This window comes from Pteropus medius, unplaced genomic scaffold (assembly GCF_902729225.1).
Source record: "Pteropus medius unplaced genomic scaffold, Ma_sr-lr_union100, whole genome shotgun sequence".
In the NCBI taxonomy this organism is placed as follows: Eukaryota; Metazoa; Chordata; class Mammalia; order Chiroptera; family Pteropodidae; genus Pteropus; species Pteropus medius.
This window is the reverse complement of record NW_024349142.1, coordinates 755,678-885,156: the sequence shown is the minus strand read 5'-3', so window position 1 is coordinate 885,156 and position 129,479 is coordinate 755,678. Positions and strand designations below refer to the sequence as shown.

The following is a 129,479-nucleotide window of genomic DNA, read 5'->3' as shown; positions in this document are numbered from 1 at the left end:
GGTACCTGCCTGATGGCTATCAGTCTGGGACCCTTGGGGGGTTGGGTGAGGGGGCTAGGGGTGGCTCACTGTTGAGTGCAGACCTTTTCAGGATACTGTCTCACTTGTCCTCAGTCCAGCACAGTGTCCTGGGGGCTGGGCCCTGGTTCCTTCTCTCCAGGGAAATGCAGGTGTATCTGACCAGTAAAATCCAGGCCATGGGCCATACCCTAGCTGCAAGGGAGTCTGGGAAAGCAGCTAGCTGGACTGTCCAGCATCTACAGCCAGAGGCTGTCCCCACTTTCCATGACTCATAAGGTGGGAAAGTGCCCAAGCTGCTAAGGGAGGTTTGAGTGCCAAGCACTCTCAAGGAGGAGGCCAACCCCTGGCCTGAGTGCCACCTCGTGAGACAACAAATAAGGCACTGCAGGACTGGGCCCATTGTTAGAAATTAAGTGAAAGAGCAAATGCAAAACATTTGGCACTGTTGGGCCCAGTGTGAGCATCCTCTAGTGCCTGTCCTTACAGGATTCTCTCACACTGGGAGGTCTGTGTCACTGTGCCCAATGTCTGGCAGAGAAAACCAGCTTGCAGGATCTCAAGAAGGGTCTAGGAGGGACATGAGGTGGCATTGGTGGGGGTGGGGGAGTCTCAATCACTACAGCAAAAGAGGCAAGCAGTGTTGTCATCCCCATTACACAGCTCAGGAAACAGGCACCAGAAGAGTAAGTGGTCGGGCTTTGGTCACAGCTGTGTTGTGGTTTTGGGGTCTGGGCTACATCTTTCCTCCTTCCTCTTCAGTAACAAGGAGCCAGGTTGGTGCCCGTGGGAGTCCTTGTAGGAACCTGCGGTGGTCGGAGGCTCCAGGTTGGGCCACAGTGATGGTTCCTTCCTGCTCCACTTCCTTGGGGTTCTGGCACAGTGGCTCTGTCAAGACCCAGACTTCATTCTGATCCCATTCCAAAATATAGTCATAAGCCATCCCTTCTCTCGATCTTCCATCACTCCCTGCTCTGGGTCAAGTGAGCATGTTCATTCCCTCCCCTCATGCTTAAAACTTGTTTCACAGCTCAGTTGCTCTTGTGAGCAATGACATTGGGCTGTGAAGAAGAGACAAGAACAGAGATGAAGGTGAGTTGTCACTAAGTAAGTCAGCCATGTCTAGCAGACTTACCTGGACTTCTGCACGTTGCAGGGGCAGGGTTCCAAGGTGACATGACAGCAGAGGTGTGCAGGGCCTCTGAGGCCAGCACAACTCAACCGCCACCTTATATTATCAGTGAGCTCTAGCCCAACTTAGATTTGATGGTGAGGAAAAAGATGCCGGCCCTTGATGAGGGACTTGCAAAGAGCTTGGACTGGGAGAGGTAGAGACTTAGGGCGGTCAGTGTGCACTCTCTTCTGAAAACTTCCTTTATGCAACAATTGGTTGAGCACCTGTGCTGGCCAGGTGTCAGGTGGCCCATGGAAATAGCAATGAGCTAAAATAAAGTCTCTGTCCAGCTGACTCACTAGTAGTCCAGGAAAAGGAGGAAGATGGGGGAAAAAAAAAAAACCTACCAGGATTCCCAAATAAGAGGTTGCAATAGCGATAAATTATTTAAATAAGGGAGGGTGATGGGATGAGGAGGGCATTTTGGGGGTGGACAGTGGTGGGTAGTCAGGGAAGGTCTCTGAAGAGGGACTTGAGAAGAGGCCTGGGTGATGCCAGTCCAGCCATGCAAAGATCTGGGGATACAGGGAGAGGGGCCAGCCGGGACCAAGGCCACAGGGAGGAGCAGACCAGCATGCCTGGGCCAAGGAGGGAAGTGGAAGGGGGTGATTCATGAATGCTTGAGGGCTGAAATGAGCATGAAGTTTTTTGTTGGAATGCTGGGAAGGCATTGGAAGGTTTGGGGCTGTAGTTACATCATCTTATTTGTATTTATTTTAAAAGCAATATTTTGGCTGTCTTGTGGAAAAAAGGGGAAAGGGTAAAATCAGGAGACTGAGGCATTGCTAAGAGTTGGTAAGATGCAAGTGATCATGAATCAGTTGAGGTAAAAGAACTGTGGACAAGACCCAAAGTGTCCTGCCCCTCCTCCTTTACGTGTGACCTTGGAGCCAATAATGGCCCCCATTCTCTAGTCGTACAGATAAGGAGTTGGTTATTACTAGGAGGCATAATTACATGATTGTTAAACAGGTTCCAGAGTTCAAATGCCTGGTTCTGAATCTGGTTATTTACTAACTGTGCAACCTTGGGAAAGTTACTTAATGTCTCAGAGCCTCCACATTTGTCGTTGGTTTGATGAGCGTAATCCCTATGTCATAGGGCTATTGGGAGAATTCAGTAGGGTCAGGTACACATGTCCTGAGGATGTCACTGGGAACACAGTAAATGCTGACTATTGATAGGGTTACCATTGGCGAAAACCTCTTTCCACAGTGGGTCCCTTCCCCGCCTGCTTTATATGGAGAGTCCTCAATCTTTAAGTGTCCTCACAGCAACTCTGTGAGGATATTATTATTAGTTCTAAAGTAATTTTAAGTTATTCCTAATTATTTTTTAAAATTGTTATTCTCACTTTAAAGATGAGGAAGTTGGCACTCAGATGGCTGCTTGGGAAGTGGCAGAACTGGAATTCAAACCCAGGCATGTCTGGTTCCTTCTCATGTCCCTTTCTTCTTCCAAGAAACAGAATAGCAGGGAGTAAGGCAGATGGGACTTGAAACAGAGGCAGAAAGAGACACAACAGGCCAAGGACTGAGTGATGCTAAGACACTAAGACATGAGCAAGTGCTGACTCCCAGGGCAGGAAGCCAGCCAAAAGCCACTGCACATGCTTCCTTCTCATGAAACTAAAAAAAAACCCTTCACATTCATCTTCCAATTTTAGGCATTAGAGCTTTTTGAGGGCAGAGGTTCAAAGGGGCCTCAGGTAACAAGATAGACTGGTGAGGTCTGTGGTGAGCTGGGAGAACAAACTTTGTTAAAAGTTACTGCTCTCAGCCTCAGCTGGTGGGTGCTGCTGTTTGGGGACGGGTGTGGTGTTTACATATCCCCTGACATGTTGTGAGAAGCCAGGAATCCTGATCTTTATGTGAAATGTCTAAGGTCTACATGAGGGTGACTCATTTGCAGTCGAGCGGATGACGGGCAGGAAAGGGAGAGGGATCTTCATCCTAACCCAGAACCCCAACCCCAGACAACAGCAAATCTCTGTCTTCTAGAGGACTAATTGTAACCCCTTCATTTTGGTCTAAAATAAGGAAGAACTGGTTGAGGGTGATGATTGAATATTCAGCACAATGGACAGAGCTAGTTGCTCAAGCCAAGTGGACTTTGCACTTCCCCACATTCAGAAAATCCATTTCACCTCCCTTTTCAGGTGGCAAAGAGAAATAAAGCTCTCATGCAAATTGTTTGTAAACTGTACAAGCCTACTACCCCCCGCCCCATTGTTTTATTGCTTATATGTGAGGGGAATTCTTTGCTTAGGCTGAAAAGACAATGAGTCTGCATTTTTAAAATCCTAGGAGATTTTTCTGAATGCCACATTGCTGCACCACACAGAAAGTGGGCATGGATTTTTAGAAGCTGCTTAGCTCCAAAGAGGTAATATTCAAAGACATACATATGCCTTTTTTGGAAGAAACTGCATTTTCCACCATCACAGTTGGCAATCCCTCCAATTTCCAGCTGACCTTAAACCATCATGGAAACCAGAAAGACACGGCCTACCATGGTCATGTCAGGGTCTTGCTCCATCACTGATGCTGATATTGCAGTCACGTGGTGACACAAGTGAATGATGTGGCGAGGGGAGTGCTGGTTCCTGGGCTAGAGTCACCAATAATGAGAGAGTGTCCTGGAATTTGGCAATTGACAACAACAATGACGGGGATAATAGCATGACTTAGCCTTCAAAGGCAAGTGGAAATCCAGTTGTGAAAAATAAAAAGAGTACAGAAGGCATGGCAACCTCTTTTGTTGTTGAATTGGATTTGAGTCTAATGAATTAACCAGAAATTTGTAGGAACATCCGTGTGTTGAGATGGTTATTGCCTGATTCCTATGACTGGAGGTGGGGCCTAAAATGCAGTCTAATATGGTGGTTAGCAGTACCAGCCAAGGAGTGGCAGAGCTGGGCTTGAATCTTGCCTCTGACCCCTTGCGACATGTCAGCTTGGGCATGTTATTTCAACTCTTAGAGCTGAGATTTCCTCTCTGTAAAATGAGATCATTATAGTACCCAAGTTACAGGGCTACTTCAGATTGAATAAGATAATCCATTAAAAGATATTAGCACAGTGCCTGGCATAGAGCAAAGGTCCAATACAGGAGCTGTCATTTTTTATCATCCACTTAGCATCACTCTAGAAATGTTTATTGCATTCCCTTAACTCTGAGGAGCAGCATAAGTCTAATCACATATGCAAGTATTCTCTCTGATCATGTTTCATCTCTTTTTGTCTGTTTTTTCCTTTCTTCCATCCATTCATCCATCCATCCCTCCCTCCATCCAACCATCCATCTGTGTCAACTAGGCTCTGGTAAAATGGGTTTCATTATATATCATTTCACTTAAAATCACAGAACCTATTGACAATGTTAAATGGGGTCTTACTCCAATGTCTCCTTAGGTATCTACTGCTGAATAACACACTACCCCCACAATTCAGTGGCTTAAAACAGCAACTCTTTTATTATGTACCATGATTTTGTAAGTCAGCAATCCCAGCAGGGCTTGGCTGCATGACTCTCTGATTTCATGTGGCTTTGACAGAGGCCGCTGGTAGTATTCAGCCGGTGGGTGGTGGACAGATCTGGACGTTTTAAGGTGGTTTCCCTTGCACGTCTGGTGCCTTGATGTCTAGCTAGAAGTCTGGCTTCTGCTGGGACAGTTGACTCGAGTTTCTATACATGACCTCTCCAATATGATGGCTTCAAGGTAGTTGAATTCTTTAGTTCATTAAGAACAAGCTGCTGTAACAAAGAGTCCTCAAAATACAGTAGTGCCACCAAGATAATTTATTCTGCTGTCACCTACCAGTTCAACAGGAGGCAAATAGGAGCTGGTAGGCTGGCTGTGACATCTTCAGCTATGTAATTTCCATGTCTGAGTTCATAAGAAAGCATCATCTGCCACCATCGAGAAAGAGGGGATGGAGGGCCCATTATTTTAAAGAAAGGCCTTTGAAAGGCTACGCCTCATGTAACTCATACACTTCTATGCATGGCTGTTCTTAGTCATGAGGGAGGTTGAGAAATGTCATCTTTAGCAGGGGGTAACTGCCCAGTTAAAGATGTACAGTAATGGAAGAATTGGAGCTAGATATTCAGCCACATCCTCTGATTTTCCATTGGCCTTTGAATTTACATTTTTTTCTCAGCAACTTCATGGCAGGATGGCTAATCCAGGATTCTGACATGCCTGCATCCCTGCCTGATATCTAATATATCAGATACCTCATTCTTAGTGACTTTTAACAGCAGAATGGGAGCAGAGAGGCCAGGCTTCAGGGAGAAACAAGACACAGCTCTGCCTTCAAAGATCTCACAGAGGGAGAAACCAGATCAATGAGTGGACAGGTACCATGTGAGGGGCAAGGTTTTGGGGAGAAGGACAAAGGGACAAGGAACATCTACAAACTTTGAGGTCAGGCTGAGAAACTAGTCCTCAGGGGGACTAACACATGTGGCTTCTGATTTGCAGGGTGTTTAGGTGCCTCCATGAGGCCCAGAGGTAGACACAGTGAGATAACCAGCAGGGGGCTTCCCAAGGGGAGAGCAATGACTATGGAGAGGAAACAAACACAATTCGGATCTCTGATTTCAGTCTTGAGAGCACTAAATTTCTTAAGAAGGTGTCACACTGAGGGGTGACTAGGCTGTGAGCTGCAAGGCAAGGGGTACAAACTGTAGACCAAGGGCCAGGTCCAGCCCGGCTGCTTGTGGATGCACAGCCTTGGAGTTAAGAACAGTTTTGCCTTTTTAAATGACTGATAAAGAACAAAGAAGAATGTGGGCAGACTGCAAAGCCTGAAGTGTTTATTATCTCACCCTTTACATGGAATGTTGGCCAATCCTTGATGCAATAACCCAAACATAATAGAAGAGTTTTCTCCTTCACCTAGGAGTCCAGGGAGGGAGTCCCAAGTCAGCCAAGGGTTCTCCTCTACGTAATGATTGCTTCTACCTAGTGGTCACTTTAGGGTCTTGCCTTTGGTTTGCTCTAAGTGGGAGAGGAAAGAGGATTTGGGGTCAGGAGAACCACTGCTTTGTAAAAGCCTTGGCCCTGAAATGGCCTGCCTCATTTTTGCTCATCATCATCTGACCACACTTGGCTGAGATGAATAAGGGTAATGGGAGTGGGGGTGAGGGGGTAGGTCTTCAAAAGGCGAGAAGACCTTTGTTCCAGGAGCAATTTGCCCTCACACATCCTGGTGACTCATGACAAGACCTGAGGAGTAGACTCAACAGCTGGGAGAGAGATGCCTCCTGTGCTCAGAGGAGTCAGGTGAGAGACACCCATGAGGAAGTGGGAGGAGGTGGACATGTATCGGCCATGGTCCTTCTTTCATCAAATTCTCCAAACTAGTCTCTTAAAAATGCTTAAATTTTTTAAATTGTGTTAAAACACATGTAAAATGAAATTTACCATCTTAAGCATTTTTAAGTACACAGTTCAGAGGTATTAAGTACATTCACATTGTTGTACAACCATCCCTGTCATCTGTTTCCAGAACTCTCTGCATCTTGCAAAACTGAAATCTGTCCCATTGAACAACTCCCCACCCCCAGCCCCTGGCACTCATCATTGTATTTTCTGCTTTGAATCACAGTATTTGTCTTCTTGTCAAGTTTATTTCACTGAGCATAATATTGAGGTTCATCCATGTTGTAGTGTATGACAGGATTTTCTTCCTTTTAAGGCCAAATAATGTTCCACATCACCTGAGGCATGGAACATTTTTACAAGCTGTGAAAAAATCCTTGCCTAAGCCCCACTTTATACCAGGGAAGTCAGAGTCTCTGAGGGTGAGGCAAGGCATGGGTGGTTTTTTATTTGTTCTCTGCTTCCCGGTGATTCTATTATCATTGATGATCTGAGGTTTAGGGAGTTGTCTTTTCAATGTAGGTCTCCATGGGGGGCTAAATTTGAGGCCTGTGATCAGAGGTCTTAGGGAGTGTTAACTGGATTAATCTCTCCTTGAGAACATTCAAACTAGAACAGATTAGTCTCAGGTTTAATAGACTCTGCCAGGTTCATCAGGTACAGACAATCCCCCATCCCAGGGTTTCTCAGCCTTGGCGCCATTAATATTTCAGATGAGATAATTCTTTGCTGTGAGGGGCTGTCCTGTGCATTGTAGGATGTTGAACAGCATTTCTGGCATTCTCTCCCCATTTGTGACAAAGAAGAGTGTCTCTAGACATTGAGAATGTCCACTTGATATTCCGCAAATGTCCACTCAGTCCAAAAAATTACCCTGGACTGAAAATTCCCATCCTAAAGGATATGAATGTGCTGGCTGAAAAATTACTGCTTGGCTATTGCCCATGGGAACATAACACTCTAACAATAAACTTTCTGCTTCTGTACCCCCGCATTCACAACTGACCTGTGGGTTGACACTAAGTAAAAAGAAGAAAAATAGACTTGTGTGTTCAAACAGGATGAAAAATAGGGATTTAGGGTTTAAAAACCCTGTACCTCTACATTTCGGGGCTGCTTAATTTGGGATCTGCGTACCCCTGGCAGACCCAGCTAGCTGAATAAAGAGTGTGTTTCCTATAACTCACTGATTTCTGGTGGTCCATGTGTCTATCGGGGCCTGGTGGCTACGACATGAACTCACAGGTTAAATAAGGAGACAACTAATTCAAAATATAAAAAATATAAAAATTGGATTACAGCTACTTTCAGAAATGAGTATTATAAATATAAATAAGCATAATAAACATAAAAAATTAGCCAGATGAAATAAGAATAAAAATTCAAAAACATAAATATAATTGAATATTAGTTTAAAAAATATATATAGTAGGTGAAATAACATTAGTTGGAACATATGATAGAATGGACACAACAGAAAAACAAATTAGAGAGGTAGAGATAACATGGGGGACTCTTCTAGAAGCCACAAAATATAGAGTCTTGGGAGATAATAGGATTCGTGAGATAATAAGATTCCACAAAAGAGGGGAAAATAAAAATGAAGAGGAGGAAATATCCAAAGAAACAATGAAGATCAGAGAGTTCCTGTGTACCCTTTACACAGGCTCCTCCAGTTACCACATCTTACATAACCCTGTAGAATGGTCTACAGCAGGAAGATGGTAATGGCCCAGAACTACTAACTAAACAACAGACCTTATTTGGATGACCAGAGCAAAGAGATAAGGGATCCTGGGTGAGAAAGAAAGGCCAACAGATCAATATTTCCCAAGATAGATTTGCTTCAGAGGCATTTAACAAAAGCATTTCGACTGAGCAAGGAGGGATCTAGTCCTGTAATTAAAATAATGCCTAGGTCAAAGCACTGATGTCTTCCAAATCTGATCATTCAGCCAAGAGTGTGAATCTAGAGAGAGAATACAATTTATGTAGAAACAAAACTGAGAGCTCAGAGTTTCATAGACAGCTACCCAAATTAGATATTTTTAGCTCAGTTGAGAAATTACAGCAAATCTGAGGTCAAAATAATAAAAGCCATGGTGCTGTAAACCTAAAACTGCTCTAAAAACATAAAGTCTAAAAAGAATTTGAAGGCTACAAACAAGAATGAGAAGAATTTCTAGAATGAAGGATTTGAATAAGTTGGATAGGTAGATGGTAGTTTTGGGCAGATCCTAGTTAATTCTGGGCATTAGCATTATTCGCATGAACTTACTGATGGAATCTGAATAGTTAAGAGGGAAAAAGATCAGAAAGCATCAGAAAATAATCATCACAATTTGTGGGGCAAAACAAGCTTGTATCAGGCCCTTTCCTGAAAGTCTCATACTCTTCAAAATCCCTTGATTCTACTCAGAAGGAGTTTGAAGTTCACGGGGTTAAAAGGCTCGTCTAAGAGTCCCCATGGATTGGAACCAAAATTAGTCTAAAGCCAACCACCCTACAATTCATCTGAAATGTTAAAAAGTTGACTTTGAACCCGAAACAAATAAGTCACTATTTGAATGGATTTGTTATGATTTGATTAACAATGGGAACCTCCAGGATAGTAATCTAATCATGCCCAGAGTTGATTAAAATTCAACCCAGACTCAATGATTCAATCAATAACATTCATGTAGAGCATTAGTCTCTCTATAAATCACCTCCCCCACCCCAGGAGGGAGGGGATCAATATACGGCTGATGTCTACATGCTTTTTTTCTGGTTTCTGTTGTTTTTATAAAAGGGTGAATTGACTAATGCAAACCGGTTATTTAATCTACCTTGAGCAAACTTTTAACATGTTAATTTCAAGATATTAAAAAATGGTAAAAAATGTTTTTAAAATTACTAATATTCCTTGTGTTTTAATAATTACTTCTCACTTGTTCAATATCTTGGTTTGCTAAATTGATATGACATCATTGTCATTCTCTCTTGGTGTATGACCTCTGCTTTTCCAAGTGTCTGCTTAGAAATATGTTCTTCTCACACTTTGCCTTGCCATCTTATTTTAAATAAAATTATTTAAGAATCACTTAAATTTTTAAAAAGTGGGTAACCCAAATGGGTTCAAACTTTTGGATCTGCAGACTCTGACTCCTGCAGACACTTCAGAAGTATGATAAATAACTCAGTGAACTGAGACAACCAACGTTGAGTCTAGCGTAGAGTTTCTGTTAGCGAGGTTTTACTGGGAAATCTAATCAACGTGATTGTCTAAAATGGTTCATTCCATGTTCTTAAACCAATCACTGGGCTAATAGGAAGTGAGGCCCGGAGCGTCTATATAAACAGAGACTTCTCAGCTCACGGCACAGGTCGAGATCCAGTCCCAGACTCAAGAAGGCTGAGAGTCAGAGGCTGAGAAGGAGGTAAGTGATGTGTGGGGGTGTCTAAGGGCACTTGGAAACAAGGACAGATAGAGGTTGGTTTCAGAAAGATTGAGGTTTATGTTCATTGTGCATTAGCTCTGAGACCTTGTGAAAGCAGTGGATTGCTCTTGTACCTCAGTATTAACTTTGATTCCTTGTATAACTCATGGTTGACATATACATGGTGTGGTTTATGTTTTAAACCAGGGGTTCTCAACTTCAGCACTATTGACATTTTCGGCCTGTCCTGTGCATTATTCACATGAACTTGCTGATGGAATCTGAATTGTTAAGAGGGAAAAAGATCAGAAAGCATCAGATAATAATCTGTAGGGCGTTTAGCAGTGGCTCCCCTCCCTCTGTGCCCAGGTTGTGACAACCAAAAATGTCTCCAGACATTGCCAGATGTCCTTGGGGCTGGGTAAGAGGACTCCTCGTTGAGAACCGCTGATTTAAGTATCAATGACTACGAACAGTAACAATGTGCCAGGCGTATTATCAGCATCCTCTTATTTTATCCTCAAACAATTTAGGGGTCGGTTTCATCATTCCGCTTTACAAGAAGGATTATCATTCTGGAAGAGTTAAATGATTTGCTCAAGGCACCACAGCTAATTAAAGCTAAAGTGTAAAATTAAAACAACCCTGAGCTGAGCAAGTGTCCCCAAATGGTCTAAAATATGAAAAAAAATCAACCATTAGGAATTTTAGGTAAATATGTTACCTTTAAATGTTTCTGTATGGGGTGCAGTTTTCCCAAAAAGATTTGTAGCCATGTCGTACTATTGCTAAAAAAGCGGTCCTGTATTTTAGTATCCACAGAGTAAATTCAAACCTTTAATGAAGGACCTGATGTCAGCCTACTAATCCAGTAAGGATCAGAGCCGTTTTCTCTAGCTGGGTGCTGGTCCGATGGCTCTCACTGGTACTCAAGTCCCCTCAGAGGTGAAATGCTGAAGCGTGTACCAGATTTTATTTCATTTTATTTTTTTTGCAGGTTGAGGCGATATATATATTTATTTATTTAATTTTATTTTTAAATGACAGTTGACATACAATACTAGTTTCAGGTGTAAAACATAGTGGTTAGACATTTATGTAATTTACTAAGTGATTCCCTAGATTAGTCTAGTACATACCTGACACCATTCATAGTTATTACAATATTATTGACTGTATTCCCTGTATTGTTCTTTACATACCGGTGATGATTTTGCAACTACCAATTTGTGCTTCTTAATCCCATCACCTTTGTCACCCAGCCCTCCAATACCCCTTCCATCTGGTAATCACCAGTTTGTTCTCTGTGTCTATGAGTTTGTTCTGTTTTGTTTATTTTGTTCTTTAGATTCCACATATAAGCGAACTCATGATATTTATTTTTCTCTGTCTGCCTTACTCTACTGAGCACAATATTCTCTAGATTCATCCCTGTTGTTGCAAATGGGAAGATTTCATCTTTTTTCACAGTTGAGTAATATTCCATTGTATATATGTATCACATCTTCATCCAGTCATCTATTGATGGACACTTAGGTTGCTTTCATATCTTGGCTCTGATTTTCTTTTTCTTTTGAGGTTCTGTGGCTTGCTTCAGTGTGAAAGAACCCAAAGTGATTAAAAATTACCAGTCGAATCCCTGCCTTCCCCAGGTTGCCAGTTACATGACACCTCTTTCAATTCCCAGGATTTCAGGCTGTCTTTTCTCACATCTCCATGTATTTTCACATATTTTTCCACCTTGTGAACACAGAAAGCTCTGGGAGCCACCTCCCTACACACACACCTCTCCTAGGGTCTCGTCCTCCTGGCTCTCCCCTGACTTTGCCCAACAACCCCGCCTCCTAATTCTTTCATCAGACCTTCAGGTGGACCCTTACCTGTGGCTAGGAGGGATACTGGGCTGCATTTTTTCATCACTCTTGTACTTGGAATAAAATGGGTCTCTGGAGAATAATAGAAGGTGGCTCTTGCCTTTGGAAGCTAGATTTAGGACCTGTGAAAAACTTTTCTTTTAAAATCTCGCTTCCTGAAAATCTCAGAGTGTTAGATTTTAATCCATTTTCCGGTGTGAGATTACATATATATGATCCATTAATCCAGTAATCCAAGCAGATTAATGAGTTGTCATGGGCAGGGGGGGTGGGGGGAGTGGACAGAGAAGGGGAAGGACTGCTCACTGGGCACATGGTTTTCTTTTGGGGTGATGAAAATTAGGTTCTGAAACTAGAAAGCAGTGAAGGTTGGATTGGACGACATCACAAATGCACTTAGTGGCACGGAACCATACACTTTATAAAAGCTGAAATAGTGAGTTTTATGTTGCACATTTTGCCACAGTAACAAAATATCTGTCCCTCCCCTGGGACAAACAAAGGAAATGTGTTGGAGACAACCTTATGTTAATATTTCCCATGCTATTATACCACATGGATCCCTGGGGTGTAAGTATTTTTCTGTATTTTCCTACAGGATCCTGACTAATGCAGTGATTAAACATGAGCAGTCAAGATCTGTATCTTTTCTTGACAAGAAGCTATAGAAACTGATATGATTGTTAAAATTGATTTTAGGAGCTTCACACTTCACAACCATATTTCACTTCCAGTGAAAGAACACGGTCCCAATTTACGGATGAGAAAACTGGCCTCACCTCTACATTTAGAAATCAGAACCTAGGGGCCATTCAGACATAGAAAGCAGCACATATAGTAAAAATAGGCATCAGAAGAATAACTGGATTAACTTCTATGGTGCTGAAGATAGGACCAGTGGGGGCTGGGCATCCAGTATTAGGGGGAGGGACTTAGAAGGGAAGCAAGCGTGGAGTAAGAAGCTAAATTAATCAGATTCATTCCCTCCTCCCTGTCCCAGACTTCTGAATCCATTATAGAGCAAACGCCTTCAAATCAGTCTCTATTAGACACTGGCTTCAAGAAGTTTGCTCAAAGTTGTATTGGAAAATTTCCCAGTAAATATGGCTACTGACCAGACATTTTTGTGGAGTCATGGGAAACCCCAAGAGTCTGTGCCACTCCAAGATTTCAACATTACTGAAGGGCAAGACTGCAACGCTGAGACTTGGCACGTCACTTTTAGAGCGTTTACCGGCTCAGAAGAATCAGACCCTGTGGAAGACCTGCGGAGGCTCCAAGAGCTCTGCCATCTGTGGCTGAGGCCAGATGTCCACACCAAGGATCAGATTCTGGATAAGCTGGTGATGGAGCAGTTCATGATCTCCATGCCACAGGAGCTCCAGGTCTTAGTCAAAGAAAGTGGCGTAGACAGTTGCAAAGACCTGGAGGACATGCTAAGAAGCAATGCGAAACCCAAGAAATGGGTGAGTAGGACCTTAATGAAGGTACAGCGGGTATGGGGGCCGCGAGGTGGGGTTGGACTAGAAATGGCATAAGGGGTTTATTCAAGATTCGTGGTTCTCGAAAGGGAGTGTCTAACCCTCAGAGGACCCTTGGCCATGTTTAGAGACATTTTTGGCTGTCACAATGGGGAGCAGAGGGAATGCTACTGGTGAGGAAACTGAGGCACAGATGGGATACATCCAAACAGTGACACAGTCTCAGCCTGGGCAATAGGTCTCATGAGTCTACACACTTTACTGTCACCTGTCTTGCCTCTCATGGGGACAGTTGTGTAGGGATATTCTAGAGGTTCAAGGAAAAGGGAGCCTGACACCCGTACTTTGGTAATTAGAGTCTTGAGATGATGCTGAGGGAAAAAGAAGGAGCTGGGATAGAAACTGATATGACTGTTATAACATATCAGTTGATTGTTATCATATCAGTGGGTGTTTGACTAGACCAGAATTTCTCAAACTGGTAGTAGTGATATTTCAGGATGGACCACTCTGTGCTCTGGGGCATCCTGAGCATTGTAGGATGTTAGCAGCATCCCTTGCCTCTCCCAACTAGGTGTCAATGGCAAAACTTGGCTCTTTGCCCAATGTTCCACCAGGTAAAAATGGGCCCTGGACTAGGAAACACTTCCATGGGGACACTTTTCATTATGGTAGTTTGAGTGCCTGCATGCTTTGAAGAAAGAGTCAAGGAAGGGAAAGGGGGAAAAGAAGCAAGAGTCAAGAGAATCTAGGTGGAGATGAAACCTGGTGTAGCACATGGCATATATTTGCTCCAGTCTTGGGGATGTAAGTTCATTTAGAGGTAATTTTGTACATGAACAGGAGGGCACCAAGATAGTTCGATGTGGCAATCCTTTTCCTGTGCACTCTGGTGTGTGGCAGAATCCTTTAGGGGTGAGGTGAGGATGGGAACGATAAGCTTTGGCCACATGGTGGAAAACTTGATGTGAGGAACAGAAAAAGGTTAATCTGGAATAATCATAAAGGCATTCTTAAGACCCGGTTAAGTGAAATGTAAACCCCAAACATTTGAAGCATCTCTTTGGCAAAGTGTTAGATTTTCATCACGCCACATCTTACCTTCCTAGCTCGGGGGTGGACAAAGCATGTATCAGGATGAAACAGCTTGAGCTGATTTTTAGGTGAGGAGGCAGAAAAAATGGGGTAGGTATGCAGGTTGATCAGATATTGTGGCCAGAGTCAAATCAGAGATGTATTGTGACAATTCAAAGGTGAGACCACCTAATCTTGATCTAGGCCAGTAGTTATCCAATGCCAGGGGGTGGGGTGGTTCCACCTCTCCCCCAGGGAGCATCTGGCAATGTTGGGGTTGGGTGGGATGCATACAGGGAGTCTGAAGGCCACATCTCAGTTCTTACCTTGTTTTATTTTCTCCCACAGACCGTAGTCAGTTTACAAGGACAGAAATTTCTTCTGCGAAATTCGGATGTTGTGATGGCTGAAGCTGAGGTCAGTGACACAGATGATGTGACAGACTTGTCCAGAAAGCCTCCATCCTCTGTGAGTAAGACAGAGATACATCCTGAGAACAGCCAGAAGGTCTTCCAAAAGCTGGAGGATGTGCCGAGAATTGATGAAATGTCAAGGGGACAGGTGAGTGTCATGCTCTGATCTCTGAGGACAGGTGGGAAGTACAAGAGAAAGCAGTGGGTATAGCTGCTAGAGTGTCAAAACTGGATCCATTTACCTAGCAATTCTCATGGATACATTAAATCCAGAGACATTTCTGAGCCAGTGTGGACAATAAAGACCTGTCAACCTTTGTCCCTCTATCATTCAAGCTTTTTTTGTGTTAAGGGTGGGGAGAAGGAGATAGTTTCTGTGAAATGGTACCAGGTCAGTTTGCTGCAGGTCAGTGAACTGAAAGCTAATTTTTCTCAAAGGCACCAATGGAATGACAATTGCTCAAAGGACCAATATTCAGAATTCTGTCAATTGTTGAAATTAAAGGAGTCTCTTTGCCTTCTAGAAGACCTTTGTCAATGTCTGGAGATGTATTTGGTTGTCAAAATGGGAGTCAGCTGAGGAATGGTATTGACATTTAGTGAGTGGAGACCAGGAATGCTGTTTGTCACTTTAAAGGCACAGGACAGGCCCCCACAACAAAGATTCTAGCCAAAGTATCAGTAGTGCTGAGTTGGGAGACCTGGGTCTAGTCATTTGGCTCCCACGGTCAGAAGCTGGGGTGACAGGGAGAGGTACATCATTAGGGAACTGAGAGTGAAAACTGTGGTGTATGGACTTGATTTTATGGTTTGGTGGGTACAGATTAATGACAGACTTGGAGAATCAGGTGATGATTATATCAGGGATGATGGGGTAGTCCCAAGGAGGTCTGGGCAAATCTACAAAACTGTTAGGAAAGCTGGCATCTCTGATCAGGGAGATGGCAAGATGGGAAGAGATGAGACAAGCTATAGCTTTCCACTGACACATGTTCGTAATTATACTTGGTTGCCATTGCCAGGGTTGGGGAGTTCTGCCAGAGACTGTTCCTGAAAAAGGTGAACTGGAGGGTCTGAGACCCGCACAGAACTCAGAGGAGGATCCGATGGAAGACAAGGAAGAGATGATGACATCCCCAGAGTCCCGGCCTCTAAAGTGTCCTGGTGAATATGGAAATGGGGACTTCAGGGGGGTTAGCAACTCTTCCTAAGCCGGGTGCCGGGCTGGATTTCCATCACCACCATCTCCTGGGGAGAGCTGGCTCTTAATGCCAGGCCTTCTCCATCACCGACTTTCCAGAGAATCCTGCAGTCTAACCTCTCAAGTTTGTTGGTTGGCGAGAAAGTTCCCAGCCAACACACTGTTAGTTCAGATGTGTTGGATACTATTGTCAAAAACTTTATCAAATGTTCTGTGTTAAACTCTTTCTTCCAGAAGAGTCTGTGAGGGCAGAGGATGGGAAGAACCCCCAAGAAGCAACTTGTATTAAAAATGTGGATGCCGACGTACCTTGCACCCATGGTTCAGAGACAGAGGTTTTGACCCAGAGTTGGAAAGGAAAAGACTCTTGGAGTCCAAGGGATCCCCAAAGAAGAAAACAGGGCAATACCTCCATTCCCCAAGAGGCGCCTCAAGAAGGAGCCATGTCATTGGACACGGAGGAATTCTCCAGACAACTCAGGTCTAACTCAAAGCATTCACCAATCACCATGGGACCATTTGGTCATTCGGTGAGGAAAGAAGCCACGAGACAGACACCATATGAGTGTGGCACATGCAAGAAAAGATTTAATTATGAATCTCAGTTGAACGTTCACCAGAGGACACACACAGGAGACAGACCCTTCAAGTGCATGGTCTGTCTCAAGGGTTTCATGCAGTCCTCAGACCTCCGAGTTCACCAGCGGGTCCACACTGGGGAGAAGCCGTACACCTGTAAAGTCTGCTTCAAACAGTTCACCCACGACTCCACCCTGCGAAGTCACCAGCGGGTCCACACAAATGAGAAACCTTACCAGTGTGAAGTCTGTGACAAACACTTCAACCACAAAGGGAACCTCAATGTCCACCTGCGCACTCACTCGGGGGCAAAGCCCTACCTGTGTCACCAGTGCCACCAGGACTTTCGTCAGCTGGGAACTTTGAAACGGCACCAAAAAACACATTTGAAAGTGACCACTCAAAGATTCTGCCATCAAGCCCAAGTCCCTTCCGCTCAAGAAGGAAATTGATGGTGATTCGTCACCTGTGTTGCAAAAATGATATATGATGTGTGAAGTACTTATACAGTTTCTGGAACACAGTGAGTGTTCTATAAAATGGAATTAGGATTTTTGAATAATTATCTCTCTATTGGTTTTTGTTTTTGTTTCATTATGTCCTATTGTTCTCTTCCTTATAGGTTTTTTTTTTTAATGGTGCTATTCTTCCAATGAATAGCATCATTAGTTGTTTTGATAAATATTTTGTAATTAAACCAAGGCTGCTGGTTGTCCCCTTGTTATCTGTTATTTCATTGTAAAATAGCGTGATCTCAGTAGGGTGATCAGATTAACTGAAGGACACCAGTGAAATCTGAATTTCAAACAAACATTTTTTTAGTACACATATGTTCTGAATTATCCATTTACCTGAAATTCAAATTTCACTGAGCATCTTGTGTTTTTTAAAAAGACATTTTAAGAGCAGTTGTAGTTTCATGGCAAAATTGAACAGAAAGTAGAGATTTCCCATACCTCTCCTGCCCCCCACTGCACAGAGCACCTGCCACAATCAACACCCCACATCAGATGGTGCATTTGTTACAACTGATGAACCTACATGGACATATCCTTGTCACCCAGAGTCCATGGTTTACATTAGGGCTCACTCTTGGTGCTGTGCATTCTGTGGGTTTAGATGAATGTATAATGACATTTATCCACTGTTATAGTGTCACACAGAGTAGTTTCCCTGCTCTAAAAATCCTTTGTTCTTCATCTACTCATTTTTATATTTCCCCCCTGCATTCTCTATTTTTATTTGCTAAATTTGGCAACTTACCCATTTCCACTGTGACTAATGGACAACAGGGCATTTTGAGCCACTAGCTATTGGTTGACCTCAATGTTCCATCAGCACCCCGAGAGCTTTGCTGAACTACAGATGAGGGGCCCCACATTCTGTTTCTGACTTGGTGGCTCTGCGGTGGGGCCTGAGGATCTGGATTTTGAGATGAACAGGGTTTCAGGATGGTTTTCTGAAGTCCATCAGATTCCGGCCCTGTTAGTCACATCGCACACCACTATGCGGCATTTGTCACAACGGATGGCTAATTCAGTATATCGAAGTGAAACAATGGCTGTGCTTTGAGATTTCCTCGGTGTTCACATTGTGTCCCACTGTTCCAGCCACTATTCTCCCGCCAGGACACCACATTGCATTTAGTCATCTTGTCTCCTCAAGACTCCTCTTGGTGACACTTTCTCATATTTCCCTCATTTTTGAGGACCTGAGCATCTGCATTTTAAAAACAAGTTCCAATACTGTTGGTCTGGGGACATGTTGAGAACATTGGAGTGGGTTTAACTCACAGGCAGGGCCCAGCCATCTGTGAAGGTCTGGTGTCTTCCCCTGGTGGCCCATCTACAAAAGTCTTCAGGCCCCTTGGGGAGATGCTTTCGAAGACTTCCTTGAGGCAGGCTCATTGTCCATGATCTGTGTGTGTGGACTGTTTTCACCTCAAAACTGGGCTGTGAGCAATTTGGGGGCTGAGCGGAAACTGGCTCTCCACCTCCATGATTCAGTCCAACTTCCTTCGTGGGACCAAAAAAAATTTTTTTTGATGACACAACCAAGTCATTGATTTTAATCCTAGGGTCTCTGTCATCAATTAACCAGATACAAAGTTTTTTGTTTTTTTTTATAGCCCCACTTTCCAATTTGTGTGCCTGTTGAAATCACATGAAAAGTTAGAAAAGCAAAACCGAACAAAAACACCCATGCCGGGCCACACCAAGAGAGGAGAGTTAGATTGGTCTGGGGTATGGCCCAGTCTTGGGGGATTGACCCTAGTGTGGGCTGACTTTGCCAGATCAGGGTTTTCTTGTCATCAATTGTGGTAACTGTAGTGATTGCTATGTGACTTGTCACTCAGAGTCTCTACTCTCTCATTGAAACCAGTGAGTTCATTCCAGTGGCTCAAACACCCACCTCCATGCCCAGCCTACAGAGGCTGGATGCTGCTGTGTGTCCAGAGTGGTCTGCTCCTTGCACCACTGTGTCCCCCATGCCTCAGACCCTCTTGGAGAGCATAGCTAGGGTTCAGGAGGAGGATGAGTGGGGTCACGTATGACCAACCATTTGATCACTCCTGCTTCTCCGACCCGCTGCATCCAAACATCTAGGCTGCTTGCCGGGAATTGAAGCCATCAGGCCCTAAACCCAACCTGCTGAATCAGAGACCCTGGTTGTGGGTCCAGCACACTGCTCTAACTAGCCCTCTAGAATTAGACTGTTTTCATGCTAAGATTCGCAGACCACCACCTTTCATTCTTCACTGTAGATGTGGTATCACCTAGGAAAGGTTTTGCGTGGTTTAGTTTTATTTTGAAATAATTATAGCTTCACAGGAGGTTGCGACTATAGTCCAGGGAGGTCTCAAGTCTATTAAACATATGCCTGCAAAGGGCACAAAATCGGGACGTTTAAATATCTAAAGGGGACACGGCATGAGACCTCAGGTGGACAGACCTGTTTTTATTTCTTCCCATCCCATTCTCTCCTTAACCCTCCATTCGGGCTAGCAAAGTGAGATCTCACGGTGAGAAATTATCTTGTGTATTGGCATTTGTGGGTGCCAGGCCCAGCTGGTCCAAGGTCTGGCTGGTCCAAGGTCTGGATGTTATCTAGGATCCCGGCTAGGAATAGGACCTGGATTTAGACTGTTACATTAGTGTAGTAGGACGCCTGAGTCTAAAATATGTAAACATGCTTCAGCTTATTGAATCATGCATGTGTGTCTGAATGCCACTATTATACTCTGCTATGTATGGAGCCATGCAGGCCCTTGAAGAGCAGAAGGGGAGCACAAGAAGGGGAGCAGGAAAAATGAGAGCAATACTGCGCTCCCCGCAATAGAACTGTACTTCTAGAAACAGAAGTGCACTCCACACAATAAAATTGGTGCCTGCCATTTCATTCTCATGTCAACCCCTCATACATTCTTTCAACTGGACGTCTCATCACCTAAACCTTCTCTTCTCGATCAGCTCAGTGCTTACAGCATTCAAGAAAAAAGTTCCAACAGGTAGGGCTTCAAGGTCTGAGGAGCAAACAATTAGAAAAACCAGGGCTGCAGTGTTTTTTTGCCAGTTCAGGTTTTTCACAGAACAAGGTGACTGTCTAAGCTGGGCCACTAGTAGCTTACACATCTTGGTTATTTGGAACATTTTAAATGGTAAAACAGTAACCATTGATTTTAGAACTCGTTCGTATAGTTATTATTGCAATGTCCGCTAAGTGGCAGCAAAGGTCTTTGAATAGATGTTGCTAGCCAGTTCTGCCACCAACGTTTAAAATACGCAAAGCTACCAGATTCTGGGAAACATGGTGGAGTGAGAGATGTCCTCAGATCTCTCCCCTTGAAGCAACAATAAGCTGAACATCTAAAACTCAAGAAAAAACACCTAAACCACACCAGCACGTCTGAGCGTGGGATCTGCGTGCATAAGAACTACCACAGGTCAGAACCCCAGATGTCAGGAGGTGGACTGGGAGAAATAAAGAAGCTGCCTCTCACAGCCTCCGGAGCTCCCTGCAAGAGGAGGGGGAGGGGAGAAGGTGTGGCGACTTCCTGAACTGCCATGCCTGGCAGTGCTGTGAGTTCCGCGCAGCTGACGGCAGGACCTAGTAATCAGGGCAGAAAGCAGAGAAGTGGGACGGGACCGCAGAGAAACAACAGTTGATTTTTACTGGCCACGGTTGCAAATCTAAGGCTGAGCCGCAGCACCCAACTCCCAACCCAGAGGGCCCCTCTGCACATACCCTCCGAGAGTGATCACCACGGAGCCCTGGGGGAATCTGAATGCTGCTGAGACTGTCGCTGACACTGACAAGGACTGAAACAAAAGGTAATGAGCGTGATATCTACAAGAAAATAAAAGAGGCATTATTTAGGCTTTATATAAAGCAGGGATCCAAAAGGTTTAGACACCACCTACTGGAAACAAAAAGAAAAGCACCTTTTTTGCAGCAGGTTAAAGAGAGACCTTTATATAATAAATCTTTCTGGAAAAACTGAATACACTTTCATTAATGCCCAGGCAGAGAAATAGTTCATTAAACACCATGAACAACCAAGGTTACAAGCCACCTCAGAAAGAGAAAAATCTCCGGAAAATAAGCTTACAGACAAAGAAATATGCAACGTAAATGACAGAGAATTCAGGACAGTACTTCTGAAAAAACTCAGTGAGTTCCAAAACAAATCATATCAACAATTTCAGGAATTGAAAAAACAACTAGATGAGCAGAGTAAGGAGACTGAAACCCTCAAAAAGAACAGAATAGATCTAGAGATAAATAAAGCACACTGCAAGAGTTGAAAAATGAAATAGCAAGCTTGGGAAATAGAGTAGACCAAATGAAGGAAATGATCAGTGATATCAAAGACAGAAATCTAGAAATAAATCAGAAGGAAGAAGAGAGAAACCAAAGAATGAAAAATAATGAAAGAGAAATTCAAGAACTAGCTGATACCATCAGGAGAGGAAACATAAGAATAATGGGCATTATTGAAGACAAAGAAAAGGAGCAGGGACTAGAAAGCATTTGCAGACAAATAGTTGACAAAATTTCCCAAATCTAAGGAATGAGCTGGAGCTTGGAATTCAAGAAGTCAACAGAACACTCAATTATCTAACCCAAAAAGGCCTTCACCAAGACACATTGTATTAAATTTATCAAAAATCAACAACAAAGATAGAATTCTCAGGGCAGCCAGGGAGAAGAAATGGTAGCTTTAAAGGAAATTCCATTAGATTATCCTCAGACTTCTGTAGCTCAAACCTTATAAGGCAAAAAAAAAAAAAAAAAAAAAAAAGGAATTAAATATTTAAACTATTAAGTGAAAAGAACTACCAGCCTAGAATAATGTATCCAGCTAAGCTCTCCTTTAGATATGAAGGAGAAATTAAGACCTTTCCAGACATACAAAAATTGAGGAAATTCTCCACTATGAGGCCTGCACTACAAGAAATATTGAAAGGGGTCAGCTCACCAAAAACAAAATGACCAAAAAAACCAAACAAGCCCATAATTAGGTATAAAGTGACTATCAGGCAAATAGAAGCAGAGGAGTGCAACCCTTACTAAGAACAGGCATTATAAGCTTAAATAATAAGAGAATTGCTACAGAAAGATAGTAATGAACGTTCAGCTTACACAGGGACAAATTGAGATAACAATGACTGAAAAGAGGAGGATTCAAAGATCCAGATTCGCAAAGGAGAATGGAGATAAGGCACACACAGAAGAAAATGGATGACTGTATATATATAACTATCTTTTTCATATTCGTAATGGTAACCACACACCAAAGATTCAGAACAGAAGTATATAGCATAAAAAAAAAACAAGAAGAACCAGAGGGAAAACTCACAAAAGCTAATCAATATAAAGAAAACAGAAACACAAGGACAAGGAAGCAATGGAAATACCAAGCTACCAGAAAGCAAAAGATAAAATGGCTATAAGAAGACCTCATATTTCAATAATCACGCTAAATGTAGATGGACTGAACTCACCAATAATAAGGCACGAAGTTTCAGAAAGGGTCAAAAAACAAAACCCAACCATATGCTGCCTCCAGGAGACACATCTCAGCTCCAAAGACAAATATAGACTCAAAGTGTAAGGATGGAAAAATGATATTTCAAGAAAATGGCATTCAGAGAAAAGCAGGAGTAGTGGTACTAATATTAGATGAAATAAACTTCAAAATAAAAAAGGTAAAGAAAGATACTGATGGACAGTTCATAATGATAAAAGGAATCACACACCAAGAAGACATAACACTTATAAATATCTATGTTCCCAATCAGGGAGCCCTGAAATATGTAAAGCAATTACTAATAGAACTAAAGGGAAAAACAGACCAAAACACTATGGTAGTAGGGGACCTAAAACCCCATTGTCAGATATGGACAGATCATCCAAACAGAAAATCAATAAGGAAATAACATCCTTAAATGACACATTAGACCAACTAGACATAATTGACATTTACAGAGCCTTTCATCCCCAAACAGCTGCTTATACATTCTCCTCTAGTGTACATGGAACATTCTCAAGGATTGACCACATATTGGGACACAGATATAGCCTCGACAAATATAAGAGGGTTGAAATCATACCAACCACATTCTCTGATCATAATGCTTTAAAGCTGGAGATCAACTGCAAAAAGAAATCGGGAAGAACCACAAATACATGGAACCACAAATACATGCTACTGAAAAATAACTGGGTCAGGGCAGAAATAAAAAGAGAGATCAAGAGATACATACAAACAAATGATAATGATAGTACAACATATTTAAACTTTTGGGACATGGCAAAAGTGTTCATAAGAGGAAAGTTCATATCATTACAGGCCTATCTCCAAAAACAAGAATGAATTCTAATAAACAACCTGATGCTTCAACTTAAAAAACTAGAAAAGGAAGAACAAATGAGGCCTAAAGTCAGCAGAAGGAAAGAAATAATCAAAATTAGAGCAGGAATAAATAAAATTGAAAACAAAACAAAACAAAATAGAAAAAATAAATACAACAAAGAACTGGTTTTTTGAGAAGGTTAATAAAATTGACAAACCCCTGGCTAGACTCACTAAAGGAAAAAGAAAAAGGACACAAATAAACAAAATCAGGGGGAAAGAGGGGAAATTATGACAGACATGGCAGAAATACAAAGGATCATGCAAGAATACTATGAAAAAGTATACAATAACAAATTTAATAACCTAGAAGAAATGGACCAGTACTTACAAAAATACAGTCTTCCTAGACTGAATCAAGAAGATCTGGAAAATCTAAATAGACCAGTCAGCAGTAAGGAAATTGAAATAATCATCAAAAATCTACCAAAAAGTAAAAGTCCAGGACCAGATGTCTTCACCAGTGAATTCTACCAAACATTCAAAGAAAATTTAATACCTATTCTCCTCAAACTCTTTAAAAAAATCAAAGAGGAGGCAATACTTCTCAACTTATTTTATGAGGCCAATATTACACTGTTACCAAACCTGGTAAAGATAACACACAAAAAAGAAAACTACAGACCAGTATCTCTCATGAACACAGATGCAAAAATCCTAAATAAGATACTAGAGAACCGAATACAGCAACATATTAAAAAGATTATGCACCACGATCAAGTGGGCTTCATCCCAGGGGCACAGGGATGTTTCAGCATATGCAAATCATGTGATGATTTAATGTGATGCACCATATAAACCAATTAAAAAATAAGAATCATATGATCATATCAATAGATGTAGAAAAAGCCTTCAACAAGATATAGCATCCATTTATGATTAAAACACTTAACAAATTTGGTATAGAAGGAAAGTACCTTAACATAATAAAGGCTATATATGACAAACTCTCAGCCAATATTATACTTAATGGTGAAAACTAAAAACCTTGTCTCTAAGATCAGGAACAAGGCAAGGCCGTCCACTATCGCCACTGTTATTCAATATAACATTGGAGGTCCTAGTGAGTGCAATCAGACAGACAAGATATAAAAGGCATTCAAATAGGAAATGAAGAAGTCAAACTGTCACTATTTGCAGATGACATGATTCTCTATATAGAAAACCCTAAAGATTCCACAAGAACACTACTAGAAACAATAAGTAAATACAGTAAAGTTTCTGGATACAAAATCAATGTTCAAAAATCTATAGCGTTCTTATACTCTAATAATGAAATGTCAGAAAAAGAAGTAGAAAAAATGATTCCTTTTGCCATTACAAAAAGAATAAAATACCTAGGAATAAATTTAACGAAACATGTGAAGGACCTATATAATAAAAACTACAAGACGCTATGAAAAGAAATCGAAGAAGATACGAAGAAACGGAAAGATATTCTGTGTTCTTGGATTGGAAGAATCAACATAATTAAAATGACCATATTACCTAAATCATTATACAGATTTAATACAATCCTTATCAAAATCCCATTGAAAAATTTTAAAGAAACAAAACAAAAATCATCAGATTTGTATGGAAGCACAAAAGACCCTAAATTGCCAAAGTCATCCTGAGAAAAAAGAACGAGGCTGGAGGCATCACTTTGCCTAAATTCAAATTATACTACAAAGTGACAGTAATCAAAACAGCATGGTATTGGCAGCAAAACAGACACACAGACCGGTGGAACAGAATAGAGAGTCCAGAAGTAAACCCATATTTATGTGAGCAAATAATTTTTGACAAAAAAGCCAAAAACATACAGTGGACAAAGGAAAAACTCTTTAATAAATGGTGCTGGGAAAACTGGAAAGCCATCTGCAAAAGAATGAAACTAGACTGTTGTCTATTACCACACACCAAAATTAACTCAAAATGGATTAAGGACCTGAATATTAGACCTGAAACAATAAAATGCATAGAAGAAAACACAGGAACTAAACTCATGGACCTTGGCCTTAAGGAGGATTTTGTGAATTTGACCTCAAAGGCAAGGGAAGTAAAAGCAAAGATAAATGAATGGAACTACATCAAATTAAAAAGCTTCTTCTCAGCAAACAAACAAACAAACAAAAAACAAAAAACCATAAACAAGGTAAAGAGACAACCATCCAAATGGGAAAATATATTTGCAAGCAACACCTCCGATAAGGGCCTAATATCCAAAATATATGAAGAACTAATACTACTCAATAACAACAAAAAACCAAACGATCCATTCAAAAAATGGGCAGAAGACCTGAACAGACACTTCTGCCTAGAGGACATACAATGGCCAACAAATATATGAAAAGATGATCAACATCGCTGGCTATTGGAGAAAAGCAAATCAAAACCACAAAGAGATATCATCTCACACCTGTTAGAATAGCTATAATCAACAGGATAAGTAATAACAAATGTTAGAGAGGATGTGGAGCAAAAGGAACCCTCATACACTGCTGGTGAGACTGCAAACTGGTACAGCTGTTAAGGGTGGAAAATTTTCAAATGAGCAAACTAGCTAAGTCAGCTACAGGGAAGAAATATCTTTAAATATCAGAAGTTGTCCTACTTGCTTGTGTGTGGTTTAGGAAGTGTATTGTATAAAATATGTAGATGGCCAATGTCTGCTTCTGTAATCCATTTACTTGTTAATTAAGGGTGTTGTTCTGGGCAAAGATATGCTAAAAGCCAACTTCCACTTCTGTAATCTGCTAGCTTGTTCAGGGGACCACCAGGATGTGGTCTTGAGCTTTATCAGCTGCCTGCTCTGAAAGCTCGGGGCTGATCTCCTCTAGCCCTGCGTGGTAGAGAGTCAGTCGCCAGCCAGCTAATAAAGGCTCATAATTAATCTCAATTGGCTCTGTGGGTCTCAGAATCATTCACGCCATAACACAGCCAGAATGGAAAACAGTATGGAGGTTCCTCAAAAAACTAAGAATTGATCTACCATATGATCCAGCAATCCCTCTACTTGGTTTTACCCCAAAGACTCGAAAACCCATATCTAAAAAGATATTTGCACACCGACATTCATAGCAGCATTATTTACAGTGGCCAGGACATGGAAGCAACCAAAGTGTCCTACGATAGATGATTGGCTAAAGAAGCTGTGGTACACATATACAATGGAATATTACTCAGCCATAAGAAGAGATGAAATACTGCCATTTGTGATAACATGAATGGACATTGAGATATTCATGCTAAGCGAAATAAGCCAGACAGAAAAAGTTGAAAATCACATGATATCACTTATATGTGGGATATAAACCTAAAAGCAACAAATGAACAGGACAAACAAACAGAGTCTCGCGGAAATGGACAATGGACTAGTGATTATCAGAGGGTAGAGTGTGGGGAAGGAGAAGGGAGGTAGATGATGTAATGGAGGTCAAGTACAGGAGGGTAAGGGGAGGGTGAAGTGAGTAAAGGGGATCAAATATATGGTTGCTGAAGGAAACTGGACTTTGGGTGGTAAACACACACTAGAATATGTAGATGTCAAATTATAATGTGCATCTGAAAATTATATAATTGTATTAACCAATGTTACCCCAATAAACTTAATAACTTAACTGGGCCATTACTTTTTGTTACTTTTTGTTGTCCTTGGCTGTTGGAGTTTTTTATATATTCTGAATATTAACCCTTTGAAGGTTGCCTTTTCATGCTGTGGATTATGTCTCCTTGATGCCAAAAAAGGCAACTTTTTACAAATATATTTTTTACAATTTTATTTAGATATAATAAAGATAGTCAATTGCACATACTATCAGTTTATGATTTAATGTGTTTTGACGTCCGTGCAGACCTGTGAAAACATGATCCCAATCAAGATAAGAATTTCCATTGTCCTCTGAGGTTTCCTTGTGAGCCTGTGTGATGCACCCCTCCCTCCCGCCCAGGTGAACACTAGTCTGCTTTACAGCATCATAGGTTAGTTTGCATTTTTTAGAATTTAAAAAAAAGGAATCACACAGTAAGCGTGTGTGCTCTTTGGGTGTGGTTTCTTTCGCTGAGAGTTTCAGTTTTGTGAATTCAGCCCTAGTATCCCCATTTTCAAGAATTCATGCATTTTATTCGTGAGTGTTATTCCATTGTGTAGACACAACATTCTTTCTCTTTACAAATGTTAATGGCACTTGAATTGTAAAATGTGACTTTTTATTATGCACAAAATTCTCCTGTATATATGGTCATGTTTTTATACTCTCTATTTGCTTCTGTTATCTGTTTAATTAGGTAGTGCTGCTCCAATAACACACTGTATTAATCACTGTAGTTTTATAAGCATCTTTAGCATTATTGTTTTTTTTTATTTTATCGTTTGTGTGCGCACGTGCACTTACTCTTCCATGTGAACCTCAGAAACTAAATTCCATTTAAAATCCCATTTTGGCTACTTTAGAAACCTTGTAAGTGGAATCATACAGTATTTGTCCTTTTGTAATTGACTTATTTCCCTGAGCATAATGTCCTCAAGGTCCACTCACGTTGTACCATGTGTCAGTATTTCCTTCCCTTGGAATATGTCTTTTATTACATTTTTTTTTTTTTTATAGCTACATCCCCAGGTGCTGGCACAGTACCCAGAATATGTCATCAGCCCATGAATATTTGCTGAAGGAGTGGAAGGATGACACAGTGGTACATCATAGAATGAAGGTATGTCATCACTGAAAAAATAAGGTATTTCTTAATCTACTGCTCTGGGAAAATGTCCATAACAATAGATAACTGAAAAGAAGCAGGTTACCTAACCATAGTCACGCTATGGCTCATTTGCATATTCTGTACTGGTGTGTGCAGATGTATGCATTCGTGCATATGTCTAAAAGAGCTACACCATGCTGGGAACGGGGCTGCCATCGGAATTGCTGCCATTGTTGGAAACAGTACAGATACTTGCATTTTTTGTTACAAAGCTTGTTGGTGACTATTTAGTTAGTAAACAAACATACTGGGTTGTATCTAGTCTAGATTGCAAGAATGGAGACACTGAGCCCGTGTGGTCAACAGGTCACTGAGAACCTGGGGCGGGGAGGGGAGAGGAGAAATGAGTGAAGTGACAGCTGGAGGGAACTTTGCTGGTGACCGCAGAGACTCAGAAACCTGCCAGCAGCTCCTGGCATCAGACACATAGAAAAAAACAAAACAGCCTCAGTGTTCACAGGTGGATTCTGCCTGATCATTGGCCCCTTGTGGCTCTCCTCCTGCTATTTCAGACTTTGAATTTTCCTCAAATGGGTTCAGATTAATTTATTCCCAAACTTCCCTTGCCTGTAGCTAAGGTTTTCCCCCTTCGGTGTCTGCCACCCCCTCCCATGTGTTTTTCCTGACAGCTCCAAGATGGGTTGAATAATTATCCTAATTGTTCTAATTATACAACCCAGCAGGAAAATGAAGAACAGTATCACCTACTGTCAGGGTCCCTGTGAGTATTGTTAAGGAGATTTTAATGAGTCCCAGAGCATGCAGCTCAGCTTGTGCCCGTTGAGGTGCTAAATTGGCATCAGAAAGTTCACTCGTTGATATAGAAAACTTTTTGTCAATTGCCAGTCTCCAGAGTGGACTGCTTCATTTCAATGCTTGCTGTAAAATAGCAAGTTTTTGATCATAAAGTTAATATCCATAAATTAATTGGATACATTTGGAAAAAAAAGAAAAAAGATCACAGAGAACATATAAATTGTCTATAATCTTATCGCGTAGACAAGCAGTTTGAATGTTTCATGTGTGTCCTTCTGATATTTTTCCTATGTGTGCATGTGTATATACATTTATAGACACATAGGTACATTATATATAAATGTATCTATATATACAACTCCATTTATGTGTATATAGACTAAATAAATATGCACATATACACAGGTGTTATACATATACATATACTTAAAATGCAGAACAATTGGGGGGGACATTGAAGAGATTCAAGCACAGGAGTGACATGATTAGAATTTCCTTTAAAAAACCCAGCAGGACAGTCAATGTAGGGACAGATGGCCCTGGTGGCATACACCAAGGGTTGGCCACCCAGGAAGTCCTGGTATGTGATGACTAACACCCTGAGTCAGGCAGTGGACAGAGAAAGGGAAAAGTCTGAGAAAAGTTCAAGAAGTGGGATGGGCAGGTGTGTAAGCATCTATGTACAGATGAGGATAAAGAAAAGCAAATGGGTGGCTTTGGGGAACCCCCTCCAAAGGGAAACCAAAGGGGAAGAGTGGGGCTGAAGAGGGACTTAAGTGAGAAGGTCTATGGGTTGTCTAGAGACACGTGTGGGGTCTATGGGATGCCTGGGTTTGGGGCTCTGGAGGGGACACCCACCTCAGCCATCATCCCAGGAGGGTGTCAGGGTCAGAGACCAGAGAAAGGAGAAATGGGACCTGGACAACCCTGGGGGTGGCTGAGGCGGGACAGGGCATATGAACGGGGAGAAAGGAGAAATGCGAGGGGCATGAATACTTCAGAATTCCTGGAAGCAGGTGGCCCCTCGGGGTAGGGGCAGCTAGAGATGCACCCAAGGCTGAACTTCATGTTCCCAAGAGAAATTATGGGGAGGATATGGAACACTTGTTCTTGAAACATGGGCTCTGCAGTCCCTTCAGTACCAGACAGATCACTGATGTGCAGAAAACAGACGCCCACCATCGCCTGGCTAGAGAGCTGGCCGCCTCCACACTGTCTGTCCCCTATGACCACTGCCCAACCTTAGACAAAGGTCCGGGGGGCTCTGTAAGCCTCCGGCGGTGCCATCCCTTGGGTATTCTAGAGGTGTGGTGTTGGACAATCAACCCTACCATTCTCAGCCACGTGACCCTCTCTACTTAACTCTCTTTGCAGCAATGACCAGACCTGAGATGGCACCACTATCTTTGGCTGATATCATAATTTTCCTATGGTAGGATATAAACTCCTGAGGGTTAGAAGAAGTATATCCCAACTCCGGGACTATGTGGCTCCAAGATGTGCTTCACTTCTGTGGTTCTCTCTTAAGCATCAGGCCACCAACTAGGGAGATGACCAGGTGGGCTGAGAGGTAGCTTAGAGAAGTGGCTTCCAGCAGGGCTGTCCAACAGGGAAGCCACCAGCAGCTGGAGCCATTTAGATTTAAAAGAGTTAAAATGAAAAGAAATTAATGCCACATTTTCTCAGTTGTGTTAACCTCATTTCAAGTGCTCAGTAGCCACATGTGGCCACCGCATTCGGCACGCAGATATGGGGTGACTCCATCACTGCAGAAAGATCTACTGGACAGGGTTGGTTTAGAGTACACACTGGATGTTTCACCTCAAACCACAGGTCTGCCAAATCCCAGCTGTGTGATTTGTGTTGACCTTATACTTTCTGGGTCTCAGTGTCCTCATTTATCAAACAAGGCCCATAATGGTTCCCACCTTTAACGTGTCAGAAGTTACTAGACACAAGCCACTTAGAACAGTGCCTAGCATGGAGTCGGCACCATAAAAAGTATTAGCTATTGCTGCGATGGCTCTGTTTTTACCCCTCAAGAAACCGAGGACCAAAAAACTGGAAATAATTTGTGTAAGTCCATAGAGCCAGGAGGTGTGGGAACTGAGGTTTCATCCTGTACTATTCTAATTTCACAGTCTGGCTCATTCCCAGGAGGGATATTGTGAATCCCTTATGGGCAAATCTCCTAACTTCCTTGCTCCCTCGTCTGTGTAGTGGTGGGGGCGGGGACGATGAGAGACCAGTGAGCCCCCATCCAGGATGAGTGTGAAGAAGGTGATCACTGGGGAACCAACCAGAGGAAATGGCTTGTCAATTGCAGGACCTACTCAGGAACTTGGCCCTCCCAGAAAGTGAGGAAAAGGAAGCCAGTTTGCCCGGGTCAGGGGAGCATTGATGTAGCTGCTCAAGTCATATCTGCTGAGGTTGTGGCCACCTGTGTCGGGGCTGCTCTGAGGGGCTCATGGCCTCTGGGGCAGCGACAGTGTTCCAAGATGGAACTATTGTCATTAACTCCCCATGGAGCCTGGGGGATTGTTGCTGCTGGTTTAATTTTTAAATTTGGTTCATTTTAATATGTGCAGTCATTGTGCTCGCACTTTTTTGTGGTAATACGGACTGCTATTTTATTGTCCTTTTCAGAGCCTTTTATGTATTTTTCCACACTTCAAATTTTTTTTAAATGGAGATAATATTTACCTGACGTGAAAGTCAACATTTTAAAGTGGCATTTCGTTCAGTGTTGGGCAACCACCCCCTCTGTCTGGTTCCAGAACATTATCATCACCCCAAAAGGAGACCCCATTCGCATTAAGCAGTCATGTCCTCTCCTCCCTCTGCACCCCTCCCTCCCCCAGGAACCACCAATCTACTTTCTGTTTCTGTAGATTTACCTATTCTAGATGTTTCGCATAAATGCGACCATAGACTATTGTCTTTCACATCTGGCTGCTTCCACTTAGCACCATGTGTCCCTGGCTCATTCATGTCATAGCATGTGTCAGTGCTCCCTTTCTTTTTGTGGCTGATTAATACCCCAGTATATGGCTAGACCATGTTTCATTTATCTGTTCAGCCATCGGTGGACACTTGGGTCACTGCCACCTTTTTGCCCTTGTGAATAATGCCTCTGTGAACATTCATATGTGTGTTACAGACTAACCATGTGTGTCCAATCCACATTCATATGTGAACATTTGAATCTCCAGTGACATGGCATTTGGAGGTGACATTTTCAGGAGATGATGAGGGCCTTCATGATGAGATCAGTGCCCTTATAAGAAGAGACGTGTGAGCTTGCTCTCACTCTCTGCCCTCTGCCGGATGAAGACACAATAAGAAGGTGGCCACCAGGCAAGGCAGGGTCTCTCCCCAGACACCAGATCTGCTGTCACCTGATCTGGGACACCCAGAGTTTCCTGTTATCATCTTACAATAGCGTAGTATATTTGTTACAACTGATGAGTGGATATTGATACATTATTATTAACTAAAGTCAACAGTTTCTGTTAGAGTTCACTCTGTGGTACATTCTGTGGGTTTAGACAAATGTGCAATGTCATGTGGCCACCATCAAGGTACTCTACAGAAGAGTCTCACTGCCCTAAAACTCCCTTGTGCTCTATCTCTTTATAGTATGCTTCACTTTTATGATAAAAAAAGCGTTAAAGTCTTACTTACAAAACTCTGTGGCTAGTGACTATTTAAAATCTGGGAGAAAAGTCCAATGTGCATCATGCATAAATAATAAAGCACTTTAAATGCTTAAGCATGAAAAGATCACTTCTTAAGACACATGTGCACATGGGCTGAGAGGTAGTATATATGCGATATATCCTTATATTACATTCTTAATATATGGACAGAGACTGTGCAATGTTCTATGTGCTTTATAGATATATACACAATCTTTTCAACAACGCCATGAGGTTGGAAATACCATTGTTCCCATTTTGCAGATGAGGAAACTGAGGCACAAAGTGGCTACATCATTTGTTCAGGGCCCGCAGCTAGTATTAGAGAGAAGTATAAATGCAGACCCCTTGGGGAGGGGACACACACGGGAGTGTGAAAACAACGTTTATTTCTGATAGGCACGTCATTGTTTGATCAATTGTTTTTCTGAGATTTACAATTTGTCTAGGACGAGCTCAACAACATTTTTCTGCAAAGGGCTAGATGATGAATGTTTTAGGCCTATGGGTCAGACAGTCTCTGTCACAACTGCTGTACTCTGCCACTGCAGCATGAAAAGCAGGCACAACTTCAAAATGAATGGGAGTGTTCCAATAAAATGTTATTTATGGACACCGAAACTGGAATTCCTTATCATTTTTATGTCATGAAATATTCTTTTGTCTTTTTACCTCCTCAACCGTTAAAAACTAAAAACTAAAAACCACTCTTAGCTCATTGGTTTCACCAAAACAGGAGACAAGCAGAATTTGGCTTGCAGGTCCTAGCATGGCAGGTATGCTCACCCTGAAATTATCCTAAAGTGACACTTTAAGATCAATAAACAGCTGCCAGCAAGAAGAAGCAGTTCTATGTCAGCAGCTGGTGGCGTGGGCACAAGTCTGGGTGCCTGCTGGTCCTCTAGGTCTGCCACAGGGCCTGTGTGGGCAGCTGGCTTTGCCCTTGGGATTTGAGAGAATAGGCACGAGTAGAGTCCTGTTTGTCCTAGAAAGAGGACATCTACCCCAACCCTGGCCCTGCCATGCACAGCTCAGAGCCTCTCCTGAAGATGGCCCTGCCGATTCTGCTGTTCCTGGGACTGGCCGAAGCCTGCATTCCTCGGGAAGGTAATGCCCGCACCCGCTTCTGGTCTCCCTTCCACTTCTTCTGACCTTGCACTGGCTCCTGAAGTGTTACTTGGCTCCTTGTTTCAGGTTCAGACTTCCTCTATGCTTTTCCCTTGGTGGGGATGGTGGGACAGAGGAGTCCTGGGCACCGTGGCTGCTGCCCTTGTAGATAGACAGACTTGCGTCTGCATCCTGTGTTGTCACAGACTCTGCCTGGCGGGGCCACGTTGCCTAAACAAGCCTCATTGTCCTTGCTGGTCCAGTGGGCCCCATAAGACTCTCCAGCCCGCAGGATGGCTGTATGTTGTTGATGAGTTTGTTTGTGTAGGGGCACAGAGTTCTAGTGAGACTCGAGACCTCCACAATATAAAGACACTATATGTTGGGAAGAGGACCAGAGTCTTGTCACAAAGTTGAGTTTTTATATCCTCGCTCACTCTGATACACAAGTAAACACACCCTAGTGTGGCAATTAAGAGAAGGGCTCTCTGGATAAATGACATTTTAGGAGACACCTCAACGACATGTAGGAGATAGCCAGCTAAAGAGTTAGGGAAGTTAGTTCTGGGCAAGGAAATTGTACGTGCAGAAGTCCTGGGGCAGGAAGGTGCTGGGTCCCTGCATGGATCAGAGAGAAGGTGGTGTGTCTGGAGCATGGTGGATGGGGTGAGGGGCATGGCAAGTGGGGATGTTACAAGGAGGAACAGAGAGGAGGCAGGAACCAGAACACACAGGGTCTTGTGGGTCATATTAAGGGTATAGATATCACAGGTGCAAAAGGAAGCTAATAAAGGGTTTTCATCAGGAGAGTGTGAATTTTAGGTGTGTGTATGTGTTAAACAATTACCCTTGAGTGGGAACAGAATAGACAAGAAACAGAATAGAAGCAAGGATCCCAGTTATGAGACTGTTGCAAGTATCAGGGTGGAGGCAGGAATATGTAGAAGGTTGTGAGGCATTTGGGAGCACAAGTTCATGGGATTGAATGATGGCTGAGATGCTGGAGGTTGGTGACAGATGAGATGGATGGATGAGGAAAGACTCTTATTTCTTTTCTTTTCTTTCCTTTCTTTTTTCTTTTTCTTTTTTTTTTTTTTTTTTTTTTTTTTTTTTTTTTTACAACTGGATGATTGAGGTTTCCCTTAACTGATATAGGAAAGTACTGTGGAGCAAACTAATGTTTTAAACTTTATTTCGAAGTAATCTTAGACTTACAGAAAAGCCACAAAGACAGCCAGAGTTCCCGAATACACTTCACCCAACTTCCTTTAATGTTACTGTCTTACCAAGACCTGAATACCAGCACAGAACTACTAACTGAATTATAGACCTTACTCCAATTTCACTAGTTTTTCCACGAATGTCCTTTTTCTATTTGAGGATCCAGTCCAGCATCCCACATGGTACCAAGTTATCATATCTCCTTACTCTTGTGATTTCCTCTAGGAATCTGTGACTAAAGTGTGTCCATCTTTCATGACCTTGAGACTTTTGAAGAGCCCTGGTCAGATATCTGCAGAATGTCTCTCAATTTGAGCTTGTCATAAGTTTTCTTGTGATAACATTGAGGTTTTACATTTTTGGCAGGAATACCACAGAGGTGATGCTATGCCCCTTCTTGTACATTTTGTTGGGGATTACATAATGTTGATATGTCTCATTCCCCGTGATGTTAACTTTGATCACTTGGTTAAGGTGGTATCTGCCAGTGTCTCCACTGTTACTATTTGCCCCTTTGTAATTAATAAATATCCAGGGGGACATAGTCGGAAACTATGCAAATATCCTGTTTCTCCTCAAACATTTGCTCACCAATCTTAGCATACATCTGTGGATATTGCCTGCAAAAATTATTACTGTCATGTTTGTACAATGGTGATTTTCTATTTCTCTTCTTCCTTCTACATGTATTAGTTGGAATTCTTCTGTAAGGAAGAGCTGAATCTTCTCTCCCCCCACCCACACCCATTTGTTTATTCAAGTACTTATTTATGTCAGTGTGAACTCATGGATATTTATTTTTATTAATAAAAAAACATTAATTTTTGATGGGTGGGAGGGCGATGACCACAAATTATCTTTTGGACATGCCAAGTCCGAATAGCCTGTATAATATTCATGACATCCAGAGGTCACAGCTTCCATGAGAGCACAGCCTGAGGTATGTCTTGTTTACTTCTGTACCAGTAGCTCTCTCCCCAGCCAGTCTTGCAAATGCTCACAGGGCTAGGGCTCAGTCTAATTCATTTGAATCCCCAGAGCCAGCATACACTGGTGTCCAGAGTATGTACCAAATGAATGTTAGTTGGTTAGATGATGGATAAATGATGAATGGATGATAGATGGATAATGGATGAATGGATAAGTGAATAAATGATGGATGGATGATGGATGAATGATGAATGGATGATAGATGGATAATGGATGAATGGATAAGAATGAATGAATAAATGATGGATGGGTGATGGATGAATGATGAATGGATGATAGATGGATAACGGATGAATGGATAAGTGAATAAATGATGGATGGATGATGCATGAATGATGGCTGGATGAATGGATGGACTCAAGTGGCCTTGATGATACAAGTTGGTGGGTTAGCTGGTCTCCAGTGACATATCCAGCTCTGGTCTCCTTGGTCATTGCAGTAATCTCAGTCTAATGCTAAATTCTCTCTCTGCTCTCTGCTTCCTACTCCTGCTGGATCCGATGGCTAACACCTTTGCTTCCAGTCGCAGTTGAAGAAAAAAGTAAGAACTGTGGAAACTCTAAGTTTGTATTCCCATAGCTAACTCCTTTTAGATTCCTTTGGATCTTAAAACTATACAGGAAATTGTGGAGGAAAGGTGGGACACAGGTTTTGTCTTGGGGGAAGAACATAACTAATAGTTTTGTGTGGTGATAACTACATAAAAATAGTCTCTCATGAAATCCCTCCCCATACAATGGGCAGGAAAATGAAGGCATAAAGAAATGCATGTGAAATTGAGGTGGATAATGTTAATATTAACCCTACTCTTCCTTGCTTTTATTTTCCATGCTGATTCACTGACTCCTTGTTCTATTGTCCCTTCCAGTCAAATGTAAGTACTATCTCTTGCTTCCTACTGGAATAGGGAGCCCTTCAACCCAGAGAAGAAAGGGACAAAAAGGAGAGGCGAAACTGCTAACCACCATTCAACCTGGGTAGATTCAAAGATGCTCTCAATTCTAATACGAGCTCCAAACCCAGAGTCTGCAGATTCCTGGGGGGAAACTGGATGGACTTTGGAGAGGTCAGCAAGTCTCTGTAATTGTGTGAGACTGGGTATGAGAGAGAGAACCTGTGTGGTTTTCTGGGGATATGGGCTTCATAGCTTTGATCAGATTATCAGTAGGATCGGTTACCTTCTGCTCTAAAATGTACAACTGAATTGGATCGGATTGTGTATATTCATTGGTGGATTTTAGATGAGAAAGACATGGTTTAGAGTGGATAAGCCTCCCTCTTTTCCAAGTATTAACCACTCTGGTATCCAGTTGAGAAGTGGAAATGGTGATTGGTTGTTATGGAGACCCTCCTTCTGCCAACCTCCCAAAATTTAGGTGGAGTGGGGAAGACTTGGATGACCCAGGCAACCGATATACCCAGGGTTTCTTGACTTCTGAGATAAATGTGCCTCCAAAGGGGTCCAGGGCTCATAGAATGAAATGGGTCACAGCTTCTCATTCTGGTTCCCTATCCTGTCTCGGGAACTATGGGGTAACATGGGATACAAAGGATGATTTCATTCATTTCATATTCTCTCTGAATCTTTACTGGGAAAATATCCCCATCGGCCACCATCGGTCTTCTCCTTCCTGCTGCTTGCATGTCGACAGTGCTGAAAGGTAAGACTTGTTCCGTCTCTCTCCCTTTAGATTCTGATTGCCTTTGTCTGATAGGAAATTTCTGTTGACCTTCAATGCATCTTTCTTCCTCTACAACCAGTTTGATGAAATGAAACCACAGCTTTATGATTGAGTTTGCAAGTCGGGTAGGCAAGAGGCTAAGTCAAGAAGTAGGATGATAACCAGTAGAAAGGGCATAGGCTCAGCATCATGCACCTCTGTCTTCAGAGCCCAGGTGTTGTAAGAAACACCTGCAGTTCAGAATTTTCCTAGCAGAATGTCTGGTGCTTGGAGCAATAAGAACATCAGAAGCAGATGTAGACTTGCACACAAGGGAGGGTGCACACACCCGACCGATTCTGAGACTTCTTGCTCTAGGGACTAGAAAAGGATACTTTAGAGGATAAGAAAAAGATACTTGAGAAGAAATAGCTGAGAACACGGTGGTGGCTTTGAGGCTGAATGTGGGAGTTGGCTGTAGCTTGTATTTACTAACCTGATAGTAACTATTAATAAATTACAAAGCCAGCATTGTAGGGAAACTTTATAAATAGCCATGGAGACAGAGGTGGGGGATGCTAGCATTGCCATTCCTCCTCTCCCTTATCCATGTAAATAACACATTTCCAGTCTCTGACTCTTCTTCCAAACTGTCTCCACAACACCCAGGTTGGCGGCTCCTTTTTAGCGGGACAATCTTGGAGCAGTCATTTTGCCTCTCTGTACCTACTTCATGTGATTAAATGCAATCATAGATGTGAAACACTTTTCACCCAAAACCAGCATTCGATATTTCTTTCTGTTTCTATCCCCTACCCCTACTACACACATATGCACACAATCATCCCTATGTAGGAAGATGATGATGATGATGATGATGATGATGATGATGATGATGATTATACTGTTGTGACTTACATCATGTTACTATTTCTAACATTTACTGAATGTTTACCTTGAGAAATTAGACTAAGAACTCCATGTTCTTAGCATTATCTTCCTTCATTTTCACCATGGCTCCAACTGAAGAGGCATTTTGCAGAGGCATGGAGAGTTCAGTGACCAGCCCAAGATCACCTAGTCAGCAAAATTTATAACTTGGATATCAACCATTTAATCTCACACCTATATTCCTGACAACATTAGGTATTTACCACCTGATAACTTTAAGTGATATAGAAGATGGTTTTGTGAGCTACGTGAATACAAAAATTTCCACCGACAAACGTAGTAGAATCCTTCAGTGCATACAGAGTCTGACTCAAACCCCATAATTGGTATTAATATTCTCATTTTGTAGATGGGGAACTGGAGGGTTTATAGAGGAAATCAAATTGACCTGAGCTTCAGTGCTTGTACTTTCACTCATCAGCTTTATGAATCTTTGTAAACTACATAATTTCATGGAGCTTCAGTTATCCCCACCAGCAACATGGGAACAATTCTTTGATCTAAGAGGGCTGATGTGAAGTCAGTAGTAGTAAAGACCTTGGCACCTCTTTCCAGAGTCAGTGAAGCATACTTCCTTCCTTGCTTCCAAGCATGATTGAAGAATGGTCTGTGACTGTGTCCCAGTTCACTTAAGCTCTTCCTGAAATGAAATGCAGAGACTCCCCAGAATGTCACAGGGTTCTGAGTCTTAGTCCCTAGCCACTCATCACGACCTGTTGTGAACTGTCCTTGCCAACCTGTCCCCAGAGCCCAGCATCTGATCTTGTTTTTGGTTTTCTTCTTATGGCTTCATCTCTGTGACTTCCTGATCCCACCATTCTTTACCATGTCTGTAACCTTGACCTTCATGCTGACTCTCCTTCTGGATGGGCTGCTATCAGGAATCCTAGGTAAATACCTTGCCACACTCATGGTGACCTTGTACTATGAACTTGGGTGGGAAACTTTGAGCAAGAATTTCTGAGCATCTAATATATACCTGGACTCATGCTTGGGTGATGGAAACCCAAAGATGGATCAGATATGCTCACTCTTGAAGAACTCAGAAATTAGTGGAGAACAGAGACAAATAAATAAAAATTAAATTAGATGAGAGACAAGTGATGCCTGCTAATAATGGTGGGGCTGGGAAAAGGGACAGTGAGAATATTGAGGGAACCATAAAATGTGCCTGAGGCATCATAGCTATACTTTCCAAAGAAGAGATTTTGTTAAATCTGTTGAACTGGATAACTGTATTAATTAGGGATATTTCTTCCTGTTGCATTTGCACATCATTTGGTTTGTCTTCTTCTTCAGGTATGATGAGCAGGTTGTCTGTGGATGGTAAGTGTGAGTATTCTCTTTTTCTTGGTACTTCTTTTCTCCTGTCTACAAGGGAATACAGACTTATGGAGTCAGTTATGTTTTTACTTATTCAGTTAAAATGAACATTTTATTCATTTATTTAATTTAGATTTTATTGATTTATTTTGGAAGAACCATTCGGATAGTATCCAATCATATTTCGTTTCTTTGAGCTTTGAGGTAATAGAAATCTTTATTAGTATGTAACATTAGAGCTAGAAATTTTACCTAATAATTATTATGTTGTAGATTTTTTAAGTTATAAAAATAGTATATGCACATGGGAAAATCTGAGGAAACATAAGATGTGAGTCAAAAATCTTCCTCTTCATCTCATTTCCAGTTCTACTCTCTAGAAACAACCACCATTACTGTCTCTTGTGTATTCTTACAAGATATATCCACACACGTATATGTATATTCTCAACTTTTTGATTTAAAAATATGCATTTCAGCACTAGAATTTTACCTCTTTCTTTCAAATACCTGAATAATATTTTATTCATGCTTATGTAAGTTAACAAATCTCCTGTTCATGGATGTTTTGTTTTTTCTCCAATATGTTTTGATTTCAGTTCATTTTTATTCCATTGCAAACAATGCTACAAGGAACATCCTGTACAGTCATTGCTTTTCTTATTTTGTATATACATATCTGTAAGATAAATTCCTAGAAGGGAAATGACTGGGTCAGAGGGCATTTTATCTTTGGACAGAGGTTTAGCAAATTTACACTTTCATCAACTGCCTACAAGGATGCTTATTTCCCCACACTTTTGGCGACATAAGGTATTATCTACCTTTTTGATTTTTGTTAATGGGATGACTGGAAAAAAATGAGTCCTCATTTTTCACAGATAGACTGAACCCCAATAGGTGTCCCTGTCACATCCATGTACTACCAATGCTATCATTTATATTTTTCTTTAAATGGCCTCAGTATTTTACTTAAATAGATATGCCCAAAAAGGAAAGTCTTTACCACTTGAGTAAGTATAAAGCCAATATCCTTTGCTATAAGGAAGAGACAACTGTAAAAATAAGTATAACGAAAACAAAATGTTAATAAATTATAATGTGATACTGTTTTCTGCTGAGACTCTTTGTCTGGAAGCTGTTCTCTCTTTGGTAGAAAGGATGATTAGAGAGGTGTTGTCAACATGTCAGCATCATTTTGAAACATTCTCTCTTCTAGAAAGAATTGTAAAAGGAATCACTTTATCACCATGTGGGAGTTAAAGCTGAACCTGTGTCCACTTGAGATCTTGGCCATAACCACAGTTCAGACTCTGCTACATAGAAGGCACCTGGATCTAGAGATCTAAATAGAGGGAATGTCAGCTAGGCTGTCAAAACAGATGTGCCTGGAGTTTCAACCCAGCTCCATTCTTTGCCAGCATATGGACCAGGGAAAAGTCTGTCTTCTTCCCCTTAAAGTAGGGCTAGCAATATGATGTTAAGAAAAAAATATATTAAAAACTCAGGTACTAGAGAGCTGATTAAAATTGGTTCAACTTCCTCAACCCACCATTTCATGGATTCTGGAGTCCAAAGCCCTCTTTATGGTTTCTGCTACTTATGAGATAACAATTTCTGAGTGTTCTCTCCACTTTGAATTGTCTGTTTTCTCCTTACTCTGAAAGCAGCACTCTCCTTCACTGGTTCCCACAAGGAATCTGTTCATATTCATGATAACCGGATTAGAGTGTCAAGAGTAGTGACAACCCTGAGTAGATGACTTTCTCCACTCAAGTAGATCTGCTCACTCCTCATCTCTCTCTTTCTTCTAACAGGCTGAATTACTCAGCTCTCCCTAATGTCCACTCTCAAATAATCCACCTAACTCATAAATGTCAGCCTTCTGTGAACCAGAACCTCGCTCCTCAAAAGGCAGCTAGATTTTATAAAAAAGCAAAACATGCTTTTTATTCCACATGTGAAATGGCCATGAAGCCCAAGATCAATGTAATATAATCATGATTAGGCATAATAACCTAATACCTAGACCTCTGACCTGGAGTTGAGGTGGTCCAGGACAGTCATGGACTTACGGGTCTGGAGATTATCTGACTCAGGATACAAATGGGGAAACTGAGCGCTGGAAAGAAACAGTGCATCAAAGGCAAAGTGGCAACTAACAAGAATTACATAAAGCACCTTTCAACTTCCTGCATTCTCTAGCTCTAGATACTCTCGTGCCACAGTCATCTTCTACTATTGTGCCCCACGGAGAGTCTCTCTCGATCCTTCCAAAACTCCATATGGACACGTTCACACCCAACACCATGTCTACACTGTTCTCTCTGCCTGGGGTGCTTTTCTCTCTCCCTTTCCAGATGTTTTCACCTGGCTAACCCCTACTCATCTTTCAGGTTTCAGACCCAGCAACGAATCCTGTAAGATGCCTTCCCTGGTACCCCCCGCAAAAGTCAGCAACTATCGCCTTTATAGGTTCCCATTGTATCCTGCAGGTCTACCCAGAAACACACATCCCACCTGTACTCAGTGCTCAGTGTATGACTCTGTTTCCTGCTTCTCTGACTAGACTCAGCTCACTGACATTCCCTGTGCATTGGGACCTTGCTCACGTAGCTTTCCATGTGTCCTCCATACCATGCACATGATGGATGTCTCATCTATATTATTTAGAGAGAAAGATGAACTACATGATAAAATGTGAGTCTTATCTGCCTCATCTCTGGTAGCACTTCTGCCTCTGCTTTCCTCTGACTGGTCAGGGACACTTCCTTGGTGAGGGTCTAGGATCCCAGCCTTAATGTTGATTTCTCTCTTTACTCTGCACCTTCATTGGAACCTGGCTCCCTGCATTCTCACCTCCAGATAGGACAGAAGAAGAAAGTAAGTACTATGATAGTCTTGGGTTTGTGTCCTTGAGATTACCTTCTCGGAATGCCTTCTAAGCATGGAAACTCCTCCAAAATTCTGTGGATGGGCCCTGGCATTTAGACATTGGCCTGGGGTCAGGAGTATAATCAGTGCTAACAGACTCCAGTGAAGAATGGAAGCTGTGGCAGGCTGGTAGAAGTTTAACAGACATCTCTGTGTGTGATGGGTGGGGAAGGGAGCCCTAATTTGGAGCAATTGCCAATTTCTATGGTGTAAATACTTTAACTATGATTGGTTTCAAGCTATTAATGGTTTCACAGCCAGCTTGTAAAGTCCCCCCAAATTTAACCATCGTCTTTTGTGAACTAGCTCCAGCATGCAGGTGCAGTAGACAAATGCAATTGCAGATCTTTCATCTCAAGTCCTGCTTCCCCTCTCCTCTTGAGATGGAGAGGTGGTGATTCAATGGTATTCACCTGCTTTGGATCACTAGTTGGATATTCTAAACTAAACACCCTCAGTGACTATGAATCTTTCTTCTTTCATTTATAAAGCAAGATAATGATGTCATTATTTTAAGAGAGCCTCCCTATGACTGTGAGATTGATGAATATTTAATAAAGTACCAAAAAATGAGTGCATGAAAAAAACTAGTGAAATCTGAGTAAGGTCGATAACAGTATTATGCCATGTCAACTTACTGGCAAGATGCTACCACTGAGGGAAGCTGGACAATGGGTACACAGGACCCCTCTGTACTATTTTTGCAATATTTTGTGAATCTATAATTAGTACAGATAAAAACTTAATCATTTGAAGAATATTTAATGAAGAATAATGGAATGTACCAGTGGGTGTGAAGGTTGATCCTGTTCTCTTGCTCACTCTTTTCCATGTGGACTTCTTACTTCTGATTCTGTTGCACCCTCCAGTGAAAAGTAAGTTATTTCTTTTTTTTTCTGTGGGTAACTTGGATGTTTTTAGATGTTGGAAAGAAGAGAAAACAAGAAAGAGAAGGGGGTTTGGGGGTTCTTCTCAATTTAAGAACCAGGTTACAAGAGATCCTCTGCTAAGGGAGGTCCCAATCTACTGTCTCCACCTCTGAATGAGGCTCAGAATGAGCTGCTTGGGTCCACACACCCTGAGATTGAATGGAAAATATCAAGAGTGTGTCTGGGATGTAGGTGGGTTCATGACCAAATGGGATGAATACCCAAGGAAATCAGGTACCTGGGGATTCTGGCCACCTGGATGAATGTGTATCCAAAGAGACAAGTACAGTAGAAGCATCTAGAATCACCCACCTCAGCTCACAGCCAATCCCATGAAATCTGAGAGATTTCCCTCCTACGTGAGACTCTCTTGAGAACCACCATGGTGAAATGAGCTAAGAAGGAGTCATTAATACCTTTCTTGTCCTCTCCCCTCTGTTTCTGTTGATGTCAATGATTCCTACTGGATTTTCTCCTCCTTGCTGCTCACATCTCATCAGTATTGAAACGTAAGATTCTTCTTTCCCATCCCTGCCCCTCCCTCCTTCTGCCATGTTTGCTTTCTTATGTTTGTGCAAAGGTCTATTCCTAGCCATGGATTATCTCTCAGGTAATTTTCCTCTTTAGCCTAGAGACTGGAAAAAAATCTGCATTACCTTCCCCTTCAGAAAGATGGGGTACCTCAGGAGAACCAACCTCCTTTTCAAGTCAGGGATAAGGACAATATTATGATAATGATGATGATGACCATAATTTAAAGTCTTTAAGAGTTTCCTAGGCACCAGGCACCAGAAGCAGAAACTTTAACATATTATGTTATGTATTCCCCCCAAAACTTCTTCACAAGGCAGGCATTATTCGTCTGAGGTATGTAAGGTATGTCAAATGGTGACACTAGGTACATGAAGAAGGAGTGGTGGCTGCCTTCCCAACCAATGCAAGCCATTTAAGTCATTAGATTTCGCCTCTGACCCATATAACAAAGCATCTGGTGGTCTCCCCTGGTTCCTTGCCATAAGTCCTAACTGCTCACCATGACCCACCTGGGCTCTGCTGCCATTTACTCCCAATCGCCTGCCTTCTGATCATGTGATTTTTTTTCCTACTTATGGTCTCATCTCTCATGGTCCCTTGGACTCAACATCCTGGAATTTGTCTGTGATCATGGTCTTGCCTCCAAACCATACTTCCTTCTGGATGGGCAACATCAGAGATCCTAGGTGAATATTTCACTCTGTGCATGCCTGGGGATTTTGGTGGAGAAGTTTTTTTGGCGAAAACATTCTTTAACACTTAGCGTATGCCAGAACCATGGAGGGCGGCAGAAACCCAAAAAATGAAGCTGATATGCTGTACCACCATATAAACTCATAGTTTGATGGGAGAGACAGACAAATAGTTATGATACAATAGGAATCAATGTCCTCAGGGAGGGGCAGTGAGAAAAGGTGAGAGATAGCTTGAGGTGAACTTATTGAAGCTGTTGGTCTAGGGGTGTTTACTATGCTGCCTTTTGTAATTCAATTTGTATGTTATATGTTGTTTGAATATTGTTTTCCATAGGTTTGCTGAGCCTCCAAGTGTTAAGTGGTAAGTGGTAACTGTTATTTGACCCCACTGTTTGTTTTTGCTCCTGTACACAGAAATAGAGTTATTAGTTTTTTTTATGTTAAAGGAGACTTTAGATATCATCAAATCTTACACTCATTGTCATCATCATTATCATTAGCATCATAAATGTTTAATATTTTTTCATTCATCCAACAACAAACACTAATTAATATTAGCTGCTCTGTTCTAAGTCCTGTTCTAGATGTTAGAGATATAGCAGAAAATAGAATGGACAAAAATCTGTATCCAGATGGAACCAATTAGAAGAGAAAGAAAAAATGTAGGTTAAATCTGTTGGACACTGAAAAGTCCTATGCAGATAGTAGGGTAAAGGTGGCAAAAATGCAGTGTGGGAGAGGTTGATATGTTTTGAAAGGGTGATCAGGGAAAGTGACATTTCAGCAGACTTGAAGGAGGTGAGAGAGCCAGTTATGTGTATGAGGGTTAAGGGTATTCCAGGCAGAGGGAACAGCATGTGCAGAGGCCATGAAGCAGGAGAGGGCCTGGGGTCAAGGGAAGCAAGGAGGTGAGTTGCATTCCCTTCTCTTTTCATCCCAGGGCATCTAGAGCACTGTTATTTTGGTCTCCATCCATTTCACAATTTGTTAATGATTTTCTTTCTTCCTTTCTCTTACTCCACCTCCTCTTCTTTTTTCTCCCCTTCCTCCTCCTCTTCCTCCTCCTCCTCTTCTTCCTCCTCTTTTTCCTCCTCCTCTTCCTCCCCTTCCTCCATCTTTAGAAGAAACAAATGACTGCAAGGAAGAAGGTAAGTGCATGGAATCTAGAGGACTATGAGTTCCTTCAGTCTGGGTTACAAAAAAAGTGAATATCTCAAGTAACCAAGGTCAGGGCTTCAGTACCTGAGGGGATGTCCTTTGAAGGACATCCAAAGCATTCAGACCACCTTGCCTTCTTCATGCTTTACCTTCTTCATCCTCCCCCCACCCCTTATAGGTAACCACTATTCTGTGATTCTATTTATGAGTTTGTTAAACATGAAATTTTTGTCTTTCCAAAGTTGTCTATATGTTGGTTTATAAAGCAAGCCTCAATCCATTTTGGATTGAAGTCATTTAAAGTATCTTTCTGGGTATAATGGAATTAGGCTATAATCACCAATAAAAAGTATTAGATAATCCAAACTTACAAATTAATAGATATACTTCTAAATAACTTATGGGCCAAAGGAGAAATCAGAAAAAAAATGAGAATTTTGAATTGAATGACAGTAAGAATATCACTATCAAACTCTGGAGGATTCAGCCAAAGCTTTGCTTAGAGGGAAATTTATCATCTTAACTGCACACATTTAAGAGAATGGAAGGAAGGAAGATAAAAAGTCAGAACAGTGAACATTAATTTTTTTTTTCTTTTTTGATTCACATTTACCCTGGTCAGTGTTCTATTTTTTTATTTTGGGCCTGTTTAGACAGGTGTATTTAGTCAAAAATCCAGAAATAGCAAAGTTAAAACCACTAGATCAATAAAATAGTATTAAGTAAAGGTTTATTGTTCGTGTAAAAAAAGTTCCTGAACTCAGAGCTTTCAAATTCAAAACTGGCATGAAACTCATGAATATGACATTACAGGATGGCTAATAAAGTGAAAATGAGGAAGCTGTTCACTCTTTACAATGATGGTTATTACAATGGAGGTTTCCAGGTGGCAGGGGATTGCTTAAAAGTAATTATCTCAACGTTTTTTGAAAAGGTTACAAGTTTCTTTTATGATTATCAGAAATAACTTAAGTTTCAATTATGTTCATGAAATAAGCTAGGTTTAGTTTGGCTTACATGGCTTAAAACATTTTTTTTCTGCTCAGGGAATTTTCAAGTCTGGTCTCCATTTTGTACTTAAATTTAACAGTTTATTTGTAATACTTTTGAGTTTTTTGTGTGTAACATTTTCATGAAAAATTAAAGTGAAAAACCAGTACAGCAGAGGAATATAGTTAGTAATAATATAACAACTATGTATGGTGTCAGGTGGGGACTAGACTTATCAGGGGGATCACTTCATAAGTTACATAAACATTTAAACCACTATCCTGTATACCTGAAACTAATATAATATTGTATGCCAACTGTAATTTAAAAATTTTAAAAATTTTGAAAAATGAAAAAAGAGGGAAAGAATGTTGGGTGGGCTAAAAACAATTGTACACCACATTAGGTTTGAAACAAGGAGGTGACATGGTCAGGCCCTGTGGGAGATGGTATGAGGGAGAGGAAGTATGGAGTAGGAAGGTGAAACAACAGTAGTCAACAGGACAGCTGGTGAGGCTGGTGCCTTGGGGATGAAGAAGAGAGGTTGTAGGAACCCAGCAATGATAGACCAACATTTCAGTTCAGGAGGCATGCAGAGATATGGGCATGGAGTTTGAAGGGAGATCTGTGCTGGGAAGGGAGATTCAGAAAGAGCAGGAATTTCTAGACGGGGAGGGAATGCCTTCAGTGTTAGTCATTTCCATCTATTTCTCCCAGTTAAGCTTCTCCCAACTACTATCCCCACCAAGAAACCACCCAAGAAAAGGAACAAATGGAACCTGTTGAAATGTGCCTACATGATGGTCACCTTCTTATTTGTGTCCTACAATAAAGGAGACTGGGTAAGAAGGAGCCTGTTACCTAAGGAGGGAGGAGGGTAAATGGAAGAGGGAATGGGAGGAATGAGAGGGAAGGAGAGCATAGAAGAAAGGAGGAAGGAAGCAAGGTACCAAACAAATAAAGTATAGGAGGGGAGACTGCCTCCCTAAATCAAATTAACCCTCCTTCTTCCTCTCTTTTTTTCCCTTCCTTCCTTCCTTCCTTCCTTCCTTCCTTCCTTCCTTCCTTCCTTCCTTCCTTCCTTCCTTCCTTCCTTCCTTCTTTCCCTTTCGTCCTTTTTCTTCCCTCTCTCTTATCCCTCTCTCCATCCTCAGACTTGGATAGGAGCCACTCTCTTCTGTACTAACGCAGTCTCAGAGATTCCTATGAAATACTACCACTCATTTATTCCCTCCCTCCATCCCACGTTCTCTTTCTCTCTTTCTTTCTTGCTCCATGAATAAATTTTTTTTATTTGCATTTACCTTTACACTGGTAATCTCCTTCCCCTCTCCCTCCCATCTCCTCTCTTCCCTCTTCCTCCCCCTCTTAATTTAGGGCCTATTTAGATAGGTATGTTTTGTCAAAACGCCAGAAAAAGCAAAGTTAAAACCACCAGATCAGTAAAATCGTGTTAAATAAGAGTTTATTGTTCATTGCTCTTAAGAACCAAGTATTTACTGTTTTTATGGAGATGCTGATGATTAAACTCCCTTTAAATACATCATATTTTGTAAGGTGACAGGCATCAAAAGAGATAACCAAATCACTAAGTGGGAGTGTTTCATAGGCATCACTCTGTTAGAGAAGCAGATGATAGCTCTTATCTAAGCCCAAGGAGAAAATAAACTCCTGAAAAGCTTCCTGAAAGAGATGCCATCTCTGCTCCATTTGGTACAGACTTAGCCAATCAAAGGGGTGGGGGGAGGAAAAGCATTCCAGAAAGAGAAAACATGATATGCATGAGAGTAGAAGTATAGGAGTAGAGGCATGGGAGTAGAAGTATGGAAGCATTACTTGCAAGAAATGGCCAGTAGTCATTCACTCATGCATGCATTCATGCCTCAAAATGTACAAGTGTAGCAGATCCCATTCTGGATGGTGGGGACTCAGGAAAACAAAACCCTTAAGGTTCCCGGGCCCATGGAGCTCACATGATAGAGGCAGGGGAACAGAAATGAAACATGTGGTGAGCTTCAGAAAAGGAAATGAATCAGGGGGATATCACAGAGCAGGTAGGCCAGTGGGGGTCTGGGGAAGCAATATTGAGATGGAGAAATGAACAAGTAGAAGGAGACTGCCTTGAGAATTGCTTGGAGATAGCTCAAGCGACCATGTCCTGAGCAAAGTGACAATGTAAGGCAAAGACGCCAAGGCAGAAATGTGTGACCTTGAGGAACTAAAACAAAATCTATATGAGTGAAGAGGGGGAGAGGGTGTCCAGATCATGAAGGGGCCACATAGACCCTGGCAAGATGGAAAATTTCATCTTAAGTTTGGTGGCAAGCCCGTAGGCGAGATTGATTTGAGGTGTGAAAGGATAGCTCTGGTACTGTAGCATGCAGTGAGTTGGAATCAAGGCAACAATGGAAGCAGAAGGACTGAGAGAGGGTGGTCCGAGTGGCCTGGGCGGGATAATATTGGTGATTGTATGGAGATGAGGAGGGCCTTGTAGCAGCAGTTCAAGAAGAAGTGCTAATGGAGTGGGTAGGCCCAGGCTTGGGCTTGAGACATGGGTTAGGCCAGTGGTTCTCAAATGGAGGTGACTTTACCACCTAGGGAACACTCAGCAATGTCTGGAGGCATTTTTGGTTGTCATGACTGGAGGAAGAGGTGCTAGTGGGAGAGGCCAGGGATGCTGCTAAATATCCTGCATTGCATAGGACAGCTCTCACAACAGAATGGATCAAGATGGGTCAAATGTCAGTAGTGATGAGGACGGTGTCACTTATGAGGGTTGGGAGAACTGGCTAGAAGATGGGGCAGAACATGGGAGCAGTGAGAGGTGAGGCTAGATAAATCATCAAGACCACCGGATATTGCAACAAGAGAGAAGGGGGAAAGAGAGGTAGGCAGGAAAGGAAGAAAGAAGGAGTAGGGAGAAAAGGAAGGAGAGAAGTTGACTTGCCTCACCCCTACCATTTCTTTCTGTTTCCGGTTCACTCCTTCATCAATCTCCCAGTGTTACTGTCACTACTGTAACCCAGAAGTGGACATCAGGTATGTTATGGCAGGGAAGAGGGTTTTGTCCACTACTGGGGTGAGAAGGCTTGGTTCCAACTGCCTAGTGTTTGAGTAGGGAACCTAAGGTGGGTTTAGACACTCCAATTGTAGGATCACAGAATTATATGAAAAATCCCAGTTTCATCACTTTTAATCTCAAGCCACTAACATGGCCAGTGAAGAGAATTACAAATGATAAAGACATGGAGAACTGTAGGAATTCATTTATAAATTCTCTCAAATTTTATGTTGGGTTTTTAAAGTTGTGGTAAAATACAAATAGCGTGAATTTACTATTAGTGATATTTGATGCAGTCACAATGTTGTGCAACCATCGCCACTATCTAGCTCTGGAAAATTTTTAGCATCCCAAAAGAAAGCCCTGTACCCATAAGTAGTCCCTCCACTCAGCCCCTGGCAACCACTAATCTATTCTCTCTATGGATTTACCTATTTTGGCCATTTTATAGAAATGGAGTCATATACTATGTGGCCTTGTGTGTCTGACTTTATTCACTTTGCATAATGTTTTCAAGGTTCATCCAGGTTGTAGCATGCATAAGTACATTATTCTTTTACATTGCTGAATAGTATTCCAGTGAATGGATATGCCACAATTATTTATCCATTTACTAGCTGAAGGACATTTGAGTTGTGTTCACCTTTTGACTATTGTGAATAATGCTGCTATGAGCACTTGTGTACAAGTTTTTGTTTGAACAACTGTTTCCAATTTTTTTGAGTACATACCTAGTAGTCAAATTGTTGGGTCATTTGGTAATTCTGTTCAACTTATTGAAGAACTCATTCAGTAAATTTTTATTGAGCAACTACTCTTTCATGGATCCTAGATTTGTTAAAATGGTGAATTTTATGTTATGTGGGTTTTACTACAATTTAAAAAAACCTATAAAAAGGGGTGGAGGCTGGAGTCGCCCTTGGGCTGTAATTTGTAGACCTCTGCACTAGACTGTGAGCCCCTCTGGGAGCAAGAAGTCTACTTTCTCTGTCCCCGAGACTCCAGTGCTCAGAGCAAATCTTATATATTTGCTCCCTGCACTAACCCTGCATGATTCAGTGTGCCAGGATGGGGGTACAGTGGGGCTGCAGCAGAGGAAGTCCCTGAGTTCATGGAGGTCACCCTCTAGTGGGAGGGCAAGAGAAAACTAGCGATCATATGAGATTTCCATTAGGCCAAACAGAGTGCTGTGGCAGAGAGGAGCTTTCTACTGGGTATTCAGAAGAACCCCTCACTGAAGAGAAGGTATTTGTACTGAGTGATGGGGAAGGGCCACCTGGCTGAGATGTAGGAAGAGTGTTCCATGTGGTGGAATAGCTGATGCGTTGGAGAGACAGAATGAGTGGAGCATAGTGAGTAAAGAGAGTGGTCTGGGATGCAAACTGATGCACAAATAAATTTCTCCCTTTTTTCTTCCCTTCCTTAGAAATGACCCCTGCTGTTCTTTTTATTGACCCTCCTCTACCTCAGCTCAACCTTCACAAGTCCTCTAACTCCCAGGTAGTCTCACCTCCCAAGAAACCAATCTGTCCCCTGGACTGCCAATTTGGAGGGTAAGGCTTTGGGTCCTTTGAGGAAGAACACCTGTCTGTCCAGAGGCGCAGTAGGAAGGTGTCTCTGAGGGCCGTGAGCAGATGGGCCCAGAGAGTAGCTGAGTGAACATCTGCAGGGGTTTCCTCAAAACTTCTCTTCCAGATGTCTTTCAACATTTCTTCACTGTTTCTATAATAAAATGTACGCATGTTGAAATGGCTGAACGCTCAGTTCTTCCATCACCCAACACTGAGAATTAATAATGTGTAAGGTGGCAGGGGTGCCAAGAATTGTATATATCATTTAATTCTGGCAACAACGTATAAAGAAGTTCTATTATTCTGCCTGCCTTTATGAAGAAAAGTAGGGCTTCGGAGGGATTGACAGTTTGTCCAAGGTCACACAAGTGATAGAGCTGATTTTTGACTCAGGTTTGACTCATTCCAAAGGCTCTACTTTTTTTTTTTTTTTTTTTTTTTGGTATAAAGATTTAGGGTTTCCTACTGAGGAAAGAAGGCTCTGAAGACATAGCCTTTTCTGCCACCCTTGGGGGAAAGCAATTAATAAGGAAATACTCTATTCCTCAGTGGGTAATTGTACATGCTTCAGCTCCAATGGCTAAATGGGCATCTAAAAAATTCCAAAAGAAGAAGCTTCCTCTGACTTCTCAAGTCAACTAAACTTAATTAAAGAGGGAGTGAGTGTGGCTGTGTTCACACAAGTAGATCTGACTGGGCTCCCAGGAAGCTGTTGTCTTTTCTTATAGCATTCATGTACAAATAAATAAATAAAAAGAAACTACTAAAAGGCACAGAAAACATACAGTAAGTTGATGACAAATGAAAGGGAAGGCTGACTCCTTGTAGATGTTAGGTAAAAATGATGGTACCATATCCTTTATCCTAGTGAAACCCTGTTGTAACTAATTCATAAACAAGTTTCATGAATTAGTTTATTATAAGAAAGGTTTTATATGCTAATCAGAAGCAGCCTAGGTGATTGACGTTATGTTTTTCTAACTTCCCCTACATGTCTTTAATGGCCTTTTACATCCAATTACCTTTTTCCTTTTGATGGTAGTGATGGAGGCCCTCTCAAATTGTATTTAAAACTGAATTTGTTAATGCGTCAGCTCATCACAGCAATCGATATCAGACATTCCCTGGTTTTATTAAGATATTAATGACATATCACATTATATTAGTTTCAGGTGTACAACATAACAATTCAATATTTGTACATACTGTGAAATAACCATCACAGTAAGTCTAGTTAACATCTATCACCTCATATAGTTATTTTTTTTCTTGTGATGAGAACTTTAAGATCCACTCTCTTACTCATCCTCACAAAGATGTTAATGAGCTGGTGCTTACCACCTGCTCAAGTTATCTGAAAGGAGGAGTGCTTAGGAAAAGCCTTTGAAGAGCAGTGGTTCTCAATGGCTGACTTTGCTCCCTAAGGGGCATTTGTGAGAGTCTGGAGAAACTTTTGGTTGTCACATGGCGATGGGGGAAGGGGGACAGGGAGCATCTAGTGAGTGGAGGCCCAGGATGCTGCTCAGAACACTACAGTACACAGGACAGCCTCCTCCCCACCCCAAGAGCAAAGAATGATCAGACCCAAATATCAATAACGCTGAGGATGAGAACTATGGGTTAAGTTCGTGTATCTTTTTGTTCAAAACAAAATTTCCGAGGACGTTCTCCTGTTTGTATCCTTGGCAAATGGTGCTTGTGGGCATTGAATAAGGACCTGTTGACTGAATAAATGTATAGCACAGCCTGTTAACAAGGGCCAGAGCAGGAATGGAATGCCTGGTGCTCCAGAAAATTGGTAGTGACCTAGTTTGCCTGGAGACAGGTGTTAAAGATAAAAAGGCTTTTCAAAGTGAGAAGGTACTAACATTTGAGATTTAAAAAAAGAATAGCTATTCAGGAAGCAATGATTCAGGTAGAAGCCCAAAGAGTTCTCCAATTAGGAGACAAAGGGAGGGGCATTTATGAGAAAGGGGAGGGGAACAATTATGTCCACAGAAGAAAGGCATTGCTATTGGTGCAGATGACATAATATAGTGATGATAATTCTAAATAACCTTTTAAAATTTCAGTCCAGTAGTCATAGCTGCTTTCTTGTTATCTTTGCGAACAGTTCTTTGGGGACACAAGCTTGCTTTAGTCCCAGTCCAAAGGTTATTTTGGCCTGTTTTAACATTCCAAAGGTTTGAGGCATCAGATGTGCTAGGCAGTTCCTCCCACGTGGCAGCAACGAGTCCATTTGAGTAGCTTCTATTTATTTACTTTGACACGGGTGTGAAACCATAGTCTAGGTTTCCAACCAAATTGGTAGAAAAAAATAAATAGAAGTTAATGAATGAATCCCAGCGAAGTCTCTCAGCAGCTACAGAAAGCAGGCACCAGTCAGTCATCCGTGCTAGTTGCTCCTACTGTACTACTGATTATTTAAATGAAGGGTCCCAGCCCCACAGAGACAGCTCACAGGAGCCCCTCTGGTCCCACCCCTAGCTCCTCCCACGACCGCCTGTTTCGTCCTCCTCCCCAGTCAGACGCATGCCTCCTTCCAGGGCACAGCCCGTGACGTCATAATGCAAGGGGCGGAGAGCGTGAGGTGTTACCATAGTGACCAAAAAGCTCAGAAACATCCGTGAATGACGGTGGAGCCCCCAACAACTGACCCCAAAGCATGCAGACAGGGTCAGGATCTGGCAAGCGGGGAAAGGGAAAGAAAGTGGGTATGCCTGGGTCAGGATCTTTTCTCAGTCCCATCAGCCACCCTGTCACCCAGTGCTCACTTCCGGATCCGGGTGGGGTCGCCTGCTCCCAGTCCGCCCGCAGTGAGCGGAACTACAACTCCTAGGAGACTCTGCGGCTACCTTGCTCCATTTTTCTCCTCCCTCCTTCCCGTTACTCCAGCAAATAACAGTTGGCGAAAACATTTACGAGCATTTTTTATCCACAAACTCAGCCCTGGATGGAGGCATTTATATCACAGTATCTTTCTTTTTATAAACAAGTGCTCCCGTTCATCTGCCCTTTTCAGACTACAATACCCAGAAGTCTCTGGGCTGCTTTTTCCCAGGCCCTCAGTAGAAAGGTTGCCTTGGAGACAGCAAGACGCCGGAAGCCTGAAGAATAAGGCGGGGCCAAACTGCAAGAAGGATTTCGATTGGCGGAGAGGCCATACGGGCGCACATGCGCATTGAGTTGGCCTCGCGCGCAACTTTGGTCAGTGAGAGTCTTGCGGTCCTCGAGCTTCGGTTACCTGGGCAGTGTTGCAGGTCGCGCGCGGGGCATAGGGGTAAGGCCGAGTCTGCGCATGCGAGGCTCCCCGGGCCTCGTTCCTGAGGCTAGAAGTGCGGGCTCTGAAGTACCCCGAGAAGTGAGTGCGACCCCTGATTTTCCCGCTCCGGTCTCTGAATGGGATTTACAGCCTCTATGCTAACAACTCCTCAGTTGCATGTGATGTCATAGCTCCCCCTGCGGAGGAGAGAGCAGATTTGAAGAGGTTGTTGAATCTAAGCTGCGGTCTACCTTGTACTCCACTCCCCACCCTGAGAAAGGTGGATCGGTACCCTTTCACCCTCCCTGGGCCTCGGTTTCCCTTTTTGTGAAATGATCTTTGAAGCTGCTTCTGTGCCCTTTACCTGCTCTCGCCTTTACTAGTTCTCGGACCCCGGGCAAGGTACACACACTCTGTGTCTAGGTTTCCCCATCTAAAATGAGTATGATGATAGAACTTGACTCTTAAGGTGGTTGTGAGGATTAAGAAGCCTAAAGACAGTAATCACTCAAATGCTAGTGTCTCTATTTTTGTTTGTGGATTTGGACAAGTGCCTCTTCCCCTCTGGGATCTCAGTGTGTTGATCTGCACGACGAGGTCAAGAAGATATTTTTTTCAGTTCTGTTTCAGGCTCTCTCATTAGTGAGAGAATACGTGTGTCTGTTAACAGCTAATGTTTACTAACCTTTTATATCAGGCTGTACCTCTTTTCATTGTATTTACTGTTGGACTATATTTATGGCACATGATACTGATTTTCCATTTGGGGTCGTGCAACGAGTTTCATTTTGAAAGTACACTTTGTATATTCAGTGGTTCTCAGGAGCTGTAAAAAAAATAGTACTGTGCCCGTCTGCACCCCTGGAGATGGCCCCACCATTTGGTGGTAACCCAGTGCAGTTTTAAAGTCTTCAGAAGATTCTATTGTGTAGTAGGGTCACAAAACGACGACCACCGACTGTAGTGATCTGTGCTACTCTAATGCTCATTCATTTCTTCATTCCTAAATAAATCCTAGAGAGGTCTTTGCTTGTCTCTTTTTTGGCTTCAGTCACTAATCCCTTCTCCTAACCTAACAGCTGGGGAAGACTCCATTACCTTGTCTCTTCCAGCTTGTAGAAGCTGCTAGCATTCTGTGTTGCTGTGGACTGAAGGTTTATGTTCCCCCTCCCTAAGTTCATATGTTGAAACCCCAATTCCCAAAGTGATGGTATTTGGAGGTGGGACCTTTGGGAGGTAATTGGGTTTGAAGAGGACATGGGGTGGAGCCCCCCACCCCCATGGGACTGGTGCCCTAGAGGCAAGAATTCAAGTCCGTTTCTAGACAGAGTGGAGGCACCAGGCCCCTCAGCTCTTGGGAGGTGGAGGTGGGATGAACGTGGTTGGAACTTAGCTCCAGAGCTAGGGCCTTCTATGTACATCATCGCACTAAGCTGGGAATGGGGGGCGATGCTCATCCCCAAACAGAATTTTTTTTCCTTTTTGGAAACTCAGTGGATGATGTGCTTTTTCAAACCCTTTCATCTGGAGTGAGTTAGTCGGAGGCACCAGAGCTGGACATTTCTGGAGAGTAAGCTCATGAGGACACGGTGGAGGTCACTCAGTGCCCTTAACCCGGAGAGGCCTGGAGGCAGGATCCACTCGGGGGACAGGAGCCGCTCTTGGGGGAATTGACCATCCCGGAGGACGAAGGGCCCCCACGTTAGGGACTTGGGAGGACCCCCACCCCTCCCGCCAGCAAGCCTGGGAAATCTCCGTGGGAAGCAAGGTGGCATCAGCGCGCCATCCGCGGGAAAGGCTTCCAGTAGCATTCGAACCTGCTCACCCACCAGAGGCTCGACCCTGGGAAGGAGCAGGCGAGCAGGGTAGCCTCTGTTACCCCTGAGCCCTGATGCTGCGCGGAGGACGCACGGGGCGGGGCCCTTCACGTGCACGCACTGCGCCTGCGTGCGCGTCTGTGCCCACCTGGAGGTGCACGTGCATCAGTGATACGGCTGCTGCACCCAATCGTCCTCGGGGGGCCACACGCCCTTGGATGCCGCGTGTGCAGGAAGGCCTTCACCCAGCGCCCCTAGCTGGAGCAGCACCTGTGCGTGCACTGCGGCGAGAGGCCCTTGGAGTGCCACCGGTGCGGACGGCCTTCGGTAAGTGAGCGCACCTGGCGCGGCACTGCGGGCCACACTCTGGAGCGGGGAGGGCGCACACTGCCGTTGCTGCTTGATGTGAGGGTAACTGTCACCGTACGTGAAGCTGCCCCTTGCTGAAGGCGGGGCAGACAGGCTGGGTCCGACCTGGTGCAGCTTTGGCCAGTCGGCCTTGGGGTGCAGGCGAGCCTGCTCTATGGCTTCCACTGGCCCTGGTCCCGGGGCCTCAGTGTCAAAGCTTTCTCCGCGGCAGCCACAGGAATTCTCCAGGCTGCTGCTGCTGTTCTCTGAACTCCTTGGCCCCAGAAACAGCTCTGTGAAGAGACTGGCTCGGAGCCACTGTCCTCCGTAAGCCACAGTATCTTCAAACTCTAGACCTTTACCATGTAGCCCACTCTGTCCTTTCTTCAGTACCACTCCCTCATTTATTCCTGCACCTCAGGATAGATGCTTCTCTCTTTCTAGAAATTCTTACCTAATCTGAACCCTCTCACCACCCCTTCACAAGATCACCAATATCTGCACTGGATTCTCTCCTGTAAAGCTCCCTGACACCCTCCAGGGCCCAATTAGTTATGTTCTTTGGAGTTATAATTTTCTGTCTGTCTCTTCTGCAGAGAAGAAACTCCACGAGGATACCATGCTGGGCACCAAGCATGGCCAACTGCAAGGAATTGAGCAGGCACTCGTTAGGGACCTTCATTCTACGGTCTTTCTCAATCCCTGACTTCAGTTAACAGTGTAATGACATCTTCATCCTTCACCACAAATTCATCCTGCAGTGCATCTCAGGTTTTCAGTACTTCATACCACATTGGGGAAAGGAATCCCTCCAAACCACAGACACATTGGTGGCCATCTAAGAGATTGCCTACTGAGGTTGATGTGGTGGTTCCAGCCTTAGTAAACTTAGAGACAGGTGGCTCTGTCTCTTGGTGTTGATGGAAGTGCTCTAAGAAAAGTCAGGTCTGGGTACAAGGATAGAGACTGGGACAGAGCAAGCTGCACTTGGCTGAGTGGCCCTGCTGAGTCACCCTGCTACAGGATACGGCTTTATCATCAAGGCCAATTAGTTGCAGTAACCATTAGCTAACTCAGAGTACTTTGTGAGGTTCTATGGATTTTTATGGGTATCCAAAGGTCAATAAACAAGCAGAGAATCAAAGAAATAAGGATTTATTTAAATCGTTTGGGTCAACTTAATTACTCTCACTTGCTGGCAACGTTTTCCAAGGTCACACAGCTAGTAGCTGACTCAGTTGAAGTCAGAATTTTTAACTTCTTTCTCATGTGAAGGCACTGCTACTCATTTACTCCCATGTTTTTTCTCCTTTCAACTCTTTGCCAGTTGCTGGATGCTGAGATTCATGAGTCCAGCTTAGGTGACATAAACCAACGTGACAGCTTTGTGCAGTATGTCTATAGCAGAAGAACTTACACTTTCATTCAGGCTCATTGTTAAGTCCAGAAATTTAAATGTGTTTTCTTCTAAAATTTCTCTAAGGCTACGGATAGGTGTCATTTTGTGATGGATGACTGTTTAATATTCAAGGACAGTGGGAATGAAGTGTTGATCTACATATGGGGAATAACCACTTACTTTGCCATTAGTGCGCATTCATGGAGGCTTTGTTCTGGCCACCATAGGCTCAGTGCTCGCCCACAGGCTCGTCATTGGGACCAAGGTGCATGGACTGCGGATGACCGTGCATGTCTCCTGGTGGCTAGTGTGGATCATATAAGCAACAGGTTGCTCATCACAAAGGAAGACAACGTAACTAAATCTAGCTCGTTGTATTGAGGAGACATTGCTCGATAAAGTCATTTTTTTCCAACCACATAATACATTTCTGGGCAGTGGTTCCAAGTATAAAAGGCTCGGTAAGTCCTATTAGGGGCTCCCGCAAACTGAGCAAATGTCACCTGGGACAGGCAAAGACGTTTGCCCCCACCCAAACTGCACAGAACTAGGGAGACTCTGGTTGCACTCCCCAGTGGAAATGCCCCAGCTCAAGCTCCCCGTACACTCCACCCAACACTCCTGGTACTGTCACACCAAACTGAAATTTCTACAACACCCGCGTGGCAGAATGCTCACATTGACCTGCCCCGTGTTACAGGGCACAGCACTGTGTATAACATGCCTCCTCTCAGACAAGGAAAGTAAGGCTCCGAGGTATAAGTCCTCTCCTGTGGCTACCCAGGAACTGGGTGGGGACTTACAGAAACGTTAGGGTTTTCCTGCAGCCCATGTTCCTCTCTATTAGGGGACTGTGTGGACTTCTTGTTGGCCCACAGGGAATTGAGGATTCCATGGAATCACATGGAGGAAGTCTAATGTGGTTTGGCGGGGGGGGAGAGTATCCATGAAATCCAGTCCCGATACGTGGTTGTTCATTTGAGCCCTGGGAGATAAGCTGGAGTTGGCCAAGAGAGAGGGGTGGAGAGGAGTGCTATGTACAGAAGGGCAGGCCTGTGGACGCCTCTCAATTGCCTCCACTCCATACCTCTCATTACCCCAACAAAGAGTTAGAGAAACAGACATCTCACTCTAGAGTTTACACTCTGTCAACAGCCAGAGATGGCCTGCGACCAGAGACTAAGTCCAGTTTGTGCCCATCAGGGCATCTTGCCCTGACTCTGTCCTTTGTGGATTACTGTCACAACCCATTAAGTGCTTTTCAGATCTTTCATTTGTTTGTATTCCGTGGTGTGCTTGTAAATATTTAACAAAAGACTGGGATAGAGTGAAGCCTTGACTTATAGCACTTGCCTTTTTCTACAATGTAAATACTCCCATCATGAAGGATTGCAGTCTACCAGTATGACATCAGTGACCGTCACAGGATGGCATTATCCTGTTATGTCCTTCACATGTGGGAAAATGTGGGAGAAGGACTTAAACTTGGCTGATTCAGGAGGTGCATGGGTTCAGTAAAGTAAAATGACTATTACTGTGAATGCATCATGTTCAAGAAATGAGGTCAGGGTGGAGTAAAACAAAACACACAAGGTCAGATAAAGAAAAGGGAAATAAATAGCTAGTGCTTCTGGAATACTTGCATGCCTCTAAGTGGTTTGATATACAGGAAATAGAGTCACCCTGTGACATAGTTTCTACTGTAACCTCAGTACTATAGTTGGAGAAAACCAGGCCCAATGAGACCAAGCACTTGATCAGTGACTGAGCTCGGGTAGTCAACACCCACCTCACTAGGAAGGTGGTTTTGCCTTTCTTCATACTTACATCAGTTTTTAAGTTTTGCTGTTTTTGGAAGGTATGCTTTTTGTTAAAAACAAAGTCCCAATCTTATTTCTCCCTGGGAAATTCACCCTGTTGATTTTGTAGTGTTCTGTTTTACCTCTAAGTGTAATGTTTTGCCTTAAAATTTGCTTTGTCTGGTAGGGCTAGTAGGGCTGAACTAGCTGATGTTTGATAAATTATTTTCAGTGCAATATCCCCCAAAATGCATATGTTGATATTCTAACCCCCAAGGTGGTTTTAGGAAGCGGGGCCTCTTGGTGGGGATAGTTCATGAGGGCTTTGTCTTCATAACAGTCATGCCTTTAAGCAGGAGACCCCAGATAGATAGATCCCTGACCCTTCCTCCATGTGAAGATGTGGAATTTAGGCATTGCCTGTGAACCAGGAAGCAGGTTCTCGTCAGCCTCCAGAACTTGGAGAAATAAATTCCTGTGGTTTGTAAGCCACCTAGTTTATGGTATTTTTGTTATAGATGCCCAAACAGACTGAGTTACAGAGTATACATTTTTCTCATTTTTTTTTTATGGTCAACTTTTCTGTATCCTTAAATATGCTTATATATGGTGTTTGTCTTCAAACAACATACGATTTTTTAAAAATATGCAGGTTGTTAGCCTCTGCCTTTTCATTGTAGGAGTCATGGTTGGGGAGCTGGGTTCACTGTTTAATATTGGATGAGGAGGGACCAAAAAATACTGACAGCAGAAGCCAGAATGCAGGACAAAACACGATACGTGTGATTATACAAAAGCCAAAAGCACAGTGTTTCAAGAATGAAGAATTAAGTGAATGCTGCTGAGTAAAGGTGAGGAATGAACGTGTTAATTATATTGATGGACACGGGCATCATGGTGAATCAACACAGTGATTCTAAGAGATGTATAGGTGGGGAATTCCATTTATGGCATGACTGGACCTGCATCCCAGGAAAATGAGTAGATTCCTTTTCAAATGAATCCATTTAATATGTCCAGAAATAGTCCTAAGAGCATACAGCAAATAAACGTTGATTCAAGAAAATCTACTAAAATTTAGCACTATCTCCCCCTAGCTCCCAGAGGGCCCTCTTTTAAGTGTATAATGGCAGCGTCTCTCACCCTGCCCCCAGCTAGATTAAGTTCTGGGCAAGTGGATTTGAGACATGGACATTTGACATGGCAGAAGTTCTATGTTGGTGCAGTGCCACTGAGAATATTGGCTCATCGGGCAGGGGTTCCATGCCAGGAGGGGTGTTTTATAATCTACCCAGGATTTGATCAGGTATCACTAGGTGACAGACACAGAGGCAAATACCTATATGAGAAGATTTTATAACATATTTTCCAAAAGAAGCGGATCCACCGCTCCACATAGGGCCACATAGGAAAGCACCGTGTCTGGTCAGGAGGTAGAAAGGAGCCAGCGGAAAGCATGATCCAGAGCCTTTATAGTGGTTTCCTAGGGAAATGAAGGCAGGGCAGGGGAGACACCTTAGGATTGGCTAGTTCAAGTAATTTTGGTGGACTCCGAGCTATAAGGATGGTCTCTTGTCTGGTACCCAGCCCTGAGTCGATTTAGGACAGTTTGCTTAGTATAAGGGAACGGGAGGAGTGGAGAGCAATATTTAAAAATCATGAGATTTCTTTTTGAGGTGATAAAAATGTTCTAAAATTAATTTTGGTGATGGTTGCACATATCTATAAATATACTAAAAACCATGGAGTTGTGTACTTTATATGGGTGAACTGTATGGTATCTATCTCAATAAAGCTTTTTTTTTTTTTTTTCTTTTTTTAAGGATTTAGTGTTAGGGCAAAATGTCAGATTGAACTAGATGACACTCTCTTCTCCTTCCCTATTCATCAATCACCTAGATGACAGAGATCATCCACACAAGAGGCGATCCCAGCTGGGAACCATCTGTTGTCAACTAGGATCAATAACCATAGATAGCAGATAAATCCAGGCAAGAACAAGTAAAGAATCAGAGAGACCCAAGCTCTCATCTCCACATTCAACTCTTCCCCAAGTCATTCCTCAAGTCCAAGGCCAGAGTGAGCTAATCATGCCATGTCAGTCTGGATCACTTTTTGGGCTGTCCCAAATGCGTGTGTGGGGGAGACAGATTCAAACCTGATTCATTAAGTGAGCATATTAGAAAACTTTATTCAAGGCTACATATTCATCCCCTTGGTATTGCTCCAGAGAACCTTTAATTTTCATAAATCCTTGCTGTCCCCTGGTGTACAGTGTCCAGCACTGAGTTGCCCTAGGGAAAGCAGCTCAACTGTAAATCATCACCTACAATTCAGAGGAAATACGGGTTTGGTGTTCATATTTGAAATCCAGCTGGGTTCCTCTAATCATGACATCTATTTAGGGCATGTCTTTCCCAATCAACAGCTCCACAAATCTCTGATGTATAATTTCAGGAGCCCCAAAGGAGGGCTCTGAGTATCTCTAGAGATATGTGAACTCTTCTTACAGTTTAAATATGACACAAAACTTACATTACCCTAATTACACAAATCTTTCTCAACCCACCTTATGTGATGTAGTGGATGATGAAAATATTCTTTATATCACAATGTGTTGTGTGTTATACGTTACATTATGTGAATGTCATGTAATATGAATATGTTGTGTTAATGTATGCGCTCTATTTCTATTTGCTTGTAAGGGTCATTGTGATCTTCATGACTCTGGAGACCATCTTTATTTTGTTAGGATTCTACCATTTTACATCAACTTGGAAAAATACTTGGCACATAATAAAAATTAAAAGGAAATATTGGATAAATAAAAGAATAAATGAAATAAGCAAAAATAGCTTAAGATCAAGCTCTGGAATATTGTTGTGATTTCTGTATCAGACATTTCTGGTTTGAACCTTTGCTCTCAAAATTTCACTTGCTAAAAAAGTGTAATGTCTTTAAAGCGCAATTTTGTGTGTTTAAACTAGCAGCATTCATTTGTCCCTGCATCTGTTTCTCGGTTCATTTAACAATCTTGAGACTGGGAGGGGCCATCTTGTGATGAATTCCTTAGGGAAATCACCTTCCCAGACAGCATGTGTTAGCTTCAGTATGTCAGCAGAGATCATGAAGCCAAGGGGAAAAATGATAAAACCAAACAAGGCCCAGTTCTGGGACAAACTCGCTGCCTTAGACAAGTCCACAGGCCTCTTGGGGAAGGTTGCCTCATTCAGAGAATGAGCAGAACAGGGCTTGATCAGGATTCAAAACATCTGACCCCTGCAACTCTGGTCTCTCTGTAGCCATGGGGTCTCTGGATGCATAAAGCTTTTTCTTCAGACCACACAGCTTCCCAAACTTTACCACCAAAGTCCCTCTAAATAGCAAGAAGAATTATATTCTTGGTAGATGGTCTGAAGAAAACACCAAAGAAACTGCTAAGGTACAGGTTTATCTTGAGATTTCTTGGATCTCTTGGTCATCCCTCTTGTTCCAGCACCACCAGGTACTCAGAAGACTTTCTCAGCCCAAGAAGCTTGCTCCAAGAAAACCCTGGAGGGGTGGAAACAGCAGGGGCTTTGGAGTCAGCAAGACTTGTATTCAAAAATCAGCTCTTTTTCTGTGTAACCTTGAGTGAAATCCAGCTGGGATTTAATCTCCCTGTGCCTCATTTTATACACCTTACTTAATCTCCCTGTGCCTCAGTTTATACACCTGGAAATTGGAGATTTTAGTAGAAACGAACTAAGAGACAAGTTAAAAAGATGAGATAAAACCTTAAATGGAAAAACACTTTGGGTCAGGGACAACAATCAGTAAATGCTAGCTGCTACTACTAGTGGTGGTGGTAATAAGAAAAAAGCCTAATAACAGTGTGTGTTAGCTGCTATTTTGATTAATACCACCTAGTCACCGAACTGGGAAACCAAAACTAGCTTCTCACATTCACCCTTAAATACCCAGTCCCCCAAAATGCGCTCATAGGGCCACACTAGTGCAAACACAAGCCCTGGTCCCCCACTACCTCACACACTGGGATTTCTAAGAAATATTTGTTCTCCAGGCACAGAACTCCTCAAACCCTTGGAATTTCCTAAGTGTTGAAAGTGATAAAAGAATCTTTTGTAACCTTCATCAGATGACTGGTTGTGGAAAGCCTCTAGGATGGGGGCTGGTTGGCAGGAAACCACCGAAGCACCAGAGGGTTGAAACTTTCAGTTCCACCCCAGACCTCCTAGGAGGGGCGAAGGGCTGGAAATTCAGTTTAATCGTCAGTGGTTTAGTCAGTCATGCCCATGTAATGAAGCCTCCATAAAAACCCAAAGGATGGCTTTTAGAGAGCTGCTGAGGGGTAAACACATGGAAGTGTGGGAAAAGTGGCACGCTCAGGGAACATGGAAGCTCCAAGGCCCTTCCCATGTACTTTGGCCCATACATCTCTTCCATCTAGCCATCCTGAGTTATATATCCTTTTATGACAACCAGTGGTCTAGGAAGTAAAATATTTCTCTTAGTTCCATGAGTCACTCTAGCAAATTAACCAAAGCCTAGAAGGGGAATCATTTGCTGGTCAGTCTAATGCACAGGTGAAAACCTGGACTGTGATTGGCAGCTGATGTTGGAGACTTGTGTGGGGGTTAGCGACAGTCTTGGGGACTGAGCTGTAGGAGCTGACACTATAGCCAGCTACATAGTGTCAGAATGGCTGTAAGACATTCAGCTGATGTGTTGGAAGGAAAACTGCTTCATGGGGAAAAAAAATCCACACACTGGCATTGGAATCAAAATTATATATACATACACATGTATAAAAATATAAAAATTGGGTCTCTACACTCAAGGTCTCAGTGATTTCCTATACACACGCACAAAAACTGGGCTACATACATATACAAGGACACTTCCACAAACACACACATATTCACAATCCGTGATTCCCTACACACGCACTACACAACTACAAAAACGGATCAATCAGGATTTTAGGCTCTTTGGGCCATAGACTTTCAATGCTTTCAAAAGCAGCCATAGAGGCTACTGAACATACACATATATATTCTAAATCAGTGCTACACACACACACGTACAAAATCACAAAAGCTGGGTCCCCTCTTAGAGACTCACGATCACACAGCGGTCACTGCACGCGGCAGCACAGCGCGCACCGGCGCCGCTCGCTCGTGCACTTTCAGAGGACGCGCAGCCGCGGAACCACGGAAACGGGCCGCAGGGTCTCCCGGAAAATGGAGTCTGGGAGCTAGAAAGGGGCCGCGCAGAAGACTCTGGGGCTTCTCGGCCAACAAAGGCGCAAGTGAGATTCCTCTCCTGGCCTGGAGGAACATTCCTCCGCCTCACTCCCGAATCGGTTCGTCTCCGGGAAAGACAGATCGGAGGCAGCATGACCCAGGTTCTCGGCCCCTCACGCCTGGGCGTGGCCGCTCCGAGCCGCGCTGCGCCCCGGAGGCTTCTGGGAGTTGCGCACTGAACTCGCAGTGCGCACGCGCGAGTGTGCGCTTCAGCGTCCGCCAGTGACTCTGAATCTAAATCTCGGAGAATCCCGGCGCACGGGGTAGAGTGCTGGGGCCAGGAGCCCCCGAACGGGAACGCGCAGGCGTGGAAGCCGAGGAGAGCGGCTAACTGCGGAGGGTGGGTTTGGTTGACTAGATCAAGGACGGGCCGCAGCGCCTGAGTACCGTCGCGTGATTGCACAAGGGGAACGAGGCATGGGGCCCCCAAGAGCGCAAACTGAGCTGGCCCCACACGCGACCGTGCGTGCTACGTGGATTGGCGCGGGGCAGGACCTAGGCCTGGCGCGCGGGCGGTGATGCTCCCAAGGACGGCTCTGATTGCCCGAGACTACTGGCGTACGCCGTTGCGTGCAGAGGGGCGGGGCCTCAGGCCAGTGCTTGTGGGACGTCCCTGGTCTTGTGGTTGTTAACGAGCTCCCGCCGCGTGGTTTTGTTTGGGGGCGGGGCCTCGCTCTGGGGGCGGTCCCGGGGGCGGTGCCATGGCCCGCTACGAGTCCCACGTGTGATGGGCGCTGACCATGGTCCCCCCTGGAATCCCGGAGGGGCGGACGTAGGCGCTGGGAGCTTGGGCTGCGGGCACAGCTGTCATAATGGGCGCTGCCAGTACGCGACCCGCGAGGACGGAAGTGTGGACGTAGACCTGTGTATATGTTCCGGCAGCTGCGTGGCTGTGAGGCTGCGGGAGGTCGTGAGGCCGCGGGAGTCGAGGGCCCAAGGCTGCGTGGGATTGCGTGTCTAGTCGTGTCGGACGGAGTGTGAGGTGTAGAGCCATGACCGTGTGTTTGAAATATGTGGTGGCGCTGGATGTGGTGTGAGAAGGGGTGTGTGTGGGTGGCTCTGTGTGTGTCTTCGTAACGGAGTCAGACGTATGGTGACGGGGGCGTGTCTCAGGATCGTGTATTTTACTGTGTGCTCTGTGGTGTTGATGTGAGAAAGAAATGACGGCGCCTGTAGGGGTCTGGGAATGGGTATAAGTGCACCTCGAGGATGTGTGTGGTCGGAGCGCATTTGTGTGTGTGACAAGACCGATGTGGTCATTTATTAGTCTAGGGCGGCTGAGTGCGACACTGGAAGTGTCAGTGGTTTTGCAGTTGCGTGATTGTGTTGTCCTAGTGTGTATCTGCCTGTGACTGTGGAAGGAGGTCTGGTGGGGAGCATTCTGAGCGGCTGCACAGGTGCGATGGGCCCTGGGAAAGGCGGTGTTGTGTTGTGCAAGGCTCCCCTTGTGGGTTAAGACGGATGATGAAACCGCCTGCCTGGGTGGTGGGAAAATCCAGTGGGGTAACAGGTGAAACACCCGGCGTAGAGCTTAGCATTTACCAAGTACTGTGTATGTGCCAGGTGTTTGTTGTCGTGCTGCTGGTGGTTGTTCTTTGACCCCGTCCCACGGTAGGAGTGCAGTGGTGAATGCTGAAGGGGTTTTCATCTCGGAGTTTGAGACTGGGCTTTTGTCCTTGATGCTGAGGGTCTAGTTTCTCCCAGTTGAGCAGTGGTGTCCCCAGTAGGTGAGCTGCACCAGTTGTTTCTGCCTTAGTATACATTTGAAGGGAGGGCAGAGCCTGCCCTGGCCTGTGGAACCTGTGGCAAGGTGACTAGGGAAGCTTGGAGAAGAGCGTGGACTCTGGGACTCCAGGTTCCATCACTCACTAGTTGTGCAAATTGGGGAGAGGTCACCTAAATCTGCCGCCCCTCGGTTTCACCTGCAAGATGGGGAAAATAATAGTACCAATCCCAGGCTTATGGTGAGCATTATGTAGAACAGTACGTGACACCAGTAAGCAACATGTAAAGTATAATTGTTTTATTATTAATATAATAACCACAAAGATTCCAAATCCAAAAAATAAAATACACAGGAAGAAAAGCAAAAAGTAGAGCCCCAGAGTAAACATTTTGGGTCAAGAGGTAAAGTAAAACTCTAGGTAGGGGCTTAGATTCAGAACTTTCTAGTCAGAGTTCTGGGAGACCCAGAGCAGAGGGTCTTCCTAGGTGGAGATGCCCCTAGGGAGCTTGTGGTGAGGAAGACTGGAGCTGGAAAGTGGCAGAGGCTGAGGAGCTGTATCTTCCCATAACCCTGGGGGCTGGAGGTGTGTCTGTGTCCTATTCTCAGCCTCTTCGCTATGGACACTTTGGGCCAGATAATTTTTCTGGGGTGGGGTAGACTGTCCTCTGTGTCATAGGATGTTTATCATTATCTCTGGCCTCTATCCACCAGGTGCCAATAGCACACTCCTTGACCCAATTGTGAAAGCAAAAATGTCTCCAGATGCTGCCAGGTGTCTCCTGGAGGGCAGAATCATCTTAGTTAATAATCAGTGGTATACAGGACCATAACAAGGATATTCTGGACATTCCCAAGACAGGATAGGGAGAAGGCCGAGGGCACTGGAGGAGCGGTGTTAAAGAGTGATGTTCCCGAGATAAGAAGAAAGCACAGTGTCTTGGCCTGAAGCCCAGGTGGGCTGTCAGAGCCACTCACTCAGAGTCAGGTGTCTGCCAGGGGCTAGGTACCATGCTAGTCAACCAACAAGACAGACGAGGTTTCTACTGGACTGCACATTTAGTAGGGAGCTGAGAGGGAGCCCACAATTAAATTCATCACAGATGGTAATAAGCATTTGAAAAGTAAAGCAGGGTGAAGGGATTATGGGGTGACAGCAGCTGCTGTTTTCAGAGTCAACACCAGGCTTCCCATGGGCACTTCAGTCAGCTCCAAGCCAGCAATGGCCACCCTCAGTGACTCAGTGGCATCCCTTGATCTCATTAAAGACTCTTCTGCTCCAACATTGGGTCTGGGCTTCAGCCTAGAGGGTTTAGCACTCCATCCTCGCCAACAAGGCTCGGGTTGGGCAGGGATTCTAAACCCTGGCCTCCCATTAACACCACCTTGGAAACGTTGTTTTTTTTTTTTTTTTTTTTTAAGGCCCAGATTCAGTCCCCAGAGATTCTGATTTAATTGGCCTGGGATGGGCACACCATCAGTATTTATTAAAGAGATTCTAGTATACAGACAGGGCTAAGAGCTACAGCTCTGAGAGCTTGTGGGCTCCTGCGGGGCTTCCAGGAATAAAAGAAATCAGTGTCATGGAGAGGGGAGCAGGTGAGTGACCAGTGCTTTCAGTATCTTAGGACAGGCAGTCCTGACAGCTGCACTTCCCCATGACAGGCACATTCCAAGCTCTGTCCTACATTGATAAAGCCTGTCCTTGTGCAAAGAGAAATGGCAGGGCCTACCCTAACATGCAGCATCTGTGTTTTCTGGTACAACTGGACTTAGGTCTTTAGAGAAAGTGTCCCCATGCATCCTCAGCCTCTGGGGCTGGCAGGCTCAGGGGACAGTAGTCTTAAGATATTTGACAGGTGATTCAGCAGAGGCCAGCTCTGGCTGGAAGGAAACAGGGATACTGTCCATGCAGTAAACAGCTGGCTTTCAGGTGTGTCAGGACCTGCCCCCAACTCAGGGCCAGGCCAGAGGGGTGTGGAGTTGAGGGGGACCCTCGTTTCCTGCCCCTGATGGGAGGCATGGCTACTGTCCAGTAACTCTTTGAAACTTATTTCCATCCAGGTTTGAGCCATCCCTACCTTAGGACCAAGAAATGAGCTTCATGCTTTTCAAAGCTCTTTCCCACTCTGTGGTCTGGGACTTGGGAGACAGGCTAGGTGTACAGCCTGCCTGCGGTGATGAATCTAGCTTCTTTATTTCATTTGTGGTGCTGATGTTTTGAAGAGGTAATTCTGTACATGTGATATGGAAGGCCAAGGTGTAGAGAGGAAAAGAGTTTTGGGTTTCTTCTACCATGCCAAGGGACCTGAGTGTCCTTCTTCAGAGACACTCAATGCCACTAGCTTCTTGATCACCCTTCCAGAACTTGTCTATGCCTTTTCAAACTCATGTATTTGTATTTTGTGTTTTGTTTCTTCCAAGCATTTTTTCCTCTACCTTTTCCCCATAATTGCAGCGTCTCTTGGAGACTTCTTCACACAGTTCATGTAGAGCAGGTTTCTCAACCTCAGCACAGTTGACATCTGAGCCAGATCACTGTGCTCTGAGAGTGTCCCGTGCAATGTGGGGTGTTGAACAGCATCCCGGGGCTCTACCCACCAGATGAGGAGCATGCCTCCCCCCACCAGTTGTGACAACCCAAAATGTCCCCTGACATTGCAGGTATCTCCTGGAGGAAAAATTGCCCCTAATGAAGAACCACCAATGTAGTGCCATCTTGTTCTTTCTAAAGGCTAAAGTGGAGTCCCATGTGGGCATGTAACGTTCACTTAGCCGTCTTCCTACTGACAATCAGTCGGGTTGTTTCCAGTCTCTTGATAACTGACTTTTGTTTAGCACTGCTAAACTTGGCTCTAAGTGTGCCACATGTTTTCACTCATTTAATCCTCACAACAGCCCTATGGGGTCATTGTTATTTGTCCCATTTTACAGATGAGGAAGCTGAGGCCCAGAGGACATAGAGAGTGTGAAGTCACACAGAGGAGGTGGCAGAGTTAGAAGTTCAACCCAGACAGCCTAGCTCCAGGCACCCACGCTCACCGCAGGCCTGTCCTGCCTCTTCCCACCAACCCTGCCACAGTCTGTCATTTTACACACATGTGAGGGCATCTGAAGACAAATACCAGAAATGAGGAAAGGGTATGTGCACCCTCCATCTTGAAGGTGTTGCCAAGTTGCCTTCCACTGAGATAGTGTCAGTCTCTCTCCAGTCAGGCCCGGGTGAGGACTCTAACCACGGCCCTTTCAGTGGGTTTCAGCCTTCCTTGGTTTCCTGGATGCTTGGTGTATGTATACTGACTTAACAAGGAGAAGGAAGGCAAGAAATTCTTATGTGCCATCTCATGTAAAGTCCCGGACAGCCAAGGGTGAGGTAGGTTTCCATCACCCCATTGTACAGATGAGCAAACCGAGACCGTGGGTAGTTCCCCCATAGCCACTCATTGGTAGAGGCAAGCTTCAAACCCATAATGCCCTCATACCAAACTGCTGTTCTTTCCTCCCCAGCAGAGCTGAGTTCCTCAAAAGAAAGTTACTTGTGGACAAGAATTGTGCTTCTTCAATTTGGGGTGCGTGGCTGAGCACAAATAGCTATGAGAAACCACAGAGTGGATGTGATGCCACTTCCAGGAGCAACCTGTTTTACTTGAGGAATCAGAAGGGAAAAGCCAAGCAATGTACTAATCTGGTAAGTAATTTAAAACATGTTTCTATGTTAACACGGATCAGATTTATACCATAGGATGCTGAAGTTACATGAATGTTTCAAAACAAAACACAAACAGCCAGCAAAAGAGTTTTCTGTGGAGAGGCCGCTGCTTTGGGGTGCGCACCAGAGCACAGAACTAGGCTTTAATCCCCTTCTGCTGTTGAGGGATGTTGGTCTAAATATGGGAATGCCCAGACAAAGACTAGGGCTTCATTGTCAGAGTCAGCCCTGGCGGAGTGCTGGGACTGACTCGCACTGGTTCTCAGAAGTCTGTTGTGCACTCCTGTCCCCAGCTCTGTGCTCAGTGACTTTAGTTTGGTAGCTTACAGTGGGCCCACCAGGAGTATTTACACCATGGAAGTTGGCAGGCGCTTCAGACACCTCCTTACACCTCTGCCCCGGGGTCTAATCCAGAGATAATTCAGGTGTCCAGGCTTCTGGTGTGGCCCCTGTGTCTCCACTTTCTGCTGAGTGAAGCCTTGCTTAGCATGGTCAGAGAATGGAAGGCCAGGCCACTGGGTTCGTCCCTGAGCCACAGCTCCTCACCATAGATGGGCTGCTGCAAACCTCCCCAAGTTCTCTGGCCTCTCTGCTATAAAGCAAACATCTGGTGATTGTGGTGCAACAATGACACCTCCCGAAGTCCACCAGAGAGGATTTCCTATGTAGACTCCTGTCCTACAGCAGGAGGGCAGATGGTGTGGAGGTGGGCCGGGGCTCAGACCCTGGTTCCATCACGTAAAGCTCTGTGACAACGCACAGGTGGTCTGCGCTGTCTCACCCTCAAAACCTACGTGTTCTCTAACTCAACTTAATATGGTCTTAGTTTCATTTATCTTCCCCTGCCCTCGCTCTCAAGGGAGGGAAGCACACGAACATCTGTGGAGGACATACCAGTGCTTCCATTTCCCAAACCATCTCCTGCTGTGTCTTTCTCAGTAATCATAGAGGCTACTTACGACATGTCTACTGTTCTTGACACTGGCACGTGATGATGGCATTCTCCGGAGCTGCTGCTGATGCATTTAGGGCAAGCTGTTATGGCTATGTCATGGCTGAAATGACTTGATTTTTTAAAAGCAGTAAGGAAAGTGTTCATATTGGGCGAAGAGCGATTGGGGTACAATGTACTCCTTTTTTCTAGATTCACGTTTTTCACGATGAGGGGAGAAGTGCGCCCCCATGTCTGCCTTTTTCAGACCCCACCCTTCTCCAAAAGACAAGTTGAGAGGGCTTGAGGGGGCTGCTGGAAGAACTGTCCTCTGTGGTCTCAGCATGGCCCGGTTGGCCCCGCCCTGACTCGGTGGGCTGGATGGCCTGGGGTACTGGTCACCGAGTCAGTCAAAGATCTTCCTGAGTGCCGCTCTGTGCTGGGCTTGTTCTCAGCCTCAGGAGGAGAGCAGTGGGCAAGTGTCCAGTTGCCTGCTTTCCTGGAACCCGAGTGGACACAGTGGTGGACACAGTACCCACGTAGACATGCATCAGCAAGCTGTTTTAGGAGAGTGTGAAGTAAGCAGTGCAGTGAAAGGATGGGGTAGACTGGACGGGGTGGTATCAGCTGGATGAGATGGTGTAGACTGGATGGGAGGGGCAGTGCTGCCCTGTAAACATGGTGCAACACAGAATTAAAAAATTTTCAGTAACCACATTGAAAAGAGTAAAAAAACCAAACATTAAAGTTAATTTTAATAGTAATTTTATTTAACTCAGTATGTCCGAAATATTAGTTTCAACTTGTAATCAACATAAACAATTACCAGTGAGATATTTTATGTGATTTTTTTCATATTGTCTTTATGTGTTTTTTCATACTGCCAGTATGTGTTTTACAAGTACAGTGCACCTCAATCCAGACACTTAATTTTTATTGGAGTTACTCTTTCTACATTTAAATTTCATAAAACATGTCATAGGAGAAGTAGATTCACACACCCAAGCTGTGCCAGACAGACCTTAAGAGTTTTACAGTAATTGAATTGAAGATCAGTTTTTAATTTTAGATTGATAGTAAATTTTAATTAATTTTAATATTTATTACTTATTAAGGTTTTAATCAATTAATATAAAACACCCAGTTCCTCAGTTGCACTAGCCTTATTTCCAGAACGCACTTGTGACATGTGGCTAGTGGCACACATGTTGGATGGTACAGCTGTAGGGAAGAAAGTCTCCTTGGAGTCTCTTTAGAATGTATGTGGGACATCTTGCCCCTTCCCCTGCTCCCACCCCAGTGCACCACCACCGCTTCTCTGGATTTCTACATACTGGATTTCTACATACTTATCTGTGAGTCCCCTTTTCGGCTCTCCTTTAGTGATGTCTTACCACACTTGGGGGAAGTTCCAAACCACTCACCACCCCCTTAATGGTCTGGCCTTCCTGGCTCCAGCCCCTCCTGGCCTACCACTCCCTACCTCACTCTCTTTGCTGCAGCACACCAGCTTCTCCTTGCCTTCCACATGCCAAGCACACGCCTGTCACAGGGCCTTTGCACCTGTTGTACCTTTCTTCAGAATGCTCTTCCACCAGCGCCCATGTGGCTAACACTCGTACACATTCAGACCTCAGCACACATTCAGACCTTTGAGAGGCTACCCCACGACCCCGCCACCACACAACCCTGTCAACTCTAGCTCCTGCCTGGTCGTTTTATCCTTCATAGCAGTGACCTCAGCCGACACTGTTTATGTGGACTTGTCCTCCCTGCTGGAATGTCAGGTGTGCAGGAGCAGGTCCTTTTCTGTGCACACTCACTGCTCCCCCCCAGCACCTAGGACAGTGCCTGCACTCGGTGAGTGCTCAGTGTATACTTATCAGATGGACTATCAGGTGTCTGTCACGTCACATTGGCCTCCTGATCGAGCTCCTTCTGAGATCTTAGGAGCAGGTAGCATTGGTTGTGGCCTGCCTCTGACCCTGAAAAGGGCAGAAATGTTCCAGAAGACATTCTCTTCTCCCTCCATGTGCATATGTATGTCCAGGGTGAGGGGCTATGAATTTCTTACCCTGAGACTCGATGACTACCCAGAAGGCCCACCGAGCCTCCCGACTTCCCTTGTTCCACAGTACCCCTGCCACAGCGTGCTGCCGCCCCCAGATGCGGACCCTCATCAGGGAGCAGAGGATGCCTGCTGTACGAGGGAAGCCCAAATCCAAGGTAAACAGCTATTCCTCTTCCTTCGTGAACATTCCATTCTGGAAGACGTGGACCATTTGCTTTTCTTCCATGTACACTTCCTGCCCAGCAGAGACCCAACCAAGACCTGGTCCCCAGGTTCCTCCTGTTACCACAAGGGGAACGTGACAGCCCCCACAACCCAGGTAGCTGCCCTGTGGCCCCCTCCTTTTTCTCAGTGTGCACATGACCATTCAGCTGTGGGCCGAGCACCTTGAAGGCCTCTGCCAGTACTGGAAGAAATGCCCTCCCCAGAGGGAAGGTGACAGCCACTGTGGTTTCTCAGGGTGGAGACAAGTGCCCTGGTGGGGCCTGCAGACGCAGAGGAGGTTCCATTTTGTGCTCCAGAGCCAACCTCTTGACATCACTTTGTTTCTACTTGTCCAACCCATGTTTACGACGGGGAAGTCTCTCTGACTTTAAAACACTCCACACAGCCCCTGTTCAGGTGCTGTTCATTGGAGCCAGGCCTGCTAGGTGGTAAGGGCCGCCCCTTTGATAGGCAGGCTGCACTGCTTTAGACATAGGCATCTTTAATGCCGTTTCTTAGAACAAACAGCTTCACCCTTGACTTATGTGTATTTGTTCCCTGTCACTGCTATAACATTACCATACACTTGGCAGATCAAAACAGCACACACTTAATCAACACCCAGTTAGTGCCCTAGCTGGGGCCTCTGCTTTGGGTCTCAAGGCTGAAATCAAGATGCTGGCCATCTGTGGTCTCCTGAGCCCCGGGTCCTCTCCTAAACTCACTAGTTGTTGGCAAGGTTTGGTTTCTTTTCCCGCTTCCATGTGGCCCCTTCTTCCACCTTCATACTGGCGATAGCAGGTGCAACCCAGCGCATTCTTGAATCTCCCTGACTTCTCTTTCTCTCCTCCTGTCACTGCTGTAGAAAAGTCCCTTCTCTTACAGTTTCCTGTGAGTCCATCAGGCCCCCCTAGACAATCCAGGGTAATCTCCCTATTTTAAGGTCACCTGGTCGCATCTGCAAAGAATCCTTTGCCATGTGTAACGTAGTCATGTACTTTTTAGAAAGCAGGTGGTCAGGAGCATGAGTCAGAAGCAGACTGTCCAGATTGGACCCTGACCCCTATGTGGACTAGCTGTAAGGGCTTCAGTAAATCACCTCATGTTGGGGCCCCACTGTCCTCATCTGGGACATCGCAGTGATTTTCTCAGTAGTCCCCGGTCACAGGCTCACACGAGCACTAAGTGAGCCAGTATATGCAGGTGCTTAGAAAAACACCTAACTTTGTTGGTGCCTGGTAAGTCCAAGTTGACAGGCTTTTTTTGCAAGCAATCTTGACTAACGGTTATGTCATATGCTGTTTGATTTCTGTTAACACACTTGACCCTTTGGCCTCGGAACCCCAAGTGTTTCCTGACCATGTACCCCATCCCCTGTGTGGGACAGTCCACTGTCTTCTCCAGGCATGTGGAAGCACGAGCCTCCCATGAGAGGGCTTGTGATTTTCCATTTCAGGCGTCAGTGACATTTGCAGATTTGGCTGTCTACTTCTCCCAGGAGGAGTGGGAAGGGCTGAGCCCCATACAGAAGGACTTGTATGAAGATGTCATGTTGGAGACCTACCAGAACCTGGTGTCTGTCGGTAAGTGCTCCCGCCCCCTCCCCTAGAATGCACAAGTGGCCCTTCAAGGGGCACGTGCAATCGTTCTGGTCAGGAAAACAAACCACTCTCATTTGGGTTTCTTTTTTTTTTTTAAACAGTTTATTAAAATGTACTTCACATACTATACAATTCACCATATAAAGTATACAGTTCAGAGATGGTCATTTTCTTGACAGAATTATACATCCATGACTGTCATGAGTTTTAGAATATTTTTATTACCCTTGGCTGAAACCCCATACCATTTAGCACTCATTCTTTGTTCCCCCTGCCCAGTACACCCCCAGATTGGGCCAACATCAGTCCCCTTTCTGTCTCTATGAATTTGCCTGTTGGCCTTTCATAGAAGTGCAATCATGAATATATGCTCCTTTGTGTCTGGCTTCTCTCTGAGCATAATGCTTTCGGGGTTCATCCACACTGTAGCGTGTATCGGTGCCTCATTCCTTTTCATGGCCAAGTAATGCTCCATTGTCTGTATGGTCCACATCTTGTTTGTCGTTCCATCCGTTGATGGGCAGGTGGGCTTCTTCCACTCTACAGCTATTAGGAATATGCCGCTGTGAACATTCTTGTACAAATTTTGTGTGAACGCATATTTTTATTTCTCTTGGGTGTGGATCTAGGAGCAGAATTGCTGGTCATATGGAAACAATATATGTAACCTTCCGAGGACACCCTGGTTGTTTTGAGAGTTTAATACAAGGAACTGACTTAACAGTACTGTTAAGAAACCAAAAGCAGACACTGAGGTGACACAGAGATGGTAACTACAGGACATGGCCTCCATCCGAGGGCCAGGGAAGAGATTGGGTTTTGAGGACTTAGAGGAAAAGACACAGAGATCTGAAGGAGGACAGAGTACCCTGCCTGGGTTCTACTCCTGAGGGAGCAGCAGGACGCTTGTTCTGGGAGTGGAGGGAGAAAAAGACAAGTAGAAATTGAAACCACCAGAGCCCCTGTTGAGGATCCTCGAGGGGCAGCTGGCGAAGGAGAAATGCCCTGCACCCAAAACCGAAAAGGGGAGGGTGTACTTGGAGCCAGAGGCGATGGCTTACTAATTAGCCTCAGGAGTTTGTGGCTCAACCTTTCAGGAAGGTGGTTGGCTCTGCAGATCAGAAATGAAATACTGTTGGCTGTGAGCGTCCTCACGCCCCTCATTCCCGAGGGGCCCTCTGTATCTTCTACACCTTTCCGGGCTGATACCTCCACTGATAGAGCTGCAGGGCCCAGCTCTGATGTCATGACCACAGTGTGTTTAGGTCCCATGTGTTCCCCGTGTATAGGACTTTCCTGTCGGAGGCCCAGTGTGATCACCTTACTGGAGAAGGGAAAAGCACCCTGGACAGTGGAACCAGCAAGACAACGCCGGGGCCCTGGTGAGTGACAGAGCCAGGGCTTAAAAGTGGGCATTTCATGTAGGAGCTCATTCGACTGTAGAGGACAGCCTCGTTAGGATAATGTTTGAGGACCACTTGCCCGCCTAAGAGGCCCCTAGGCCTGTGCAGTAAATTCTAGTCTCCTTAGTGTCACCCACCTTTCTTAGAGAGAGGAGAAGCACTCTTCAGTAAGCCCTTATGAGGATGAGTGCTGGTTCCTCCCAGCAATGCTGGAAGGCAGGTGCTGTTACTCCTATTTTATAAATGAGAAACAGGTCAGAGAGTTATGGTGACCTGTACAGGGTCACCCAGCTAAGTAGTGACTGCAGAGGTGGGCTGGAACCCCAGCTTTTGGTCTCAGAAGCTCAGACCATAACACCCTCATCTCCCCATCACTTTCCCTGCTTTGGCATTTGTATTTTCTTTCCGAGAAAGTGTGTTCTGCTTTTAATGAAAGCACATCTGGTGACAATGTCCAAATGTGCATCATTTTCTTTACTCATTAAAAAAAATTAAAATCTCCCATAGCCATTCATCTTGATGAGTTTTCAAAAACTTATTCCCTTCTCCAATGGATTCCTCTTTGGTTGGTCATACTATGTTTTCTTTATAGTTTTACGAGTTTGTTTTTTTTTTAATTGTAAAAAAAGTATAAAATTAAATATACCATTTTAATCGTTTTTAAATGTACAGTTAAGTTTGTTCACACTGTTATGCAACAGATCTCCAAAACTTTTTCATCCTGCAATACTGAAACTCTGTACCCTTTAACTACTAATTATCCCCTGGCCCTTGAGAACTGCCTCTCTGCTCTCTGTTTCTATGATTTTGACAACCGTGGGTATGTCATAATAATAGAATCATATAGTACTTGACTGTTTCTGACTGGCTTTTTTCACTTAGCTTGAAGTTCATCCATGTTGCAGCATGTGACAGGATTTCCTTTTCAGAGGCTGCATAATATTCCATCATGTGTATATGCAGTTGGCCCTCCATATTCTCTTCCATGTTCGTGAATTCAACCAACCTCAGATTGAAAATATATTTGAAAAAAACATATAAATGTTGCTGATGTATACCATGTACTTAGGCCTACAGTGGTTGCATTTGTACTAAACATGTACAGACTTTTTTCCTTGTCATTCATTATTCCCTAAAAAATACAGTGTAACAACTATTTACATAGCATTTAAATTGTATAAGGTATAATAAGAAATCTAGAGACAATTTAAAGTACATGGGAGAATGCATGTAGGCTATATGCAGATACTTTGTCATTTTATATAAGGGGCTTGAGCATCCATGAATTTGGGTGTCCATGGAGGTCCTGGAACCAATCCCCTGAGGGATGACCGTACTTCATTTTCTTTATCCATTCATCTGTTGGTGGATATGTGAGTTGCTTCCCGCTCTTTGCTGCTGTGAATAATGCTGCAGTGAATGTGTGAGTGCAGATATCTCTTCGAGATCCTGATTTCAATTTCTTTGGATAAATACCCAGAAGTGGAATCACTGGATCATATAGTAGTTCTAGTTTTAATTTTCTGAGGAATCTCCATACTATTTTCCACAATGGCTGCACCATTTTTCATTTCTGCCAATAGTGCACAAGAGTTTCAGCTTCTGCTTATATCCTCACTAACAGTTGTTATTTTCTTATTTTCTGTTTTTTTGATAGTGGCCATCCTTATGGGTGTGAGGTGATAATATGTGTTTGATAATGCATTTCTCTAACGATTAGTGATGCTGAGCATCTTTTCATGTGTTTATTGGCCATTTGTCTATCTTGGCAGAAATGTATTTTTAAGTCCCCTTGCCCATTTTTTAATAGGGTTATTTGTCTTTTGTTGATGAGTTGTAGGATTTCCTTATGAAGTCTGCATGTTAACCCCTTATCAGATATGTTTTGCAATTATTTTTTCCCATTCTGCAGGTTGCCTTTTCATTCTGTTGATTGTTTCTTTTGGCATGCAGAAGTATAGTTTGATGTAGTCCTATTTGTCAATTTTTTATTCTGATGCCTGTACTTTTGGTGTCATAGCTAAGAAATCAGTACTGAATCCAATGTCCTGGAGCTTTTCTATGTTTCCTCTAGGGGTTTAATAGTTTTAGGTGTTATGTTTAGCTCTTTAATCTATTTTGAGTTAGTTTTTGTACATGGTAGAAGGTAAGTGTTCTACTTTATTTTTTTGGATTAGATATACAGTTTTCCCAACACCCTTTGTGGAAGAGACTATCTTTTTCCCATTATATGGTCTTGGCACTCTTGTTGAAACTCATTTGACCAGATACACAAAGGTTTATTTCTGGGCCTTGTATTCTATTTTATAGGTCTCTGTATCTATCTTTGTGCCAGCACCACACCACCTGATTACTGTTGTGTTGTAATATGTTTTGAAATCAGGAAGCGTGAGGCCTCCAGCCTTGTTCCTCTTTTTCAAGATTTTTTTGTCTGTTTAGTCTCTTGAGCCTTTTTTCTATTTCTGCAAAAAATGTCATTGGGATTTTGATGAGGATTGCATTGAATCTGTAGATCACTTTGACCATTTAATCAATTTTACAATATTAAGTCTTCAAATCGAAAAGTACAGGATGTCTTTTCATTTAGTTGTATCTTCTTTGATTTCTTTTAGCAATGTTACGTAGTTTTCAGTGTAAAGTCCTTCACCTCTTTGGTTATATTTATTCCTAAATATTTTATTCTTTCTGCTACTATAGTAAATGGGATTGTTTTCTCAATTTCCTTTCTGACACGGATCTTGTTAGTGTATAGAAATGTAACCGATCTTTGTGTTGATTTTGTATTCTACCACATTACTGAGTGCGTTTATTGGTTCTAACAGTTTTTCTGTGTGGAATCTTTAGGGTTTTCTACATATAAGGTCAGGCCATCTGTTAACAGAGAGAATTTGACTTTCCTTTTTTTTTTATGGTTGTTTTTTTTTTTTCTCCTTGCCTAACTGCTCTGGCTAGGACTTCCAATACTATGTAGAATAGTGGTGGTGAGAGTAGGCATTCTTGCCTTGTTCCTGATCTTAGAGGAAAAGGGTTCAGTCTTTCCCCATTTACTGTGATGTTTGCTGTGGGCTTTTTGATTATGGTTTTTATTATATTGGGGTAATTTCCTTCTAGTCCTAGTTTGTTGAGTGTTTTGATCATGAAAGGGTGTTGAATTTTGTCAAAAGCTTTTTTCTGTATCAGTTGAGATAATCATGTGGCTTTTGTACTTCATTTTGTTAGTGTGATATATTACATTGATTGATTTTCACATATCGAACTACTCTTGCAGTCCAGGTATGAATCCCACTTGTTCACGAATGTGATGACTTTAATATGCTATTGAATTCAGTTTGCTAATACAATTAACCCTTGAACAATGTTGGGGTTAGGGGTGTCGAGCCCTGCATATCAAAAATCTGCATGTAACTTAATTTGGCCCTCCACATCTGCAGGTTCCCAATCACAGATCACAAATAAGGTTTTTGATCTGAGGTTGGTTGAGTCCATGGATGCAAAACCCAAGGATATAGAGACCCAACCATGTATTTATTGAAAAAATCTGTGTGTAAGTGGACCCACAGAACTCAAACCCGTGTTGTTCAAGGATCAACTGTATTTATTCTGCTTACTTTGGATTTAATTTGCTCTTCTTTTTTTCACTTTTCTAAGAGAGAATCATAGATTAATGATTTTAGATCTTTGTTCTCTTCTAATATACGTATTCAATGCAGTATATTTCCCTCTAAGCACAGCTTTTGCAGCATCCTACACATTTTGATAAATTGTGTTTTATTTTCATTTAGTTCAAAATATTTTTAAACTCTTCTTGAGATTTCTTTTTTCAGCTATGTGTTAATTAGATGTGTGTTGTTTAATCTCCAAGTATTTGAGGATTTCCAGTTATCTTTCTGTTACTGATTTCCGGTTCAGTTCCATTGCAGTCTGAGAGCAGGCATTGTATGATTTCTGTTCTTTTAAATTCATTAAGGTGTGTTTTATGGCCCAGAATGTGCTCTATCTTGGTGAACGTTTCATGTGAGCTTGAGAATAATGTGAATTCTGCTGTTGTTGGATGAATTAGTCTGTAGATGTGAAGTAGATCCAGTTGAATGATGATGTCATTGAGTTCCACTATGTCCTTACTGATTTTCTGCCTACTGAATTTGTTGATTTCTGAGAGAGGGGCATTGAAGTCTCCAACTGCGATGCTAGATTCATCTAGTTCTTGAGGTTCTATCAGTTTTTGTCTCATTTTGTTTGACACTCCGTTGTTAGACACATACACATTATGAATTGTTATGTCTTCTGAAGAATTGCCTTCTTTATCATTATGTAATACACCTCTTTATCCATGATAACTTTCCTTGTTTTTAAGTCTGCTCTGTCCGAAATTAATATAGCTGCTACTGCTTTCTTTTGATTAGTGTTAGCATGGTATATTTTTCTTCATCCATTTACTTTTAATCTCTGTGTGCCTTTATATCTAAAGTGGGTTTCTTTCAGACAGTGTATGGTTGGGTCATATTTTTTTATCCACTTTGTTGGTTTATTTTAATTGGTGAATTTAGACCATTCACATTCACAGTGATATAGTAGATATATAATGTCAGAAATGAATATTTAGTAATCATATTTGTTACTGTTTTATGTTTGTTGCCTTTATTCTTTGTTGTATTTATCCTGTTTTTGTCTTCCACTCTTTTTCTGCCTTTTCTGGTTTTAAATGAGCATTTCACATTATTCCTTTTTCTGTCTTTCTTAGCATATCAGTTATACTTTTTTTAAAAAACTTTTTTTAGTAGGTGCCCTAAAGTTTATAACAATATACAATACACATTTACAACTAATCTAAGTCCACTTTCAAATAATACTATACCACTTTATGGGTGGTATGAGTACCTTATAATAACAAAATAATGCTAATTCTGTCCTTCTAGCCCAAATATCATTGCTGTCATTCACTTCATTTATATATAAGCAGACTTAAATATGTATGTATGTATATGTATCTATATACACACACAAACACACATAAGTTGAATACATGAATTACATAATCGAATACAATGTTGCTATTATTTGGAACAAATACTATCTGTTAGATCAGTTAAGAATAAGGGGGAAACAAGTTTTTTTTTTTCTTCATTTATTCCTTCTTCAGTGCTCTTACTTTCTCTATGTAGATCCAAATTTCTGATCTGTATTATCTTCCTTTTTTCTAAAGCACCTCTTTTAATATTTCTTGTTAAGATAGGTGTACTGGCAATAGATTCTCTTGATATTTGTTTGTCTGAGAAAGTTTTTATTTCTCTTTCACTTTTGAAGCATATTTTCACAGGATACTGAGTTCTAGGTTAGTGGTTTTTGTCTTCTAAAGAGAGTTCCCCGTGATTCTTACAAAAATGAGTATTTAGTTAAAAGCCTCAAATTTAATCAGCCTAATGAAATCCAACTTTCACAGTATTAATTTTTCTTCACATAAATTCTGGGAAAATATCAAAGAGGTTCAAGGTTTTAAAGTTCTCTTTTAATGATTTTCAAATTTTACTACTTTTTTAGCATTTCAAAGAGCTACTTTAATCATTTAAAATTACTATTAATGTTATGTTCATAAGGAACATGCTCATTTTAGAAAATGACAAAAGTCATAATGAAGCAAAATATTATTATTGGCAATCCTTTCTCCCAGAAACAAAACTTTCTATTTTGATGCTCAACTTCCAGATATCCAACTTATAAAAAGGAGTAATTCTTGTGGTAAAGTTTGATGTCCTAGGAAATTTTGTGTGTCAGTTCAACTTAGATTCTTAAATGACAAAAAATTTTTTAAATAAGAAAACAAGTATTTAATTTGTTGATGTATTTCAGACTCAGGGGCTAAATGCGAGATGAAGAAATTACCTCCAAATCATTGCAAAAAATCTGGGCAAAGCATCTATCAGAAAACAGTTTCTGCCCCACAAAAAGGTCCCACAGGAAAAAGAGGCCGCAAGAAAAATTCAGTCCTAATAAAACCCAAGAAAGTACATTCAGGAAAGAAACCTTTTAAATGTAATGACTGTGGGAAAATCTTTAGTCAGAGGTTATCTCTTAAACTTCATCAGAGCTCTCATACTGAAGAGAAGCCTTATGAGTGTAGTAATTGTAGAAAAGCTTTCATACAAGTCTCATCGCTCATTCTTCATCAGAGAATTCACAATGGAAGGAAAAACCATAAATGTGATAAATGTGGAGAAAGCTTCATTCAAAGAACAACCCTTATTCTACATGAGAAAATTCATAATGGAAAGGAAACCTTTGACTGTGAGAAGGCCTTATGTCAGAACTCATCTCCCAAAATACATCAGAAAATTCACCTTGTTGAGAATGCCCACCAGTGCAGAAAATGTGGGAAAGCCTTCACTCGAATGTCATCCCTTTTAGTTCATAAGAAAATTCACAATAGAAAAAAAGTACATGAGTGCAGTAAACGTGGGAGAGGCTTCCATAAGAAATCAGTCCTTGTCATACATAAGAGAATTCATATTGGAGAGAAAACCCATGAAAGTCAGAAGGCCTTAAGTCAGCAGAAAAAGAACCATTTAGAGAATCCTTATAAATGCAGAAAATGTGGGAAATCCTTTAATAAGATTTCATCTATTATTCTTCATCAGAGAATTCACACTTCCAAGAAACTCAATAAATGTGATAAATGTGAGAAGGTCTTCAGGCGGCTTTCAGCCCTTATTCTGCATGTGAGAATTCACAGTGGAGAGAATCTGTACAGATGCAATAAATGTGAGAAGGTCTGTAATCGGCATTCATCCCTTCTTCAACATCAGAAAGTTCATACAAAGAAAAAGAAACTGTTTGAATGTAAGGAGTGTGGGAAGATGTTTTCTGGAACTGCCAACCTTAAAATACATCAGAACATTCATTCTGAAGAGAAACCTTTCAAATGCAATAAATGTGGTAAAGTTTTTGGCCGCCAGTCATTTCTTATTGAGCATCAGAGAATTCATACTGGAGAAAAACCCTATCAGTGTGAGGAATGTGGGAAAGCCTTCAGTCATCGAATATCTCTTACTCGACATAAGAGAATTCATACTGAAGACAGACCATATGAATGTGATCAGTGTGGGAAGGCTTTCAGTCAGAGTGCACACCTTGCCCAACATGAAAGAATTCACACTGGAGAGAGACCATATACATGCAAAACATGTGGGAAGGCCTTCAGTCAACGCACATCCCTTATTCTACATGAAAGAAGTCATACTGGAGAGAAACCCTATGAATGTAACGAGTGTGGGAAGGCATTTAGCAGTGGGTCAGATCTTATCCGGCACCAGAGAAGCCATTCTTCAGAGAAACCATATGAATGTAGTAAATGTGGGAAGGCATATAGTCGGAGCTCATCCCTGATTCGACATCAGAATACACATTCCGAAGAAAAAGCCTAAAGTTGTTATAAAAGCAAAGACTGAAGCATCGAAGTAGAGACAGAGGCATGGGAAAAAGGCATTTGTCTCTAACATACATTTTGTAAAAATGGGACCATTTGATGATGTGTCCCTCTTTGAAAGCCAAAGAGCAAAAGTCCTTGGTGACTTTTGACTTGAGAATTTGAAATTAACTGAGGTGGTGACCTTATCATAGGTCTTAATAAAGTTCAGATGATTGGATCAGTTGTTTTAAATGAAGACCATTCTTCATAAGAATCACTGATATTTTATTTCCAATGCAGTTTTAAAGCTATTTCATTGGTTGCTTACAATAAAGTATAATTCTAAAGTGTTTTTTTGTGGATGGGGCTTTGAGCCTGATTTAACGTCACATGAAGAAAGTTTGAGTTTGTCCTTTAGAACTATTGGATATAAGGGACTTCCTCAAAGGTAAAGGTGCCACTCCTGGCTGCCAAAAATTTGTGGGTAACAATAAAGGAGAGTGAATCTTTAAGTGGATTATGTGGAGCAAAGGGACAGTATCATAGATATGTTTTCATACATAATGAAGATATGTGACCTTTGTGATGTGAAAAATCTAACAAGCCTGACAGGCTAATGGGAGGAAAAAATAGGATGTATTGAAGAACAAGAAACTTTAGAGCAGGGAGAAATTATTTGTTGTTGTTTTATTTGAAAATAAATTTGAAAATATATTTATATGAATAAATATTGATATTTTCATGTAAGAACACTGGCGTGTAATAAGTAATTGGTGGAGAATGGGGTCTCATGGACTGAATGTGTTCTCCCCAAATTACTGTTGAAGCCCTAACCCCCAATGTGGAAATGGGGCCCCTGAGAAGTAATTAGGGTTAGCTGAGGTTATGAGGGTGGGGCTGTCATGATGAAATCAGTGCCTGAAAGATTCGCTCTCTCTCTGCCATGTCAAGGTACAGCAAGAAGGCAGCTGTCTACAAGCCAGGAAGCTAGCCCTCACCAGCATCCAGCCATGCTGCCACCTTGCTATCAGACTTTCAGCTTCCAGAACTATGAGACATGTTTCTTTTGTTGAATTCACCCAGTCTCTGATATTTTGTTATGGTGGCCCAAGCTGACTAATACATGGGAAACCCCTGGATTTATTAAGTACTAGGCTCTTCTCCTATAAGCTATTCACCATGATAGCTTTCAGTCTCTGTTTCCAGCTTGTGCAAAATACATAAGTAATAAAATCAGAGTTCGTTTTTGTAAAGGGGTTGTATACAACTGGACTCTTACTTATAAGTTTCCTTCTGCAAAAGCTATTTTTTCTTAAACACTCATATCTTGTTTTGACAACTTTGGATGTATGACCACATGGGTTCTGTCACTCTAACTTTGACCAGAACTGAGAAAACCACCACCAGATTTGTGGAGGGTGGTCACGTGTGCAGGATAATAGAACGATGAATTTTTCATTTAAACTTGTCATGTCAGTTCTATAAAATCAGCATAAAAAATCCAAGATAGATTTTTATTCTTATATTTATTATTTCTATCCTTAAGCTAACTAAGGGTCTCATTGCTCTTCATTTTCTAATTTGTTAAAGTGAGGATCGAAGTCATTGTTTTGAGAGATTTCTGTTATAACTTAGGCATTTAGTGCTATTATGTTTTCTTCTGAGTACAGTTACACATTTTGATATGCTATGTTCTATGTTTCATTCAATTCATATACTTTCTATTTTCTCTTTTGGTTTCTCTTTTGACCCATGGGTTACTAAAAATTGGGCTATTTAGATCCAAATATTTGGGGATTTTCCAATTATCTTTCTGTTGTTGATTTCTAATTTAATCCATTCTAGTCACAAACCATATTTTGTATGACTTGAACCCTTTTAAATGTTTTAAGGCCTGGAGTATGGTTGATCTTGGTAAATGTTCTGGGCACATTTGAAAAGAATGTATATTCTACTGTTTTGGGGTGGAGTGGTGTTTACATGCCAATTAAATCAAGGTGGCTGATGGTGTTTACATCTTCAACATCTTCACTTACAAGTAAATTTTCTGTCTACTTGTTCTGTTAAGAGATGCATGTTGAGATCTCTTATTGTGGATTTGTCTTATTGTCTTATCCTTCTATCATTTCTTTCCCCAGCTTCAGATCATTTCCTCACATGCCTGTTCTCATCAGTATTCAGGTAAAAACTAGAGTTTTTACTAAGGTAAAAATTCTGCATATGTCTGGGTTGTTTCTTCTTTCAGCACTCTCAGGCACTTTACTGTGTGACCTCAAGCCACCTCAGTCTTCTTGACTCCCAGCTCCGTCTCCTCCACTCAGACTGGAAATTGTCCAGGCAGTACCTGGGGAAGTCACAGCACCATATTCGCCTCATATGTTTCTCGTTTACCAGAGATCTCTGTTTCATTGCCTGATATCCAGTATCTTGAACACTAAGTTTTCATATATTTTGTCCTTTTTTTAGCATTTCAGGTGGGAGGGTAAACTATTCCCTAGAATCCCATCTTCACCAGAAGTAAATAATTGCCTTTCTCTCCTTCTTCCTAAGAACAGTTTGATCACCATATTGGTTAAATCCTCCAACTTCTTACTATTCTACTTAACATCACCCATCAATTCTTCCTGAAGATTTATTTTCTTCACTGTCTCCGTGGTCTCCTAGCTTCCCAGTAATTTGGATGGGTTGTTGCAGGGTGGTCATTCTAGTTATTCTCAATGTCATTCTCCTGGGTTACATCCACTGTTTATTGAAGCCTTTCCCATCACCTTCCTTTTGCATCCACATTTTGCTAAAGCTAATCCTTCAATACCCTAATAAAGGACATGTGGGAGTAAACTGAAGAGAACTGCATATATAGACTTTCAATATCTGTCCGGATGTTTTAATTATTGTTTTGGTATAGACTTCTAAATTCAAAGTGATTTTACTTCATAAGTTGGAAGGGCTATTCTGTATTCTCATATCTAATATTGCTTATGGGAGGGAAGGCCAAGGCTAGCTTGATTGTTCTTTTTAGGGAACATTTACATTTTGGGGAAGCTTTTAGAATGGTCTCATCTATAGTCTCAAATTTCACAAGCATATTTCTGGATGTCTTGTTTTTTTCTTATAGTTGTGGTGTTTGCCAATTCAGCCTGTCCAACATTCAATAAGCTATTTCAAGTTGCATTCACACCTTTCCTCAGTTTAGATTCATAATTATTTACTTGCTATTTCCCTCATAATTTCCCTGATTTTTTCTGTCGCTTTTTTTAGATGTTGGACCTTCTCAACTTCCATGTTCCTTCTTCCTTCTCATTTTCTGTCTTTTTAATGTCTGTACTTGATGAGCTCCCTTAGTTTTCTTTCAAAGCTATTAAGTTTATTGCAACAATATTTTTTTTTCATTCTGAGTTCTTATTTAAATAACTTTTTATAGCTTCCCATATTTAACAACCGCAACCATCTTTTCAAATCTCAGACTAACATAAATGTTACTTCTCTTATTATGTAATGTGCCCCACTCGGGCTAGTCCTATCTCTTAGTCCTTATTATGCTGAGAGTTTTCTTCACTTGTGATAATCCTTAGGTGTCTGTTCACATTTAAGAATATGGTGCGAGGGAAAAAAGAATGATATAGTTTGAAAGAAAAAAAGAACAATATGGTTTGATTATCCTAACTATATGGTGGGGGTTCTTGGAAATTCTCACTGTAGATCTGTTTCCCTAAGTGGCAAGGGTTACTGGGATCTCCATGTGCATGGGAAGGGCTGGTGAGTCAATGATTGATTCTCCAAACTCCGAAAAGGTTTCACCTCAGGCCGCCAACTCTCGCTCTCATTGCCCCAGTTCTCCATAATTATTTCATTTTTTTCTTATTTAAAATTTTAAAGTTAGACACTTATACAATCCATGAATTGACCTCCCTGATTACTCTAGCACCTGTCAAGCACTACACAGGGTAAGAATATATTATTACATTCCTGTTTAAAACTTCAAATATGACTGAGAAATACTAAATCCCTTCTTGAGCAGAATATCCCAGAAGAAACAGTTATCAGTCAGATGTGTCTGTTCAGAACTTTTCCTAAACATTTGCATACTTATCAGAAATATATAATACTGTATTATTCTGCGAGATTTGCCCTTTCAATAAACATATTTTTGTCAAGTCCATATAAATATTCAGTCTATTGTTTTTAACTGATGGTAGTGTTTCTCATCTTGCCTTTATAATGGAAGTTTAGATTGTTCCCAGTGTTTCACATACTAACCACACTGCCCTCCAAAGGGGCTGTAGTGAATATTTTTAAAAATTCATTGCCTCCCAAGTGGCAATGATGAGAATACTCATTTTTCCACACCACTGCCAAGTTTTGATGTTATATTATTTAAATATGCATCTCTAAATAAGAGCAAGGTTAAACAGGGACCATGTTTACAGGCCATATGTATTCCTTCTTTGTCCATTTTTATATTGTTTAGTTGTCCTTATTGATTTAAAGGTATTTTCACATCTCTTCCTATGTATTACAAATATTTTCTTCTTTTGCTATCTTTTGTTTTAAAAGCATGCTAATTTTTGATATCCGCATTAATCTTTTATGGCTTTCGTTATTGTTTCAGAAAGATATGTCCAATATCAAAGTCGTAAACACATCCTATATTTTCTTCTAATACTTTTACTTATTTACATTTAGGATTTTCTACTGGAAGTCATTTTTGTGCATGGTGTGCAGTAAGGAACCCATTCAGTTTACTTACAGGAGAGGGGGTGGAGTGGGGAGGCTGTTGGCAGGGGGTACTAACATAATTTCCACATAGAAATGCATATAACAGTCCTGTCATCTTGTATCCTTAGTACATTAGCCTCTACAAGTCAGCTCGATGCCTGATCCTGTCTAGGGATCCTCTGGCCAAATGGGCTCCCATGACTGCATTTCCTAGTATGCCAACATTTTGGGTAGCAGCTTCCTGTGCTACATTTCATGAATGAACACTCTTCTCCCTCGTCTTTTCACAAAATTTAGCTCTTTTATCCACTGACGACCCTCTCTTTTCATTTGGTACCTATTACATTGTTTTATCTGTTTACTGGGATATGAAAGGAAGGTACACTTGTGTGCAGTTTGTTAACTGCAACAGAAAATCTTGGTTTTCCCAATGAAAATTCTGATACAATTTGCCTTGAAAAGGTTGTACAAATCCATACTCTCTCACATCAGCACACAGAAATATCTCCTTTCGTGTGCTTTCACAATGTAAATTTTACTAGTCTGACACTGGAAAATGGATAATTCATTGGTTTAACTTGTAGTTCTTCTGATCCTAGTGAAATTTAGTACTCACACACGTTCACCAGTCACCAGTTGCCTCTTCATACCCTTTGCCCATAAGGGGAGAAGTGTTCTTTTCTAAGTGGTTTGTAGGAGCACTTCTATGTCAAGGACATGGATTTCATAGGTTATATATGTTGTAATGATTTTCTCTAATTCTGATGTTTAAAAACCTTTGTTTACACTATCTTTGACTATATAAAAGCTTAATAAAGTTCTTACACAATCAAACCTGGAATCTTTATGTATGTGGCTTCTGGAGTTTGTCATGTTTAGGAAGGCTGTTCACAACTCCATAATTATAAGGTATGTTACAATGTACTCTAATCACTCCGTTTCACATTTGGATAAGAATGAGGGGATTGTTTTTGTACAGAAGTCAATTTTATCAATACTGTTAAGCTGCTGGCATGAGATATCAATTTTATTTTGTATTTTCTTTGTGTATATCTCTATGAATGTATATGTGTATGTTTACACACAATCTTTTGAGCCTTAAGTCTTAGGACTTTGTTGTGTGCCTACTAACATCTGTATAATACCAAGTTTTCACTTACAGAAGGTTAAATGCGTATTCAAATGTTATATTCATCATCCATTAAACTTTCATCATTTTCTTTGTACTTGTACTCATATGTGAGTTGGTTACTGCATTGATTGAGTACTCCAAGCCATCAAGAAATAATATAAAGTGTAAAATAAGTCAGATGTACAGGAACAGGAAGTGGTTTAAACTGTAGAGAACTGGAAAACACATGCCCACCTAAAAAGACTCAGATTCACTTTGCATACCAAATCAAACATGTTATGGGCAGCCAGTTTATGAGTACTGACTTAACAAGTTTTGGTTTCTTTTCCCCTCTAGTTTTAGAACTACAGCTTAGAAGTCTAACAGCTTTTTCTATTTTAAATGACACAGATCTAATAAAATTCACCTACCTGGAATTAGGAGCAGGGGTCAAACTTACACTTTTCTAGTCTTTTTTGGTTATTGATTTTTTTTCAAGTGTTTTTTTTTTATTATTACTTTTAATTAAATCTATTTTGAATGTAAATGAATACATCTCTGCCACTTCTACTTATTAGCAATTTAAAAAATTTGGCTGCTTAGAACCATTGAATATCTAATGAGGTTAGTTTTCCTTAGCGACAGAGTCATATTTCTATATGTTCATGCTGAAATAGAAGCCATTGTTTTACTCTACATTATCATGGACTCTAATATATCAGTCCTGTATTAGATACCCTTGTCACTCACGTTTAGTACAATGATTATTGTTTCTGACTAAAAACATTTACAGACGCTGGAGTCTTGACCTGCTGCTTTTGTTATTTTGCAGCTGGTCATTGCTGAGATGACCAGGTCTCCTTTGTGTACCACAGTATCTTTATTTTGCATTAAATGTTTATTGAGTGATTACTTTATGCTAGGCACTCTGCTGAGCAATTTACATGCATTAGCTCATTTAATGCTCCCATTAACTTTCGAGGTAGTACCATTATTATTCCTATAATAGAAATAAAACTGAAGCTTACAAAAGACAAAATGTTTCCCTAAAATTAGAGGCCAGAAATATGGAAGAGCAAGGATGAAAACCCAGATCTATTTGATACCAGAATGAGTTCTTAATTCTGGATAAATATCCAAAGAATGAGACGGATATTGACAGGAAGATAGACTGGAACAAGGTAGTGGAAAGTCTTTTAGGCTTTTTTTGAAGAATGTGTGTTTCAACCTAAGAACTACGGGATGCCACTTGAGGGGTTTTAATGAAGGAGTGATATCAAACTTTTTAAATACGAGTTTGTCTGCAATGTGGACAACTGACGAAGTGATAAATGCAGAACAACCATTTAGAAAGCTATTTCCATAATCCATGCCAAATAGATAATTGGGTAGTGAGTGCAGATGACAGAATGGAACTGACTGAAGGAGTGAAATTCAAGGCATATTTAGGAGATAAAACCTACAGGTTTTGACAATTGACTGGACATGGAGGGTGAGGGAGAGGAAAGACTCAAGAACGACTCCATAGTATGAATTCTCTCATGATGAGCCAGGTGTGCACGCTGCCTAAAAGATTTCCTGCAGTCCTTACATTCATAGGGTCTCTCTCCAGTATGAATTCTTTGATGTAGAGTAAGAGATCCACTATAGCTAAAGGCTTTCCCACAAACGTTACATTCATAAGGTTTTTCTCCAGTATGAATTCGCTGATGTTGAGCAAGGCCTGCATTCTGGCTAAATGTTTTCCTACATTCCTTACACACATACGGTTTTTCTCCAGTATGACTTCGCTGATGTTGTGCAAGTGATGAACTATTACTAAAGGCCTTCCCACATTCAATACATTCATAGGGTTTCTCTCCAGTATGAACCCTCTGATGTTGATCAAGGTATGCAATCTGGCTGAAGGCTTTCCTACACACTTTACATTCATAAGGTTTCTCTCCAGTATGAACTCTCTGATGTTGAGCAAGATGTGCGTGCTGGCTGAAGGCTTTTCCTTACATTCATAGGTCTCTCCAGTGGATTCTCTGTTCAGTTGGTAACCACGGTGGCCCAAGACTTTCCCACACACATTACATACATGGGTTTCTCTCCGGTATGAATTCTTTGATGCTGGGCAAGAAATGAACCATTAGGCTTTCACATTCATTGTTCAAGCATTCTCTCTCTCAGTATGGACTCTCTGATGTTGAGTCCAGGTGTACATCTGGCTGAAGGCTTTTTTACATTCTTTACACTGATAAGGTTTCTCTCCAGTATGAACTCTCTGATGTTGAGCAAGGTGTGCATTCTGGCTGAAGGCTTTCCTACATTCTTTACATTCGTAGGGTTTCTCCCCAGTGTGTATTCTCTTATGTTGCGCTAGGTTTGCACTTTGACTGAAGGTTTTCCCACATTCAACACATGCGTAGGGTTTCTCCCCAGTATGAATTCTCTGATGAAGAGTAAGAGATGAACTCTGGTTGAAGACTTTCTCACATTCGTTACATTTCAAAAGTTTCTTTTCTACATAGATTTTCTTATGTTTCATTTCAACAGATTTTTTTCGGTAACTTCTCTTTTGTGGCTCTTGCTTATGTATGCTTTCTTTGGTGGGAAAACTCTGTTTTATAGCAAATATTGCATCTCGATGGAAGGTTTGCCAAGATTTAGTATATTTATTACTTTGATCTTCAGGGAGGATTTCTCTATGAGTGATGATCAACTGATTAGGATGAACCTCATGACTTCCCAGCTGGTTCTTAAACCAGTCCCCACTTTTACAGTCTTCTCTCAAAAGTGGGCAGTCAAGGCTATAACTAAGATGGCTTCTTCCCAATATCACAACTTTGGATGATTTTTCATAAATAACTTGCTTTGATGAAAATTCCTTGTTTTTAAATGCATACTCCCAATCTAAAAAATATGAAAGGAAAAAAGTCCTGTGTTTATGCAGTAGAACAGAAAAACTTTTAAAATAAATATTGAATAAAATACGTAAGAAGTTTAAATGCAATCTAAAAAGTGTGAGATTATAAAGAACGAGAACTCAAGATTAAGAATATAAATTAATCATACATAACATAAGGTAACTAACAGAAAAATTAAAAATCAAAGGGGTTATCTAAAACCACAACCATCATTTTATATCTATATCAATATAAGTTTCCAAACACTCTTCCTCTCTTGCCCGAGGTTATCCTGATTCAAAATAAGTTCATTACCTTTAGAAAAACCAATTTTATAATGTTAATATGGCTAAAAAACCTCCATAAGATCCCCAGACCCAAAGACACACCAGGCACTATTAGTTGCCTTAGACTGTACAAAAAACTCTATGGTTAAACTTTTGTAGTCTGAAAAAGGTCCCCCTGAATATCATTTTCTATGAGATGTATTTCAACCAAATGTAAATTTTCAATTGATCACTGAAACTAAGATGCCTTCAAATAAAAGTAATTTTACATCAAATTGCTTGATTTTATTAACCTACCACAGGACTTACTTCACCTTCCCCTTTTCATTCCTAAATCAAATTACCTATTCTGCTTAAGATTTTTCAATGGTTTCTCACCACATTTAAAATAAAACCAAAATTCTTATCATGGTACACAAAACCAATGTAGTACATGAAAATAAATGTAAAACCTTTAATAACAATAGCAAATCAAATCTAGGAAAGTGAAAGCAATATCTTCATCAATATAGTTTATCCCAGGAATGCAAGGTTGGTTTAATATGTGAAAATCAATGTCATTCAGTACATCAACAGATCAAAAATGAAAAATCATATGATCATTTTATTAGATGTAGGAAGAATATTTTTACTAAATTCAACATCTATTGATAAAAATCCTCAACAACCAGGAATAGAAAGGAACTTTCTCAAACTAATAAAGGGCATCTAAGAAAAACCTATAACATCAACTTAACGGTGAAGACTGAATACATTTCCCCTTAAGATAGAGAACAATGCAAGTATATCTGCTCTTACCAATTCTATTCAACATTGTACAGGAGGTCCTAGCTATTGCAGTAAGTCAAGAAAATCAAGGAATAAGGATCAGAAAGGAAGAAATAAAACTATTGGAAAATAATAAGATTGTCTATTCAGAAAATACTTAGGAAACTACAAAACAACTATTAGAACTAAATGATCAAGCAATGTTACAAGATATAAAGTTAACATGAAAATAAACTTACGTTTTTGCTTACTAGCAGTAAACAATTGGAAAACGGAATTTTTAAGAATTCTGTTTTATAATAGCACACTAAAAAAACACAAAAGATTCAGGAAAAAAACCTTTTTTTAGATATAAAAGGCCACTACACTGAATACTACAGAATACTGCTAAGAGAAATTAAAGAAGACAGTAGTAAGTGGCTAAGTAAACCATACTCAAGACCTGGAAAACTCAATGATGTTATTTAGGATGTTGCTTTTCCTCAGACTGATGTTTAGATTCATCATAAACCCCATCAAAATCCCAGCAAGATTTTTAGGTAGAAATTTCCAACTTCATTCTCAAATGTATATGGAAATGCAAAGGATCTAAAGTAGTCAAAAATGATGTTAAATATTGAACTATCTGATATCAAAATTTACCAAAAAGCTACTGATATCAAGACAATATGGTACTGGTGAAAGGATAGACATATAGACCAATGGAGCAGAATGGATTCAGAACTAGTCCCATGCATTTATGGTCAACTGATTGTCAACAAAGGTATCAACAAGGCAATTTAAAGCGGAAAGGAAAGCCTTTCCAAAAAAGGGTACTGGAGCAACTGAATTATCCAAATGGGGGGAAAAATGAACCTCAACCTTTACCTCACACAAGACACAAAAATTAGCTCAATGGATCATATACCAAAATGTAAAAACTAAAACTATAAAATTCCTAGGAGAAAACATAAGAAAAGCTTTGTGACCTGGTAGCAGCAATAATTTTTTTAGACATGGCAGAAGAAGCACCAACCAATCTACAAAAATTGAAAACTCTGAATGTTCAAAAGATAGCAGTAAAAAAACAAAAACATAAGCACAGTTGGCATACATAGATCCCAATACATATAAATGACAAAGGACTTGTATTAACACTATCTTTTACAACTCAATAATAAGAAAAACAACCCAATAAAACATGTGCAAAATATTTGAACAGACACTTGTATTAAGGACTCGTATTATGAAAGGACTTGTATTAACACTAGCTTTTACAACTCAATAAGAAGAAAAACAACCCAATAAAACATGTGCAAAATATTTGAACAGACACTTCACAAAAGATATATGAATGGCCAATAAGTACATGAAAAGATGTTCAACATTATTAATCATCAGAGAAATGCATATTAAAACCACAATAAGATACCACAACACGACCATTACAATAAATAGAATTAAAAAATACTGACAATATCAAGATTTGGTGAGGATGTGGGGCAACTGGAACTCTCATAACTGGTGGGAATGAAAATGGTATAGTCACTTTGGAAAACTGGTAGTTTCTTAAAAAGTTAAACACAGTTTCTTAAAAAGTTAAACATTCCTATCACATGACTCAGTTTTTCCACTTTTAGATATTTACCCAAGAGAAATGAAAACATACATCCACACTAATTCCTATACATGACAGCTTTGTAGTGGTTTTATAATAGCCCCAAACTGGAAACAACCCAAATGTTTGTCAGCAGGTGAATGGAAAAACACAATGTGGAATATCTATACAAGGACGACTACACTCAGCAGTAAAAGGAATAAACTATTCACACAATATGGATGAATTTCAAAATTTTGATTTTATGAAGTAAGCCAGACATAACAGAACATGTATTGTGTGATTCCATTTAGTTTAGATGCTAAAATGAATCTAAAATGATCAGATTATAGTATTTGGAGCTGGGAATGGACTACAAAAAGGCACAATCATATGGGGTAACAAGCTATGTGTCTTGATTGTGGTGATGGTTTTGTAGCTGTAAACAAGTGTTAGAACTCATCACATTTCATAATTTGTATAGAGGCCATTTACTGTTTAATTAATTCCTTAATGAAATTATTTAAAAAATTATAGATAGAAATAAAAATGTCAGTAAAAACACACTTTAATAACATAAAATAATAAAACTCATGATATGTAACAAGCTCTTTACCCTGAAAATAGAGACTACACTTTGGAACTTATGGAGCATTTACAAAAACTAAATATATGTTAGGCCACATAAAGTCCTCAAATGTTAGAAAGTAGAACTAGTACTAATTACTATTGGATCAAATATGATAAAACAATTTGGTCAAAATACAGTAAAACCAGAAAACTTTATTTTAAGCAACTCTTGTGTAAAAGGGAAAATTTTAAAAGTAGTTTATCTATAGAACAGCAATAACAAAAACATTAAACATCAGACTCAATAGAAGACAGCTGAAGCTATATTCAGAGGAAAATTCATAGCCCTTAATAATTAGTAAATAAAAGAGAATGAAATGAATAGGTTAAGCTTTCATTTCAGCAAGATAGTGAACAGAATTAACCTCAGAAAATTAGAAGGTAAGAATCTGTAAAGAAAAAAGCAGAAACCAGAGAATTAGAAAAGAGAAGAATGGTAACACTAATAGATAAATCCATAAGTTGGATTTTAAAAATAAAAAAGTTGATTAAAGAATAGCAACCTAATAAATAATTTAAAAAAGAAAAGTACACATAATAAGAAATTAAAATTGGAAACTACTATAGCTATAAAAGAAATAAAAAGAATTATAAGAGATTATTTTGCTCAGATTCACAGAAATAAATCTGAAACCTAAATGAAAAGGATAATATCTAGAAAAATTAAAATTTAGAAAATTTAACCCAAAACAGAAACTGTAGAGAAGCCATTTAACAGAGAGGGCATTGAGAAAGTTATCAAAGCTCACTTCCCTACAGAGGCCCCAGTCCAGGCTTTATCTCTCACACTCTTATTCTCATTCATTCATGTTAACATCTCTAAATCACTTTTTTTCTTAGCCTGTCTCCCTCCAATGGCATGTTGCATTTCTTCACTTGGAAATATCCCTAGCTCATAAAAATAAGTCTCTTATGTCCCAAGCCAAATTCAACTTTTCCCCTCCCAACCTTTTCTTCTGACTTGTTTCTATTAAATGGTATCACCTTCTAGTTACTCACACTTGAAAATAACAACTGCAAATGCTTTCTTTTTTCATTGATGGTTTATAAACCTCTGAATAATCCCAAGAATTTAGCGGAATGATTTCTCAAAGTAGAAACTCAGTGAATCTTGGTAAAATACTGTATAAATAAGTGAATTGGTCTTTCAAGCTAAAAGGAATGAGTGAGTGAAAAGGAAAAAATAGGCATTGTTTTGTCTGGATGTTTTTAATGTGATGGAGCAGCTTGTGCAAAACAAAAGCAAGGACAAGAAGACACTGACATTTGGACCCAGAGAACAGGAATAGGTTATCCAAGAAGATAACCTTAACGTGTGAAAGAACATATACAGGAGAATAAGTTGGGGAGGTCATGTAAGGGCACCTCAGTGTTTCCTCCCAGGCCTAGAGCCTTTAAGAAAAGCGACCCAGGAAACCTCAGTTACGAGCTGGAATCTGTCAGAATGGCTGAGCTTTTCCTTACAATGGCCTCCACCTCCCTAGTTCTCTCTCACTCACCATAGCATTTGCCTCTTGACCCCTCTTTCTTCACCATCCAAGGCTCCTTTCCTTGCTCCAGTAATGAGATCACATCTGGCTTAGAAACTGAAACTCCTGCTTTTAAGAAATAAAAGGGGAGTTAGCCAGGCCCATCAATCAGATTGAGCTCCCTGGTTACCAGAAAAGTAGGGGCATCACAGGTGGGAGCTGAAGAAGAGGAAGTGTGCTGAAGAACGAGGAAGAGGAAGCTGCAGGAATAATTTAATGAAGCTACCAGTTCTACAAAACTCAGCCTATTTGAGGGTTAGCACAAAAGAGAGAAACTGAATGAAGTACATCAGAGGCTTCCCAAATATCACATTGGAAAGCAGCCCTAAGAGCAGGTTCTGGCCTACAGGGAGCCCTCCTTACCCAGTGACACCAGGTTCCTGTAGTTCTCTAGCATCACATGCCTGTACAGGTCCCTCTGGGCAGGGTTCAGCCGTGCCCACTCCTCCTGAGAGAAATCCACGGCCACATCCCCAAATGTCACCAAATCCTGAAAGGACATAAACATATTCTTGTTTAACTAGTGGTATTACCCTCACATGGGCATAGTTTGAAGAGTTAAATCATTTATACTTCTGGAGAGGAACATTGCATATAGCAAAATTTTCTGGCAGTATCTTAGGTTCTGTGCAACACATGTGGAGTAATTGCTGGACAACTTCTGTCATTAGTCTTGATGATGCCATGATGTGCACAATTTCCGAGAGTCCCTATGGAGAAAAGATAACATACCACAAAATGGGCAATAACGATACTGTAAACAATCAAGTGTAAGTAGTAGCTTATTCATACTGAATGCTAAAACATTTCTCAATCTGGAGAATCAGGATAGACTGGGCCAGTGAAGGCAAGCTTCAAGGAGGAGCAAGGACAGGAGTTAAGCCTTCCAAGACGTATGTGGTCTAAACCAGCAATTTTCCAATGAAATCTAGAATGCTCCAGATTTATTGATAGAATACTTATAAAATTGATCTTCTATAGTTAAATATATGTGTAATAAAAATAGCAGACAAATTTTATAGTGATTTTGCAAAACTACACCTTAAGCAAATGTATGCCATAACAGAGAACCTCAGGGGCAGCAAAGGATTACCTGACAGCTCCTGAGAACCCCATTAAGTTTCAAAGACAGCTGGTAACTTATGCTACCTAAGAGACAAAATAATAGTCATTTTAAGCACTATTGATGAAATTAAATAGTGACTATTTCCAATGTGATCATGAAGTATATCAAAAAATACCTACAGCTCTCACTGGAGGAACATACGCAATTGTGCGTATCTAATGAGTGAGAATGTTTTTTAAATGTTACAGTACAGCTCTCCCAATACTACTACCATTTGTTGAATTAAGGGTCCTTGTAATATGGAAAAAGACCTAGTTTGCTCCCTAAAAACTAAAAATGGGTATTCCTCCAAACGAGATGATTCTGCTCCAGACTTAGCAAGGTCTGTTGCATGGTCTGGCATATGCTTCTCAGGTTTGGCATGTCCCAGAGGAATGCCACTTAAGCTGTGCTGACAGACAGATGGCACTCAGTGGTACCCACCCGAACAGCTCAACGGACTTGTCAGATATTGAAATAGCGCCATACAAGTTGGTAAACAGCTGTTGCCCTGAGCCCTGCCAGTGACCATCCCAGATACCCGCTTAGTCCAGCATGGCAGCAGCCTCCAGGACCCAACCTGGAGGAAGTTCTGGTGTGTCTCCTGGCCTGAGGAGCTGTCAAATACGAACATCACTCTTGTTCCTACTGTGACTCTGTAGAGCAGGGCTCCTACTGGAGATGTATTTAAGCACATTGATGATTTTTCACAAAAACATTTTTAATGGAAACAATAAGTCAATGTATGACTCACTAGTGCCTATGTGATGGACAAAAATGTTAAGTAGGCTATAAAGGAAGCAAAAGTATGACTCCAAGAGGAATCAGTTACACACATCAGCTTCCACCTCACATGCTTCCCGTCTCTGAAACACTTTGGAGTAAAAGCTTCAAGGAAGAAAGGGAACGTGAAGTCAGGTGTGAAAGGATGAATGTTGACCTACACAGGCTGGGCACTGTAAGTCATAAACTCTATTAAAACTCAGACTTTTGATAATGTTTTGTACAAAAAGAATGTTCCACACATAATGTCTTCTGTAGACAGGTAAGGCAGGTTTTGCTAGATAAAGTTCTTAAAAGACATTTTTTAGCTGCATTCACAAATTAATGGATTCCAGGTTTCGACTGTCTGACATTGTTTTCTCAGCCAATGAGACTTGAATACCTTTCAACTATTTTTATATTTTGATGTGCTAAAACAAATTTCATACAATTTTGTCATCATTAAGGAAAATTATAAAATAATATTCAGTATTTCTACCCTCAGTGAATTTTCCCCCCCTTTTTAAGTTAAAGAATTAGGTCTTCCACCCACCACACCTACCCACCATGTCGCCCTACCTCCTAAGACCAATCGAAATTTACAATTAGAATATATTTGTTCAAATGTTTCCTTATACAGACAAGTCTATGATTATCTATGCATATTTAATTACTTATAACATCACCTTTGTTGGATGGATAATATTACATGGTATAAACATGCCACATCATATTTTCATCATATATGAATCTCAATTTTTCCACTATAATGATGCAAAGGCCTGTAATTATTTTCTTAAATTTCTAGAAGTTTTTCTCTCCATGTAGACTAGAATTTCCCAGACTTACTTAACCTCAGAAAAAATGTTCAATTACACTATTTTGATCCAGCAAGAATAGGAGCGAATGAAAAATAATTCCGGGTGAGAATAAAGTGTTGACCTGCACGCAAAGAAATACTAACGGGTTTTTCAGGTAGAAGAAAAATGGAAGGAAATGGAAGCACGGAAACACAGGAAGAAATTAGGAGTCCCAAGACAGTAACTATAAACCATACATAATATCTACTACTAATATCTTAGAGTTAAACCACGATAGTGGTCTTAACTTGTTGAGAGTACTAACTCAATTGGTGACAGTACTAACTATAAGAGGAAGATTACAGAAGGAAGAAAGAGTATTACTACATAATGAGCAATGGATACATATTATCCTAAAAGAATAATAAAAATAATGTATAGTTAACAAGATAATAATGAAAAAACACCTGATTTATCCAAAAGAAGGCCAAAAAGGAGAAATACAGGAACAAAGAACAGATGGGATATGTAGAAAATAAACTGCAGTATGGTAGGCTTAAACACAAATATATCAGTAATTACATTAAATGAAAATGTACTAAATACTAATTAAGAGACTAAGCTTATCAGACTGGATTTTCAAAACCAACCTACATTTTGAGGGGAAACACAGGGGATCGTGAGAGGCACACAGGGCCACTTGAGTGCCCAATGAGCACAGGGTGAAGAAAACAAAACAAAACAAAAAATCCCAACTATATACTGTTTATAGGAGGATAAGTTAAAGATAAAATCTTTAGAGGCAGAGGTTCTCAAAAAGTGTGTGTTAAAGTCATCCTGGGACTCAATAAAAATGTGGTTTCCTAGACCTCACCACCAGAGACCGTGATTCAGGAGGTCTGGGGTAGGGTCCTGGAAGCAGCATTTGGGCTGATGGGCTCTATCTATTCTACAAATCACACCCTCTGCCTTCCCCTTCTTCCACTGACAATTCAGTGTGGCAGGAGAGGAGTGGTAGATGGCTCTCGCCTCCCTTTGCCTCCATTCCTTTGTTCATTCATATATTTGGCAAATATTTACTGAATGCCTAGTACTACACTGTTGGGAATACAGAAGTGGACAAAATATAGTCCCCACCCCTTTCTCCTTTTAACAGAGGAGAAAGACATTAAATATGAGGTCATACAATGCCAAGTAGTGTTAAACATTATGACAAAGAAACAAGGTAACGTGATTGAGAGTGACAGGGGTATTTATTTTAGGTAAGACAGATGATCATGATAAACCTAAATAAAGAAAGTTTGAACAACAATCTCAATATAAGTGAGACAGCAAGCTACACCAATATCCAGGGGTAGAGAAGTACAGAAAAGGGAGGAGCAAACGCAAAGATTCACAGACTGGAAAGAACTTTGTAAGTTTGAGGAACAGCAAGGGGACAAGTGTGAGTGAAGCAGAGAAATATAAAGACTTATAGAAAGTGAGGTCTGGGGTAGCCAAGAGCAGGCTTATGTAGGGCCTTAGAGGCCATGATAAGGACACGGGATTGCATTCCAAGTCAGATGGGAAGCCAATGAAGCTTCTAGGCAAAGGTCACAGTGTCCATCATTTTCTACCACCTTCTTCAAATCATCACTCACCATCGTCTATATTACTGACTGTCAACATATAATACAACTTCCTACAACTGACACAGTCACTAACTAGTGACTATGTCATGTTCCTTTTTTGGCCTCTTGTTCCTCATCTGTAAAATGAGAGGTTGGGAAAAGATCATCTACAGTTTTCTTCCTGGTTTTATCATTTTGTAAGCCTAGATCCAAAAGAAGGCCAAAATACACTAGCTACTGACCACATGTGGCTATTCAAATTTAAATCAGTTAACATTAAAATCCAGTTCCTCAGTCACACTAGTATAGGCAAGTGTTCCACAGCCACGTGTGGATAGTAGCTATTGTACTGGAAAGTGCAGATATAGAATATTTCTATCAACTATCACAGGAAGTTCTATTGGATAGTGCTGTTCTAGTTGATTTCTGCTTCTGGCTCATCTTCCTCTTTACAACCATTCTCTATTTTCATCCGACGGTTTGTATGGTTTTATTTTTTATATTTAACCTACAGAACGTATTTAACCTTAACATGTAAGGAAGACATTTTTTTCTAAAAAATCTATCCCTCCTCTACTGATTTAAAATGACATCATTATCATATAATAAACTAAATTCCATGAAGACCAAGATAGTCTATTTTTATTTACCTCAGTATTGCCAGCACTTAGCATACAGTAACTCTTTAGGAACCGTACATTTAATGAATGAGTAAATATTTTCCATTCTTGTTTCAACTTGTATTTGCTTCTGGATATTATATGCCGATCTTTTAATTTGTTTCTTCTGGCTTCCATTCCACACTATTTACTGTTTTCCTATGTAGCCATTTTAATGTATACTCCTTTCAGTTATTCAAGTACTCCTCCTATTTTTCTTTTTCAAAAAATTTCCTGTTATTTTTCCATATTAATCCCACTAATCTTAACTGGATGACCCAGAATATACTAGCTGTAGCCTACTACTTACTCAAGACATTCCTAAAACAGAACCTCATTACACTCATGGAATCCTACTTCTCAAAGCCTGAAAACATCCTTGCCCCAGCTAACCCACAGTTTAATACTTAAGACCCACACATCCCACTCCTCAAAGTCACCTTGAGCAGGAGACCTTGTCATGTACAATGACTGAGATTGCCCAACAGCCCTCATTTTGCCTTCCTCTCGAACCCAGGTCTGTGGAAAAGCTCTAAGCTAGTGGTCACATTTGAACATACACTTGACCTCAGAGAATCCCTACGATGAAGGCTCTCACATCCTACCCAGAAGTGCATTTCTGCCTCTTGATAGCTCCTAATAGAACACCTAACCCATAGGAGGCGCTAAACTATTTCTTGAATGAACATGAAAATGCTGGCTGAGGAAAAAAAGATGCTCACTGGGCTTTTGGGGACCTCCTTTTACTGAACTGGAGAACATGAGAACGAGGTCACTAATGAACGGGACTTTGTTAGGCTGGGGAGTTTCAGAAGAAAAGCAAAACCTTTATAGAAAACCTGAAAATTAAGGCATTCCAGGGAGGAGAGAAAAAAATGCTTCCTTACCTCAGACATGGCTTAAGGAATTTAAGAATTGATGACAGCTCTTCTGTCTGCCTCCTTCAGGCTCCTCTCTGGGAGAAGGGCAGTGTCTGGAGAAAATAGAGCTGGAGAGGAGAAAGAAACCCTAAAATGTCAGCTCAGCCCCTGCATCACCAGCCTGGAAAACCTCCTATCCTTCTCTTGATGTTGAAAAGAAATATTTCCCCTTTCTACAAAGAGATAAGCTACAAAGTGAATGCCTCAGAGAAAACCTCTTTACACAGAGTAGGCATCAGAGGGGTCATGTGGTTTGGAGGACACCCTGCTTCTGGTCCTGGCGTATGACTAACTGCACCTAAAGACAAATCTCTTTTATGAGCAATTCCCTCATAAGAGACTGAGGAACGGGGAACTATGCATGAACAGTCACTGAAACTCCTAATCAAAGAGTGACTTCCCACTAAACTTCACAGCCTTGGAAAGTAAAGCAATTATCTCAGAAGCAGCGACTTAGTGGTAAGGGCTACTAGGTTTGGGGATCAAAATGCCTGCGCTCAAACACCCGATCCACCACTCATTAACTCTGTATCCTCCCTCCAGTTATGGAACCACTTGCAACCTCAGCTTCCTCATTGGTAAACGGTACCCACCCCCTATCAACTGCTGAGACTATCATAACATGAGCCACATAAAGCACTGAGCACAGTGCCTGGACATCCTCATGATAAATAAATCTCATTCAGCCATTTATTTTCAGAAATAGCACACAGTAGATTTCTTCTTTTAACTCTTCCATCACTCACTAGGAGAGGGGCTGGGAGGGGGATGGAAAGATCTGCACTGGAGATGGTGAAGGTCCTGCTGCCCTGTCTTCTGCTATCCAGGCCTGAGGCTGGGGCTCCTCTGTCTCTTCCTCTCCAGCTCTGCCCCCTCACTTGCTCCCTCACTTCTCTGCTTAATCTCTATCTCTTCCCCTGCATCTTGGTCTTTCCCTCCCAACACGGTCACCAAACCCTGGAGCACACTGGCCTCCCTAAGCACCTGACGGCCTCACCTCGCACCAACGCACCAGTCTCTCCTGCCGGCAACTCCCCTGGCAGCCTGTGGACACGTCCCGGAGCTGTAGACTGCCCTCCGTTCACAGTGGGTCACACAAGGCCACTCTGGGTCCAATGTCACACTAACATTGTGTTAGTGTCTAACATTGTCTCATGCAGCCCTAAGGTCACACAATCTTACGCACATGACCACACAGTCACACAGTTGCACGCTCACTGTCGCAGACATGATCACATACGTTCTCACGTAGTCACACACATGGCCAAACTGTTCACACGTGGTCTCACAGTGCCACACACATTGTCAATCACACGGCCTCACGGTGACACAGTCTCACACACATGGTGACACCGTCTTACACTGTTACGCTCAATCGCACATGGGCCCACTTTGTTCACACGCGCGGTGACACGGTCTCACACACGATGACAGGCCACCTCACACGCCGGCCCAGGCGCCCACCCGATCTAGAAGTCTCATCACCTCCTCCCAGCGGGTCGGTACCTCCCTCAGTGCGGTCGGTCGGCGGAGGCCGGAAGCCCAGCGCCCCCGCGGGCCGGGGCGGGGACTCGATCTAGGGTCTGACCCGGGGATTCACAAAGGGGCCGCCGCGCTCGGGCGGGCAGCGGGCATCGGCCGCAGTGCCCGCCGGGAAATGGAGTCCGAGGCCCGGCGCGGCGCATCCTGGGACTGCTGGCCAAGCTCGCCTGGGTGGTTTCGGCCGCGTCCCTCTCGAGTGGTCTTTGCCGCGGTACCGAATTCCCCTGGCCTTCCGACCTAGAACTGGGATCGCTCTGCCCTCTCAGGCCGGCCGACCCTCGACTGCCCTACCGAGTCTCGCTCAGGCCTAGGCGCGGGTGGAGGGGGGAGGGCTCAGATGGCGATGCGCACGCGCAGCGGGTGGGCCCGCGCTTTTGGTCGCCTTAGGGATTCAGTAGCCGCGCGGGCAGGACAAGCCGATCAGGGCCAGAAGGAGAATGACCCGGGGAGCATGCTGGACTGGTTAGGAGCTTAGGTTCTTTCTCTTCCCTGGCTTATTAACTATTTATTGAGCGCCTACTGTGTGCCAAGCACCGTTGCGGGCGCTGGGAACACAACCGTGAACACTCAGAAATACCCACCTGCAGGTACCTGACATTCTAATGCCGGAGAAATTCAATAGTAAAGAAAAAAAACTACTAATGCATATTTGGAAGTGATACGTGTATAAAGAAAAACAGCAGTTTATAGATCAGTCTTTCAGTTCTTCAGTCTTTCAGTTCCCATTGAACTTCTTTGAAAATATTTTATAAACTCCTATCTCTAGCCCTATCTCCAAGTCATGTCTGAACTTTTCCAAAATTCTGTTGTATGCTTCAGTGCTTCAAGGTAACTTGTCTCACCAAAGTCACCAATGACTAAAAGCATTGCATGAGATGGGAATTTTTATATTGAGGAAATAAAAAATACAAATATATTCACAAAGATATTAACTGAAGCACTGTTTATAGTAATAAAGTGTTGATATAAACAATGGCTACAAGTACAATGATAAAACAACAGTATTCTATCGGTTTGAAAACTGTACAGCTTATAAAAGAATATGATGAAAAGCCATGTGTGAAAATGCTTTTTTTTTTAAGAACAAAGCTGTTATAATTGCACTAAAACTGCAATATTGGAAAACTGTTCCTATGTGAAAAAGGTGACCACAATCCACAAAATTGTAGTTCGTTTTGTATTTGTTGAATTTCTGATTGTCTTTCCCTTGTTTTTTCAAACTATATACACAAACACTATAAGCTAAGACCTTAGTAACCGGCCAGGTTTTTTGCAGCCTTTTTCACATTTCATAAATGAAGATTGGGCATTTTTAGCCTGAAGATTTGTGGTAACATTTTTCATTTTCAGCCATTATCTTTTAAGCTTATTCTGTTGGCAGAACCCTCTACAAGGCTTGGCAATAGTCACTAAGTAAATCAAAATTTACTTTGATTTGCATAAAACCATTTAACCGATTCAAAAGAGCACTCAGCAAACAGAAGTCTGCCCAGCATATCTAAATTTATTGTAATAATCTAATTACTTAATCCTGAGTAGTAAACAAAGACAGGACCTTTTTATTTTGCCCTCAGTAGTCACAATGAAGATGAAATGTTTTTTTCATGTGTTAGTAGTATTGCAAATTTAAGTCTGTAATCTATTGAGTTAATTTTTGTAAGAAGCGTAAGGTCAAAGTTCTCTTGGAGGGGTGATAGGAATGTCTAATGGCTTCAGCACTGTTTGTTGAAAAGGATATTCTTCCTCCATTAAATTGCCTTTGAACCTTTGTCAAAAATTAGTTCAGATATCTGACAAGAACTTGTATCCAAAATATGTAAAGAAAACTTACAAGTGGCTAAGAAAACTGGGCAAAAGATTTGAATAGACATTTCTCCAAAGATACACAAAAAGGTGCTCAATGTCATCAGTCCTCAAAGACTCTACCCATCTGATGCAAATATTTCCTAATTTGAAATTCTAGCCCAGACTTTGCCCCTAAAATGACCTCCATATTTCTACTCATACGTCTAACAGACATTTCAAATCAAACATCCAATCTTACCTCCACAAATGTTCTCCTCTCTCAGTCTTCCTACGCCAATAAACGTTATTCCAGTTATTTGGCTCAAAATCCCCTGGAGTTATCTTTGATGACTCCTCTTTCTCTTGCTACTTCAGCCAGTAAAGCAGATCCTATCAGCCCCACCTTTAAAATATCTATAAAGAATCCAATCCCTTCTCTTCTCCTGCTCTGGTACCATCCTATTCCTAGATTTGGCCTGAGACGGACATTCAGTGACAGAGGGAGAGGCTTGACTCAGAGCCAAAGTCACGTCTGATAAATGCAGTTGAGTTCCACGAGTCAGGACAAAAAGAAAATGCAGCCCAGTTTATCTGCCTGAGATATGAGTCTGGTGGGGTCATACTGCTTGGTTGACCATAAATGACCCGTTGTCCTTACTCAGGGACCCAAGGTTCCTCGCCTCATTACAGCTTTGTTGTCCGGCTCAGATTTGTTCCCAGTTAGCTTATCCAGCTGCCTGACACTCAGCCTCAGGAAGCCCAGCCAACTCACCCTGTGGGAGTGACCAGAAGGCCTGATATTAATACCATCCTCTGTAGTCATTTCTTGGAAGTGTCCTGCCCAGCACAAGCCTGCCACGGCTTCAGTGACCTTCTTTCTCCTCTGGGCACCTTTGTACGCTATCTCCTCCAGGTCCTAGCCTAGAGTCCAGACTCTCTGTTTCCATGAGGCCTCATGGCCTCTGTGATGTCATGAAGCAAATGTCATCTGTCTCTGAGGACGCTTTCTCCAAGGTTCCACACTGGTTCATCCACCACTCAGATCGAAGTAGCATTTCCTCCACCCACGGGTACTGAGGTCTTGTTTGGTGGAAATACCAACTCCTCTTCCACACTCTGCCCCACAAATTCCAGTCACTTCAGTCTCCCCAAACTGTGCTGTTAGTGCCGACTTAGCAAACTGGTGCTCTGCCTCCCCGTTCCTTCTCTGCTGAGGTCTAGAATATGCCTTCAGACAGGAAGCCACCGCAACTGCAGAATCTCATTTATTTCCCTTCTCTCCAGGATCAAAGTCTTACAATACTAGTTGGCCAATGTCTGAAAGGACTGGTTTCTTAAAGGTATCTAGTTTTTTTGTTTCAAGTGGGATGGCAAGTTTAGTACAGTTACATCATTATAGCTTGAAGCAGGAATCCTCCCTGATGTTTTCTGAACATTTCTCTACTTTTTGGCTCAAGAATTTAATATTCAACTTGTCTGTTTCCAAAGGGAACTCTGGGCCTGGCTCCAGGACAAACTGTACCACCTTGGACGGGAATGGTTTCCTCATTCAGAGACCAGGTGTAACAGGGCCTGACCTACATCCAGGGCATCAGAGCCCTGACCATACGTGACCATCTGCCTCAGGATGTGGGACGACTAGCCTTCTCACTCTTTCACGCAGCGAAGGTGAACGACCTGTGGCTGGAGAACTTGGCCGAGAGATATCACCCCATAACAGGAAACTCCTTGACATCTCCTTAAACACATTCCGCGCCGCCCCGCCTCCCCGATTTTGCATTCTCCTTCAGAATCTACATTTATTTCAACATAGATATAATATTTACAATTAGTCACCAGATACATTCTTGGTATTTTTACTCCCTCCAAAACTTCTGGTAAAATAAACAGCTCTGTGGAAATGCTCGTTTAATAGATGAGAACATTCTTCACACAGTCGCACACAACCGTTGAACAGTCCCAGTCACACACTCAAGACCAAGACAACAGTAAACACGACATACACCGTCACAAGAACCACAGCACACAGGATCACGGCCACTCACACAATCAACCGCAATCAGAGGACCGCACGTAGACAGCACACCCACAAAAAGACCTTCACGCTACGTCCGGGTCCGGCCCACTCCTGAACACTGCGACTTATGACTCGGCCTTATGACTCGGCTACGGCCGTTAAGCCTAGAAACTACGTTTCTCAGAAAAGACTGCAGCGCTGGCTCAATCACGACGCAACATCGGCGCGGCTTTGTGCGTCTGCGCCATCTTCTGGCTCCAGGCGGTAAGTCCGCCGATACCGAGGAAGGAGCGCACCGGGGTCTGCGGGGGTCGCGGCCGCAGTGGCACCTGGAAGCGAAGAGCCAGCAGGTAAGGAGTTCTTGAGCTTGCCGGGTACTCCAGGGTTCCTGTGAGAGCGGGCGCTGCGACTGGGCGCGTCTCGGGTCTAGGAGGTACCAGAACGTCTCACCCCAGCATCCGTCTGCGGCTTCCCGGGCTCTGGACTACATTTCCCGTCGGCCCCCGCGGCGCACGCCTTGCTGGCGCCCTCTTTCTGCTCGCTTCGTAGCCCCCGTCCATGGATCCCTTAGGTGGGTGTTCAGGGGTCCAGACCGCCTAAAAATGCTTGCGGTGCTTTGCAGTCATTCTTACGCGTGCCCTTGTTTTTTGTTTGTTTGTTTTAATCTGGGTAGAAATCTTGTTTCATGAGATTCACAAAGAGTTGGAAGACCCGCAAAGTTTTAGAACCAGTAGTTCAGAGGTGGACTTATACTAGGGAACATTTTAGATAATTTTGTTCAAAATTTGTGTCCAATGGGGAAATGGTTGAGTAAGTCACGGTCCACTCATTTAATAAAATACTACACAGCTATTACAGATAATCCTTAAACAATGGTCATAGTAAGAAAAATTAAGGAACATTCATAATGATCTCATTTACACATCACTTAATTATCTGTAATCTGGTAGTCACTGCCCTAAACTCCTTTATAAACAACTCAGGAAATGATTAAATAACATCACTCTTAATACTTGGATGTTTTCTATTCCAGTTTTGGTCTATGGGCATAGGTTGTGTTTGTTTGAGGCTATGTGTCAATAGGTGGGTGGGTTTGACCTGTTTTGCTGAATGTTCCGAGTAAAAAGAATGTCCAGTTGTGAATGTCTTTCATTGTCAGTTAATATTGTCCCATATCATTTTTGATAGTTGATTGGCGTCTGTCACTTGGCTGCACCAGAATTGAATTGCTCACTAGTCTACTTGCGGACTGTTACATACTAATATTCGGTTTTGTTTTCCAGCAAATATTGTTGTGCATGCAGCTTTGCACAAAGGTATTTCTCTGTTCAGGGGCATATTTATGTGCTGATAATGGAGCACAGTACCTGCTCCATCTAATTTGTCCCCTGCAACCACACCCCATCTGTTGACTCAAGACAGGGTCCACACAGTGTTGCCCACCAGGCCTTAGGTAGGCCCCTGGGGCTCTTTGTGAATATGAAAGTAGGGGAAAGTTCCAGAGATTTTTGAAGGTGTTATGTTGCGGGCATGAGAGAGTTAAATGGTCTGGTTCTGGGAAGGCTTCATTGTGTGCTGGGCTGATGTAGATCAGGCTTTCTGTGCTTCCAGGCCTGAGGACAGCCTTCCTTGTCCTTGGGGCACCATTTTAGTCTCATTCGTTGAACCAGGTGTGAGCATCCCCATCTTAGATTTGCACCAGTAACGAGATAAAATTTTCTGGGTATTTAGGGGAAATGGGAGAGAAGGAGCCCCTGGTTTCCTTCCAGTAGCTAAAGCTGGGTTTTCTGGAGTTGAGTGATGACCACAATTTGTCCCAGCTCTCTTCGGTTTAGGTGGTAGGTGGGGGTCAAGGGGATGGGGACTTGTAGCATGGCATTCTGGGAGCTGTGAGGCAAGCCCCGCCTCTCATATTTGTTCTTTCCTCCCCCAGCTCTGCCACCTCAGGACTCCACCCTTACCCAAGAGAGGAGCCAGGAGAAGGACGGATCAGCCCATGAAATTCTGAAAGTCATGTCCCTCGTGAGTTAAAATCATGTAAATACTTGCTTTCCTTATCCTGAAGCTTCCCACCTGGTTTCCATCCAAAAATCTGGTTCTCAGAGGTTCCCATTTTGGGGAATGAAAGGACCAGGCAGCCAGTATCTTCTTCTATTACTCTCTCCTATTGAAAATTGTTGCTTTGGTTTTTTCTTTTTTAATTCCATAAAAGTAGAAATTTTAGCTCTTACGTTGAGAAGTTAGTATACGCCAAGGACACAGTAGGCAGCATGCTTTATTACACTGTCACAATTGGGGAAACTCCATTTAGTTGGATTTTAGTTTTCATCCCACCTCTGTACAAGAGCTTGGTTTGTAAAAAAAGAACTTTTAGGAACATCTGAACATTCTATTTTATTCATGACACAGACCCCAGCCCCAACATTCTTTTTACCCAGAATGTCCCATTCCTGCCAAAGCCACCTCCACCTCCTCTCATCCCACCGAGACATGTTTCCTTGATGTCTACATGTAACATACCCACCTGTTGTTCCAGGGATCAGACTTGTTCAGGGACGTGGCTGTAGTCTTCTCCCAAGAAGAGTGGGATCGGCTGGCACCTGCTCAGAGGGACCTGTACAGGGACGTCATGTTGGAGACCTACAGCAACCTGGTCTCTCTGGGTGAGGTGGCCGGCTCTGTTAGTTTGGAGGTTACCTTTGGGCATATCTGTTCCTTCTCTGTCAATTTCGGGGTACCCTTGAGTGGTTAAAGGGCAGGTCCATTGGCTGAAGTTACATCTTTCCCAGCTGTTAGGTGGCAGCCACATCTTCCCCTGGCCCTTCGCACAGCTGACTCCTCTTTGATGACCAGGCCCTGGATCTGAATTCTGGGGTCCACAGCATAACTGGATGGCATATTTCTTCTCGCATCCAGATCTTGCCATTTGCAAACCCGATGTGATCGCCTTCCTGGAGCAAGGCAGAGAGCCCTGGGTGGTGGAGGAGGCAGCATTCGGAGGCTTGTGCCCAGGTGAGTGGGGCCTTTGCGGGAAGAGAGAAGCCACCACAGATAACCGTCCAGCTGCTTGGCAGGAAGCAAGCCCTTTGAGGTAGAAATTTTTCCCTCCAAATTGCTATACTCCACGATCAGGCTCAGTCATTACCCTCTGTGGCTTGTCAACACAGTTGACAAAAGTGGTTTCCTTTCTGAAGCATTTCTGTCTGAGTCATCACTATGTCTTGTTAAGTAGGTATTAATCAAACTTGAAGTTTCATAATTTAGGATGCTTTTGGCTGGAAGTTTACAAAATATTCAACTGAAATCAACTTCAGCAATAAAGGTTTATTTTTCTTACATAAAAAGGTATTGAAGAGTGTTTCAGAATGGGCCTCGTAGCTATCTCGTCAGGGCTTTGGATCAGCTTCTGTGAGGTCCTGTTTTCTCTTCTTGGTTCCAAGGTGGCTGCAGCACTTCCTGGCCGCATGTTATCCAAAAAAAAAAAAAAAAAAAAAAAGTTTTAAAGCAGGAGAGGGGAGTCTTTCTAATTCACCTGCCTCTTCCGAATGAGGAAAGTCTTTCCTCAAAGCCTACAGGTCCCTGGAACATATTGGCCATCCTGAACTGCAAAGGTGGCTGAAAATGAGCATCTGACATCTTCTGATTCCAAAGCAAGACATGGATGCTGCCCAAAGGAAAGGGAACTGTATAAGGCTGGTAGGTAGGCAACCAACCCCTTCCACCTGCAACAGAAGTTATAAAAGATAACCCAAAACAATTAACGTGAAAATTAAGAAACCATCTCCTAAATTTAGTTTATTCTTGGAACAGGAAGAAGTAAAAACAGATTATTGTAAGATAACCACTTTCTATTTCATCATTTTGTATTAATTTATTTCATCATCTGGGTGTTTGGTACTCTTTTTGGCTTCTTGAATAGCACATTTAGTATATTTGAGTATAACCTTTCAGGTTTTCATGTTGTGCATGCACTTAAAGGCCATAAAAATTCCTCCAAGTATCACTAACCATATCCCACATCTGTTAGCATGTAGAACTCTCATTGTCCTTCTTTTCTATACCATTAATTGCAAGATTTATTTCCTTGTTAGCCCAAGAGTAACATGGTTTTTCTCTTTTTACTTCCCCCAAAATGAAAACTTCTGGCTAGTGTTAAAATTACACAGTGGTTAGGAAAGGTGAATCAGGAATGCATTAGAGACAATTTTTTCCAAGATTCCCTTGCTTCTTTGGTATAGTCTCAACAATTGATAACCATAGGATTTTGCTCAGTGTGAACTGTCTGACTCAAGGGAGAGCTCTGAATGAAGGCATCTGCACTTGTGTTCCATTCTTCAGGTCTTCATCCAAGATGGAAGAAGTAAGCTGGGACCAGCTGAAGCCAGTGGGCTTTCCCCATTGCTTCCATTCAGGTGACTGCTTGCTAACATGAATTCTCTGATGAGCAGCAAGGGATACGTGCTGATGGAAGGCTTGTCTACGTTTACTATATTCACCTGCATTTCTCTATTTGGCATTCTCTGATGTTGAATAGCAGTTGAATCCTGACTCATCGTCCTCCCACCCTCTTGACGGCCATAGGGCTGTTCCTCAGTATGGATGACCTGATGGTGGATGAGCTGTGAGCAGTGACCAAAGGCCTTCCCACATGCCTTATGTTCGTAAGGCTTCTCACCTGTATGGATTCTGTAATGCACCGTCAGATGGGAGACCCATTTGAAAGCCTGCCACACACCTTACACTGGTAAGGTTTCTCCCCTGTGTGAATTCTCTGGTGCTGCTTAAGCTGTGAGCTGACCCTAAAAGACCTCCCACACGTCTTGCATTCATATGGCTTTTCGCCAGTGTGAATTCTCTGATGTCGGATAAGAGTTGAGCCTTGATTAAAGGCCTTCCCACAGTCCTTACATTCATAGAGCTTCTTGCCAGTATGAATCGTCTGATGCTGAATCAACTGAGACCGATAACTGAAAGCCTTCCCACACTCCTTGCAGGTATAGGGTTTCTCACCTGTGTGAATCCTGTAATGTACTTTAAGGTGAGAGATGCGATTGAAGGCCTTCCCGCACTCCTTACACTGATAGGGTTTCTCTCCAGTATGAATTCGTTGATGTTCAATCAACTGCGAGCTCCGACTAAAGGCCTTTGCACAATCCTTACATTCATAAGGTTTCTCGCCAGTATGGACCCTTTGGTGTTGTATGAAATTAGAACCCGAATTGAAGGCCTTTCCGCACTCCCTACACTGATAGGGTTTCTTGCCAGAGTGAATATTCTCATGTTGAATTAGCCGGGAGCCGTATTTAAAGGCCTTCCCACAGTCTTTACATTTATAGGGTTTTTCATGAGTGTGAATTCCTTGGTGATTAATGAGGAAGTCATCCGGCCAGAAGTCTCCATATTCATTGTATCCATAGGGTTTGTCTGCAGTCTGGTTCTTGTGATAAAAAGTAAGGGATGCTTGCTGGTCAAAAGGGGGCACTGCTTCATGACTGATTGTCATGTGACTCAAGTGTCCATGTAGCTTCCCCTGTGGTCCATCAAACTGGCTTCTGCGTTCCCACTCGTCTTGGAAACTTAAGCACTCAAGGCCACAATGTGTCAGGCTTCTCCTTTTCTCCCAGTGGGATGCTTGCACTTCATCAACGGGGTGCTTTGGGGATAACATCTCAGTAATGTGTCTGGACTCCACTACTGAAAAAGACAAAAAAAAAGCAAGTATGTATTCGCTTTTTTTCTTGCTCCAAAGGAACTTCTATAGTAAAAATTCGAACTTCTGTAGTAAAAATTGGAAAATTTAGACTCAAGATAACACCTATAAGCTCCTGAATGTGGCTAAGCAATTAGAAAATGGACAAGTAGAACAGAGAAAGAGGAAACACAATGAATACTAATATCAGTATGAAACAGAATGGCCAGGATTTTAAAAACTGAATGTTTCTATGAAACCCAGAAAAGACACCTATAGTCTAGAGGGACAAAAGGCACACCACCGGTTCCCTGGGGCTGAGGAGTGAGCAGCTGCATGGAAAGGAACACAAGGGAAGTCTTGTGTGTGACAGAGACGTCATCTATGTGGACTGTGGCAGCCGTTACACAGCTGTGTATGGTTGTCAGTACCAAAACATTAGACTTCCAGTGCAGGCATTTTACTGAATGTAAATTATACCTCAATAAAGTGGATTTCATAAAATGATGTTGAGGTTGACGAGGTTCTCTCTGGCCAGAGGAACATGCTGGTGTCCCTGCTCGCTGGGTGATGTGGTATTTGGGAGGCTAGTCGCACATGACCACTGGAATGCTGTGATAGCCAGCTGCTGTGATGCTTTCTATCTCTGAAGTTTAGCTGAATACCATGGCAGGAGCTGTCTGCCCTGGACCTTTCTACTGCCTAACGGGGATCACGGAAAAAGGAGTGTCTTGCTCCTTGTTTACTTCCAGCTTAATGGGGATGCCCTTCTAGACCAACATTCTTTGCTGCTCATTCAATGCAAGGAAAAGCTGAATGGTGTATTTGATCCTGATGACACCTGGTACAAGATTTCAGCTGTGGTGACCTGTTTCACTGCAATCACAGCAACCAACTTCTCTGGCTAATAAAGAATCAGTTAAAGTTTGATGCAAGGAACTACAGAACAAAACAAATGGGTGCTCTTGAAAGTGGTCATAAAGTATATCAGACAGATGGCTCAACAGGACTTTACACAAGCGTGCCTGCTTCATGTGGTGGCACATCAGAGGCTGAGATTCATCTGTTATTTGTGACAGTATTCAGCAGACACCACTGGAAGATGAGATTACGTCTGCAATGGGAGATGATGGAGAACATGAAAAAGTATCAGATTTTGTGGGAACGATGCTGCTGTCACTCCAAAAACTTGGGCCACATATAGAATTTCTGTATGAAGTTATAAGAACAAGACCATGTAAAGAGGGCACAATGTACAGAAATTTTTTCAGAGGCCATGGTTAGCAAACGGGGAGGTTATGGGTCTTTCCTGCGGTCTAATAACTCTGGTTAGGCAGGCTCCAAACACTGCACCATGATGGCCACCTATGAACTGCTGGTTGACCTACTCAATGGTCAGCAACATCTGGCTGCCACCCCACAAAAGAAAATGGACAGGCTTCAGTGCACCATGGAATATTAAAGCTGGCCTGGTGGTCAGAAGAACACCAGATTGGGAATGCGGGACTACACCCAATGGAAGTTGGTTTTAGGAATGAAAGTGTTCCGATGTTACTTGGTCTTTCTGGCAAAAAAACCTTGGTTGCCTATCAGGACATGCCGTTAAAAGCGCTCCTCTCTCTAAACTGCCACTTTTTCTTTCAAAGACACCTGACACTGTTTTGCTAAATTATGGCAGTCAGAGTATAGTAGTGTTTATTCCATGAGCACTTTTGCTCTCACTTAAATGAAGCCATCCGTAATTATAATATTGTGTTATAATTATCAAGATAGGACCAACAGTCCTACTTTTCTAACTTCTGTTCAATACCCTGTAAAGTTGCAAAGTAGCAACAATAATAGTGATCCTCTGTATCATTTTCATGTTTTCCTGACAGAACCGGGCACAGTATTTTAAAGTAAATTATTCAGCATTAGTAGTCACTGTTTTGGAAAACCAATGAAATAATGTCTAAAAATCTTATGTATAGTTTTAACATTAAAATGTTTTGATTTCTTCATTGGGAACCTCAAGGGATCTCAAGGAGCCAAACGATCTTGAAAAGGAAAAACAAAGTTGTGGTCTCCATGTCCTGACTTCAAACAATATGAGAAGAAGGTGCGGCAGTGGCAGAAAGGCAGACACGAAGACCAATGGAACAACACAGGGAGCCCAGAAATAAACCCACACGCGTGTGGTCAAATGATCGCTGACAAGAGCGCCAAACCACACAATGAGGAGCAGGACAGTCTCTTCCACAAATGCTGCTGAAACTGGAAATCCACAAACAAAAGAATATAGCAGGACCTTCCATCCACCAAATACAAAAATTAACTCAAAATGGATTGAAGACCTAAATATAGGACCTAGAACTATAAAGCTCCTAGAAGAAAACCCAGGGGAAAGTGCCATGACATTGCATTTGGCGATGATGTCTTTGATATGGCACCAAAAACAAAGGCAACAAAAGCAAAAATAGACAAATGGGACTTAAAAACTTCTGTGCATCAAGGGAAACCATCAAGAGGGAGAAAAGGTAAACTACAAAATTAAGAAAATATTTGCAAATCATATATCGGATAATAGATTAACATCCAGAATATACTAAGAACTCTTACAATTCAACAACAAACAACAACCCAACCCGATTAAAACATGAGCAAAGGACATGAATCGACATCTCCTCCAAAGCAGTTATACAAATGGCCAAAAAGCACTGAAAAGATGCTCACCATCACCAATCACTAGAGAAATGCAAGTCGAAACTATGAGATACTGCCTCACAGCCATTGGGATGGCCACTATTTAAAAAAGAAAAAAAAAAAGGAAAGTAATGAGTTGCTGAGGATAGGCAGAAACTGGAACTCTTATACACTACTGGCGGAAATATAAAATGGTGCAGTTGCTGGGGAAACCAGTATGGAGGTTCCTAAAAAAATTAAAAATAGAACTATCATACGACCCAGCAATTCTACTTCTGGGCATTTTTCCAAAAGAACTGGAATCAGAATCTAAAAGAGATATCTTCACACCATGTTCACTGCAACATTACCCACAATAACCAAGAGGTGGAAGCAACCCAAATGTCCATCCATGGATGAATGGATAAAAAAATTGTGGTGCATATCTATAGCCTTAAAATGGAAGGAAATCCCGTCACATGCTATGGCATGGATTAATCTTAAGGATATCATGCTAAGTGAAAGAAGCCAGACAAAAGCCCACATATTTTGATTCCATTTATGTGAAATGTCCATAAAAAGCAAATCCAGAGACAGAAAGCAGACTAGAAGTTGTTTGGGCTGGAGGGAGGGGGAGGAGGAGTAACCACTTAGTGGGTATGGGGTTTCCTTGTGGGGTGTGTTTCAGAAAGACATGCCTCTCGACACTATACTATGCTCCATACTTCACTTCTGACACTTCTGGTCACCAAATGTGTGTCAGTTCATCCTCACACCAAGCAATTCTCCAAGTCCCTGGCAGATACTAACTGGGTGTCCCACAAATTTAAGTCAATTCTGACACTATTTCTGTAGATAGTGTAAGATCCCACTGGTTAAGGGCTCAGTCCACAAGAATGCCTCTGCCACCCCCAATAAATCGGAGATCCGAGTCCCTCCTGGGATTCAATCAGTTGCTAGAACAGCTCATGGAACTCAGGAAAACAGCTTAATAACAAGACTACGTGTTTATTACAAAGGATGTAACTCAGGAGCAGCTGGATGGGAGATGCAAAGGGCCAGGTGTGGGGGAGGGTATGCAGCATCCACACCCTCTCCTGGTGTCTCCCACCCAGCACCTCCATGTGCTCACTTACCTGGAAGCTCTCCAGACCCCATAGTTTAGTGATGTTTTATGGAAGTTCCATTATGGAGGTGAGACTGACTATATCACTGGCCACTGGTGATTAACTTTCACCAGCTGGTAGGTAGGACTGAAAGTTCCAACCCTCTATCAGCATAGCTGGTCCCCTCACAGCCCCCATCCTGGCTGCAGTGACCCAGGAGCCCCCAGCCACCAGTCATCTCATTAGCACACAAATGACATACTACGTCAGAGATTCCAAGGGTTGTCAGAGCTGTACCAGAAAACAGTAATGAAGACCAAGTATATATTTCTTACTATAAATCACAATATCACAGGGAGATAAAAATATTCAGAAACTAGGAAACGGTAATCGCTGTACAACACTGATTGTACTTCATGCTAATAAACTATATAAAGTGATTAAAAGTGAATTTCTGTATTTTTACCATAACTTTTAAAATTTAAATTTATAAAGAACATTTTCTGGAAAAAATATAAATTACTACAACTGGCTCAATAAATGCAACATTTGCCTGTTTTCGAAGTGTTGGAAATATTAGAACATCTATTCATATAATCCCGACTTCACGGATTGAAAAAGAAAAAAAAAACACAAGATGTGAAAAGGAGATGCTTCTTTAACCAAATAAAGTATCCTTATCTTACACCTAAGTCTGATATAATGTTTCATGAGAAAATAATAACCATTTTTCTACTAAGGTCAAGACCAAGATTAGTAAGCTACCTTCACTAATGCTGTTTGGGGGTCCTATATAATCAGCATCCTCATCAGGCAAGGGAAAAAACCCTTAGAGCTATAAAATGCAAAAACATTCTCACCATCTGCAGACGATATAACTGAATACTTGGAAAGCTCAAGGGAATTACATGAAAACTGATAAATGTGAGAGAATTCAGTAAGTTGGGTTAGCTCAAAATTAATCTGAAAATATGAGTGGCTTCTGTCATATAAAAAACAACCAGTTGGAATATAATGTAGATGAATATTGTATTATATTAATCTATATTATGGATTATGCCATTTCCAACAGCACCAATAAATGTAAAACACCTAGAAGAAATTTAAGAAATGTACAAGATCTGTATAAAGAAAATGTGAAAACTTTCACCATGACAGACATAAAGGAAGGGTAAAGCCTATCGTGACCTTTGATAGAAGATTCCACATAAGAAAGAAATCGGTTTTCTTCTAAATTGATCTATAAATTTTACTGTGATCTCAGTAAGAAAAATTACATGATTTTTTTTGAAACCAGATATTCTGATTCTAATGTTCAGATGGAAGAAGAATAAATGAGAAGAGCTAGGAAGTTTTGGAAAAATGAAGAGGGACTGACTCTACCAGATAATAAAATATATTTAAACCCTCAATAGTTAAAACAGTATGGTATTGACACATGGTTAGACAGAGAGATTAATGGGATAAAACAGCAAGTCCAAAAGTAAATCCAAATACACAGGTGATATAGCAGATGACACAGGTGGCTTTTTAGAATAGTAGTGAAAAGATAAAATTACTTAATAAATGCTGTTTGAACAAAAAAGATAATACTCTGTAATTAAGTTTCAATGGCCATATGGGGTCAGGGGCGCCACACTGGACAGCACAGGCATGAGTGGTACTACAGCATGGTCACAGAGAAGGTCTCGGGAAATGGAAATCAACAGGAAGGAGGACGCCTAAGTCTGAGGCCTCTGGAGAAGGTGAGAAGATCCACTCAAGAAGGCTGAAGGTGGTTTACCAAGGCAGGCTTAACAAGAGGTAGTGATGGCCCAGACAGAAATGCTTCAGAAAAGAAACCACTTTTGTCAACTGTGTTGACAAACCACAGAGGGTAATGACTGGGCCTGATCGTGGAGTATAGCAATTTGGAGGGAAAAATTTCTACCTCAAAGGGCTTGCTTCCTGCCAAGCAGCTGGACGGTTATCTGTGGTGGCTTCTCTCTTCCCGCAAAGGCCCCACTCACCTGGGCACAAGCCTCCGAATGCTGCCTCCTCCACCACCCAGGGCTCTCTGCCTTGCTCCAGGAAGGCGATCACATCGGGTTTGCAAATGGCAAGATCTGGATGCGAGAAGAAATATGCCATCCAGTTATGCTGTGGACCCCAGAATTCAGATCCAGGGCCTGGTCATCAAAGAGGAGTCAGCTGTGCGAAGGGCCAGGGGAAGATGTGGCTGCCACCTAACAGCTGGGAAAGATGTAACTTCAGCCAATGGACCTGCCCTTTAACCACTCAAGGGTACCCCGAAATTGACAGAGAAGGAACAGATATGCCCAAAGGTAACCTCCAAACTAACAGAGCCGGCCACCTCACCCAGAGAGACCAGGTTGCTGTAGGTCTCCAACATGACGTCCCTGTACAGGTCCCTCTGAGCAGGTGCCAGCCGATCCCACTCTTCTTGGGAGAAGACTACAGCCACGTCCCTGAACAAGTCTGATCCCTGGAACAACAGGTGGGTATGTTACATGTAGACATCAAGGAAACATGTCTCGGTGGGATGAGAGGAGGTGGAGGTGGCTTTGGCAGGAATGGGACATTCTGGGTAAAAAGAATGTTGGGGCTGGGGTCTGTGTCATGAATAAAATAGAATGTTCAGATGTTCCTAAAAGTTCTTTTTTTACAAACCAAGCTCTTGTACAGAGGTGGGATGAAAACTAAAATCCAACTAAATGGAGTTTCCCCAATTGTGACAGTGTAATAAAGCATGCTGCCTACTGTGTCCTTGGCGTATACTAACTTCTCAACGTAAGAGCTAAAATTTCTACTTTTATGGAATTAAAAAAGAAAAAACCAAAGCAACAATTTTCAATAGGAGAGAGTAATAGAAGAAGATACTGGCTGCCTGGTCCTTTCATTCCCCAAAATGGGAACCTCTGAGAACCAGATTTTTGGATGGAAACCAGGTGGGAAGCTTCAGGATAAGGAAAGCAAGTATTTACATGATTTTAACTCACGAGGGACATGACTTTCAGAATTTCATGGGCTGATCCGTCCTTCTCCTGGCTCCTCTCTTGGGTAAGGGTGGAGTCCTGAGGTGGCAGAGCTGGGGGAGGAAAGAACAAATATGAGAGGCGGGGCTTGCCTCACAGCTCCCAGAATGCCATGCTACAAGTCCCCATCCCCTTGACCCCCACCTACCACCTAAACCGAAGAGAGCTGGGACAAATTGTGGTCATCACTCAACTCCAGAAAACCCAGCTTTAGCTACTGGAAGGAAACCAGGGGCTCCTTCTCTCCCATTTCCCCTAAATACCCAGAAAATTTTATCTCGTTACTGGTGCAAATCTAAGATGGGGATGCTCACACCTGGTTCAACGAATGAGACTAAAATGGTGCCCCAAGGACAAGGAAGGCTGTCCTCAGGCCTGGAAGCACAGAAAGCCTGATCTACATCAGCCCAGCACACAATGAAGCCTTCCCAGAACCAGACCATTTAACTCTCTCATGCCCGCAACATAACACCTTCAAAAATCTCTGTGGAACTTTCCCCTACTTTCATATTCACAAAGAGCCCCAGGGGCCTACCTAAGGCCTGGTGGGCAACACTGTGTGGACCCTGTCTTGAGTCAACAGATGGGGTGTGGTTGCAGGGGACAAATTAGATGGAGCAGGTACTGTGCTCCATTATCAGCACATAAATATGCCCCTGAACAGAGAAATACCTTTGTGCAAAGCTGCATGCACAACAATATTTGCTGGAAAACAAAACCGAATATTAGTATGTAACAGTCCGCAAGCAGACTAGTGAGCAATTCAATTCTGGTGCAGCCAAGTGACAGACGCCAATCAACTATCAAAAATGATATGGGACAATATTAACTGACAATGAAAGACATTCACAACTGGACATTCTTTTTACTCGGAACATTCAGCAAAACAGGTCAAACCCACCCACCTACTGACACATAGCCTCAAACAAACACAACCTATGCCCATAGACCAAAACTGGAATAGAAAACATCCAAGTATTAAGAGTGATGTTATTTAATCATTTCCTGAGTTGTTTATAAAGGAGTTTAGGGCAGTGACTACCAGATTACAGATAATTAAGTGATGTGTAAATGAGATCATTATGAATGTTCCTTAATTTTTCTTACTATGACCATTGTTTAAGGATTATCTGTAATAGCTGTGTAGTATTTTATTAAATGAGTGGACCGTGATTTACTCAGCCATTTCCCCATTGGACACAAATTTTGAACAAAATTATCTAAAATATTCCCAAGTTTAAGTCCGCTTCTAAACTGTTGGTTCTAAAACTTTGCGGGTCTTGCAACTCTTTGTGAATCTCATGAAACAAGATTTCTATGCAGATTAAAATAAACATAAAACAAAAACAAACAAAAACAAGGGCACGCGTAAGAAGGACTGCAAAGCACCTCAAGAAGTTTTAGGGGTTTTGGACCCCTGAACACCCACCTAAGGGATCCATGGACGGGGGCTATGAAGCGAGCAGAAAGAGGGCGCCAGCGAGGCGCGCCGCGAGGTCCGAAGGGAAATGTAGTCCAGAGTCCGGGCAGCCGCAGGCGGATGCTGGGGTAAGACGTTCCGGTTTCTCCCAGGCCCGAGACGCGCCCAGCCGCAGCGTCCGCTCCCACAGGAACCCTGGAGTACCCGGCAAGCTTAGGAACTCCTTACCTGCTGTCTCCTCGCGTCCAGGTGCCACTGCGGCCGCGACCCCCGCAACTCCGGGTACGCTTCCTCCTCGGTACCAGCTGACTTGCCTCCTGGAGCCAGAAGATGGCGCAGACGCACAAAGCCGCGCCGATGCTGCGTCGTGATTGGCCCAGCGCCGCAGTCTTTTCTGGGAAACGTAGTTTCTAAGCGTAACGGCCAAAGCCAAGCCATAGGTCCTGGTCTCGCGCTGTTCAGGAGTGGGCGGGACACGGACGTTCGTGCGTGAGGCTGTCGGGGACGCGACGACGCGTGTTCTGCAGCGTAGGTAGTGTGAAGGTCTTTTTGTGAGTTGTGCTGTCTACGTGCGATCGTCTGATTGCAGTTGAGTGTGTGAGTGGCTGTGAGCCTGCGTGCTGTGGTTCTTGTGACGTGTTTACTGCTGTCTCGGTCTTGAGTGTGTGACTGTGTGAAGAATGTTCTCATCTATTAAAGAGCATTTCCACAGAGCTGCTAACTCTACCAGAAGGTTTGGAGGGAGTAAAAATACCAAGAATGTATCTGGTGACTAATTTTAAATATTATATCTACGTTGAAATAAATGTAGATTCTGAAGGAGAATGCAAAATGGGGGCGGGGTCGCGGAATGTGTTAAAGGAGATGTCAAGGAGTTTCCTGTTATGGGGTGATATCTCTTGGCCAAATCCTACGGCCACAGGTCGTTCACCTTCGCTGTGTGAAAGAGAAGCCTGGTTGTCTCACATCCTGAGGAAGTATGATCACGTATGGTCAGGGCTCTGATGCCCTGGATGTAGGTCAGGCCCTGTTATACCTGGTCTCTGAATGAGAAAACCATTCCTGTCCAAGGTGGTACAGTTTGTCCTGGAGCCAGGCCCAGAGTTCCCTTTGGAAACAGACAAGTTGAATATTAAATTCTTGAGTCAAAAAGTAGAGAAATGTTCAAAAAACATCAGGGAGGATTCCTGCTTCAAGCTATAATGATGTAACTGTACTAAACTTGCCATCCCACTTGAAACAAAAAAACTAGATACCTTTAAGAAACCAGTCCTTTCAGACATTGGCCAACTAGTATTGTAAGACTTTGATCCTGGAGAGAAGGGAAATAAATGAGATTCTGCAGTTGCGGTGGCTTCCTGTCTGAAGGCATATTCTAGACCTCAGCAGAGAAGGAACGGGGAGGCAGAGCACCAGTTTGCTAAGTCGGCACTAACAGCACAGTTTGGGGAGACTGAAGTGACTGGAATTTGTGGGGCAGAGTGTGGAAGAGGAGTTGGTATTTCCACCAAACAAGACCTCAGTACCCGTGGGTGGAGGAAATGCTACTTCGATCTGAGTGGTGGATGAACCAGTGTGGAACCTTGGAGAAAGCGTCCTCAGAGACAGATGACATTTGCTTCATGACATCACAGAGGCCATGAGGCCTCATGGAAACAGAGAGTCTGGACTCTAGGCTAGGACCTGGAGGAGATAGCGTACAAAGGTGCCCAGAGGAGAAAGAAGGTCACTGAAGCCGTGGCAGGCTTGTGCTGGGCAGGACACTTCCAAGAAATGACTACAGAGGATGGTATTAATATCAGGCCTTCTGGTCACTCCCATAGGGTGAGTTGGCTGGGCTTCCTGAGGCTGAGTGTCAGGCAGCTGGATAAGCTAACTGGGAACAAATCTGAGCCGGACAACAAAGCTGTAATGAGGCGAGGAACCTTGGGTCCCTGAGTAAGGACAACGGGTCATTTATGGTCAACCAAGCAGTATGACCCCACCAGACTCATATCTCAGGCAGATAAACTGGGCTGCATTTTCTTTTTGTCCTGACTCGTGGAACTCAACTGCATTTATCAGACGTGACTTTGGCTCTGAGTCAAGCCTCTCCCTCTGCCACTAAATGTCCGTCTCAGGCCAAATCTAGGAATAGGATGGTACCAGAGCAGGAGAAGAGAAGGGATTGGATTCTTTATAGATATTTTAAAGGTGGGGCTGATAGGATCTGCTTTACTGGGTGAAGTAGCAAGAGAAAGAGGAGTCATCAAAGATAACTCTAGGGGATTTTGAGCCAAACAACTGGAATAACATTTACTGGCGTAGGAAGACCGAGAGAGGAGAACATTTGTGGAGGTAAGATTGGGTGTTTGTTTTGAAATGTCTGTTAGGTGTATGAGTAGAAATATGGAGGTCATTTTAGGGGAAAAGTCTGGGCTAGAATTTTAAATTAGGAAATATTTACATCAGATGGGTAGAGTCTTTGAGGACTGATGACACTGAGCACCTTTTTGTGTATTTGGAGAATTGTCGGCCACTTTTCTTAGCCACTTGTAAGTTTTCTTTACATATTTTGGATACAAGTTCTTGTCAGATATCTGAACTAAGTTTTAACAAAGGTACAAAGACAATTTAATGGAGGAAGAATATCCTTTTCAACAAACAGTGCTGAAGTCATTAGACATTCCTATCACCCCCACCCCAAGATTTCTTACAAAAATTAACTCAATAGATTACAGACTTAAATTTGCAACACTACTAACCCGTAAAAAAAGTGGACTGTATCTTCATTGTGACTACTGAGGGCAAAATAAAGAGGTCCTGTCTTCCTTTACTACTCAGGATTATGTAATTAGATTATTACAATAAATTTAGATATGCTGGGCAAACTTCTGTGTGCTGATTGCTGATTCGAATTCGTGATATGTAAATTTTGATTTACTTAGTGACTATTACCAAGCCTTGTAGAGGGTTCTGCCAACAGAATAAGCTTAAGAGATAATGGCTGAAAATGAAAAATGTTACCACAAATCTTCAGGCTAAAGATGCCCAATCTTCATTTATGAAATGTGGAAAAGGCTGCAAAAACCTGGCAGTTTACTAATATGTCTTAACTTACAGAGCATTTGTTTATATAGTTTGAAAAAAACAAGAGGAAGACAATCAAATTCAACAAATACAAAATGAACTACAATTTTTTTGGATTGTGGTCAACTTTTTACACATAGGAACAGTTTTGCAATAGTACAGTCAGTGCAATTATAACAGCTTTGTTCTTACTTAAACAAAAACGATACTAAGTATTTTCAAACATTGCTTCAACAGCATACAATTATTCTTTTTATAAATGATACAGTTTTCAAATTGATAGAATACCGTTTTATCATTTTACTTGTAACTATATTGTTTATATCAACACTTTATTACTATAAACAGTGCTTCAATTAATATCTTTGTGAATATATTTGCATTTTTTTTATTTCTTCAATGTAAAAATTCCCATCTCATGTAATTCTTTTAGTCACTGGAGACTTTGGTGAAACAAGTTACCTTGAAGCATTGAAGCATATAACACAATTTCGGAAAAGTTCAGACATGACTTGGAGATAGGGCTAGAGATAGGAGTTTATAAAATATTTTCAAAGAAGTTCAATGGGAACTGAAAGACTGAAGAACTGAAAGAATGATCTTTAAACTGCCATTTTTCTTTATACATGTATCACTTCCGAATATGCATCAGTAGCCTTTTTTTCTTTTCTATTGAATTTCTCCAACATTAGAATGTCAGGTACCTGCAGGGGGGTATTTCTGAGTGTTCACAATTGTGTTCCCAGTGCCCACAATGGTGCCTGGCACTCAATAAATGGCTAATGAGCCAGAGAGGAGAAAGAAGTAACCTGAACTCCTATCCACTCCTGACTCTGTAAAGAATGTGTAATGGCTTTTAGTGCTGTTTCACTCTACCTGACACCAGAGAATTCATACTGGTGAGAAAGCTTATGAATGTGAGGATTGTGAAGAAACTTTTGTTTCACTCTCACAACTTAATGTACACCATGGAACTCCTACTGGTGAAAAATCTTATCAATGTACTGTGTGTGGGAAAGCTTTTAGTCACATCACTGATTACTCAACATCAGAGAATTCTTACTGGAGAAAAGCCCTATGAAGGACTGTGGAATGACCTCAGGGCTATCATACAACTTAATGAACATCAAAAAATCCGCACCGGTGAGAAGCCATGCAAGTGTGATGGATGTGGAAAGGTCTTCGATCATCATTCACATCATCCTGAACATCAGAGGATCCATACTGGTGAGAACCATGTCAATACACTAACTGCGGAAAAGCTTTTAGTCAGTTAACATTAAATTATTCAACATCAGAAGATTCATATTGATCAAAAAGCCCTATGAATGTAAGGAATGTGGGAAAAGTTATCTCACATCTTATCCAGTATCAAAGAGTTCACACCGGTGAGAAATCCTGTAAATGCAGTGAATGTGGAAAGGCCTGCAATCATCGTTCATATCTTCCTTAACCTCACAAAACCCCTACTAGTGAGAAACCTTATAAACGGATAGATTTTGGGAAGGCCTTTAGGCACTGCCCAGAGCTTATGTGACATCAGAAAATCCACGCTTGATGTATGTAAGAAATCTAGAGAGGCCTTCAGGCACTGTCGTCTTCCTCAACCTTAGGGAATTCGTGCTACAGAAATTCTCTGTAAATAAGTGAAGGAAAGACTTCACTGGTCTTATCCTTCGAGGAAAAAAATAATCTATCAGTGACCCTGTCAAGTGCAAAAATGCTTTTGGATTCAACTCACATTACATCTATCAGCAGATTCATCATCATCACATTTATCACTAAAGATCATATTAATATGATAATGTAGAAAAGCTTCCCAGCACTACCTGTTGATCATTAATTATTAGAAAATTTGTGCTGGCAAGCAATCATATAATTGGAGAAATTTTGGAAAGCCTTTAGTCTAAACTAATCCTAATTTACATAAAAGAATGAAGAAGAGGAAGTAATCTTGTGACTGTTAAGATGTGGGAAGTAAGGCTAAAATTTTTATTTTTTAGCTTAAAGAAAATTCATATTGAGGAATGTAATATAAGTAAAAAAATTCAGGACTTACCATTTTAATGTGCATCAGAAAATTATAGTGATTAAAACCCTTGGCATTTAAAACAACAGTTAAACATTTAACTATCCAATGAGGAATGTGTGGAGACGTTTGTCACAAATCATACAGAGCCATTAACACAGGTAAAAGTTAATAAATTAGACATTAACAAAATAACATTTTTGTCACCTACTACCTAATATGTTCTGCTTCAGTGAAGCAATGAGAATACTATGAAGTGAATGAGAGCAGTATGACACAAAACCCATGGGATGTGGTCATATCTATACTCAAAAACATTTTAAGTTTAAATGCATTTGTAGACCAGAAAACTATAACACTGCAAATAATAAGTGAACCAGACCTCCTGAGAACCCAGGAAAAAACATAGCAATTAGCAGAATTAAGGGGAAAATGCATTAAAATTTAAACAGAGAACTTGGTTTTATCAACTTTGAAGCCTTTTCTTTAAAAGGAGAATATGAATATTTACCAAATTTTATAAAAGTAATATACAGTATTATTAAAAATGAGATTATAATAAAACACACATAAAGAACATACAAGGTTGAACACTTTACATTTTTGATTTCGATAAATTTCAAATTTTAAATGAATTTCATTTCCTAAAATGGAAAAACTATGTTTTCAGAATTGACTAAAAATTAGCAAAGGGCAGATTTCATAGGGAATCCAACTGAGTCTTTTTTAAAAATCTAGTATCAGTTGTTAAGAGCACAGACTTACCAAAAAAATAAACATACAGAAAATATCTATGATACAAATTTCCAAGTTTGAAAAGATGCAGATCTTATCAGCTCTTTTTCTGAGCCTTGCATAATCTCAGTATACAAACCAAAATCTAGATTTGCAAATGTCCTCATCTGTCTGCTGAGTGTCCAAATTACCAAA

At 42.0% G+C, this 129,479-nt stretch overlaps 5 protein-coding genes and 2 long non-coding RNA genes across 14 annotated transcripts; 4 read left to right on the top strand and 3 right to left on the bottom strand.

Annotated features, from left to right (window-relative positions):
- The first annotated feature begins 9,981 nt into the window (after positions 1-9,981).
- LOC120617052 (zinc finger and SCAN domain-containing protein 5B-like) lies at positions 9,982-17,100 on the top strand. Its single transcript, XM_039880641.1, has 5 exons — positions 9,982-10,000; positions 12,875-13,340; positions 14,778-14,990; positions 15,865-16,006; positions 16,278-17,100. The coding sequence occupies exons 2-5, from the start codon at positions 12,978-12,980 to the stop codon at positions 17,072-17,074; spliced, it is 1,515 nt and encodes a 504-aa protein (XP_039736575.1). The 5' UTR covers positions 9,982-10,000; positions 12,875-12,977; the 3' UTR covers positions 17,075-17,100.
- A 16,654-nt stretch (positions 17,101-33,754) lies between these two features.
- EDDM13 (epididymal protein 13) lies at positions 33,755-51,740 on the top strand. The gene is made up of 6 exons (XM_039880657.1): positions 33,755-33,839; positions 45,412-45,438; positions 46,199-46,225; positions 47,874-48,067; positions 50,227-50,264; positions 51,713-51,740. The coding sequence occupies exons 1-6, from the start codon at positions 33,755-33,757 to the stop codon at positions 51,738-51,740; spliced, it is 399 nt and encodes a 132-aa protein (XP_039736591.1).
- Positions 51,741-61,915: 10,175 nt separating this feature from the next.
- On the bottom strand, positions 61,916-65,665 carry LOC120617050 (uncharacterized). The gene is made up of 2 exons (XR_005656762.1): positions 64,612-65,665; positions 61,916-64,034 (listed from the first exon to the last, which is right to left on the bottom strand). It is a non-coding gene; the product is annotated as an uncharacterized LOC120617050 (long non-coding RNA).
- A 272-nt stretch (positions 65,666-65,937) lies between these two features.
- Positions 65,938-90,382, top strand: ZNF667 (zinc finger protein 667). 6 transcript variants are annotated; one of them, XM_039880625.1, is made up of 6 exons: positions 65,938-66,128; positions 71,022-71,199; positions 74,287-74,377; positions 75,925-76,009; positions 77,317-77,409; positions 83,278-90,382. In XM_039880625.1, the coding sequence occupies exons 3-6, from the start codon at positions 74,318-74,320 to the stop codon at positions 84,846-84,848; spliced, it is 1,809 nt and encodes a 602-aa protein (XP_039736559.1). In that variant the 5' UTR covers positions 65,938-66,128; positions 71,022-71,199; positions 74,287-74,317; the 3' UTR covers positions 84,849-90,382. The 6 variants fall into 6 exon arrangements, with proteins under 6 accessions (XP_039736559.1, XP_039736555.1, XP_039736556.1 ...); XM_039880621.1 differs by having other exon boundaries at positions 75,883-76,009; XM_039880622.1 differs by having other exon boundaries at positions 71,019-71,199; positions 75,883-76,009.
- Positions 90,383-90,934: 552 nt separating this feature from the next.
- Positions 90,935-106,079, bottom strand: ZNF583 (zinc finger protein 583). Its single transcript, XM_039880632.1, has 8 exons — positions 105,194-106,079; positions 104,164-104,264; positions 99,434-99,489; positions 98,914-99,050; positions 98,704-98,830; positions 98,311-98,409; positions 92,934-93,557; positions 90,935-92,622 (listed from the first exon to the last, which is right to left on the bottom strand). Exons 4-8 carry the CDS (start codon positions 98,932-98,934, stop codon positions 92,105-92,107), a joined length of 1,389 nt encoding a protein of 462 aa, XP_039736566.1. The 5' UTR covers positions 98,935-99,050; positions 99,434-99,489; positions 104,164-104,264; positions 105,194-106,079; the 3' UTR covers positions 90,935-92,104.
- Positions 106,080-109,910: 3,831 nt separating this feature from the next.
- On the top strand, positions 109,911-115,736 carry LOC120617049 (uncharacterized). Of its 3 annotated transcripts, none has more exons than XR_005656760.1 (6): positions 109,911-110,111; positions 111,474-111,562; positions 112,077-112,203; positions 112,457-112,552; positions 113,096-113,240; positions 113,879-115,736. It is a non-coding gene; the product is annotated as an uncharacterized LOC120617049 (long non-coding RNA). The 3 variants fall into 3 exon arrangements; XR_005656761.1 differs by lacking the exon at positions 109,911-110,111 and adding an exon at positions 110,123-110,993; XR_005656759.1 differs by lacking the exon at positions 109,911-110,111 and having other exon boundaries at positions 111,054-111,562.
- ZNF582 (zinc finger protein 582) lies at positions 113,298-123,673 on the bottom strand. The gene is given in 6 exon segments (XM_039880631.1): positions 113,298-114,266; positions 114,269-115,234; positions 121,006-121,101; positions 121,355-121,481; positions 121,996-122,084; positions 123,461-123,673. Coding segments are annotated over 6 exon segments (1,683 nt in total). The 5' UTR covers positions 123,474-123,673; the 3' UTR covers positions 113,298-113,874.
- Between the last annotated feature and the right edge of the window lie 5,806 nt (positions 123,674-129,479).

Excerpts from the sequence above, each read along its gene's own strand:
- EDDM13 (XM_039880657.1), top strand. The coding sequence starts at position 33,755 with ATGCACAGCTCAGAGCCTCTCCTGAAGATGGCCCTGCCGATTCTGCTG. Across the intron at positions 45,439-46,198 it reads GAGCCTCCAAGTGTTAAGTG|AAGAAACAAATGACTGCAAG; the intron begins GTAAGTGGTAAC and ends CTCCATCTTTAG. Across the intron at positions 46,226-47,873 it reads AAATGACTGCAAGGAAGAAG|AAAGAGCAGGAATTTCTAGA; the intron begins GTAAGTGCATGG and ends AGGGAGATTCAG.
- LOC120617052 (XM_039880641.1), top strand. The coding sequence starts at position 12,978 with ATGGCTACTGACCAGACATTTTTGTGGAGTCATGGGAAACCCCAAGAG. Across the intron at positions 13,341-14,777 it reads ATGCGAAACCCAAGAAATGG|ACCGTAGTCAGTTTACAAGG; the intron begins GTGAGTAGGACC and ends TTTCTCCCACAG. Across the intron at positions 16,007-16,277 it reads CCGGCCTCTAAAGTGTCCTG|AAGAGTCTGTGAGGGCAGAG; the intron begins GTGAATATGGAA and ends TCTTTCTTCCAG.
- ZNF667 (XM_039880620.1), top strand. Across the intron at positions 71,200-75,882 it reads CCAAGCAATGTACTAATCTG|GCGTCAGTGACATTTGCAGA; the intron begins GTAAGTAATTTA and ends TTTCCATTTCAG. Across the intron at positions 76,010-77,316 it reads CCAGAACCTGGTGTCTGTCG|GACTTTCCTGTCGGAGGCCC; the intron begins GTAAGTGCTCCC and ends CCCCGTGTATAG.
- ZNF583 (XM_039880632.1), bottom strand. The coding sequence starts at position 98,934 with ATGCAATGTTCCTCTCCAGAA. Across the intron at positions 98,831-98,913 it reads TGCAATGTTCCTCTCCAGAA|GATTTGGTGACATTTGGGGA; the intron begins GTATAAATGATT and ends ATGTCCTTTCAG. Across the intron at positions 93,558-98,310 it reads GTCAAGAGGCAAATGCTATG|ATTGGGAGTATGCATTTAAA; the intron begins GTGAGTGAGAGA and ends CATATTTTTTAG.